This window comes from Ranitomeya variabilis, chromosome 2 (genome assembly GCF_051348905.1).
Source record: "Ranitomeya variabilis isolate aRanVar5 chromosome 2, aRanVar5.hap1, whole genome shotgun sequence".
Taxonomy (NCBI): domain Eukaryota; kingdom Metazoa; phylum Chordata; class Amphibia; order Anura; family Dendrobatidae; genus Ranitomeya; species Ranitomeya variabilis.
This window is the reverse complement of record NC_135233.1, coordinates 1,109,582,874-1,109,722,732: the sequence shown is the minus strand read 5'-3', so window position 1 is coordinate 1,109,722,732 and position 139,859 is coordinate 1,109,582,874. Positions and strand designations below refer to the sequence as shown.

General features: G+C 50.8%; 2 protein-coding genes and 2 long non-coding RNA genes across 11 annotated transcripts in view; 3 read left to right on the top strand and 1 right to left on the bottom strand.

Moving 5' to 3' along the window:
• The window catches only part of LOC143810253 (uncharacterized), a 17,274-nt gene extending 10,865 nt beyond the window's left edge, over nt 1-6,409 (top strand). The window contains exons 2-4 of the long non-coding RNA XR_013222718.1: nt 4,963-4,986; nt 5,064-5,143; nt 6,272-6,409. This is a non-coding gene — a long non-coding RNA (uncharacterized LOC143810253). The remainder of the gene's footprint in view (nt 1-4,962; nt 4,987-5,063; nt 5,144-6,271) is intronic.
• A 23,631-nt stretch (nt 6,410-30,040) lies between these two features.
• LOC143808844 (uncharacterized) lies at nt 30,041-36,715 on the top strand. Its single transcript, XR_013222014.1, has 4 exons — nt 30,041-30,976; nt 35,610-35,633; nt 35,711-35,790; nt 36,477-36,715. It is a non-coding gene; the product is annotated as an uncharacterized LOC143808844 (long non-coding RNA).
• A 161-nt stretch (nt 36,716-36,876) lies between these two features.
• Nucleotides 36,877-71,185, bottom strand: CAD (carbamoyl-phosphate synthetase 2, aspartate transcarbamylase, and dihydroorotase). 4 transcript variants are annotated; one of them, XM_077291943.1, is made up of 45 exons: nt 71,045-71,185; nt 67,386-67,525; nt 58,502-58,631; nt 58,254-58,396; nt 58,036-58,177; nt 56,849-57,020; nt 56,577-56,762; nt 56,369-56,481; nt 56,123-56,271; nt 55,896-56,027; nt 55,511-55,744; nt 54,994-55,215; nt 54,729-54,917; nt 54,473-54,597; nt 54,270-54,403; nt 54,070-54,182; nt 53,748-53,995; nt 53,425-53,671; nt 53,077-53,175; nt 51,362-51,586; nt 51,093-51,275; nt 50,548-50,766; nt 50,301-50,468; nt 49,523-49,705; nt 48,202-48,306; nt 47,830-48,069; nt 47,674-47,755; nt 47,003-47,169; nt 46,746-46,910; nt 46,489-46,620; nt 45,778-45,979; nt 45,493-45,683; nt 44,253-44,393; nt 44,058-44,153; nt 43,231-43,375; nt 42,996-43,046; nt 42,416-42,463; nt 40,667-40,815; nt 40,471-40,545; nt 39,882-40,094; nt 39,676-39,801; nt 37,757-37,912; nt 37,569-37,670; nt 37,391-37,485; nt 36,878-37,301 (listed from the first exon to the last, which is right to left on the bottom strand). In XM_077291943.1, the coding sequence occupies exons 1-45, from the start codon at nt 71,133-71,135 to the stop codon at nt 37,199-37,201; spliced, it is 6,771 nt and encodes a 2,256-aa protein (XP_077148058.1). In that variant the 5' UTR covers nt 71,136-71,185; the 3' UTR covers nt 36,878-37,198. The 4 variants fall into 4 exon arrangements, with proteins under 4 accessions (XP_077148060.1, XP_077148058.1, XP_077148059.1 ...); XM_077291944.1 differs by having other exon boundaries at nt 42,416-42,460; XM_077291945.1 differs by lacking the exon at nt 42,996-43,046 and having other exon boundaries at nt 36,877-37,301.
• Nucleotides 71,186-71,212: 27 nt separating this feature from the next.
• Nucleotides 71,213-112,079, top strand: LOC143808842 (sterile alpha motif domain-containing protein 12-like). 5 transcript variants are annotated; one of them, XM_077291949.1, is made up of 4 exons: nt 71,213-71,320; nt 106,681-106,756; nt 110,126-110,276; nt 110,580-112,079. In XM_077291949.1, exons 2-4 carry the CDS (start codon nt 106,739-106,741, stop codon nt 110,735-110,737), a joined length of 327 nt encoding a protein of 108 aa, XP_077148064.1. In that variant the 5' UTR covers nt 71,213-71,320; nt 106,681-106,738; the 3' UTR covers nt 110,738-112,079. The 5 variants fall into 5 exon arrangements, with proteins under 5 accessions (XP_077148064.1, XP_077148062.1, XP_077148063.1 ...); XM_077291947.1 differs by lacking the exon at nt 71,213-71,320 and adding an exon at nt 71,343-71,410; XM_077291948.1 differs by lacking the exon at nt 71,213-71,320 and adding an exon at nt 82,677-83,032.
• The last annotated feature ends 27,780 nt before the right edge of the window (nt 112,080-139,859 follow it).

Below are 139,859 nucleotides of genomic sequence, written 5' to 3'. Positions count from 1 at the left end.
CCTGTCCTATATATATACACTGCACAGTACCACTCCTCCTGTCCTGTATATATATACACTGCACAGTACCACTCCTCCTGTCCTGTATATATACACTGCACAGTACCCTCCTCCTGTCCTGTATATATACACTGCACAGTACCACTCCTCCTGTCCTGTATATATATACACTGCACAGTACCGCTCCTCCTGTATATATACACTGCACAGTACCACTCCTCCTGTCCTATATATATACACTGCACAGTACCACTCCTCCTGTCCTGTATATATATACACTGCACAGTACCACTCCTCCTGTCCTGTATATATACACTGCACAGTACCCTCCTCCTGTCCTGTATATATACACTGCACAGTACCACTCCTCCTGTCCTGTATATATATACACTGCACAGTACCGCTCCTCCTGTATATATACACTGCACAGTACCACTCCTCCTGTCCTATATATATACACTGCACAGTACCACTCCTCCTGTCCTGTATATATATACACTGCACAGTACCACTCCTCCTGTCCTGTATATATACACTGCACAGTACCCTCCTCCTGTCCTGTATATATACACTGCACAGTACCACTCCTCCTGTCCTGTATATATATACACTGCACAGTACCACTCCTCCTGTCCTGTATATATACACTGCACAGTACCACTCCTCCTGTCCTGTATATATACACTGCACAGTACCACTCCTCCTGTCCTGTATATATATACACTGCACAGTACCACTCTTCCTGTCCTGTATATATACACTGCACAGTACCACTCCTCCTGTCCTGTATATATACACTGCACAGTACCACTCCTCCTGTCCTGTATATATACACTGCACAGTACCACTCCTCCTGCATATATACACTGCACAGTACCACTCCTCCTGTTTATATACACTGCACAGTACCACTCCTCCTGTCCTGTATATATACACTGCACAGTACCACTCCTCCTGTATATACACTGCACAGTACCCTCCTCCTGTATATATACACTGCACAGTACCACTCCTCCTGTCCTGTATATATACACTGCACAGTACCACTCCTCCTGTATATATACAGTGCACAGTACCCTCCTCCTGTCCTGTATATATACACTGCACAGTACCCTCCTCCTGTCCTGTATATATACACTGCACAGTACCGCTCCTCCTGCCAATCCTGTTCCTGTCCTGTTCTCGGATAGGCGACATTGGTCTTTGGGAGGGTTAATATTGGTTTATTATTTTCAGGAATACTATGGGAAAATAAAATATATATATATTGGAAAACACATTTAAATGGATTATACCAAGTAATCCCCTTTCCCGAGAACTTTGTAGTTGCTGGGGTCCGACCGCTGGGACCCCCATGATCTCGAGAACCGGCGCTCTAAAGAAGCGATCAATCGTGGGCACTGTGGCGACATTCACACATAGCTCTTCAAATAACGCCTTTAAGAGGAGCGTTGAAGGGCACAACACAGTATAGGAAAATTCACTGATCGGGTGTGGGGGGAGTGTTAAGGTACCGTCACACTCAGCGACGCTGCAGCGATATAGACAACGAGCCGATCACTGCAGCGTCGCTGTTTAGGTCGCTGTAGAGACGTCAAACACAGCAGCTCCAGAACGATGCAGGAGCGATCCAGTGACGTAACGGCGACTCATTTATCGTTCTCACAGGTCGTTAGCTCCATGTAAAACATTGCTGACATCGTTGCTTTTGCTGTCAAACATGACGATACACGCCGACCTGACGACCAAATAAAGTTCTGGACTTCTAGCTCCGACCAGCGATATCACAGCGGGATCCAGATCGCTGCTGCGTGTCAAACACGACGAGATCGCTATCCAGGACGCTGCAACGTCACGGATCGTTGTCGTTCTCGTTGTAAAGTTGCTGAGTGTGAAGGTACCTTTATAGTCTGTGGGCTGGTGGGGTTTGTGTGGCATTGCTCCTTTTTTGTCCCAGTCCGGCCCTGGACAGCTCTGCAGGGAGGCTGCCATACTTTGTACTGGTTTTACTCCCTGCATATTGTGGGGCAGCTGAAGGGTTCAGGTAGCAGTGTCATCGCCCTGTGTTGTTCTGTAGCCCACATCCCCACACTGACTATATACAGTGGGCAACTAAGGGGTAGACAGCAGTTCCTTATGAATAGTAGGGTCAGTGGGTAAATGTGTCTACCTGTTTTACAATGGTATGGCCCAAATGTGAGCTCAGGTAAAACATTGCCAGAAGCTAAGAGGGACCAAACTTTCTTCTCTCTAGCCTCTGACATGTCCATACACAGGCACTAATGCCCTCACACTTCTGCCAGTATGTACTTATCACACCTGTCTGCCTTACTTCCTTGAGGAGGGACGGGAACCAAAGTTGACGTGTTCTAATATTGAAATCCCATTTCCCAGCTCTGGAAATTCACCACTTACGGTTGGAGGATTGGCAGTGATTGCATGGTTTAGAGGAGCACACTTCCATTTATAAGGGGTTGTCCCCGTCAGGCTGGGTTTACAGGAGGGATACCCTCCGCGAGGCTGGAGGTTGTGGTGCGTATACAGAATGTAAACTTCACTCTTGTGAACCCAGCCTACAACTAATTATGTAATGGTGCATGTATTACTAATGCAGATGACGTTTGCGTGTGTCGCCATTTCTAATTCATCTATATATTTTACTATATTATACTGCTCTGTAGTAAGCACCGTTCTGCGCCCATATGTCTGTAGTAAGCTCCGTTCTGCGCCCATATGTCTGTAGTAAGCTCCGTTCTGCGCCCATATGTCTGTAGTAAGCTCCGTTCTGCTCCTATATCTCTATAGGAAGCTCGGTTCTGCTCCAATATCTCTGTAGTAAGCTCGGTTCTGCTCCAATATGTCTGTAGTAAGCTCCATTCTGCTCCCATATGTCTGTAGTAAGCTCGGTTCTGCGCCCATATGTCTGTAGTAAGCTCCGTTCTGCACCCATATGTCTGTAGTAAGCTCCGTTCTGCTCCCATATCTCTGCAGTAAGCTCTGTTCTGCTCCTATATCTCTATAGGAAGCTCGGTTCTGCTCCAATATCTCTGTAGTAAGCTCGGTTCTGCTCCCATATCTCTGTAGTAAGCTCGGTTCTGCTCCCATATCTCTGTAGTAAGCTCGGTTCTGCTCCCATATCTATGCAGCAAGCTCAGTTCTGTTCCCATATCTCTGTACCAGCCTGTTTTTAAAGCCTGTTATGTCTGCTGCTTTAATGCAATGGCCAGAGGTAAGCAGGGAAAAGGAGGGCCACCGCAACTCGAGGGCCACTGCCTTGTGATTGCCCCCCAGGCTGAAAAGTGCCAGCCAGCCCCTGCTATGGGTAATGGGATAATCTCATTAATATATTCTACGATGAATGTCCCGCACACATTAGGGAAACTAAAATATATGCTACAATGGGAGGATGATCTGGGGCTTGTCCTGCCCCTGGAGACATGGCACAAATGTAGTGATACTCTGTCTAAAGGCAGCCACCAGACATCCTTGACTGAAACATCACTTAAAGTGTTACATAGGGCATACTACGTTCCAACAAAGCTACATGCTATATACCCACATATCTCTGAAAATTGCTTTAGGGGTTGTGATATCCCTGGTGATATGCTTCACATTTGGTGGAAATGTCCGATTGTCAAGATTTTGTGGCAAGAGGTCAAACTAATTATTGACCAGTTTTTTGGCAAACCAATACCTATGGACCCTACAGTATTTTTATTGGGCAAGAAACATCATGGGTTTTCAAAGAATTTTCAGAGATTGGTGAATACCTTTTGTATGGCAGCAAAAATTCACATAGCTGCTAAATGGAGAACTCAGTCACTGTCCATTTCAATGGTGAAGGATAGAATGAATGAGATCCTACTATGTGAACGAATCCAGGCAACCAGGGGCGATGACTGGAATGCTTTTTTCCAGATTTGGAACCCATGGCTCGACCTTGACCACGGCGCTCCACTGAATCAGGCCCTTATACGGTCTCCCTGAATTTTTAGTTTATAATGGTCTTTATTAATCTAAATTGTTCTAGTGGAGGGGGGATTGTCCAGGATCTCTATATGTGTTCAAATGTCTAAAAATACTCATATAACTCTGTTTTGTGCATTGAAATGAACCTGTGCGCACCTAACTATCGTCTCTTAATATTATATGTCACACTAGACTGCCCCCATATTTAAGTAGACTATTTTGACGTTATTTTCCCTGTTGTTCTTATCCCTAGTCTGTTTTGTCTTGTCTTCTTCGTTTGGTTTGTGAGATTGACCCTCCTTGCGGGTATCTACTACCTTTATACTTCTATTATGGTATTCTTCAATCATCTATGTGCTTCTTTGCATGGAGGGTTGTTCATGTTATATTTGGTTATGAAAAATTTCAAATAAACATATTGAAACCAAAAATTAGAATACTTTATAACACCAGAGTGAAAAATGATTTTAAAATCTGAAATGTTCCCTACTGAAATGTATGTTCAGTAAATGCACTCAGTACTTGATCAGGGCTCCATAATCATCAACATTAACAGAAATAAACACGTGTAATAGATCACTCTCTGTGTAATGACTCTATAGAATATATGAGGGGTACGTGGTTACACGGCTGTGCAGGTACAGGGATGCCGGGCGGTACACAGGTTTGGGCCACCGCAGCATCTGCTTTACCAGATACAAGAGACGCGGCATCGCATGAACAGTACATGGATTCGCCCTCTGAGGTCACGGCCGGCACACGCCATGTCCGGGGCTGGTACCACACTGGGTGCAGAGGTGGCGGCTCCAGTATACTGGCCAGTTCTTAGACTTGATCCTACAGTTTCCAGTGGAGCAGTCGCCATTTCTCTGCAGTTTCCTCTTGCTTTGTCCTTCCTTTTTCTGAATTTCTCCTCTTTTACTGCTTTTTCCTCCATGTCCAATATTGTGGCTGCCGCTCACCACTGACGCCCTCACTGGGACCAACGCACAGCGGCGCAGACTAACTCCACCACAGGTACGTTTACACGTCACAGCTAGCCTCCGCGAATGCAGAGCCGCAACAGGGCAACTAATTACACATGTTCCTTGCAGGGGTCCCCGGCTGGGGTGTGGCGCTCCTGGTGATGATATCACTGATCCTCTCATATCTGCTGCTCTGCATGATCTGCTTGGTAAGAGCCATCCCCCCAGAGACCACAGCTCCTCCCCTCACGGCCAGTAGTGGACCCCCTCGTGGCTCCTCCCCTCGCGGCCAGTAGTGGACCCCCTTGTGGCTCCTCCCCTCATGGCCAGTACTGGACCCCAGAGCGGCTCCTCCCCTCGCCGCCAGTAGTGGACCCCCTCGTGGCTCCTCCCCTCGCAGCCAGTAGTGGACCCCAGAGCGGCTCCCCCTCGCGGCCATTAGTAGACCCCCTCGTGGCTCCTCCCCTCGCGGCCAGTAGTGGACCCCAGAGCGGCTCCTCCCCTCGTGTCCAGTAGTGACTCCAGAGTGGCTCCTCCCCTCGCCGCCAGTAGTGGAACCCAGAGTGGCTCCTCCCCTCGCCACCAGTAGTGAACCCAGAGCGGCTCCTCCCCTCACCGCCAGTAGTGGAACCCAGAGTGGCTCCTCCCCTCGCCGCCAGTAGTGGAACCCAGAGTGGCTCCTCCCCTCGCCACCAGTAGTGAACCCAGAGCGGCTCCTCCCCTCACCGCCAGTAGTGGAACCCAGAGTGGCTCCTCCCCTCGCAGCCAGTAGTGAACACAGAGTGGCTCCTCCCCTCGTGGCCAGTAGTGAACCCAGAGTGGCTCCTCCCCTCGCCATCAGTAGTGGACCCCAGAGCAGCTCCTCCCCTCGCGGCCAGTAGTGAACACAGAGTGGCTCCTCCCCTCGTGGCCAGTAGTGAACCCAGAGTGGCTCCTCCCCTCGCCACCAGTAGTGGACCCCAGAGCGGCTCCTCCCCTCGCGGCCAGTAGTGGACCCCAGAGCGGCTCCTCCCCTCGCAGCCAGTAGTGGACCCCAGAGCGGCTCCTCCCCTCGCGGCCAGTAGTGGACCCCAGAGCGGCTCCTCCCCTCGCTGCCAATAGTGAACCCCAGAGCGGCTCCTTCGCATGATCCCAGTAACGGCCCCCAGGGGAGCTCCTTTCTCTCCATGTGGCAAAAACATCTGTCCTCTGTGATCATTTCCCCATTAGTGTAGAGGTTGTGCAGTAATGTGGGGGCCGGCAGTTGCACAGGGTCCCGGTGTGTCCACTTCCTGCTGGTTTGGTCAGGGGTAAGGCACCACCTATACATAGTCATAAGATTCTGTTTTCTATTACAGCCCCTGATGACGAGGCAATATAGGGGCCAATGATCCAGTGTGGAGACCACTGATCCGCCATGGGGACCACCATCACGGAGTCGCTCGTTACATTGTATCACTGCTGTATATTGTTACTTGTGAATAAAGCTGAGTTTTGACCGAATCTGTCCTGACTCTGCGTCCTGTTAACAGTGGAGAATGGGGGTCCGGCCGTGCCTAGGGACACACTGGGGGGAGTAGTTATCTGGGATCTCTGTCAACACTTAAAGTCGTACCACCACTGCATTGTGGGAGACGTAGTTCCCACAACTAGATGTATAGGTTTGGATGTGACTGCACGGCTGAATGTTAACCCACGAGCTGCCACACTGTGGCCACACCCACGAGGAGTCAGAATTGTGCACAATTATCTTTATTTAGAAAAAGGAGGAATGTAAGCAGAAAAAAAAAAAACACAAGGTGCTGCTCATCGGTCCGACCGCCCTGCTGTCCTCATCTGCACACGAAACCGGCACCAGAGGAACCGGTCCTGCCGACAGGGGCGATTTACACTGTGTTCCAAATTATTATGCAAATAATATTTCCTCCTATTTTCTGTAAATTACCCCTCTGAATTGCAGTCATTGTTATTTTCCACTCATCTACTATTCTAGTATAATTGCAATGTTTTGGAACAAACTGCCTATGAAAACAGGATCTTTAAAAAAAAAAAATAATAAACACTCAAAATGCATGTTCCAAATTATTATGCACAGCAGAGTTTTCAACCTTTTTTTTTATTTTGAACAAAAAAATGGTGAATTGTGAAGTTATAAGCATTATCCGCTTATTACAAAATGAGATCAAACCGTTTTCAAGTGAAAACTTTATTCTCGGTGATGTTACATTTGCACATAGGACCCCTTGTTGGAAAGAAGCTTCTGAACTCTCTCGTCCATTGAATTTGTCAGTTTTTGGATGGTTTCTGCTTGTTGTTTTGCATGTGGACAGAATCCCCTCCCAGAGCTGTTGCTTAGATGTGAGCTGCCTCCCGCCATCATAGACACTCCTTTTGATGATGCTCCAGAGGTTCTCAATGGGGTTGAGGTCAGGGGAAGATGGTGGCCACACCATAAGTTTGTCCTCTTTTATGCCCATAGCAGCCAGAGATGCAGATGTGTTTTTTGCAGCATGAGACGGTGTATTATCATGCATGAAAATGATCTTGCTGCGGAAAGCACGGTTCTTCCTCTTGAACCATGGCAGGAAGTGTTGTTTTAGAAACTCCACATAGATTATGGAGTTCATCTTTACCCCTTCAGGGATCATAAAGGGGCCGACAATCTCTCTCCCCATGATTCCAGCCCAAAACATTACTCCACCTCCTCCTTGTTGGCGCCTTAGCTGTGTTTTCATGGGGTGTCCATCAACCAGCCATCCTCCACTCCATCCATCTGGACCATCGAGCGTTGCACGGCACTCATCGGTGAACAAAACAGTTTGGAAGTCAGTCTTCATGTATCGTTTGGCCCACTGGAGCCGTTTCTGCTTGTGTGCAGTGGATAGAGGTGGTCGACAGGATGGCTTATGCACAGCTGCAAACCTCTGAAGGACCCTGCATCTTGTTGTTCTGGGGACGTTGGAGGCACCAGCAGCTTCAAAAACTTGTCTGCTGCTATGACAAGGCATTTTTGCAGCTGCTCTTTTAACCTTACGCAATTGCCTGTTGGAAAGAGTCCTCAATTTTTCCTTATCAGCACGCACACGTGTGTGCTGGGAATCAGCTACATACTTCTTGATTGTGTGATGATCACGATGAAGGGTCTTGGCAATGTTGATTGTAGTCATGCCTTGACCTAAATACTCCACAATTTGTTGCTTCTCAGCAGCCGACACATCCTTTTTCTTTCCCATTTTGGCCAAAAATGTAGGCTGCTTAATAATGTGGAACAGCCTTCTTAAGTAGTCTTGCCTTTATTTGGACACACCGGCCAAACTAATGTGCACAGGTATCTGCAATTGCTTTCAGTGATATAAAGAGCCCTGACACACATCACCATCAATGAGTGTAAATGACAAACACAAAAATTCTAACCTTATCACTCCTAAACTCTTTGTGCAGAATATTTTGGAACACAGTGTATTGCCTGCTTAAAAATTCCCCGGATGGGCGTGGCCTCAGCAGAAGCCAAGTAGGAGGAGCCTCACTGGGTACCAGAAGAAGGGTATAACCGGTTAGCATCCGCAGAACAGTCTGGAACCAGCCCAGGGAGCAGGACACGTGGGGGAGGGGCAGCGCAGAGTCACATGGTGCTCCGCTGGTGGATCAGTACTTTCCCAGGACGGTGGCCAGCAGCGCCATGCGCACGTACATCCCATTCTCTGCCTGGCGGAAGTACGCAGCCCGGGGGTCTGAGTCTACTTCAAGGCTGAAGGGGAAAAAGAAGAGAAGGTGAAAACCTGGAAGAGCGTGACATCGGAGCGCCGACACAAGGGGGCGCTAACACTGTGCCCTCACCTGCTTGGTTCCCTTGGAGGCCACAAAGTGGATGATGTTGGAGGGCATGCGCAGGCTGCGCGGCGTCACATATCTCAGGTTCACACGGTATTGAGTCAGGAGGCAGGCGAGAGAGTGGACCGTGCGCCCGTGCTTCAGGTCACCCACCATGGTGATCTAGGGACGAGCAGAGGTCACACGGGCAGAAGAATATCAGGTACATGTGACAACTTGCTGAGTAGCGGGCAACAACCCTCAACTCCCCGCCAGTACGTGCCCCATCCTCTGCACTGCCCTGTAGGTGCCCCATCCCCCTGTAGTTGTCCCATCCCCCTCAACCCCACTGTAGGTTCCCCATCCTCCGCACACCCCTTTAGGTCTCCCATCCCCCGCACCACTGTAGAGGTGCCTGTCACGATAATATAAATATGCCAGGAGTTTTGAGGAGGAAAACCAGAGTATGGAGGAGGGGGGGACAGAGAAGTTTCTGGAGGACAGAGGGGGAACAAAGGAGCCTGGAGGAAGACATAGGAGCCTGTAAGGGGACAGGAGCCTGGAAGAGGAGGAAGGAGACAGTGGAGCCTGGAGGAGGACAGAGAAGCTGTGAGGACGAGGAGGGCAGTGGAGATGGGAGGAAGACAGATGAGTCTGTATGGGAACAGAGAAGCCTCGAGGAGGACAGCGGAACCTGGAGGACGAGGACGGCAGAGGTACCTGGAGGGCAGAGCAGCCTGGAGAGGATGACATAGGAACCTTGAGAAAGGCAGCTAAACCTGGAGGAGGACAGAGGAGCCTGGATAAGGGGGACAGGGTTCTGGGGGAGGACAGAGGTGTCTTAGAGGAACAGAAGAGTCTGGTGGATTTGTCTTTGAAACAGCTACATATAAATAGGTCGAGGGGGACGTCCTGCTGGCAGAGTCTCTTTAAAAGGAATCTGTCACCTACTTTTCCATATATAAGCTGCGACCACCGGCATCAGGGGCTTATCTCCAGCATTCCGTAATGCATTCTGTAATGCTGTAGACAGAGGTGTATCTAGGGTTTCTGGCACCCGGGGCAAGAATTCAGTTTGGTGCCCCCCCCCCCCCCCCCCCCCCAGAACGTATGCGATTTGCACACTCAGTCTCAATGTTCAGTGAAAAACTGAGAGAAGCAGAAGAGAAGCTCGTTGTCACAGGACCATAAATATGAAAGTCACATATGAGTGACATGTCCATGTGACGAATGGAACCTGCAGAGCTGAATCCTGACATCGCAGCTTCTGAATTCTCACAACTAATGCACTGCACACATTTAGGACTCTCCCTTGCCGGTGGACAGTCATGTCAGCACAAGTATGTGATTTGTATACTTCTGACCACATTCCGACTAGACGTGCCCGGCCTCGCTCAGTTCATTATCATTAACGGAGGCCACACATGTCTAGTCAGCACGTGACCGCATGTATGTAAATCGCCGGCACGAGAGAATCCTGACAGCGTGCAGTGCGCACTGTGAGAAGTCAGAAGTCTGCAGTCACAAAGAATGACTGCAGACTCATTACGTACCTGGACATCCCCTTTAATGCTCCTAACATAAATAAAAACATGAGAGTTAGTCAGTATCACAAATAACATTTACATCCAGGTACCTGATAGATGACGTCGTCTCTGGAGCCGTTCTCCTTCTTTTCTTCATCTTGTCCAGACCCCATGATGAGTTTTCTCATCCACAGCCGTCTCTGCAGACTTCCATCTTCTCCGCTCTTTTGCAGAAAATCTCCACATGACGCCCTTAAAGATACAAGTGTCATTATAATGCTCCTGTATAAAACATTGCCCCTCACTATATTGTCTGCACAAAATATGACCCCCACACTGTCTGTCTTATGGTACATGCTCTTCACACTGACCTCTCCTTTCCATACCGGCCCCCTCTTCACACTGTCCTCTCACACTGTGTCCGCCCTATTGGGCCCAGTATTTATACTGTACTCTCATCACCCTCCCCTCCTTGGTATACTGTCCCCTCCTGGATCTGCCCTTACACTGTCCCTCCATGCTACGAACCCACTACTCAGTTTCTATTCTGTGCCCACTCACTTTTCTCCCCTATATTGACTTCTCACACTATTCCCCTCCCTCCTGTTCACCATACTGTCTCCTCATATATTTACCCCCTCAGTTTCTATACTGCCTGCTCACCTGACTCCCCTGTTATGAACTGGTGGTTTAGGAGCAACTTGGGACGTGCTCTGGAGGAGGTGGTACCTTTACTGACCGCAGACCCTGAACACAACAACTAGAAGTAGCCGTGGGATGTTCCTGTCACTCCCTAGACACCTCGTCACAGCCGGAGGACTAATTACCCCTAAAGATAGAAACAGGAAAGCTATCTTGCCTCAGAGAAAATCCCCAAAGGATAGGCAGCCCCCCACAAATATTGACTGTGAGTGGAGAGGGAAATGACATACACAGAATGAAACCAGGATGTAGCAAAGGAGGCCACTTCTAGCTAGATAGATAGAACAGGACAGAATACTGTGCGGTCAGTATTAAAATACTAGAAAAATCCACCACAGAGTTTACAAAAATCTCCACCACCTGACTAAAGGTGTGGAGGATAAATCTGCTTCTCCAGAGTTTCCAGCTTAACTGAATAAATCCATACTGACAAGCTGGACTAGAAAAAACATAGAATGTACTGAACTATTAAGTCCAGAACAAGTGGACTGCAAAGAACCAAGCCAGGACTTATCTTTGATGATCTGGTCAGAATAGCAGAGAAATCCAAGAAGAGATGTGAATCCAACCAGGAACATTGACAACTGGCACTAACTGAAGGACAGAGCCAGGCTAAATAGCCGAGCCCGAATAGACAATCAGTGGAAGCAGCTGCAGACTGCTAAATCCAAGGAGCAGCCATACCACTTATAACCACCGGAGGGAGCCCAAGAACAGAACTCACAATAGTGCCACTTACAGCCACCGGAGGGAGCCCAAGAGCGGAATTCACAACACTCCCCATACTGTGTCTGCACACATCCCGTCACCCTCACTCCCCGTACTCTATCCACATACATTTTTCACATCGCTACTCATACTGTGTCCACATACATTCCCCCGTTCGCTCCTCATACTGTCTGCACTCATCCCCCATACTGTTTCCTCAGATATGCCCCCCATTCTCCTGTACTGTTTCCTCATATATGCCCATTATTTTCCTCTACCCCACCCCATCATTGCTCTCTTCACCATCTCCATCTTTGCCTTCTCCACCGCCACCCCATAATTTCACATTCCACCACCTCCATCATTTCCTCCTTTGCCTTTTCCACCATATCCATCATTTTCTCTTCCCCCACCATCCCCATCATTGCCCTTTCCACCACCATCATCATTGTCCTTTCCGCCGCCATCACCATACTTGCCCATTCCACCACCTCCATCATTTTCTCCCCCTCCAATATCATCAGTGTGCTTTCCACCACCACCATCCTTGTCCATTCTACCACCTCCATCATTTCTTCCCCCCTTCATTATTGCCCTTTCCACCACCTCCATGGTTTCCTCCTCCCCACCATCATTGCATTCTCCCCCACCACCATCATTGCCCATTCCAATTTCTACCTCCATCATTGCCTCCCCCCACCCCATCATTGCCCATTCCACCTCCATCATTGCCCATTCCACCACATCCATCATTTCCTCCTCCCCCTCCGTCCCAATTATTGCCCTCTCCCCGTCAGCCCCATCATTGCCCTTGCCTCTCCTCCCCGTACACACATAAAACCATTTACGTCTCTGCACATTCACCCGCAGCGCTATGCATGCACAAACACACACACACATACTGTGTACAGTATAATGGCCACACCTAGTTACTCCTACACACGCAGCTGAGCTCCATACACCCCGCACACACAGCTCCGCTCCGTGCACCTTGTACGCACGCGGCTCCGCTCTGTGCACCTCATACGCACGAGGCTAAGCTCGTGCACCTCGTACGCACACGGCTCCGCCCTGTACACCTTGCACACCCAGTTCCGCTCCGTACACCTCGTACACACACCCAGCTCCGCTCCATACACCTCATAGACACACATGACTCCGCTCCATACACCTTGCACACACGGCTCCGCTCCGTACACCTCGTACACACACGGCAATACACAATACACCAATGTGTATCTCTCTACAGGAACACACATCATAAAGTGTCTTGACCTTTTGTCAGTACCTGAGTTACACCCACACCTCCCACTTGATGACCTCACGTAGACCAGGTTGTGGGATGTTCTCAGCCCCTCAGCAATTTATGAAATTCTCAACTTATGCTATAACCTCTCTCCGGATGATTGCAGAAGTTTGAGATCGCTGTCATATTTTATATCGGGAATTTACCGTTACAAAAGACCAAACATGATACGGCTGTTGTCAGCGATCTGCCCACTATTGATTTGTGACTTATAGGCAGGGGATACATTTATGATTTGTCCTGAAGCTGAAAATGTATGTTACATCACTATCAGATCTATACAAGCCCCAATATTCACAATTTTCTTTCGGAGACACAAAATCTGGGGGGAGCAATACCTTCCAGTTCTCAATCTATATGTAAGCATATGTGCTTTTGTTATCCAGCCCCCTAAAACCCCTAAAAAGACCTTTCCTGCCTTAATTACCTGTTCACTCTATATACATTTGTCTACGCACAATAGACATCCCTGTTGGCACTGCCAGGGTCTTTTTCTTCAAAAGGGAGATGCCTGTATGTTAATGAAGATTGTCACTATCCAGCTATTCCTAATTCCCTGCTTCTTTATGCCCATTGTACCGGCCTAATTCTAGGAGTCTCAGACTGTCAGCTATTTGTGCTACTGCAGTTCCATATGAGAGGAGGAGGAGGGAGGGGTGAATGCCCCCCTCACTAGGGACCTCAGAGATTTTAATATTTTGTATGACACTATACATATGTAACACCCCAGGGAACCGGTTGTTACAGTGATGTTGCCTTCCTTTTGGGAGGATAATATCATGCTTGAAGGCAAGGAGGATTCCCTCTAACAGGTAAAGCACGTACATGCAACACATTCTGAATCCAGGCCAGAAGGGGGAGCTCTGAACCCGGATTCAGGGGAGCTTCCCCAGCTTTAAGTATTCTGGTCTGGAGGAGGAGTTAGATCAGTCTGTAGAGACAGTGGAAGAGTGAGGAGTGAGAGCAGAGACAGTGGGGCCGTGCAGCCAGGACTGTGCTGCAGCTCCAGGAAAGGAAGATAACCTGAAGGGTTGGAATGTAGTGAGCATCTGAGCAAAGGAACACAGGCGAAGGAAAGAGCTTAGAGGGGAACTGTGACTGGCACCCTCTGAGCCGAAGCGCAGGAACCGGGAGCCCGAGGCTGTGTTATACTCCAGGTTGCACAGCAGAACCGGAGGGCATAGGACTTTATGTAATTTGCCCGCACCACACATGAAGGTGAAGCAGTACCTGAAGAGCCCGGGCCGTGGTAGAGACCCCATAAAAAGGCTCACACTGCCCACCATACGGATAACTGTCCCAGGACAGGAGAGAGAGGACTTTGCCAGCAAGCCACAAGTAGCAAGGACCTCGCATAAGAGCTCCAGCAGGAAGGCTTACTGACCTGGGAGAGGGATCACCTTTGCCTCCAGGCCGGCCGGACCATATCACCACCTGTTCCTGGTACCCTGGACTGTGGCCTGCTTACAACAAGTAAACCAGGTAAAGACGTTACAACCTTGTGTTCTCCATTTATTTGCCGGCATTCACCACCCTTGCCATACATTCAGCTGTGGGAAGCGTCACCATCTTTGCTGCAGTAACATCACCACAGAGGACCCCTTTAAGCAGCGTTGGTCCCCTCTGACCGAGAACCACAGGTGGCGTCACAAACACAAACTTTGTTACAACTCCCCTTAAAAGGCCTTTCCCCTTTTGCATGAGCGCCCAGGACCATGGACCGGGTTGCTACCACCGTTACCGCCCCTTTAATTGCGACCGGATCCCTCTCTGCCCTGGTGGGCGACTCACATACATATATGAATAATCTACACATCGTCTACACTATATATAAAAGGAAGAGTGCAGAGAGCTCACCTGTCTCTTCTCTTCTATGTGTACAGACTCCAATGTAGACTGATATTGCCCCCCAAAGCTGCAGCTGTGTAACGTCTGGCGGTGCAGGGTTGTCAAAATCGGCCTTATACTTCTCCTTCCTGCTGGATCTACGTCCAGCTATAACTCTGAAAAAAGCATAAAAAACTGCTTCCTTTCAGCCCAGCACAGTGGGTTATTGTAAAAGAAGAATAAAATGGTGCCGTCGGTCAGGATGACGACATCGAATGCCTGGAGATGGAGACCCAAACGGGGAGTCTGTGGGAAATATTGTATATGGCAGTATGTCCATAAGAGCTTGGGGGTATAGTGTAATGAAGAGCCGCTAGACTCCCAGGCTCATCTCGTCATATCTACGTTGGAGCCTCTATAGATATGATGCCTTTATTGGGAGCCTAGATTAGGTACGATGCCTTTATTGGGAGCCTCCGTTAGGTACGATGCCTTTATTGGGAGCCTCCATTAGGTATGATGCCTTTATTGGGCGCCTCGATTAGGTACGATGCCTTTATTGGGAGCCTCCGTTAGGTACGATGCCTTTATTGGGAGCCTCCATTAAATACGATGCCTTTATTGGGAGCCTCTTTACGTACAATGCCTTTATTGGGAGCCTCCATTAGGTACGATGCCTTTATTGGGAGCCTCCTTAGGTACGATGCCTTTATTGGGAGCCTCCATTAGGTATGATGCCTTTATTGGGAGCCTCTGTTAGGTATGATGCCTTTATTGGGAGCCTCCGATAGGTACGATGCCTTTATTGGGAGCCTCCGATAGGTACGATGCCTTTATTGGGAACCTCCATTAGGTACAATGCCTTTATTGGGAACCTCCATTAGGTACGATGCCTTTATTGGGAGCCTCCATTAGGTATGATGCCTTTATTGGGAGCCTCCGATAGGTACGATGCCTTTATTGGAAGCCTCTGTTAGGTATGATGCCTTTATTGGGAGCCTCCATTAGGTATGATGCCTTTATTGGGAGCCTCCGATATGTACGATGCCTTTATTAGAAGCCTCCGTTAGGTACGATGCCTTTATTGGGAGCCTCCATTAGGTATGATGCCTTTATTGGGAGCCTCCATTAGGTACGATGCCTTTATTGGAAGCCTCTGTTAGGTATGATGCCTTTATTGGGAGCCTCCGATAGGTACGATGCCTTTATTGGGAACCTCCATTAGGTATGATGCCTTTATTGGGAGCCTCCGATAGGTACGATGCCTTTATTGGAAGCCTGTTAAGTACGATGCCTTTATTGGGAGCCTCCGATAGGTATGATGCCTTTATTAGGAGCCTCCATTAGGTACGATGCCTTTATTGGAAGCCTCCGATAGGTACGATGCCTTTATTGGGAACCTCCATTAGGTAAGATGCCTTTATTGGGAGCCTCCTTAGGTAGGATGCCTTTATTGGGAGCCTCTGTTAGGTATGATGCCTTTATTGGGAGCCTCCTTAGGTACGATGCCTTTATTGGAAGCCTCCGATAGGTATGATGCCTTTATTGGGAACCTCCATTGGGTACAATGCCTTTATTGGGAGCCTCCATTAGGTACGATGCCTTTATTGGAAGCCTCCTTAGGTACAATGCTTTTATTGGGAGCCTCCTTAGATACAATGCTTTAATTGGGAGTCTCCTTACGTACGATGCCTTTATTGGAAGCCTCCGATAGGTATGATGCCTTTATTGGGAACCTCCATTAGGTACAATGCCTTTATTGGGAGCCTCTGTTAGGTTTGATGCCTTTATTGGGAGCCTCTGATAGGTACGATGCCTTCATTGGGAGCCTCCATTAGGTACAATGCCTTTATTGGGAGCCTCCATTAGGTACAATGCCTTTATTGGGAGCCTCTGTTAGGTTTGATGCCTTTATTGGGAGCCTCCGATAGGTACGATGCCTTCATTGGGAGCCTCCATTAGGTACAATGCCTTTATTGGGAGCATCCATTAGGTACGATGCCTTTATTGGAAGCCTCCGATAGGTACGATGCCTTTATTGGGAGCCTCCGATAGGTGCGATGCCTTTATTGGGAGCCTCCGATAGGTACGATGCCTTTATTGGGAACCTCCATTAGGTAAGATGCCTTTATTGGGAGCCTCCTTAGGTACGATGCCTTTATTGGAAGCCTCTGATAGGTATGATGCCTTTATTGGGAACCTCCATTAGGTACAATGCCTTTATTGGGAGCCTCCATTAGGTACGATGCCTTTATTGGGAGCCTCCTTAGGTACAATGCTTTTATTGGGAGCCTCCTTAGATACAATGCTTTAATTGGGAGTCTCCTTAGGTACGATGCCTTTATTGGAAGCCTCCGATAGGTATGATGCCTTTATTGGGAACCTCCATTAGGTACAATGCCTTTATTAGAAGCCTCCATTAGGTACGATGCCTTAATTAGAAGCCTCCATTAGGTACGATGCCTTTATTAGAAGCCTCCATTAGGTATGATGCCTTTATTGGGAGCCTCCACTAGGTACAATGCCTTTATTGGGAGCTTCCATTAGGTACAATGTAGCGCCCCCACCGCCGCAGGGCCGAGGGGTACCCGGTACCGGGCCTCTAGAGTCTCTGCTCTGGGGTTGTCACGGTGGCCAGGCCCGGTCCGTGACCCTGCTGGCGGGGAAGCGACGTACAGTGAATGATAGATAAGGATGGTGGTGGTAGTGCGGTGCAGTAAAGGTCGTAGTAAATAACGAGGACACCAGGTTGCAGTCTCTTTACCTCTTTACTGAAGGTTTAAGAATCCTCAGTCCAGAGCGCTGTCAACAGGGCTGTCAGAGACCGGCCGGTCCAAAGGCACATCAGGAGTTCTCTTTACAGGTGGGAATCAGTGTCTACCTTCTAGCGCTGTGTGTTGTAGTCCTTCCCTGCTGAGCACCCGGGATAGTCCTCACAACTGTTGTGTCTGTTTCTTAAGTTCGTTCTCTCCGTCCCCCCAGATGATATGGTAGGATGCACCCGTATGACGGGGTAGGCCTGGAGTTCTTCCGGGACCCTAGAGTCGCCCCTCTCCCACAGCTGCCTCCGTTGTCTGCTTAGGTGTTAAGTGAGACAGCCAACCTATAATTGGCTGTCCGGCCGTGGTTTGCAGTAGTACTTAGAGTCTCTTACTTGCTCGGCGTTCCGGCCACCGACTGTTTGCGCCTCAGAAGGATGTTGCCTCGGTCTAACAGCACGACTCCTTCTGGTCCTAATGCCCCTTTTCTGTATTCCCGTTGTTCACTGGTTAGTTCTGCTCTTAGGAGTCTGCCAGGATCCCATCCCTGACAGTTCCTCTCACTAGCTCTTCCCAGTTACTTCTCTCTCTCTCTTCCTGTCCAACCCCCAGTTTTACCAGAGTGTGAGGAGTGGCCTACTAGATAGAACCACCCTCCCTGGTGGCCGGAGTGTGAAGTGTCAGTGTTACCTGGTCAGAGAAACTCCTTTAGTGCAATCAGACGTAACATCACTCCCCTTAGTGGCAGAGCGACATACTGCAACGACCAGGACTCTGGGGCGCTGCACTTCCCCCTGGTTAAATCCAGTACTCCCGGACTGGGAAAACAAGAACAACAATACATGTTAACAGAAAACACACAAAATTTTGAAATAGCATAAACAATTAAACATAACAGTGCTTCCCTTTATGGGAGGTGAGGACTCTTGAACGTTGCGAAAGTTAGGTCATGCACAGTTTATGACTCTCAGTTCAGTGGTTGAAACAGCGGGGACCCCAGGTAAACAAAGGGGTCCCCCTTTTGAAAGTTTTTGAGCAATTCACCGTCCATTACTCTATTGTCCATTTTAAAACCTGTAACAAAAGATATGCACACAAACATTTTCAACTAAATAGCAGCCCTTATTAATACCTCCAAGTTTTGTAGCGGAGGGGAGTTTGATTCTGAGTGCTGCGCGTGGACCTTCGCAGCGCAGGGGTTGCTATTGACCTAACAGGGCCCGCTATACTTGCTACTGCTGGTGTAGTGCACTGTCTTCTGGCTACACTTCTAGTGAGTCTGGGTAGCACTGGCAGGCTAGAGCTCTCAGGGCTGCTGCTAGCAACAGTGGGTACGGCAGGCTCACCGATAGCAGAGGGAGGATCTGCCAGTTCAGCGGTCGGCACAGCATCTTCAGGTAGGGCTTGTTGAGGTTGCGGGACCGGATGGTCTGGTACTACCATTGTTTCTGGTGGGTCCGGCTGTGGGAACGTTAGAACAGGTACCACAATGGCGTGATTTATCTGAGTCCAGGACTGGGGAATGTCTCCAAGGACGGTGTGGATCATCTTCTCCTTTTCCACCGGTGGGGAGATTTCCGGGGCCGCGTCCCTCTCTCTCAACTTATCGGGGCAGACCTTAAGGTGATCCCTGGATATCGCTGTCGAGGTCTCCCCTCTGTCCTTGCTGATGAGACAGACCTTCGTGTTGTCGAAATCGGATGGTAGGATGGTATACGGTTCCGCTTCCCATTGGTCATCGAGCTTGTGTAGCCTCCTCTTTCGCTTGAGTACTTGCTCACCAGGTGACAGGGGAATCGCAGGAGCATGCTGGTTGTAGTCCCTTTCTTGTTTCTGCCTAGCCTGGGCAAGACTTCTTTCCACGCACTCCTGTACTTGGCGGTACCTTCGCTGCCTTTCTGCATCCCAATCCGCATCCGACAAGGTATCTTCGGGGACTAGGACCCCCATGTCCAGATCAACAGGTAACTGGCTAGACCTTCCTCGCATCAGGTACGCTGGAGTGCAGTTGGTGGAATTTACTGGGATGTGGTTGTACATATCCACCAAGTCAGGCAACTTGGTCGGCCACATGTTCCGTTCTTCCACGGGTAAGGTCTTCAATAAGTCGATCACCACTTGGTTCATCTTTTCGCACATCCCATTGGTTTGAGGATGGTATGGGGTGGTTCTGATCTTCTTACACCCGTACAGTTGGCAGAACTCTTGGAACACTTCTGCTTCGAATGCTGGTCCCTGATCGGTCAGTACCTTCTCCGGGTAGCCATGGGGCCGACAAAAGTACTGCTGGAAGGCTTTGGCGGCAGTCCTAGCCGTTAGATCCTTAACAGGTACGACCACCAAAAATCTGGAGTAGTGATCTACGATGGTAAGGGCGTAGATATAGCCTGACCAGCTAGGTGTCAGTTTCACATGATCCAGTGCGACCAGTTCGAGCGGCCATTTGGTGATGATAGGCCGCAGGGGAGCCCGTTGGCTACCACGGTCCTTCCTGCGTAGACTACATGGACCACACTCCCGACACCACTTCTCAATGGCTCTCTTCATGCCAATCCAATAGAACCTCCCTCGGAGTAGCCTCTCTAGCTTCCTCCATCCGAAGTGTCCGGCTCCATCGTGGTAGGCTCCCAGAACCATGGGCGCATCTCGCCTTGGCACCACTATCTGCCACACCAATTCATGAGTACGTGGGTCGATGCTCCTCCGGCACAGCTTGCCATCATGGATAAACAATTTGCTTCTCCCCTTCCACAGCTGTTGGGTCTCCTGTGGATCATCTGGGCCAGGGTGCAACCCTGCCTGCGTCAAGAGCTCTTTCACCCGACGGACCGCGGGGTCACCATCCTGGGTTTCCGCCCATCCGTGATGGGGCAGGGGATTCAGCGTGGCATCCGGTTGGTTCTTGTGCCTGTTCTTCACATGATGAGAGTTCTGAGTGGCTTTGGGGCGATGGAATGCAGGCAGCTCCACCTCTTCAAGTGCCTCCGGGTCTTCTCCCGTTTCTGGCAAATTGGGCATTCGGGACAAGGCATCGGCATTAGCATTCTTGTGTCCTGCCCGGTACTTGATGGTGAAATCATAGTTGGACAGCCGGGCCATCCACCGCTGTTCCAAGGTCCCGAGTTTGGCAGTGTCCAGATGCGTTAGCGGATTGTTGTCCATGAAGACGGTGAATTTCGCGGAGGCCAGGTAGTGTTTAAACCTCTCTGTCACTGCCCAGACTGTTATGACCCCAGTGGACAGGGTCTCAGAGGAACGTGTAAGTCTGTGAGATTCAAAAATCCTGCTCATAGGGCTGTGGTAACTGGGTTGACCAAATAGCTACTCCTAACGCCAACACTAGAAGTAGCCGGGGATCATGCCTACGGTGATCGCTAGATGACTCGCGCCAGCCGGATAATCTAACTACCCCTAGGAGAAGAAAACAAAGACCTCTCTTGCCTCCAGAGAAAGGGACCCCAAAGCAAGATACAAGCCCCCCACAAATAATAACGGTGAGGTAAGAGGAAATGACAAACACAGAAATGAACCAGGTTCAGCAAAGAGAGGCCAGCTTACTAATAGCAGAATATAGCAAGATAACTTATCTGGTCAACAAAAACCCTATAAAAATCCACGCTGGAGATTCAAGAACCCCCGAACCGTCTAACGGTCCGGGGGGAGAACACCAGCCCCCTAGAGCTTCCAGCAAAGGTCAGGATACAGATTGGAACAAGCTGGACAAAAATACCAAACAAAACAAAAGCAAAAAGCAAGGAAGCAGACTTAGCTTGAAATACAGGAACCAGGATCATAGGACAAGAGCACAACAGATTAGCTCTGATTTCAACGATGCCAGGCATTGAACTGAAGGTCCAGGGAGCTTATATAGCAACGCCCCAGAACTAACGGCCCAGGTGAGGATATAGGAAAAGACAGAAGCTCCAGAGTCAAATCACTAATGACCACTAGAGAGAGCAAAAAGCAAAATCACAACAGTACCCCCCCCCTTAGTGAGGGGTCACCGAACCCTCACCACGACCACCAGGGCGATCAGGACGAGCGGCGTGAAAGGCACGAACTAAATCGGCCGCATGAACATCAGAGGCGACCACCCAGGAATTATCTTCCTGACCATAGCCCTTCCACTTGACCAGGTACTGAAGCCTCCGCCTGGAGAGACGAGAATCCAAGATCTTCTCCACCACGTACTCCAACTCGCCCTCAACCAACACCGGAGCAGGAGGCTCAGCAGAAGGAACCACAGGCACAACGTACCGCCGCAACAAGGACCTATGAAACACGTTGTGGATAGCAAACGACACAGGAAGATCCAGGCGAAAGGATACAGGATTAAGGATTTCCAATATCTTGTAAGGACCAATAAAACGAGGTTTAAATTTGGGAGAGGAAACCTTCATAGGAACAAAGCGGGAAGAAAGCCACACCAAATCCCCAACACGTAGTCGCCAAGTTGTAGCGCCCCCACCGCCGCAGGGCCGAGGGGTACCCGGTACCGGGCCTCTAGAGTCTCTGCTCTGGGGTTGTCACGGTGGCCAGGCCCGGTCCGTGACCCTGCTGGCGGGGAAGCGACGTACAGTGAATGATAGATAAGGATGGTGGTGGTGGTGCGGTGCAGTAAAGGTCGTAGTAAATAACGAGGACACCAGGTTGCAGTCTCTTTACCTCTTTACTGAAGGTTTAAGAATCCTCAGTCCAGAGCGCTGTCAACAGGGCTGTCAGAGACCGGCCGGTCCAAAGGCACATCAGGAGTTCTCTTTACAGGTGGGAATCAGTGTCTACCTTCTAGCGCTGTGTGTTGTAGTCCTTCCCTGCTGAGCACCCGGGATAGTCCTCACAACTGTTGTGTCTGTTTCTTAAGTTCGTTCTCTCCGTCCCCCCAGATGATATGGTAGGACGCACCCGTATGACGGGGTAAGCCTGGAGTTCTTCCGGGACCCTAGAGTCGCCCCTCTCCCACAGCTGCCTCCGTTGTCTGCTTAGGTGATTTGTGTGAGACAGCCAACCTATAATTGGCTGCCCTGCCGTGGTTTGCAGTAGTACTTAGAGTCTCTTACTTGCTCGGCGTTCCGGCCACCGACTGTTTGCGCCTCAGAAGGATGTTGCCTCGGTCTAACAGCACGACTCCTTCTGGTCCTAATGCCTCTTTTCTGTATTCCCGTTGTTCACTGGTTAGTTCTGCTCTTAGAGGAGTCTGCCAGGATCCCATCCCTGACAGGTCCTCTCACTAGCTCTTCCCAGTTACTTCTCTCTCTCTCTCTTCCTGTCCAACCCCCAGTTTTACCAGAGTGTGAGGAGTGGCCTACTAGATAGAACCACCCCCCCTGGTGGCCGGAGTGTGAAGTGTAGTGTGAGTGTTACCTGGTCAGAGAAACTCCTTTAGTGCAATGAGACGTAACATCACTCCCCTTAGTGGCAGAGCGACATTACTGCAACGACCAGGACTCTGGGGCGCTGCAACAATGCCTTTATTGGGAGCCTCCATTAGGTACAATGCCTTTATTGGGAGCCTCTTTAGGTACAATGCCTTTATTGGGAGCCTCCGATAGGTACGATGCCTTTATTGGGAGCCTCCAATAGGTACGATGCCTTTATTGGGAGCCTCCAATAGGTACGATGCCTTTATTGGGAGCCTCCAATAGGTACGATGTCTTTATTAGGAACCTCCTTATAATAATAATTTTTATTTATATAGCGCCAACATATTCCGCAGCGCTTTACATTATAGAGGGGACTTGTACAGACAATAGACATTACAGCATAACAGAAATCACAGTTCAAAACAGATACCAAGAGGAGTGAGGGCCCTGCTGCTCGCAAGCTACAAACTATGAGGAAAAGGTTGGATGGTAACAATTGCTTTCGTTGTTCGGACCAGCCATAGTGTAAGGCTCGGGTGTTCATGTAAAGCTGCATGAACCAGTTATCTGCCTAAGTATGTAGCAGTACAGACACAGAGGGCTATTAACTGCATAAAGTGTATGAGAACATGATGAGAGGAACCTGATTATGGTTGAAGTTTTTGAATGGGCCACACAGGGATAGTTAGGTTAATGCGTTGAGGCGGTAGGCCAATCTGAACAAATGTGTTTTTAGGGCACCCTTAAAACTGTAGGGATTAATCGTATTAACCTGGGTAGTGCATTCCAAACAATCTTGGAGACGGGAGTGGGAGGTTCTGATTATTGAGGATGCTAACCTGAGGTCATTAGCGGTGGGCACGGGTAGGGTGATAGACTGAGACCAGAGAGGAGATGTAGGGTGGTGCTGAGCCATGGAGTGCTTTGTGGATGAGGGTAGTAGTTTTGTACTGGATTCTGGAGTGGATGGGTAGCCAGTGTAATGACTGGCACAAGGTAGAGGCATCGGTGTAACGGTTGGTGAGGTATATGATCCTGGTAGCAGCATTCAGGACAGATTGGAGCGGGGAGAGTTTGGTAAGAGGGAGGCCGATTAGTAGAGAGTTACAATAGTCCAGACGAGAATGAATAAGAGAAACAGTAAGAGTTTTTGCAGAGTCGAATGTAAGAAAAGGGCGAATTCTAGAAATGTTTTTGAGGTGCAGATAACAAGAGCGAGCCAGTGATCGGATGTGGGGGGTGAAGGAAAGCTCGGAATCAAGGATGACCCCAAGGCAGCGGGCATGTTGCTTTGGAGTAATGGTGGAACCGCACACGGAGATGGCAATGTCAGGCAAAGGTAGGTTAGTAGAGGGAGAGAAAACACAAGGAGTTCAGTTTTTGACAGGTTCAGTTTCAGATAGAGGGAGGACATGATGTTAGAGACAGCGGTAAGACAATCACTGGTGTTTTCTCCATTAGGTACAAAGCCTTTATTAGAAGCCTCCATTTGGTACAATTCCTTTAGTGGGAGCCGCCTTAGGTACAAGGTTTTTATTGGGATCCTCCGTTAGGTACGATGCCTTTATTAGAAGCCTCCGTTAGTTACAATGCTTTTATTGGGAGCCTCCTTAGATACAATGCTTTTATTGGGAGTCTCCTTAGGTACGATGCCCTTATTGGTAGCCTTCAAGATCCTGGCCAACCCACAATATCCCGGCCGACCCGCAAGTTCCCAGCTACCTCGCAAGATCCCGGCCATCCCACAAGATCCTGACCTCCCCGCAAGATCCCTGCTGCCCCGCAAGATCCTGGCTGACCCACAAGATTCTGGCTGCCCTGCAAGATCCCAGCCACCCCACAATATCTCAGCTGCTCTCAGACCTAAGAAAATAATATCTTTCTCCTTTTCGTGAGCTCATCAGCCGTGTCCAATCGGATGAGGGTCTATGAAGCCCTCTCAGCGCCTCCTCTGACCCCACATTCGCCGTCCTCCTGCCTTTATTGATGGGGCTGATGTGTCCAATGTCCTCCACCGTCTGCTGTTCCCTCCTGTGCAGGTGCGAGAGATGAACAGACTGGATGACACAGGAGACGTCAGCCATGTCTACCACAACAGGAGAGATGGTGAATCCGACCCATAGTGTTGGCCATACATGACCCCTATGTCCGGGGAGCCCGCTCAGCCCCTCTTTCTCTTTACTAGTGCTCTCTGTTATCGGCGTCTAATTTCCTGCCATATTGGCCATTTATATACTTTATATTACAGAGTATATAGCTTTACAACGGTCTGTAACTTTTAACATAAACATACGTAAAATATAAACTTTATTAAGATACACAGATCAACGGATCAGATATATCGTTGTATGCTTTGGTGTACACACATATCATATATGTCATCTGCAAAGAAACTTGTCAATCCACATCAGCCTTTCATTTTTATCATGTGCCAGGCAAGAAACTTTCCAAAAACTAGTATGTGTATATTCACACCAACAGATCCGCTATACCTTTGTGCTGTGGTAAACATACAAAATAAATGGCATGCGCTAAGACACTTATTGATCACATCAGTTTTCAGTCTCTGTCCAGCTTGCAGGATAGGCAAGACATACAAGTATGTAAAGCAATGAAGGTTCTCAAACTTGTATGTATACACTCACTGGCCACTTTATTAGGTACACCTGTCCAACTTCTTGTTAACACTTAATTTCTAATTAGCCAATCACATGGCGGCAACTCAGTGCATTTAGGCATGTAGACATGGTCAAGACAATCTCCTGCAGTTCAAACCGAGCATCAGTATGGGGAAGAAAGGTGATTTGAGTGCCTTTGAACGTGGCATGGTTGTTGGTGCCAGAAGGGCTGGTCTGAGTATTTCAGAAACTGCTGATCTACTGGGATTTTCACGCACAACCACCTCTAGGGTTTACAGAGAATGGTCCGAAAAAGAAAAAAAATCCAGTGAGCGGCAGTTCTGTGGGCGGAAATGCCTTGTTGATGCCAGAGGTCAGAGGAGAATGGGCAGACTGGTTCGAGCTGATAGAAAGGCAACAGTGACTCATATCGCCACCCGTTACAACCAAGGTAGGCCTAAGAGCATCTCTGAACGCACAGTGCGTCGAACTTTGAGGCAGATGGGCTACAGCGGCAGAAGACCACACCGGGTACCACTCCTTTCAGCTAAGAACAGGAAACTGAGGCTACAATTTGTACAAGCTCATCGAAATTGGACAGTAGAAGATTGGAAAAACGTTGCTTGGTCTGATGAGTCTCGATTTCTGCTGCGACATTCGGATGGTAGGGTCAGAATTTGGCGTAAACAACATGAAAGCATGGATCCATCCTGCCTTGTATGGAGCATCTTTGGGATGTGCAGCCGACAAATCTGCGGCAACTGTGTGATGCCATCATGTCAATATGGACCAAAATCTCTGAGGAATGCTTCCAGCACCTTGTTGAATCTATGCCACGAAGAATTGAGGCAGTTCTGAAGGCAAAAGGGGGTCCAACCCGTTACTAGCATGGTGTACCTAATAAAGTGGCCGGTGAGTGTATATTCAAAGCAACAGATCAGATATATCATATAGGTAAATGACATGTGCCAAGATACTCATCAGTCCATATACTGCATCCTCTAGTCCTGTCTGCTGCTCCTCAGCTGACGCTCCTGGCTGGTGCTCTTTGGCTGATGCTCCTGAATGGTGGTCCTCGGCTTATAACCCTGGCTGCTGCTTCTTGGCTGATGCTACTCAACTGATGCTCCTGGCTGCTGCTCCTCGACTGATGCTCCTGGATGCTGCTCCTCGACTGATGACCCTGGCTGGTGCTCCTTGGCTCCTGCTCCTCCACTGATGCTTCTGGCTGCTGCTCCTCAGCTGATGCTCCTGGCTGCTGCTCCTTGACTGATGTTACTCAACTGATGTTCCTTGCTGCTGCTCCTTGGCTGATGCTCCTGGCTGATGCTCCTCGACTGCCAGGATTCTCCCTTTCAGAGGCGATAACTGCACACAGTGAGCTGAGCTCATAGTCAGAGGCCCGCTGTGTCCTGGCTTATGCTGGAGCTGATGACTTCTCTGGAACAGGAAACTTTGAAGGAGAGGTGCTCAGCCAGGATTGAATGAGTGACCTCCCTTCCCCCTCTCCTCCACAGACTGCAGAAGAATGGTCACATTACTCACTCCCTGCACTATGATTGAAGGCCTGCCATTCCTTCTCTCCTGCTACTTTAGATACATGTGCAGTAAAAATGCAGGGGAAATAAAAGAATCCTTGCCCGGAAGTAGGGCCCTCTTCCTTGGGAGATGGGGCCCCAGGCAAATGCCTTGTTTGTCTGCCCCTAACTCCAGCCTTGGTTGTGTTTATTAGAGATTTTCTTGCTCGTCAATTTAAAGTGCACAAATATCGCATGGAAAGTGTTCAGCCTCAGAAATCAATGTTTCCATTCAGTGACAGTAAGCAGAGAAAGACATGCAGGCGCGATCTCATGTATACATAAGGCGTACAGTAGCATTTCTGTCCTTCATCTTGTGGGGGCACTCGTGTCATTGTTCCTCTCTGCAGGGGCATCTCTAATACACAACCCTGCAGACAGGCTGGAGACTGGGCTTTTGGCTCATTCTTCAATCTTGGAGCTAAACACAAATTTTTAAGGAAGGGTGTGAACTCTTATGCACATTCAGGGGGCTGATCCCAGGAGAGGAAAAACAATAAGCCACATGTTTAGTGAGGCAGTTGATAGAGTGACGCCGTGAGACGAGGATCTGTTGGGGAGGTCCTGGTGCCCCTGTGTAATAATTATAGGGTATAACTCAGGAGACTCTTTGCGTGGAACAAGACAACTACAGGACACAGTTTTATAAGTGGTAAAGTCTATATTATTACACGGTGATTCAAACAGGTGCAGAGAGAAACTCAAGTCCACAACACTTGGTGCAAATATCAAATGCAGCTTAACAGTCTGTAGGAAACTTCAGAGGAAAATGCAATCACGCAGAAAGTCTATGAAGCACAGTTATTCTTGAGGATACTTGACATGAATAAATCCTTGTCTTAGTCCAAACACAGATAGATAAGCTTATAAGGCAGTTCAAATCATAGCTTAGCTCAACCAGGGAGGTCTGGGTAATAGTCTCAGGTTATTGCAGCAGCTTACATGTCCAGTAAATGCAGATGGAAGTAAACACGAGCAGCAGATGAAGGAGGATTACTGGAACTGGTGTATGCGGCAGGAACTCAGAGCAGAGTAGCAGGATAACCTCACAGGTCCACAGGAGCAGGTGTATAGCCAGGGAGTGATCAGAGGTCAGGAGCTGGATGCAAGGCAGAATACTCTAGCACAGACTGAAGGCTGGGGTGGAGTTTTATAGCCGGAAGACACAGTGCACATGAGACCAAAGACGCCATCTTGGAAAAGGGCAGTAATGCACAAAAAGTAAAAAATGTTCAGAGTCCTGACACCCTGTTTGGATGGCCTATGGAGATTGGAGATGTGTTGACGGCTGGAGCTGGATACATGTGCTACGGTCATGATACCAGTCGTCTGGTTGTGAGGAACTATCTTAAGGACTCTTGCTGCAAGCTGGAGACATGTGCTACGGTCATGGTATGGAGCATGGACTGTCACTACAGACTATTCTGGCAGGAGATACAGAAGCTGTGGGCCATCCAAAACCGGGGAGACAGTGGGTATCGCCTGGTTCGGGGGCTATGGGACTATTGGCCCTGGAGAAGGGATCTTGTGTACTGAGGACAATGCATTGTGACCATCTACCCGGAATTAGTGTAAGACCATGGATGTAGGGAATAAAAAATAGTTTAATTGTTAGCCTGCCTAGGTGATTATTACATCCCACAACCGCAGATCTTCACCAATACACTTTTATATATAATATTTTGTATATTTTTGGCTACAACAGATTTTTCTTGTTCCGCTCACTTGTACGTAATTTCAAGCGTGTTTTGAGCAAAATCCATATTTGATGGTTAAAAATTGAATTTTTTTTTTAATTGGGGCATAAGAAACATAAAAATCAGTCAGTGGATCAATGGATTTGAAACCATTTTCATAAATGCAAATTTTGCATACCTGTGTGAGGAGCCGGCCACAGACTAAAGACTATTGGACCCATGGACATAGAGCGTAGTCCACGGCTCTAAGGGATGCAGACTTTTCTAGGACGGAGCATAGGTTATGTCGATCTTGTGGTGTTTTATTAGAGATTTGTTTGCTCATCAGATTAAGATGCACAAATCTCTCCTGGAAAGTGTTCAGCCTCAGGAATCCATGTTTCCATTCAGTGACGGTAATCAGAGGAAGACGTGCGGGCTCGATCTTATGTATATGTAAGGCCACACAGGAGATTGGTAATCGGTAAAGCAATCATTCCATTCCTCTCATCAGTGTCTCAGGGTCCTCAGTTAAGTCAGTGTTCCCAGTCACCTGTCCCATTGTGTGGATGGGGATAGTGGACTCAGTGGAGCCGTCACCATGGGGGTCTCACAAGCAGACACAGGTGATGGGGCTCTGCCTGAGGTAACTACCTCCACCAATGCAGTTAGCTTGGGGGGTTCGCAAGGGCCAGGCTCAATTCTCGGTGGGAGCTTGGGGTGTTTAGGAAACCGACGAGGAAATGGGGGTGTTTCTGGCTAAAGCTGGATACACATGCTACGGTCGTAGTATCCCATCATCTGGAAGAGCCTGGACTTTGCCTACAGACTATACTGGCTGGAGATACAAACTCTGTTGGCCAACCAGTTGGGAGACAGTCGTTATCACCTGGTACAGGGGCAGTGGAACTACTGGCCCCACGATGGGATCTTGTGGACTGGGGTAATCTATTTTGGCCATCTACCCGGAGTTGCTGTAAGACCATGGATGTAAGGTATAACAAATAGTTGCATTGTTAACCAGTCCAGGTGATTATTACAACCCACAACATCAGATCCTCACACTGTGTGTTAAAAGTAAAATGTTATGTTAATCTACTTGTGTTATAGCCAACATGAAAACCTCCAAGCAGGATCTGGTTGAAGGAGCTCCTTTATATGGGGGAAGGGGTGGGATATGGGGTGAAGTTCTGCCCCATTGCGGTTACCAACATGTCCTGGAGGACAGAAGAAGCCAAATACAGTGTGACCCCTGGTTACATCACCCAGACCTCTGCGGTGACCCTCACTGGGGTTGTCAGCTGATTAGCATCCCGGGCTATAAAGTCATCATTACTTTTAGGGTCTCTAATAGACCCTAGAAAAGCATACAGTGCTACACAGGGATAAGTACACAGTTACTAGTTGGGAAGCAGTGCTGCGGATTACAGTCACTAGTGGGGACCAGATTAGGAGAATGGTAATATTTAGGGTCAGTATTTGATTGGATCCCAGTTCCTGGAGTCTACAGGGGCAGAATGACTCTTGTGGAGGCAGCATTGACCTGTGTCACTGCTACAAGTAAGGAACCATCGACATGTGAGAAAATCTTAGTCTGGAGGAGGTCACTTATATAATCAATCCTTATCTGCAGATGATACCGTGTTCAGTCATTGCTGCAGAGGATAAGAGCCATGTTGTGCACGATAGAGACCAGTGCCAGGCAGCTGCTGCCAAGGCCCAGGGTATCACAGGAGGCCTGGCTGGTGTGGAGGTCCATAATGAGGTCCGAGCTGTGCTGACAGCATGGTGCAGCCCAGAGGATGGAGACTGAGGAAGCGGCAGGCTCGTGTCCCCTGACTCACTCATGATTACGGTTTATTTTGGTGGTGATGTCACCCTCTTCTCTTTCATGTTCCTCTATGACCCAGTCCTGCAGTGACTTGAGTGGCCCCGTGTCACCGGGAAGACTGCTCCATAAATGTCACCTCCTCCTACGTTATGAGGTGATGAATCGATGACTGCGATAAGCGCGTCCTGTCACTGACCAGCGCAGCGGTATATAAGCCAGGAGGAGACACCAGAGGACACCGCTCATCCAGCCAGCAGCATCCGAGCCCTGACCTGCACCACAACATGGAAAGCCGGAGCCCCAAGTGTAGCCGCGGAGTGTGCCTGCTCCTGGCCTGTCTCATCGCCAGCCTGCAGGGGGCAGGTGAGGATACCGGGGTCAGACGGGCAGCGCCAGGCTCTGCGCCACATCACCCTCTATGGGTAGCTCTATGGGGACTGGTATCATTCCTAACCATGGAGATTTCCTCTCAACCATAGGCAGACAATGATTATATCAGTAACCTGGTGATGGTGCAAGCTACAGGAGTACAGGGTGTAGGAGTACAGGTGTGAGAGGGTGCGAGCTGTCGGTACACGGATGAGGGGCTGCGTGGGTACAAGGGTGAAGGGGTGCAGCTGTTGGTACAGGGCTGTGTGGGTACAGGGTTGCGGGGGTGCTAGGTATCAGTACAGGGCTGTAGGGGTGCAGGGATGAGGGGTGCGAGGTGTCGGTACAGGGCTGTGTATGTACAGGGGTGGTGGGGTGCTAGGTATCAGTACAGGGCTGTGGGGGTACAGGGGTGCGAGGTGTCGGTACAGGGGTGCGGGGTGCTAGGTATCAGTACAGGGCTGTGGGGGTACAGGGCTGTGTAGCTACAGGGGTGCTATCAGTACAGGGCTGTGGGGGTACAGGGGTGAGAGGGTGCGAGCTGTCGGTACATGGATGAGGGGCTGCGTGGGTACAAGGGTGAAGGGGTGCAGCTGTTGGTACAGGGCTGTGTGGGTACAGGGTTGAGGGTGTGCTAGGTATCAGTACAGGGCTGTGGGGGTACAGGGGTGAGGGGTGCGAGGTGTCGGTACAGGGCTGTGTAGGTACAGGGGTGGTGGGGTGCTAGGTCTCAGTACAGGGCTGTGGGGGTACAGGGGTGAGGGGGTGCGAGGTGTCGGTACAGGGCTGTGTGGGTATAGGGGTGCGAGGTATCAGTACAGGGCTGTGTGGGTATAGGGGTGCGAGGTATCAGTACAGGGCTGTGGGGGTACAGAGGTGAGGGTGTGCGAGCTGTCAGTACAGGGCCGAGTAGGTACAGGTTGTGAAGGGGTGCTGTCTGTACACAGGAGTGAGGGTGTGCGAGCTGTCAGTACAGGGCTGTGGAGGTACAAGGAGGCAAGCTATTGGTACAGAGGTGAGTAGGTACAGGGGTGAGAGTGTGCTGTCAGTACAGGGATGTGGGGGTGCGAGCTGTCAGTACAGGGATGTGGGGGTACAGGGATGCAAACTGTTGGTACAAACCTGAGTAGGTACAGGGGTGAGGGGATGATATAATTTTGCGAGAAGCACCTGTATATCATTAAAAAGTTAATTTATTTCAGTTCTTCAATACAAAAAGTGAATCTCATATATTATATAGAGTCATTACACACAGTGATATATTTCACGTGTTTATTTCTGTTAATGTTGATGATTATGCTTACAGCCAATGAAAACCCAAAAGTCATTATCTCAGTAAATTAGAATAATTAGCAAAAAACACCTGCAAAGGCTCCTAAGAGTTTATAAAGGTCCTTAGTCTATTTCAGTAGCTCCACAATCATGGGGAAGACTGCTGACCTGATATGTCCAGAAGGCGTCACTGACACACTCCACAAGGAGGGGAAGCCACAAAAGGTCATTGCTAAAGAAGCCGGCTGTTCACACAGTGCTGTATCCAAGCATATTAATGGAAAGTGGAGTGGAAGGAAAAAGTGTGGTAGAAAAAGGTGCACAAGCAACCGGGATAACCGCAGTCTTAAAAGGATTATTAAGAAAAGGCCATTCAGAAATGTGGGGGAGATTCAGAAGGAGTGGACTGCTGCTGGAGCCATTGCTTCACCACACACAGACGTGTCCAGGACATGGGCTACAAGTGTCACATTCCTTGTGTCAGCCACTCATGGCCAATAGACAACGCCAGAAGCGTCTTACCTGGGCCAAGGAGAAGAAGAACTGGACTGTTGTCAGTGGTCCAAGATGTTGTCTACAGATGAAGGTACATTTTGCATTTCATTTGGAAATCAAGTCTGGAGGAAGAGTGGAGAGGCCACAATCCAAGCTGCTGGAGGTCTAGTGTGAAGTCTCCACAATCAGTGATGGTTTGGGGAGCCATGTCATCTGCTGGTGTAGGTCCACTGTGTTTTATCAAGACCAAAGTCAGCGCAGCCGTCTACCAGGACATGTTAGAGCTCTTTATTCTTCCCTCTGCCGACAAGCTTTATGGAGATGGAAATGTCATTCTCCAGCAGGACTTGGCCAATGTCCACACTGCCAAAAGTACCAATACCTGGTGTAAAAACAACAGTATCACTGGGCTTGATTGGCAGAAAACTCACCTGACCTTATCCCCATAGAGAATCTATAGAGTATTGTCAAGAGAAAGAGGAGACACCAGACCCAACAATGCAGACGAGCTGAAGGCTGCTATCAAAGCAACCTGGGCTTCCATAACCCCTCAGCAGTGCCACAGGCTGATCGCCCCCATGCCATGCCGCATTGGTGCAGTAATTGATACAAAAGGAGCCCGACCAAGTGTTGAGTGCATTTACTGAACAGACATTTTCGGTAGGCCAACATTTCAGATTTTACAGTCATTTTTAAACCTGGTGTTATAAAGTATTCTAATTTACTGAGATAATGACTTTTGGGTTTTCATTGGCTGTAAGCCATAATCATCAACATTAACAGAAATAGACACTTGTAATAGATCACTCTGTCTGTAATGACTATAGAATATATAGTTATATGAAAAAGTTTGGGCACCCCTATTAATCTTAATGTTTTATAAAAACTATGTTTTTTTTGGAACAGCTATTTCAGTTTCATATATCTAATAACTGTTGGACTCAGTAATATTTCTGGATTGAAATAAGGTTTATTGTACTAACAGAAAATATGCAATCTGCATTTAAACAAAATTTGACAGGTGCATAAGTATGGGCACCCTTATCATTTTCTTGTTTTAAATTCTCCTACCTACTTTTTACTGACTTACTAAAGCACTTTTTTTGGTTTTGTAACCTCATTGAGCTTTGAACTTCATAGCCAGGTGTATGCAATCATGAGAAAAGCTACTTAAAGTGGCCACTTGCAAGTTGTTCTCCTGTTTGAATCTGCCCTTAAGAGTGGCATCATGGGCTCCTCAAAACAACTGCCAAATGATCTGAAAACAAAGATTATTCAACATAGTTGTTCAGGGGAAGGATACAAAAAGCTGTCTCAGAGATTTAACTTGTCAATTTCCACTGTGAGGAACATAGTAAGGAAATGGAAGAACACAGGTACAGTTCTTGTTAAGGCCAGAAGTGGCAGGCCAAGAAAAACATCAGAAAGGCAGAGAAGAAGAATGGTGAGATCAGTCAAGGACAATCCTCAGACCATCTCCAGAGAGCTGCAGCATCAACTTGGTGCAGATGGTGTCACTGTGCATCGGTCAACTATACAACGCACTTTGCACAAGGAGAAGCTGTATGGGAGAGTGATGCGAAAGAAGCCGTTTCTGCAAGCACGCCACAAACAGAGTCGGCTGAGGTATGCAAAAACACATTTGGAGAAGCCAATTTCTTTTTGGAAGAAGGTCCTGTGGACTGATGAAACCAAGATTGAGTTGTTTGGTCATACAAAAAGGCGTTATGCATGGTGGCAAAAAAACACAGCATTCCAAGAAAAACACTTGCTACCCACAGTAACATTTGGTGGAGATTCCATCATGCTTTGGGGCTGTGTGGCCAATGCCGGCACCGGGAATCTTGTTAAAGTTGAGGGACGCATGGATTCCTCTCAGTATCAGCAGATTCTTGACAATAATGTTCATGAATCAGTGACAAAGTTGAAGTTACGCAGGGGATGGATCTTTCAGCAAGACAATGATCCAAAACACCGCTCCAAATCTACTCAGGCATTCATGCAGAGGAACAATTACACTGTTCTGGAATGGCCATCCCAGTCCCCAGACCTGAATATCATTGAACATCTGTGGGATCATTTGAAGAGGGCTGTCCATGCTCGGCGACCATCAAACTTAACTGAACTGGAATTGTTTTGTAAAGAGGAATGGTCAAAAATACCTTCATCAAGGATCCAGGAACTCATTAAAAGCTACAGGAAGCGACTAGAGGCTGTTATTTCTGCAAAAGGAGGATCTACTAAATATTAATGTCACTTTTCTGGTGAGGTGCCCATACTTATGCACCTGTCAAATTTTGTTTGAATGCAGATTGCACATTTTCTGTTAGTACAATAAACCTCATTTCAAGGCAGAAACATTACTGTGTCCAACAGTTATTAGATATATGAAACTGAAATAGCTGTTGCAAAAAAACAATTTTTATAAAACATTAAGCTTAAGATGAATAGGGGTGCCCAAACTTTTTCATATAACTGTATGAGGGGTACGTGGTTACACGGCTGTGCAGGTACAGGGATGCCGGGCGGTACACAGGTTTGGGCCACCGCAGCATCTGCTTTACCAGATACAAGAGACGCGGCATCACATGGACAGTACATGGATTCGCCCACCGAGGTCACGGCCGGCACACGCCATGTCTGGGGCTGGTACCACACTTGGTGCAGAGGTGGCGGCTCCAGTATACTGGCCAGTTCTTAGATTTGGTCCCAGTTTCCAGTGGAGTAGTCGCCATTTCTCTGCAGTTTCCTCTTGCTGGTTCCTTCCTTTTTCTGAATTTCGATTTTACTGCCTTTTCCTCCATGTCCAATATTGTGGCTGCCGCTCACCACTGACGCCCTCACTGGGACCAACGCACAGCGGCGCAGACTAACTCCACCACAGGTACGTCTACACACCACAGCTAGCCTCCGCGAATGCAGAGCCGCAACAGGGCAACTAATCCCACATGTTCCTCACAGGGGTCCCCGGCTGGGGTGTGGCGCTCCTCGTGATGACATCACTGATCCTCTCATATCTGCTGCTCTGCATGATCTGCTTGGTAAGAGCCATCCCCCAGAGACCATAGCTCCTCCCCTCGCGGCCAGTAGTGGACCCCCTCATGGCTCCTCCCCTCGCGGCCAGTAGTGGACCCGAGCGGCTCCTCCCCTCGCCGCCAGTAGTGGACCGCCTCGCGGCTCCTCCCCTCGCGGCCAGTAGTGGACCCCAGAGCGGCTTCTCCCCTCGCGGCCAGTAATGGACCCCAGAGCGGCTCCTCACCTCGCGGCCAGTAGTGGACCCGAGTGGCTCCTCCCCTCGCGGCCAGTAGTGGACCCCCAGAGCGGCTCCTCCCCTCACCGCCAGTAGTGGACCCCCAGAGCGGCTCCTCCCCTCGCCGCCAGTAGTGGATCCCAGAGCGGCTCCTCCCCTCACCGCCAGTAGTGGACCCCCAGAGCGGCTCCTCCCTTCACCGCCAGTAGTGGACCCCCAGAGCGGCTCCTTCGCGCGAGCCCAGTAGCAGCCCCCCCAGGAGAGCTCCTTTCTCTCCATGTGGCAGAAACATCTCTGTGATCATTTCCCCATTAGAGGTTGTGCAGTAATGTAGGGGCCGGCAGTTGCGCAGGGTCCCTTGTGTGTCCACTCCCTGCTGGTGTGGTCGGGGGTACGGCGTGGTCGGGGGTACGGCGCGGTCGGGGGTACGGCACCATCTAGACACACACAGTTATTGGATTCTGTTTTCTATTACAGCCCCTGATGAAGAAGCAACACGGGGGCCACTGATCCAGTGTGGAGACCACTGATCCGCCATGGGGACCACCATCACAGAGTCGCTCGTTACATTGTATCACTGCTGTATATTGTTACTTGTGAATAAAGCTGAGTTTTGACCGAATCTGTCCTGACTCTGCGTCCTGTTAACAGTGGAGAATGGGGGTCCGGCCGTGCCTAGGGACACACTGGGGGGAGTAGTTATCTGGGATCTCTGTCAACACTTAAAGCCGTACCACCACTGCATTGTGGGAGACGTAGTTCCCACAACAAGATGTATAGCTCTGGATGTGACTGCGCAGGCAAATGTTAAGCCACGAGCTGCCACACCCATGAGCAGCCGCACTGTGGCCGCACCCACGAGGAGTCAGAATTGTGCACAATTATCTTTATTTAGAAAAAGGAGGAATGTAAGCAAAACACACAAGGTGCTGCTCATCGGTCCGACCGCCCTGCTGTCCTCATCTGCACACGAAACCGGCGCCAGAGGAACCGGTCCTGCCGACAGGGGCGATTTATTGCCTGCTTAAAAAGTCCCCGGATGGGCGTGGCCTCAGCAGAAGCCAAGTAGGAGGAGCCACACTGGGTACCAGAAGAAGGGTATAACCGGTTAGCATCAGCAGAACAGTCTGGAACCAGCCCAGGGAGCAGGACACGTGGGGGAGGGGCAGCGCAGAGTCACATGGTGCTCCGCTGGTGGATCAGTACTTTCCCAGGACGGTGGCCAGCAGCGCCATGCGCACGTACATCCCGTTCTCTGCCTGGCGGAAGTACGCAGCCCGGGGGTCTGAGTCTACTTCAAGGCTGAAGGGGAAAAAGAAGAGAAGGTGAAAACCTGGAAGAGCGTGACATCGGAGCGCCGACACAAGGGGGCGCTAACACTGTGCCCTCACCTGATCTCGTTGACACGCGGCATTGGGTGCATCACCACCATCTTCTTCTTGGCGCGGGTCATAATGTGCGGAGTGAGAATGAACTGCCCAAAACACTATAGATAAAGAGTCGGGGTCAGCAGGAGCACAAGCCCCTCCCCCAAACTCCTGCCAACATATCAGCCCCGCCCCCACTCACAGTGTCGTACTCCTCCTGGCTCCCAAACCGCTCCTTCTGGATCCGGGTCATGTAGAGCACGTCCGTGTCTGGGAGCGCCTCCTCAATGCTGTCAAACTCCTCCTACAAGAGGGCGAAGTGTCAAACGAGACCCGCCTGCAGCCACACCTCCAGCCAAACCCCACCTCCAACCCAAACCCCGCCCTCACCTGCTTGGTTCCCTTGGAGGCCACAAAGTGGATGATGTTGGAGGGCATGCGCAGGCTGCGCGGCGTCACATATCTCAGGTTCACACGGTATTGAGTCAGGAGGCAGGCGAGAGAGTGGACCGTGCGCCCGTGCTTCAGGTCACCCACCATGGTGATCTAGGGCCGAGCAGAGGTCACACGGGCAGAAGAATATCAGGTACATGTGACAACTTGCTGAGGAGGGAGCAACAACCCTCAACTCCCCACCAGTACGTGCCCCATCCCCCTATAGGTTCCTTATCCCCCGCACACCCCTGTAGGTACCCCATCCCCTGCGCCCCTGTATAGGTGCTTGTCACAATAATATAAATATGCCATATTCTGAGTATACTTCTAGAAGGTTCCATGGTTTTACAGACACACTGTGGACTTTTTGACCCCCCCCTTCCAGCTCCTTCTCACTACACACTCTGTGCAACGTGATACCAGTGTGCTAGCAGCCCCCCACGGAGTAGTTTATGGCCCTAAGCTGGCTGAAGGCAGTTTTGGAAACATGTGCTCTGTTGTTCATTTAAATGCTTAATAGTGGGGCATAATGTGACCCCACTTAGTGATACAGATATAAAAGTTACATATTCCGAATGTCCACCGATCGATCTATAACCCAGTGAAATCTCTAGAATCCAGGCCCACCAAAATCCAAGAAACGGATTTCTCCTTAAGCAGGTCATGTATCCATTTCATGTTTATACTGAAATGAGCCCCTATGTCATGCTGAGCATAATGATAATTTTGTCTTTCTTCTACGAGGTTCACCCTAAGAGATATGGGTAATAGAGTATTTCATAATTGTTCAGAAAGGGGAGCTCCCCAACCACCCAGTGAGGTCGGCACAGTGGGAGGCCTTAAAGGGAACCTGTCACCTGAATTTGGCGGGACCAGTTTTGGGTCATATGGGCGGGGTTTTCGGGTGTTTGATTCACCCTTTCCTTACCCGCTGGCTGCATGCTGGCCGCAATATTGTTTTGAAGTTCATTCTCTGTCCCCTGGAGTACACGCCAGCGCAAGGCAATATTGCCTTGCGCTGGCATGTACTCCGGAGGACAGAGAATGAACTTCAATCCAATATTGCGGCCAGCATGCAGCCAGCGGGTAAGGAAAGGGTGAATCAAACACCCGAAAACCCCGCCCATATGACCCAAAACTGGTCCCGCCAAATTCAGGTGACAGGTTCCCTTTAAGTTTGAGCACAGGTATAAGACACGGAGGCGGGACTAGAGCTCTCTTTCTTTCTTGGCCTGGGAAGTCACCTAGCAGATACTGTGCCGGATGCATTGGGACATATGCTCCTCCTCCATGCTGCATGGCTTACCATGGAATGACATAAGACAAACTAAGTTTATTTTCATCTTTAATCCTTTTTATTTTGTAATCGTTCTGTACATACTATAATTGTCTCATCTTGTAATATCGTTTTTTTATACCTTTTGTAAGCACTGCCCATTTCTTTTTGGAGTACAAGTTATAATATTTACTAGCTTCGTTTCCTTTGCTCTAAAACGTACCTCCAACGTCCTCTGAACTAAATTAAGCTACTGATTGGGTTGGCTCCTGACCCGCTATTAATCATAGGAGTAGGAGCTGGTGGCAGCAGAGCATACTGAGCTTGTTGGATATTGCTGGCAGTGACGGACGGCGTTTGATATTATAATTCCTGCCTAAGTGGGAGTAGTTATATCACCCTCGCTGCAGTGTGCCCAATACCGGAACCGGAACTGGGAAGTGGGATATAAATAAATCCCTGAAGAACTGGGGCAACCAAACACCCCCGGTTTATGACAGTGCACCCTCCCTCTCAATCCCACACTAGGTGCCCCATCCCCCACAACCCCCTGTAGGTGTCGCATGCTCCACCCCCCCTGTAGGGGCCCCCTACTTACAGTCATCCCGTTGACGGTGCCCAGCTCCTCTCGAATGGTGAAGATGTCCAACAGCGCCTGTGTCGGGTGCTCTCCCACCCCGTCTCCGGCGTTGATGACCGGCTTTCGGCAATGCTTAGCTGCGAGCTGAGAAAGACAGCGAAGAAAGTGTTAATATGAGGAAGAAGGGGTTATGGTGGTCCAGTGATGGCGGCGGTGACACAAACCTCCACTGCTCCAGGCTCCGGATGTCTCACCACCAGCACATCCGAGTAACAGCTCATGGTCTGCACCGAGTCCGTGAGAGACTCCCCTTTCTGAGAGGACGACGTGGTCTCTGAAAACGTGATCACCGAGCCGCCCAGACGATGCATGGCTGCCGCAAAGGAGCTGCTAGTCCGCGTGCTTGCCTCAAAAAACATGGAGGCCATCACCTTTCCCTGAACACAAGAGCGAAGCGATGAGGAACACCACAGAGGTTAAGGCTCGAGCACCACCAGAAAGTGGCAGAGGGAGGGAGGTCCGCGAGCCCCAGAGGGAGCGGGAGAGACCCGCGAGCCCCAGAGGGAGGACCGCGAGCCCCAGAGGGAGGGAGGCCCATGAGCCAAGGGGGGGGGAGGCCCGCGAGCCCCAGAGGGAGGGGGAGAAAGCCCGCGAGCCCCAGAGGGAGGGCCCCCTGAGAGCCCCAGAGGGAGGGCCCCCTGAGAGCCCATAGAAGGTGGGAGGGAGGGGCCCCGACTGCCACAGAGGAACAAAAGCCAAAACCAAATAAAGAGGGAAGATGGAAGAAACAAGAGACACTGGAGACTCCCAGACCTTCAGGATGTCGAGGCTGCGCTCCTTCTGCACCAGCATCCGCAGCGTGTGCGCCACATTAAAGAGGTGAGACATCTGGAAGAGAGCAGACAGTAAGGTCATCTCGTGGTTACATCATCCAAAGCTGCGTTCCCTGCTGCCCCCGCTACAGCACAGACATTACTGACATCAGCAGCTCCGGGGGCGAGTGTCTCACCTGGTCCTTGCTGAACTGCCGAACAGACAGGATGTGCTGCCCTATGAGGGGGTGCAGAAGCGGGGAGGTCAGCACGGACAAGTTCTGGGGGGACGTGAGGCGCGGGATCGGGGGCGGGTGGCTGTAACCGTCCTGGATGAAGGAAAGATCTGCAAACACAGAACCTGTCATCAGCAAAAGGAAAGGATGACTGCTCCCCGAAATGGTGACCCCACAACCCTCCCTCACAGGGGGATCCCATACCCAGGGGTGCAAATGGAGCCGCCACAGGCAGGAAGATGGACGGAGGGAGGGAGAGATGCCACCACAGACAGAAAGATGGACGGAGGGAAAGATGCCACCACAGGCAGAAAGATGGACGGAGAGAGAGAGAGCAGCCGCCACAGGCAGGAAGATGAGGGAAAGGAGCCGCCACAGGCAGGAAGATGGACGGAGGGAGAGAGAGCAGCTGCCACAGGCAGGAAGATGGACGGACGAGAGGGAGGGAGAGGAGCCGCAGCAGGCAGGAAGACGAGGGAAAGGAGCCGCAGCAGGCAGGAAGACGAGGGAAAGGAGCCGCAGCAGGCAGGAAGACGAGGGAAAGGAGCCGCCACAGGCAGGAAGACAGACTGAGGGAGGGAGAGGAGCTGCCACAGGCAGGAAGACATAGGGAGGGAGAGGAACCGCCACAGGCAGAAAGATGGACAGAGAGAGAGGAGCCGCCACAGGCAGGAAGACATAGGGAGGGAGAGGAGCCGCCACAGGCAGAAAGATGGACAGAGAGAGAGAGGAGCCTCCACAGGCAGGAAGACATAGGGAGGGAGAGGAGCCGCCACAGGCAGGAAGATGGACGGAGAGAGAGAGGAGCCGCCACAGGCAGGAAGACATAGGGAGGGAGAGGAGCCGCCACAGGCAGAAAGATGGACAGAGAGAGAGAGGAGCCGCCACAGGCAGGAAGACATAGGGAGGGAGAGGAGCCGCCACAGGCAGGAAGATGGACGGACGGGAGGGAGAGGAGCCGCCACAGGCAGGAAGACATAGGGAGGGAGAGGAGCCGCCACAGGCAGGAAGATGGACGGAGAGAGAGAGAGGAGCCGCCACAGGCAGAAAGATGGACGGACGGGAGGGAGGGAGAGGAGCCACAGCAGGCAGGAAGACATAGGGAGGGAGAGGAGCCGCTACAGGCAGGAAGATGGACGGACGGGAGGGAGGGTGAGGAGCCGCAGCAGGCAGAAAGATGTACGGAGAGGAGCCGCCACAGGCAGGAAGATGGACGGACGGGAGGGAGAGGAGCCGCAGCAGGCAGGAAGACGAGGGAGAGGAGCCGCAGCAGGCAGGAAGACGAGGGAGAGGAGCCGCAGCAGGCAGGAAGACGAGGGAGAGGAGCCGCAGCAGGAAGGAAGACGAGGGAAAGGCGCCGCAGCAGGCAGGAAGACGAGGAAAAGGAGCTGCAGCAGGCAGGAAGACGAGGGAAAGGAGCTGTGGCAGGCAGGAAGACGAGGGAAAGGAGCTGTGGCAGGCAGGAAGACGAGGGAAAGGAGCCGCGGCAGGCAGGAAGGCGAGGGAAAGGAGCCGCGGCAGGCAGGAAGACGAGGGAAAGGAGCCGCGGCAGGCAGGAAGACGAGGGAAAGGAGCTGCAGCAGGCAGGAAGACGAGGGAAAGGAGCCGCAGCAGGCAGGAAGACGAGGGAAAGGAGCCGCAGAAGGCAGGAAGGGGAGGGAGAAGTCACAGGCAGGAGGGTCGCTGGCAGGGTTAGAGATGCTTTATCACCTGCTTCTGGAGACTTCTTGGGCGCTCGCTCCTTCTGCTCCTCAGCTGCTAAGAGAGAGAGTTTGTACATGGGTCAGTGATGGCAGCGCCACATGCCAGGCTCCGCACTGACAACAACAGCGTGTAAGGACTGGACCCCGATTACTGAACTGAGGGTCCCAGGCTGCAGCATATACACCGCACCTCTCACGACCCCGAGGAACCACGGTCATTGGGGTATAAGAGCCAACTGCAGCTCTGGAGGTGACTGGAGGATAAGACACAAAGTAACAGCAGAATAGTGAGTGCAGCTCTGGAGGTGACTGGAGCGCGATGATAATAAATAAATAATTTTTATTTATATAGCGCCAACATATTCCGCAGCACTTTACTACATGTCGATCACCGAGGGTCAATCATGGATGTTATTGTGTAAATTACAGCGGGTGCAGCGGGAGAGAGGGCGGGCTCTACATAAGCTCCTCCCACAGCGGCAGTCATGACCTGGGATTCCTCTATCCCCCCCGATTGGTGATAATCAGAAGTCACATGATTAAGTAATTTAGCCCCGCCCCCAAGAGATTTGAACCCGCCCAGTTACCGGTCCTGGCGCTGCTCCCTCGACCCCGAGACGCGGACGTCCTCCTGAGCCCTGGATATTGCAATAAAGGGTTAACCGGGATGTCAGACCCATAGTCACAGGACTACAGAGCGCAGCGCTCACAGGGTTAACGCTTCAGCACTGTGCGGGTCATGTGACCCAGACTTCATGTTTAGGATCTCTGCTTGCAGTCAGTGACTGAAGCGTCGGTCATGGAGACGTGGCGGCTACTCACCTGGTAACCCGGGATCAGAGGCGCGATGGATCCTGGGCGGCAGATGAAAGCGGGCGTCTCCAGCGGGACCTGCTCTGCGGGGGCTGGGAGCGCGGCTGCGGACGGTCTCACTCTGCACGGTGACATGGCGGTGACGCTCCGGAGTCTAACAAAGAGGAAGATTAATGACGAGGATCAACGGCGGAAGCAGGAGGAGCGCGCATGGAAGGCGGAGGCGGCAGGAGCGCGCGCGGATGGTGGAGGTGGCAGGAGATCATGGATGGCGGAGGCAGGAGGAGCACGTGCGGACGGCGGAGGCGGCAGGAGCGCGTGCGGAAGGCGGAGGCCGCAGGAGAGCATGGATGGCGGAGGCAGGAGTAGCGCGCGCGGACGGCGGAGGCAGGAGAGCATGGATGGCGGAGGCAGGAGGAGCGCGCGCGGACGGCGGAGGCAGGAGAGCACGGATGGCGGAGGCAGGAGGAGCGCGCGCGGACGACGGCGGCAGCAGGAGAGCATGGATGGTGGAGGCAGGAGGAGCGCGCGTGGACGGCGGAGGCAGGAGAGCATGGATGGCAGAGGCAGGTGGAGCGAGCGCGGACGGCGGAGGCGGCAGGAGAGCATGGATGGCGGAGGCAGGAGGAGCGCGCGTGGATGGCGGAGGCAGGAGAGCATGGATGACGGAGGCAGGTGGAGCGTGCGCGGACAGCGGAGCAGTTTCTGCTCCTATCCAGCGACATCACAAGACCAATCAGTGCCGTTACATAACCGCGCATTGTGTGACCTCCTCCTGCTCTGATTTTCGTGTCACTGAGCTGATTGGCCGAGGGCACTTGGGGGAGGGGCCTCACCTTCACCAGCTCCTTGGCGGGGGTCGGCTGTGTGGCGGCGATCAGTGGTGGAGCCCATTTCCTGACATCTTGACCATAACCGGCCGGCACTAGGACCTAGAAAACAGGCAATGAACCGAGGGCAGGGGGCCCGACGGAGGAGATGATGGGGGGTGTGGGGGCCCCGATAGTGGAGACGATGGTGGGGCCTCGTACCTGCCCATCTATGTAGGCGACTTCCCCTCGCAGCACCACCCTCCGCACCGCGCCCTTCAGCTTCATCCCTTCAAATGGAGTCCACTTAGATTTGGTGAACTGCAGGGACTGCGGCACCAGCCACTCCTGCTCCAGATCCACCTGTGGGAGGTAGGAGACAGTCAGCGAGGAGGAGTGGAGGAAAAGAGGGTAGAGCCAGCCAGCGAGGAGGAGGAGTGGAGGAGAGAGGGCAGAGCCAGCCTGCGAGGAGGAGTGGAGGAGTGAGGGCAGAGCAAGCCGGCGAGGAGGAGGAGTGAGGGAAGAGAGGGCAGAGCCAGCCTGCGAGGAGGAGGAGTGAGGGAAGAGAGGGCAGAGCCAGCCTGCGAGGAGGAGGAGTGAGGGAAGAGAGGGCAGAGCCAGCCTGCGAGGAGCAGGAGAAGAGAGGGCAGAGCCAGCCTGCGAGGAGGAGGAGTGGAGGAGAGAGGACAGAGCCAGCCTGCGAGGAGGAGGAGAGAGGGAAGAGAGGGTAGAGCCAACCTGCGAAGAGGAGTGGGGGAAGAGAGGGCAGAGCCAGCCAGCGAGGAGGAGGAGTGAGGGCAGAGCTAGCCTGCGAGGAGGAGGAGCGGAGGAGAGAGGGCAGAGCCAGCCTGCGAGGAGGAGGAGTGCAGGAGAGAGGGCAGAGCCAGCCTGCGAGGAGGAGGAGTGGAGGAGAGAGGGCAGAGCCAGCCTGCGAGGAGGAGGAGTGGAGGAGAGAGGGCAGAGCCAGCCTGCGAGGAGGAGGAGTGGGGGAAGAGAGGGCAGAGCCAACCTGCGAAGAGGAGTGGGGGAAGAGAGGGCAGAGCCAGCCAGCGAGGAGGAGTGGGGGAAGAGAGGGCAGAGCCAGCCAGCGAGGAGGAGGAGTGAGGGCAGAGCTAGCCTGCGAGGAGGAGAGAGGGCAGAGCCAGCCTGCGAGGAGGAGGAGCGGAGGAGAGAGGGCAGAGCCAGCCTGCGAGGAGGAGGAGTGGAGGAGAGAGGGCAGAGCTAGCCTGCGAGGAGGAGGAGTGGGGGAAGAGAGTTCAGAGCCAGCCAGCGAGGAGGAGTAGTGAGGGCAGAGCTAGCCTGCGAGGAGGAGGAGCGGAGGAGAGAGGGCAGAGCTAGCCTGCGAGGAGGAGGAGCGAGGGAAGAGAGGGCAGAGCCAGACAGGGAGGATTTAAGAAGGGTGATGACTGACATTCATTATTAACAGTTTGTGAAGAGGAGGAGACAGTCAGCAAGCACTCGCCTCTATGTACGTGTTCTCCTGGACCGGGAGGGAGAAAATCTTTCGGGGGTTCTCGTACAGACGTTTGATGATGTCCTCGATGGTCAGCCGCCCCTCGCTGACCGCAGTCAGCAGAAGGGGCAGCATTGTCTCCAGCCCGGGGTATCCTGGAGGGGGATTGGGACCGTCCTTCTCCTCCACAGAATGAGGGGCTGAGAGGACAGATTACCGCAGATAAATGCTGGGCCCCACAACCCCCCGGAGGGGCCGTATGTACCTCGCAGTGAGAGAAGCGTCCGTCCTCACCATGATCAGTGGCGAAGCAGTCTATAACATCCAGGTTGTCCCACAGAGCCTGCAGGTCGTCTCTGGTGCCCAGCATGGGGCGCACCTGGCCCCGCTTATCCCCCAGCCGCTCCAGGTCGTCCTGGCACAGGAAGAGGTGATGGGGGGCCACCTCGCAGGTCACCAGGATCCCCTTCTGCTTAGCCGCTTTAATGATGAGAATCTGTTAAAAAAAAAAATCAGCCAATGAAGGAGGAAGCAGTGAAGAAAGCAAACACTGGCAAAGGGTGGGTGAATGCTGGACCCCGATGTCCCAGGCAGGCTCCCTTCCTGATGCCCCAGGCTCCCCTCTGCCCCACACCCGATGTCCCAGGCTCCCTTCTGCTTCACCCCCTAATGACACAGACTCCCCTCTGCCCACTAGACTCTCCACCATTCTGCCCGCCTCTTCATGTCCCAGACTCCCCTTTGCCCATTAACCTCTCCTTCGTCCCACCCGATAGACCCTCACGTCCCAGACACCACCTCCGTCCCACCAGAGCCCCACATCGCAGACGTCCCTTCCCCAATGTCCCAGACCTGTCAGAGGCTTATCTCCTGTGAGAGGAATCTCAGAGCCAGATCTCTCTACCCTCGGGGAATGGCCAGGACCACAGAACACTTGGAAGGGTCAGCCATATTAGTCTTACGTGTGTGGCCGTCCCAAGACTCCTCCATGTGCCCGGTACCCACCTCCTCCTTTTTGGCCACGTGGCAGATATGCACCGATCTCTTGTACAGCTGTGCGACCATCAAGATGGCGGCGACGGTCTGGTTTTCAGCGTGGGCCACGATGGGCAGGTGAGCGGGCCACTTCTCAAAGTGCTGGAAACAGAAGGGAGAATTATTAATGGAGGCGACTCCCCCCGAGCAAGCCAGGAGCCCGAGAGGCCGCCAGGAGCCCGAGAGGATGCCAGGAACCAGAGAGGCCCCCAGGAGCCCACGCTCACCTCCATCCACAGTGACACGTTGTCCATCTTCAGTTGGGAGTAGGTGTCGTTCAGATACATCTTCAGTCCGGCCGCTGAGCTGGCAATGGAGGCGAGGGAATCTGTGTTCTCCGAGCAAGCGCCGAGAAAAAGGGCAAAGTCACAGCGGGCACCGGCTTCTGCCAACTGAAGAGAAAGAATGAAGGGTTAATGTGACCCAGCTGCAGCGCCTGGGGACTGCGGTGGCCGCTGACCAGGACCGCGGTGGCCGCTCTCACCTTCTGTGCCAGTGACAAGCTGGCAGTGTCAGTGATTGCAGGGTTGGTGTTCGGCATAGCACACACCATGGTGACACCGCCCGCCAGTGCTGCCGCTGTCCCGGAGGAGAAGTCTTCCTTATGTGTGGCCCCGGGCTCCCGAAGGTGAACGTGGACATCGATCAGACCTGAGAACAAACACAAAAATAAGACAGTGCCCCCCCAAGAGTGAAGGCGCTCAGCGGAAGTCTCATCTCCACACGAGAACAACCAGGCCCAGCAGACGTCATCTACAAAACTAACAAAGGAGAAAGACAGGAGCTGAAGCTCAGAGGTAAGTAACCCCCCCCCGCATGCAGACTGAGGGGGGATTCTGCCTTGAGCGGACATGTCTCTCTCGATCGGCCCTGTCTGGTCTCCCCGCGATTAGTAACACACGGCACTGACTGCGCTGATGATCGGCAGCCGCTCTTCTCTGGGGATTACATTTTCACTCTTTGGATCGTGTCGGCTCCCTAATTATTTTTTTCAAGTGAAACCAACATGCCTGGCGTGGCCAGAGATGTCCCCCCCCCAACAATATTCCGCAGCCCTTAATGCCTCCTCTTCCTCCAGCCCTATCTGCCCCTTCACCCCCGGGCCTCTCCGAGGCACTAGACCCCACCCGATCGCTCCTGGTTTCGGCTCCTCACCGGGCAGGCGGATGAGTTTCTGGGAGGTCATGCAGTCCACGTGGGTCTTCACCGGAGGGGCCGCTCTGATCTGTCGGAGAGCCTGCAGGAGACGCAGATATGGGAGGCTGCCCTGACCCTTGTTCTGAGCCCACCCTGTGTGCCCCCGACACTCACCTCCACAAACAGCTTGGTGCACTTGATGTCGATGATAAGGGGCACAGAGTAATCCACGGCCAGGCGGCGGGTGCGGTACCCCCGCGTCACGAAGGAGGAGAGGCGGCGGCCCCCCGAATTCCTCATGGACAGGTTGATGACCAGGTCAAAGTGGTTCTCGGATAGATGGTCCATGATGCTCCGCTGCTTCAGGGACCCATCGCCGTCCGGATCCTCAAAGGGCCAATCCATGGCCTTCACCTGTAGAGAAGTGGGCGTTATACGTAGCCGCGTGTCACTGGGGCGGAGCCGCGAGTTACTGGGGCGGAGCCGCGAGTCACTGGGGCGGAGCCGCGAGTCACTGGGGCGGAGCCGCGAGTCACATAACATTACCTTGATGCCGTGTTCCGTGTAGAAGTCGGCAGTGCCCACACTCGCGACCAGACTGTACCCCAGGCTCTCCAACGTCCGCACCGCGGGGAGCAGCTCACTCTTATTCTGCAAGACAGAGCAGTCACTCCGGTCACATCCAGAGCTGCAAGCACAGGGTCGCTCTCTACAATGTTATGAAATTCGCCCGCCAAATTCTGACACATGGCAAAAGATTCGACGTCAGATGCAACGTGTGAGTTTCCCATAATGCCCTGCAGTAATGGTGTCAAACGATACAGTGCAGCCAATCAGGAGCGACTATCAGAGCCTGTATAAAAGCTGAGGCAGGAAATGTAGAAGCCACTTTAGAGCGAATCTGGATAGTGAGAGGACGTCACAGCTCACTAATGGAGATAGGAAAAGAAAGCTAAAAAAAAAACAAAAAAACACGACACTGCACAAATCCTCCAGAATTATATGTTGCAGAACTGCAGCAGTGAAAAAGATGAGAGTAGTAGTCTGCAAATAAGAGACTCCAGTGAGAGGGACGGAGGGAGGTGTCAGCCTCAGAGTGACGGATGTCCTGCCACATCTGAACTACAATTACACATTTTTAGCCTTCTTTTTATCCACTAGAAAGCAGCGGCAGCAGCGGCCGTCCGGGCGGAAGAAGCCCAAACCCAAGTCACACTTGGCCTTCTTTCATGGGTATTGGTGGAGGCCGCTATGGAGTCGTCTCAGTCATGGGAGGATCCTGTTACTTTTGGCAGCGACACTGTCAGTTTCAGTCCGTGATCCGCCTCATCGAAACATGACTAACAGATAATTTTAGAACCATTTTTTAAGAATTTACTAAATCTGTGAGTGCACAGTGTTATTAAATGGGTATTGATTACGATCGGTTACCATCCGTATCTATGGTCACTGACAACCACAGCATTAGTGATGTCAAAGAGCCTTGGAGGGGGCCGGATGCAGACGTATAGGCCTCAGCGTTACTCCAGTGCTTTGGGGGCAATTGAGGCATTGCTGTGCTGCGATTTGCGGATAAATCTAATTTTTTAGAAAAATTAGACAAAGATCCAAAGTCTCAAGAGCCACTGTTCTCATTCCATAAAAGCCGACATCTCCCAGCAGGGTCACACGATGTGTAGCCCCAATGGTCAGAGGGTCCATACGTGGTCATACGACGTGCACCCTCAATGATCAGCAGATCCATACAACGTATACCCCCTGATGGTCAGAGGGTCCATACAAAGTGTACCCCGATGGTCAGAGGGTCCCATACATGGTCATACAACGTGTGCCCACCAATGGGCAGCGGGTCTATACGTGTACATACCTTGTAGCTGCCGATGGTCAGCAGGATGTTGTTGTGGGGGATCTTGAAGCCGGTGCTCAGCATGGCCTTCAGATATGCCTCATAGCGGTTCTCCCCGAAGCAGGCGACCTCCCCTGTGCTCGTCATCTCCACCCCGAGGACCACGTCCGCTCCGGCCAGGCGGGAGAATGAGAACTGCGGCACCTGAGGGATGCAGGGCAGCGACAGGGGTGGAGATTAGAGGGCAGCGACGGGGGGTGGAGATCACAGAGGGCAGCGACGGGGGGTGGAGATCACAGAGGGCAGCGACGGGGGGTGGAGATCACAGAGGGCAGCGACGGGGGGTGGAGATCACAGAGGGCAGCGACGGGGGGTGGAGATCACAGAGGGCAGCGAAGGGGGGTGGAGATCACAGAGGGCAGCGACGGGGGGTGGAGATCACAGAGGGCAGCGACGGGGGGTGGAGATCACAGAGGGCAGCGAAGGGGGGTGGAGATCACAGAGGGCAGCGAAGGGGGGTGGAGATCACAGAGGGCAGCGGAGGGGGGTGGAGATCACAGAGGGCAGCGGAGGGGGGTGGAGATCACAGAGGGCAGCGACGGGGGGTGGAGATCACAGAGGGCAGCGAAGGGGGGTGGAGATCACAGAGGGCAGCGACGGGGGGTGGAGATCACAGAGGGCAGCGGAGGGGGGTGGAGATCACAGAGGGCAGCGACGGGGGGTGGAGATCACAGACGGCAGCGACGGGGGGTGGAGATCACAGAGGGCAGCGACGGGGGCCACGGACGCCATCACTAACCTTCACTCCCACAATGCCTGTGCCGGCCATGAGTCCCACAGGTTCCACCTCTTCTCCCATGATGACTTGTGTTGCCAAGGCGACCAGATCCACCCCCAACGTCTTGGATACGAAGGGGAAGGAGCGGGAGACTCGGACGTTGCACTCGATAACCTTCAGCTGATCGTCCTGGGGAACATCGAAGGGTTAATAATGATCCCTACATTTCCCACAATGCACTGCATGGGCACAGGCACCATCTTGTTACCTTGGCGATGAGCTGCAGGTTAAAGGGTCCGGTCACCTGGAGCTCCAGCCCCACCGCGTGCACAATGGCCTTGATCCGCTCCAAGGTTTTGGGGGTGATGTCCTGAGGAGGGGTGACCAGCGTGGCGTCTCCAGAGTGCACCCCCGCATTCTCCACGTGCTCCGAAATGGCCACAGCTACCACCACGCCGTCACAGGCCACGGCGTCCACATCGATCTCCTGGTCACAAAGGAGCAAGGTCGTGATCATCCTACCTGTGACACACATGATGTCTGCCAGCCCCCCGCTGACTGCCGGATCACCCCACTTATCTCTGCCAATCACTCCCACTGACTGCTGGATCCCCTCTGGAGACCGATTCACTCATTTCTAGTGCCCCCCCCCCTACCACTGGCTATCCTCCTCCGCTGATCCTCCCCCGCTGATCCCCCCACCCCACTTATTTCTGGATCCCACCCTCTGCCGATTCGCCCATTTAGCTCTGGCTATCCCCTCCGCTGATTCCCCCTCCTCCCCACTGATCCCACAGACTCCACCACGTGAACCTTGGCTTCCTGGATGTACTTGGAGATGACCACCGGATGCTCCTTGGACACGGCCACCGCACTGGACAGAAACTTCTCCAGGTCCTCATCTGAGTAGGCCACGTTCATGGCGGCGCCGCTGAGGACGTATGATGGCCGCACCACGCAGGGGTATCCGACCGTGTTACAGAACTGCAGCGCAGACTGGAGATGGGAAGACGGAGGGTCAGAGAATGGGTCACCCCGGCCCTCCACCCTCGAGTCATCCGGCCCTTCCCCCGTCCGCTCACCGGGGTGTCCGACAGCTCCCTCCACTGCGGCTGACTGATCCCGATGGTGTCCAGCAGGCGGGAGAACTTGAAGCGGTTCTCAGCAGAGTCTATGGCCTCGGGGGAAGTACCAAGGACGCGGCACTGCTGACGGTGCAGGGCCATGGCGATGTTATTGGGGAGTTGCCCCCCCATAGACAGGATGATCCCCTCGGGGTTCTCCAGCTCGTAGATGTCCATCACCACCTGCAGCATACGAAACACGGATCGTCACCAGAAACTCTGCGGTGCGGCGGCTGCGCCAAACACAGGAGAATGCTGCGTTCAGCCCCGATCCCCCGCCACCACCCTACATACAGGAGAATACTGCGACCAGCCCCGATCCCCCACCACCGCCCTAAACACAGGAGAATGCTGCTGCGACCAGCCCCGATCCCCCGCCACCACCCTAAATACAGGAGAATACTGCGACCAGCCCCGATCCCCCACCACCGCCCTAAACACAGGAGAATGCTGCGACCAGCCCCGATCCCCCGCCACCGCCCTAAATACAGGAGAATACTGCGACCAGCTCCGATCCCCCACCACCGCCCTAAACACAGGAGAATGCTGCGACCAGCCCCGATCCCCCACCACCGCCCTAAATACAGGAGAATGCTGCGACCAGCCCCGATCCCCCGCCACCGCCATAAATACAGGAGAATACTGCGACCAGCCCCGATCCCCCGCCACCGCCCTAAACACAGGAGAATACTGCAACCAGCCCCGATCCCCCACCACCGCCCTAAACACAGGAGAATACTGCGACCAGCCCCGATCCCCCGCCACCGCCCCAAACACAGGAGAATACTGCGACCAGCCCCGATCCCCCGCCACCGCCCCAAACACAGGAGAATACTGCGACCAGCCCCGATCCCCCGCCACCGCCCCAAACACAGGAGAATGCTGCGACCAGCCCCGATCCCCCGCCACCGCCCCAAACACAGGAGAATGCTGCGACCAGCCCGATCCCCCGCCCCAAACACTGGAGAATGCTGCGACCAGCCCCGATCCCCCGCCCCAAACACTGGAGAATACTGCGACCAGCCCCGATCCCCCGCCACCGCCCCAAACACAGGAGAATGCTGCGACCAGCCCCGATCCCCCGCCACCGCCCCAAACACAGGAGAATGCTGCGACCAGCCCGATCCCCCGCCCCAAACACTGGAGAATGCTGCGAACAGCCCCGATCCCCCGCCACTGCCCCAAACACAGGAGAATGCTACCACCAGCCCCGATCCCCCGCCCCAAACACTGGAGAATGCTACCACCAGCCCCGATCCCCCTCCACCGCAGCCCCCTCAGGCACAGATAATGCTGCGACCATCCCCGATCCCCCTCCACCGCCTCAGGCACAGAGAACACTGCGACCAGCCCGATCCCCCTCCACCGCGGCCCCCTCAGGCACAGATAATGCTGCGACCATCCCCGATCCCCCATCCACCGCCTCAGGCACAGAGAACACTGCGACCAGCCCGATCCCCCTCCACCGCGGCCCCCTCAGGCACAGATAATGCTGCGAACAGCCCCGATCCCCCGCCACCGCCCCAAACACAGGAGAATGCTACCACCAGCCCCGATCCCCCGCCCCAAACACTGGAGAATGCTACCACCAGCCCCGATCCCCCTCCACCGCAGCCCCCTCAGGCACAGAGAACACTGCGACCAGCCCCGATCCCTTTGCAACCATCACTAACCTCAAAAGAAATCTCATCGAAGTAGAGGCGGTCGCACATGTCGTAGTCGGTGCTCACAGTCTCCGGGTTATAATTCACCATGATCGTCTTGAACCCCATCTGCGAGAAGAGAGAAATCACCGTGACCCCGAGGGCCAGCGCCCCGACCAGCAGGGAGGGAAGACCCCCAACCTGATAACACATGACTGCTGCTCGGGGGATGACTGGGGGATCAGAGACCATGTAACGGCAGAATAGTGAGTGCAGCTCTGGAGGTGACTGGAGGATAGATTGCAGCACGCATGTTTGCAGTGCCTGTGGGGCCAGATTCTCCGGTGCTGCTGTTTCTCTCTGGTATCAGCTCCTCACCTTACGCAGTTCCTGGATGCAGCCCACCGCGCACCAGTCGAACTCCACGCTGCTGCCGATGCGGTACACCCCGGACCCTATGACCATGACGTGCGGCTCCTGGAAGTCCAGGTCGTGCTGGGCCCCGTTGTAGGTCAGGTACAGGTAGTTGGTCTGTGCTGGCCACTCGGCGGCCACAGTGTCGATCTGCTTCACCTGCGGCAGAATCTGCCATTCCTTCCGCAGCTTCCGGACAGCCAGCTCCGTGCTGCAGGAGAAGGAGCGTTACATGGGGCCCTCAGGACAAATGAGCGAGGGGCCCCCGACAGACAAGGGGGCGTCACCTCTGCACGGCCTGGGCGATCTGCTTATCGGAGAAGCCCAGCTGCTTGGCGCGGAGCAGGGCGCTGCGGGGAACGGCGCTCTCCTCCTGGCACGCCTCCAGGGTGGCCACGTGGTCGGTGATGTTCTTCATCTTGTGCAGGAACCAGCGGTCGATCTTGGTCAGCTCATACAGACGCTCGATGCTGTACCCAGCGCGCAGGGCGGCCGCCAGCACGAAGATCCGCTTATCGGTGGGCGTGGCCAGTTCCTGGCAGAGGGAGGAGCTTAGTTTTCCCGCCTCACACGACCCCTGACCTCACATCATCAGGGCCCCCATCTTACCTCATCGGACGCAGACTTCACCGTGTGATCAAACCCCACGCAGTTCTCGTCCACCATGCGCAGCGCCTTCTGGAAAGCCTCCTCGAAGCTGCGGCCCACCGACATCACCTCGCCTGAGATCAAAGATCAGTGTCATCACAAGGGCCAACAGCAGGCATTGGGCGACAAACCCTGGGGGCCACACACATGGCCGCACTCACCCACGCTCTTCATGGAGCTGCCGATCTTGGTGCTGACCCGCAGGAACTTGCTGAGGTCCCAGCGTGGGACCTTCACCACGCAGTAGTCCAGGCTGGGCTCGTAGTTGGCGGTGGTGGAATTGGTGACCGAGTTCCTGGGGAGAGAAGGGGCAACTTATAGAGATCCACATCCCCGGGGGGCAGCGGCCGCACTCCTGCCATACCTGAGGACCGGCAGCGGGATGCCCAGCGCCAGCTTGGCTGCCACATACGCCAGGGGGTAACCGGTGGCCTTACTCGCCAGAGCGGAGCTGCGGGACAGACGGGCGTTCACCTCGATGATGTAATACTGAGGAGAGAGAAGCGATACGTGGGGGTCCGTCCGACCTGCACCCTCGAAAACACAGCGGAGACATGAGGGGGTCCGACCTGCGCCCCAGATCACCCACGAGACATGGGGGGCCCGGATCTCACACCCACCTGCTCAGACTGGGGGTTCAGGGCGTACTGGATGTTGCACTCCCCCACAATCCCCAGGTGCTGGATGACCTTTATGGCCGTTTTGCGCAGCAGGTTGTACTCCCGGTCGTTCAGCGTTTGGCTCGGCGCCACCACGATGGATTCTCCGGTGTGAATGCCCAGCGGGTCCACGTTCTCCATGTTACACACCTGCAGGGGCAGAATTCAAGATGTAAAACATGCGGGGGCCATAACACTGCTCCGAGGGCCCCGCGGCGACACCCACCGTCACACAGTTGTTGAACGCGTCCCGCACCACCTCGTACTCGATCTCCTTCCAGCCCTTCAGGGACTTGTCCACCAGCACCTGCGTCGTGTGAGCGAACGCCTGGCACACCAGCGCCGTCAGCTCCTCCCTGGAGTTCGCAAATCCAGATCCCAACCCGCCCAGGGCGTAGGCCGAGCGCACCAAGACCGGGTACCCGAGGCGCTCAGCGGCCGCCTGAGCCTGTGAGGAGGAGGAGAGGTCAGAGGAAACCTCACACAACACCTGCTGGTTCAGAGTCTGCAGGGCGAGTCCTGCCATGGTGCATTGTGGGGCTTGTAGTACAGAGCGGTGGTCTCAGTGTGTCTGCTGGTTCAGTGTCTGCAGGGCATATAACGGCTGTGGTGCACCGTGGAGGGTTGGAGTACAGGGCGGCGGTCTTACACAGCGTGACCTCTGCTGGTTCAGTGTCTGCAGGGTGTGTCCTAGTACATGGTGTCATCTGGTGCAGGGTGTCAGGACAGTGGTGGCCACTTACTTGTTCTAGTGAGAAGGCGGCTTCGCTTGGAGCGACGTGCTCTCCGATCTCCTCCATCTTCTCCACAAACACCTTCCTGTCCTCGGTCATCTCGATGGAGCTGACGGGCGTCCCGAGCACCCGCACATTGTACTTCTCCAGCACGCCGCGCTTGGTCAGCTCCACCCCACAGTTCAGCGCTGTCTGACCACCGAACGTCAATAGGACGCCGTCCGGCCGCTCGTTCTTAATCACCTGCAGATTGGAAGGATAGAAGGCCGTGATCATGGAGGAGAGAAGAGCCCACCACCACCAGCCGCCGCCCGGCCCCACCACTAGCTCCAGCCCAGCCCCAACACCAGCTGCCGCCCGGCCCCACCACCAGCAGTCTCTCAGCCCCACCTACCTGAGTCACGTACTCCGCTGTGATGGGCAGGAAATACACCTTGTCAGCCAGTCCCTTGGAGGTCTGCACCGTGGCAATGTTGGGGTTAATGAGCACGGTCTGGATGTTCTCCTCCTTCAATGCTTTAATGGCCTGAATGCAGGGGATTGTGGGAAATGACTGGCTCTGCAGCAAAAGGCGCCATTACCCCAATAACAATAACCGTCCCGGGTGGTCCCATACTTTACCTGAGAACCCGAGTAGTCGAACTCCCCAGCCTGCCCGATGGACAGTCCCCCCGAGCCCAGGATCAGAACCTTCCTGGGACGAGCGCCTTGCAGGTCAGCCACAGCCGGTGCGTCTCTGTAGGCCAGGGCTTCACCAAGACGTTCCTTCACTGAGAAGACAACATGGAGGGATCTCATCACGTCACAAACCTCAGCCGTGCCCACAGCCCAGAGACCACGGCCCACAGACCTGGGACCACCGCCTACCTGTGCTCAGCCCAGTCCTCCTAGCCTTTATGTCACGTACGGTCTCCAGGAAGACATCAAACAGACAGACAAGGTCCATGGGTCCGGCGCGGTGCTCAGGGTGGAACTGCACGCTGGAGGGAGAGGGCGAAACGGGGGTCAGGCCAAGCACAAGCCTGAGACCACCGCCGTACAACGAGGCCACCGCCATATGACAATGCCCACCTACCTGAAGAACGGCCTGGAGTCATGGACTAAGCCCTCGTTGGAGTGGTCATTGGCATTGGTGAAGAGCGGGCCCCAGCCGTCTGGGAGGGTGCCGGGGTCCACCGCGTAGCCGTGGTTCTGGGAGGTGATGAAGCAGCGCTGGGACCCTTCGTGGATACACGGCTGGTTGTGACCACGGTTCCCGTACCTGCAGAGACGGCAGAAAAGACTGAGCGTACGAGACCCCTGAAGATGGAGACCACCATGATGCTGACCTGCACACCGGGCACTTACTTCATCTTGTAGGTCTTGGCTCCGATCACCAGGGACAGGATCTGGTGCCCCAGGCAGATGCCGAACACCGGTCTCGGGTTCTCCTGCTCCAGGAAGCGCCGGATGTGGAGCACAGACTGATGGCAGAAGACGGGGTCTCCGGGACCATTACTGAGGAACAGCCCGTCAAACTCTGCAGGGATGAGAAACATGACTGAGTGTTATGGCGCCCCCCACAGACCTGCTGAGAGGGGGCCGCACAGAGTAATACGCAGACTGTCAGTGTCCCTGCTGGATCAGTGTCTGCACCCCCACAGACCTGCAGATGTCAGAAATGAGAATGGCCATCATGTCTGCAGCCCCTGCTGGATCAGGGTCTGCACAGAACACGCTCTGCTGTAGTGCATTGTGGGTGATGTTGTGCACCCCGGTCTATCGTTCACAGCACATCCGAGACTCGAATGCCGGAGCGCTGTGCAGTGTCTGCCCCCCATAGAACTTCTTCCCAGAACGTGGCCCCCGGACCACACGGCAGCACTGGGAGAAAGGTGACAATGACGTCAGGAGGGGACGCCTCCTCCACAGCCAGACAGGATGCAATACAGGGCAGGAGGAATGTGGGCAGCTGCCAGGAGGGTGAGAACTGGCACAGATCCCGGCCCTCGTAACACATCGACCTTGGCACAGTCGTGATTTCTTCCCTGCGTGGTCACCTGGAGGAGCCAGCTAGTGTGAGCCCACATGTACATGCACTATGTGACGCCAGCCGGTGTGAGCCCACATGTACGTGCACTATGTGACGCCAGCCGGTGTGAGAACACATGTACGTGCCCTATGTGACGCCAGCAGGTGTGAGCCCACATGTACGTGCACTATGTGACGCCAACCGATGTGAGCCCACATGTACATGCACTACGTGACGCCAGCTGGTGTGAGCCCACATGTACATGCACTACGTGACGCCAGCTGGTGTGAGTCCCTGTGCACTATATGATACCAGCCAGTGTGAGCCCAAATGTACGTGCACTATGACGCCAGCCGGTGTGAGCCTCCGTACACCCGCCCCATGTGATACCAGCCGGTGTAAACCCACCTGTACGTGCACTATGTGACGCCAGCCGGTGTGTACGTCTGCACTTCCAGGTGTGATCGCTATGATTTACAGACACACACTTCTCCAGGACGGGCATCCATTGCCCCCTTGTTACCTTGGCCATCGATGGGCGAGTCCCAGGGCAGCACGGTCACCTCAGCGCCTCTTTGGCACAAGCAGCGGATCTGGTTGTACTTCAGGCCACAGTCCAGAGCAGCGATCTTCACGTCACCTCCGCGGTTAAACACACGAGGCTCCTGCAGGCACACGGCAGTGAGGGCACAGCGCACACAGCCCGGCACCAGGGTCCCACACCCTCCTCCATGCACGCACCTTCAGTGACACCTCCTGCACCAAGTTCCTCTTCCCGGGGTCGTCATACGGCACCTGCTTCTCGTCGCTGCCCGGTGGGATCAGTTTGCCCAGCATGGTGCCCGTCTCCCGGATTTTCTTGGTGAGGGCCCGGGTGTCAACACCTGCAGAAAGCAAGATGGTGGAAATAAATATGGCCTTCCGGGGGTGCGGTGCATGTATAGGGATAACATATATACACTGACACCCCCTCCCCCGCAGCCTCGCACCTTGCAGCCCCGGGACCCCCTGCTCCTTCAGCCATTGGTCCAGCGATTTGCTGCAGCTCCAGTGACTCGGCTTCTGGGAACATTCCCCCACGATGAGGCCGGCGGCGTGGATCTGACCCGACTCGAACCACTGCGAGGAGACGAAGTATCACACAGAGAAAACATGGCCGCCGGCGACTGCTGCATCCCTCCCCCAGCCACACCAGGGCATCGGCAAGAGGGGGGGGGGGGGGGGGGGAGGGAGGAGTCTCCACAGGGACGGAGAGAAGAATTACAGATTACGACACCACGGTGAGCTGCTCCCCCCGCCCGAACACCATGGCGAGCCGCTGTCCCCATCACGACACCACGGCGAGCCACTGTCCCCACCACGGGACTATGGCGAGCTGCTTCCCCAGCCCCAACACCATGGCGAGCTGCTCCCCCCGCCTCAACACCATGGCGAGCTGCTGTCCCCACCACGACACAATGGCGAGATGCTCCCACCGCCCCAACACCATGGCGAGCTGCTCCCACCGCCACGACACCATGGAGAGCTGCTCCCACCACCCCTACACCATGGCAAGCTGCTCCCCCTACTCCGACACCATGGCGAGCTGCTTCCCCTGCCCTTACACCATGGAGAGCTGCTCCCCCTACTCCGACACCATGGCGAGCTGCTCCCCCCGCCCCTACTCCATGGCGAGCTGCTCCCCCCGCCCCTACTCCATGGCGAGCTGCTCCCCCCGCCCCTACTCCATGGCGAGCTGCTCCCCCCGCCCCTACTCCATGGCGAGCTGCTCCCCCCGCCCCTACTCCATGGCGAGCTGCTCCCCCCGCCCCTACTCCATGGCGAGCTGCTCCCCCCGCCCCTACACCATGGCGAGCTGCTCCCCCCGCCCCTACACCATGGAGAGCTGCTCCCCCCGCCCCTACTCCATGGAGAGCTGCTCCCCCTACTCCGACACCATGGCGAGCTGCTCCCCCTGCCCTTACACCATGGAGAGCTGCTCCCCCCACCCCTACTCCATGGAGAGCTGCTCCCCCTACTCCGACACCATGGCGAGCTGCTCCCACCGCCCCTACACCATGGCGAGCTGCTCCCCCCGCCCCTACTCCATGGCGAGCTGCTCCCCCCGCCCCTACACCATGGCGAGCTGCTCCCCCCGCCCCTACTCCATGGCGAGCTGCTCCCCCCACCCCTACACCATGGCGAGCTGCTCCCCCTGCCCCTACTCCATGGAGAGCTGCTCCCCCTACTCCGACACCATGGCGAGCTGCTCCCACCGCCCCTACACCATGGCGAGCTGCTCCCCCCGCCCCTACTCCATGGCGAGCTGCTCCCCCCGCCCCTACTCCATGGCGAGCTGCTCCCCCCGCCCCTACTCCATGGCGAGCTGCTCCCCCCGCCCCTACACCATGGCGAGCTGCTCCCCCCGCCCCTACACCATGGCGAGCTGCTCCCCCCGCCCCTACTCCATGGCGAGCTGCTCCCCCCACCCCTACACCATGGAGTGCTGCTCCCACAGCCCTGACACCATGGCGAGATTATTATTATTTTTATTATTATTGTTTATTTATATAGCACCACTAAGGCCATGTTCACACAGTGCGTTTTTTACCGCGGAACCGCGGCGGTTTTGCCGCTGCGGTTCCGCAGCTGTTTTCCATGCAGGGTACAGTACACTGTACCCTATGGAAAACAGGACACACTGTGCACATGGTCCGGAAATTTAAAAAAAAAGCCGTGCTGAATAGCTCCCGGAAAAAAGAAGGAGCATGTCAATTCTTCTTCCTGAACCGCAGCGGTTCTGCACCCATAGACCTCCATTGTGAGGTCAAAATCGCAGTAAAACACGCAGATCAAAAATATATCTGCGTGTTTTACTGCGGTTTGATGTGCAGAACCGCAGCTGCAGGAAGTGCGGGGAAGCCGGCGGAAGTGCGGGGCCGGAAGTGCGTGGGCGGCGTGTGTGGTCCCGACTGTGTCACGAAGAGACTGTCATCATGGAGGCATACCGTCGCATGGGGATCGATGTCGGGCGTCTGATTGATTTGGTAAGTCTGTGTGTCCGTCCCCATGCGACGATATGCCTCTATTGTGCTAAGTCGCCGTATCGGACTACTACTCCCATCCGGTATTTAGGATGGGAGAGTTGTCCCTGTGTCCGGCGACTTAGCACAATACTAAAGTTCACACCAAACACAAACACACAATACACATACATGACACACAGTACAGTACATACAACACATAACATAGAGTATATACTCACCAACAGCACACTTGTAGGCGAAGCCCTCGATCCTCCAGGAAAAAAATCACAAAATAAAAAATCAAATCCATACTCCCTGTCCGCAGAATCCATAAAACGAGTGTCCCACGCCGATCGGCTGCTCTCCGGCGATACACTGCCAGGAGCGAAGCTCCTAGCAGTGTATCGCGTACTGTCCCGGAGCTCAATGGCTCCGGCGTCTCGGTTAACGGCAGTACAGCTGCGTTGAACTTTCCCACGCAGCACTGCCGTTAAGCGAGAGAGCCGGGGTCAATGACCGCCGGTTAACTCGCTCGCGCATGCGCAGTGACACACCGACAGGAACTATGGCTCCTGTCAGTGTGTTGCTGCAGCCGTGGAGAGCAGACATATCTCTGGATGTGTCTGTTCTCCATGGAAGATCTTCGTGGGACCCTCGATGGATTTCTGCGGACAGGGCCAGGGAGTATGAATTTGTTTTTTTATTTTGCGTCTTTTTCAGGTCGAGGGTCTTCAGGACGGATTGAGCGTACAATAAAATATGGTCAAAAAGTGGGTGTCTTTATTTCATTAAAATATTTTTTTTCTAGTGTTTGTGTTTTTTTTTTTTAACCCTTTCATTGGATTAATAATGGATAGGCGTCTTATTGACGCCTCTCCATTATTAACCGGGCTTAATGCCACCTTACAATAGCAAGGTGGCATTAACCCCTCATTACCCCATATCCCACCGCTACACGGGAGTGGGAAGAGAGTGGCCAAGTGCCAGAATAGGCGCATCTTCCAGATGTGCCTTTTCTGGGGTGGCTGGGGGCAGATGTTTGTAGCCAGGGGGGGCCAATAACCATGGACCCTCTTCTGGCTATTAATATCTGCCCTCAGTCACTGGCTTTACCATTCTGGCGGAGAAAATTGCGCGGGAGCCCACGCCAATTTTTTCCGCCATTTAACCCTTTAATAGGATTAATAATGGATAGGCGTCTTATTAACGCCTCTCCATTATTAACCGGGATTAATGCCACCTTACAATAGGAAAAATACGTGCAAATGAAAGACGTGGCACTTAAATACGGGATACGTGTCACTTATACGTGATACGTGGCACTTAAATACGTGATACGTGTCACTTATACGTGATACGTGGCACATGGCACTTATACGTGGCACTTAAATACGTGGCACTTAAATACGTGGCACGTGGCACTTAAATACGTGGCACGTGGCACTTATACGTGGCACTTAAATACGTGGCACGTGGCACTTATACGTGGCACTTAAATACGTGGCACATGGCACTTATACGTGGCACTTAAATACGTGGCACTTAAATACGTGGCACGTGGCACTTAAATACGTGGCACGTGGCACTTATACGTGGCACTTAAATACGTGGCACGTGGCACTTAAATACGTGGCACTTATACGTGGCACTTAAATACGTGGCACTTAAATACGTGGCACGTGGCACTTAAATACGTGGCACGTGGCACTTAAATACGTGGCACTTATACGTGGCACTTATACGTGGTACTTAAATACGTGGCACGTGGCACTTATACGTGGCACTTAAATACGTGGCACGTGGCACTTATACGTGGCACTTAAATACGTGGCACGTGGCACTTATACGTGGCACTTAAATACGTGGCACTTAAATACGTGGCACTTAAATACGTGGCACTTAAATACGTGGCACGTGGCACTTATACGTGGCACTTAAATACGTGGCACTTAAATACGTGGCACTTATACGTGGCACTTAAATACGTGGCACTTAAATACGTGGCACTTAAATACGTGGCACGTGGCACTTAAATACGTGGCACTTATACGTGGCACTTATACGTGGTACTTAAATACGTGGCACGTGGCACTTAAATACGTGGCACTTATACGTGGTACTTAAATACGTGGCACTTAAATACGTGATACGTGGCACTTATACGTGGCACTGAAATGTTCATTTATTAGTGGTTACTTTGACATATTACAAGCATTTGTGTAACATTACTTGGTCGTGCTATAGATTATGAGATGACACTATTGTATTTATTTTTAAACCAACAGGACGGAAGGAAACATGTCGGTAGCTGATTTGGAGGACAGCGACACAGATGAAGCAGGCAGTTCCTCGGGAGTGGGAGGGACCATCTCTCCATCCACTCCCACAGCTTCTGCTGAATCAGCATCCACTTCAGCAGCTGCTGCGTCAACATCTACTTCAGCAGCTGCTGAAGCATCTGATTCCGCAGAAGCTGTGAGAGTGGAGAAGAGAGCTGTCTATCCGGTGGCAGCAGAGAAGAAAAAAAAAAAAACCAAGAAGAACCAAGATGACCAAACGGTCCAAATTGCGTCGGACACATTAGATTTATTAAAAAAAACAAGTACCGATGACCATTGTGACTCCTTTGCCCAAACAGTAGCCAGAAAAACACGCTCCCTGCCACCGGATAGACAATCTCTTTTCATGTCTATGGTGCAGATGTCCCTCACTGCTCTGGAGGACCCTGCTCCGATTTCTCCCTATAATGAAGTACTGATGGGGGTATTGGGACTTTTCAGGCCCCGACACCGAACACCTGAAACAACTACAAGACCCCAGTATTTGGCCCACAGCCAAGGAGATAGAGGCAGTTTGCAGCATCTGGGGGGAGCACCGAATCTAAATGAGGGAACAAATTACCTCTATTCTCAAGAATATACATTTCTTAATTGAACGTGGGCAAAAGTTTTCAGTTGCACAAAGTTGTGCTTTTGTTTGTAGCTCAAATTGACTGTTGTATTTGAAAGGGGCTGTTAAATTATTTTTTTTTTCAAATTGAAAAATGTTTTGTACAAATTAACAATAATTTTTGTTTTCTAAAATAAATGTTATTTCACACAAAAAATTCTCTTCTTTTTAGACAATGGGAACAAGGCCACTGTCCTGTGTTTATGGGCTATCGATTAGTGGTTTATGGTTTGATGTGTTAACAATTGTATACCTCATTCTGCTGTTAATTTCTGAAAAAAACAACCATATTTTTGACATAAAAACACAAACCAAATTAAACCAAAATAGATTTTTTATTTATATTACAACCAATTTTTTTAAAATTTTTCGGGTAACATGAAAAAAATATTTTTTTTTAATACATGTTGTGTTGATTGATGTCGTTTATCATTTTGCGGGATGTTTTCAAAACTGCAGCGATGTCGGCAACTTTTTTGTGGAGGGTCAGTGTAAATGCATCCTTCTCTGCTGGTCAGGCTGCTCAACACCAGCACAGGAGTATTGCCAGTGCACGGCACCTTCTGGACTCATGAAGTAGTCAGTGAAGGATTCTCTCACACGCACACCCGAGTTGGACGGCCTGCCCAGACCCCCGTTGACCACTGGATTAAATACTGCCTGCTGGTACTCCACATCTACGTCAGTGTTGTACTCACGAGCATAGTTGTGGAGTACACAGCAAGCCTTTATCACAGCATCAACGGTGTCTGTGTCCAACTGAATGGCAGTGTGAAAGATCCTCCACTGACTAGTCATGATCCCAAAGGTGCATTCCACATATCTGCGTGCACGACTCAGCCGATAATTAAAAATCCTCCGTCGGGCATCCAGTCCCCTTCGTGGGTATGGGCGCAGCAGGGTTGTCGTTAAGGGAAACGCCTCATCCGATACCATCACAAAGGGCACTGGATGTGTGGAACCCGGCAAAGGTCTTGGGGCTGGGAGCGTGCCGCCATCTCGAAGAATTTGCATCCCAATCTGTGACGTTCGCAACACCCGAGAATCCCCAGTACTACCATAGGCACCAACATCAATGGCAACAAATTTGTAATGGGCATCAGCCACCGCCATCAGGACCACTGAAAAATACTTCTTATAATTAAAGAAGCGTGATCCTGATCGTGGTGGCTGCTGAACCCTAACATGTTTACCATCGACTGCACCTATGCAGTTTGGGAAATTGGCCACAGACTGAAAGCCTGCTGCAACCTGCAGCCAAGTCTCCTCGGTTGGGGAAGGCATCACTATAGGCTGCAACTTCTGCCAGATCACGGTACATGTGCACCTCACAATGTTAGAGATGGTAGATTTACCAACCCTAAATTGGAGGTGCAGGGATGTATAGCTCTCTCCTGTGGCCAAAAATCTGCAAAGAAACAAAAAAGAAAATTAGAAATGTCACACAAAAAGGTAATTACAACATGTCACAAGTTAAAGCCGCTATAATATGCGTCCAGCACCATTCAATAATGATGGCATTAACACCCAGCACAACACAAAGGGTGTAAAAAATTTAAATAGAAAGCCTGATGGGACTTGTGCACACACGCATGCGAGATATGACCGAGTGTTGCATGGTAATCCCCGGACCTACTGCATGCACTCCGTTGTGGAGCGTGCGGCTCCATGTATTGGTATGTGGGTGCACACTCCGCTCCAGAGTGCAGGCGGCAGGGCCGGGGATTACCATGCAACACTCGGCCGTATCTCACGTGTGTGTGTGTATGTGTGCACCCTGTCCAACAGGAGGACTGGGTGGGTTTAATCACACATACTGGACACAGAGACGTGTAAAATAGAGACCTAACGACATTCCCCCCGAAAAATTGTTACTTACCGCAAGGTGATGAGCAGCCTTTCCTCAGCAGAGATGGACTTCCTCATCACCGTGTCTTGCCGTTTTAAATGGGGTGCCAGGATGGTAAGCAGTCTGTCGAAGGCCGTAATTGGTAGCCGACAAAAAGAGATAAATTTTTCAGGATATCTGAAAAATTAAAAACAAACACAAAAAAGGGTTACTTCACAAGTATTGCTAGCAAAAAAATGTAAATTAGTCATTCAATATATTTCTACTTACCTCCTCAAATCATTGTACAGCACATAAAAGTGCCCCTTCTCCGTTCGGTCTGCTACAAGCGGGTGCACCCACAATCGTTTCTGCGCACGTCTTCTCTGCCGCCGCAGCCTCTAAAATAAAAAAATAAAAATATATTTTGTAAACACAACAATGAAAAATATATCAAACATGCCTGGAAAACAATGTGGATTATGTAAGGGTACGTGTCCACATTCAGGAAGGCCCACCCCCTTCTGGGACGCAATGATGCCAGATGTGTTCATTGTACAAATCCGGCATCATCGCACCCCACGCATAGGGCCCTGTTTTATTCCTTGCGGAGCCGCAGCTTCTCAGCAAGGAACACGGACATGCTGTGATCATAAAAGACGCGCAGCATGTCCAGAGTCGCAGGGCTGACGCATGACACACAGTGGACACGTGATTTCATGAAATCCCCTCCACTATGCTGTTACATCTGGACGCTGCATGTTTGGCGCTGCGGCCCCACGCAGCGCCAAACACACAGCGTTTCCAGAACGTGGACATGTACCCATAACCCAATATATAAAACAAACAGACATCTGCTTACCTGACGTTTATGACGATTCAAGATTAGAAGAATCAACCCCAGGATCGCAATCCGGTGTGGTGTGCGGAGCTGGATCCGCGGGCTGTCATCTGGCCTACTCTCAGCACTCTGCAGAGCGCTGTCATTACAAACACGTCCACTCATTTTGGTGTGTTAAGTTCCAAAATGGAGGATGGAAGAAGAAAAGGGTTGGACAAGGAAATGACATCATTTTTTTTTTTTCCCCCCCCCACTGCAGTAAACTTTATTTCTGTCAAACACAGACAATCTGCAGACAAAACTGCATCAAAAAACGCACTAAAAAACGCACCAAAAAACGCACCAAAAACGCACCTGCGTTTTCTGCAGAGACCTGCAGTTTCAGTCAGGAAAAAAAAAGGATGGAAATCCTGAACGTGTGAACATAGCCTAATTCCATGGTGCTGTACATGAGAAGGGGTTACATCAAAATACAAATATCACTTACAGTAAACAAAACTAACAATGACAGACTGGTACAGCGGGAAGAGGACCCTGCCCTTGTGGGCTTACATTCTACAGGATTATGGGGAAGGAGACAGTAGGTCGAGGGTTGCTGTAGCTCCAGTGGTGGTGAGGTGGCCGTGTGGTCTTTACAGGCTGTAAGCTTCTTTGAAGAGATGGGTTTTCAGGTTTCTTTTGAAGGATCCAAAAGTAGTGGATAACCGGATGTGTTGGGGCACTGAATTCCAGAGGATGGGGGATATTCGGGAGAAGTCTTGGAGGTGGTTGGGTGAGGAGCGAATAAGCGTGGAGGAGAGGAGGAGGTCTTGGGAGGACCGGAGATTACGTGACGGAAGATATCGGGAGATTAGTGTGGAAATATACGGAGGAGAAAGATTATGGATGGCTTTGTAGGTCAGTGTTAGTAATGCCCCAACACCATGGGGTGGTGTGGGGTAGGGAAGTCTCCACAAGGACGTAGAAAAGAATTACTGATAATAGCACCACGGCGAGATGCTCCCCCCACCACCAGAGCGAGCAGCTGCCCCCTGACCGCCATGACACCAGCATGAGACCCCCCCGCAACGACACCAAGGCAAGCCGCTCCCCCACCACCTCAATAACACCACAAGCTGTTTCCCGGCGCCACCCCGATGACACAAGGAGGGTGGAGAGGGCCAGTCAGGCGATGTAACGTCAGCACCCCACCATAGGCTCCGGGCACTCCGCTCAACCACAGACGCCCTCATCTTGCCGTGACGTCTTACCTTACTAAGCCCAAACTCATCCAGTTCATCCTGAGGGACGCCGTAATTACCGACCAGCGGGTACGTGAGGACGAGGATCTGCGACTTATAAGAGGGATCCGTCAGGGCCTCAGGGTAGCCCACCATGCCCGTCTGGAAGACTGGAGGAACAGATACAGAGGTCAAAGCGGGCGACAGCAGCTCTCCCAATACCAGCCACACGTGCCAAAACGACTCCAGGACGATTTTTCCTCACATATCCCGGCCCCCCCTCTCCTCCTCCTCCTCACACATCCCGTTCCCCTCACCTCCTCCTCCTCCTCCTCACACATCCCGTCCCCCCTCCTCCTCCTCACACATCCCGTCCCCCCCTCCTCCTCCTCACACATCCCGTTCCCCCCTCTCCTCCTCCTCACACATCCCGTTCCCCCCTCTCCTCCTCCTCACACATCCCGTTCCCCCCTCTCCTCCTCCTCACACATCCCGTTCCCCCCTCTCCTCCTCCTCACACATCCCGTTCCCCCCTCTCCTCCTCCGCACACATCCCGTTCCCCCCTCTCCTCCTCCGCACACATCCCGTCCCCCTCTCCTCCTCCGCACACATCCCGTCCCCCTCCTCCTCCGCACACATCCCGTCCCCCTCTCCTCCTCCGCACACATCCCGTCCCCCTCCTCCTCCTCACACATCCCGTCCCCCTCTCCTCCTCCTCACACATCCCGTCCCCCTCTCCTCCTCCTCACACATCCCGTCCCCCTCTCCTCCTCCTCACACATCCCGTCCCCCTCTCCTCCTCCTCACACATCCCGTCCCCCTCTCCTCCTCCTCACACATCCCGTCCCCCTCTCCTCCTCCTCACACATCCCGTTCCCCCCTCTCCTCCTCCTCACACATCCCGTTCCCCCCTCTCCTCCTCCTCACACATCCCGTTCCCCCCTCTCCTCCTCCGCACACATCCCGTCCCCCTCTCCTCCTCCGCACACATCCCGTCCCCCTCTCCTCCTCCTCACACATCCCGTCCCCCTCTCCTCCTCCTCACACATCCCGTCCCCCTCTCCTCCTCCTCACACATCCCGTCCCCCTCTCCTCCTCCTCACACATCCCGTCCCCCCCTCTCCTCCTCCTCACACATCCCGTCCCCCCTCTCCTCCTCCTCACACATCCCGTCCCCCCTCTCCTCCTCCTCATACATCCCGTCCCCCCTCTCCTCCTCACACATCCCGTCCCCCCCTCCTCCTCCTCACACATCCCGTCCCCCTCTCCTCCTCCTCACACATCCCGTCCCCCTCTCCTCCTCCTCACACATCCCGTCCCCCTCTCCTCCTCCTCACACATCCCGTCCCCCTCTCCTCCTCCTCACACATCCCGTCCCCCCCTCTCCTCCTCACACATCCCGTCCCCCTCTCCTCCTCCTCACACATCCCGTCCCCCTCTCCTCCTCACACATCCCGTCCCCCTCTCCTCCTCCTCACACATCCCGTCCCCCTCTCCTCCTCCTCACACATCCCGTCCCCCTCTCCTCCTCCTCCTCACACATCCCGTCCCCCTCTCCTCCTCCTCCTCACACATCCCGTCCCCCCCTCTCCTCCTCACACATCCCGTCCCCCTCTCCTCCTCCTCACACATCCCGTCCCCCTCTCCTCCTCCTCCTCACACATCCCGTCCCCCTCTCCTCCTCCTCACACATCCAGTCCCCCTCTCCTCCTCCTCCTCACACATCCCGTCCCCCTCTCCTCCTCCTCACACATCCCGTCCCCCTCTCCTCCTCCTCACACATCCCGTCCCCCTCTCCTCCTCCTCATACATCCCGTCCCCCCTCTCCTCCTCACACATCCCGTCCCCCTCTCCTCCTCCTCACACATCCCGTCCCCCTCTCCTCCTCCTCACACATCCCGTCCCCCTCTCCTCCTCCTCACACATCCCGTCCCCCTCTCCTCCTCCTCCTCACACATCCCGTCCCCCTCTCCTCCTCCTCACACATCCCGTCCCCCTCTCCTCCTCACACATCCAGTCCCCCTCTCCTCCTCCTCCTCACACATCCCGTCCCCCTCTCCTCCTCCTCACACATCCCGTCCCCCTCTCCTCCTCCTCACACATCCCGTCCCCCTCTCCTCCTCCTCATACATCCCGTCCCCCCTCTCCTCCTCACACATCCCGTCCCCCTCTCCTCCTCCTCACACATCCCGTCCCCCTCTCCTCCTCCTCACACATCCCGTCCCCCTCTCCTCCTCCTCACACATCCCGTCCCCCTCTCCTCCTCCTCATACATCCCGTCCCCCCCTCTCCTCCTCACACATCCCGTCCCCCTCTCCTCCTCCTCCTCACACATCCCGTCCCCCTCTCCTCCTCACACATCCCGTCCCCCTCTCCTCCTCCTCCTCCTCACACATCCCGTCCCCCTCTCCTCCTCCTCCTCACACATCCCGTCCCCCTCTCCTCCTCCTCCTCACACATCCCGTCCCCCCCTCCTCCTCCTCACACATCCCGTCCCCCTCTCCTCCTCCTCCTCACACATCCCATCCCCCTCTCCTCCTCCTCACACATCCCGTCCCCCTCTCCTCCTCACACATCCAGTCCCCCTCTCCTCCTCCTCACACATCCCGTCCCCCCTCTCCTCCTCACACATCCCGTCCCCCCTCTCCTCCTCCTCCTCACACATCCCGTCCCCCCCTCTCCTCCTCACACATCCCGTCCCCCCCTCTCCTCCTCCTCACACATCCCGTCCCCCTCTCCTCCTCCTCCTCACACATCCCGTCCCCCTCTCCTCCTCCTCACACATCCCGTCCCCCTCTCCTCCTCCTCACACATCCCGTCCCCCTCTCCTCCTCCTCACACATCCCGTCCCCCTCTCCTCCTCCTCACACATCCCGTCCCCCTCTCCTCCTCACACATCCAGTCCCCCTCTCCTCCTCCTCCTCCTCACACATCCCGTCCCCCTCTCCTCCTCCTCACACATCCCGTCCCCCTCTCCTCCTCCTCACACATCCCGTCCCCCTCTCCTCCTCCTCATACATCCCGTCCCCCCTCTCCTCCTCACACATCCCGTCCCCCTCTCCTCCTCCTCACACATCCCGTCCCCCCCTCTCCTCCTCACACATCCCGTCCCCCTCTCCTCCTCCTCCTCACACATCCCGTCCCCCTCTCCTCCTCCTCCTCACACATCCCGTCCCCCTCTCCTCCTCACACATCCCGTCCCCCTCTCCTCCTCCTCACACATCCCGTCCCCCTCTCCTCCTCCTCACACATCCCGTCCCCCTCTCCTCCTCCTCACACATCCAGTCCCCCCCCTCCCCTCCTCACACATCCCGTCCCCCCCTCCCCTCCTCACACATCCCGTCCCCCTCTCCTCCTCCTCCTCACACATCCCGTCCCCCTCTCCTCCTCCTCCTCACACATCCCGTCCCCCTCTCCTCCTCCTCCTCACACATCCCGTCCCCCTCTCCTCCTCCTCCTCACACATCCCGTCCCCCTCCTCACACATCCCGTCCCCCTCTCCTCCTCCTCACACATCCCGTCCCCCTCTCCTCCTCCTCACACATCCAGTCCCCCCTCCTCCTCCTCACACATCCAGTCCCCCCCTCCCCTCCTCACACATCCCGTCCCCCTCTCCTCCTCACACATCCCGTCCCCCTCTCCTCCTCCTCACACATCCCGTCCCCCTCTCCTCCATCACGTCACTCACCCACTTCCCCGGACACCGGCACCTCAGCCCCGAACATGTGCCCGGTGAGGCGGGTGCCATCCTCCAGGAGCAGCTCTGCCTGCAGCGCCATGTGAGAGAGCGGCTAGTCGGCCAGGCCGGATACCGGGACACGTGGTCTCGGAGTGGGCGGAGCCAGGATGAAGGACGGGACTAAAGCCAGTGTTCCAAGGGAGGTGCCTGGGTCAGGGGGCGGAGACTAGCGGCTCATTAACGTCAAGAAGGGAGGAGTCACATCTCAGCCCGCAGCAATAGAAGGTAAGACCACGCCCCAGGGCGGGGCACATGCACGCCTATAAATAGAATGTGCCGGCGGAAAGCAGAGGAAGATACCAGTCTGCTTCTCAGGTACGCCGGCAGCTGCAGGATGCCCCGCCCCAATCTAGCGGCATTCAGCTTGTAGCGACTCTGAGCATCGCAGCCAATCAGAGCGCTGCTTTCACGTGTCCCGGCAGGTAGCAGGTTGTGAGCCGCGCTCTGATTGGCTGTAGAATCCTGTCAGCGAATACTGAGTGTTGTCAGATCAGGAGTCTCCTGGGGGCTCAGCGGAGGTGTCTCCTGTGGTGACGAGGCGGATTGGCGGAGGCGTCTCCTGTGGTGACGAGGCCGATTGGCGGAGGCGTCTCCTGTGGTGACGGGGGGCACGGCGGTGGCGTCTCCTGTGGTGACGAGGGGGCTCGGTGTAGGTGTCTCCTGTGGTGACGAAGGGGCACGACGGAGGCGTCTCCTGTGGTGACGAGGCCGATTGGCGGAGGCGTCTCCTGTGGTGACGAGGGGGCTCGGCGGAGGCGTCTCCTGTGGTGACGAGGGGGCTCGGCGTAGGCGTCTCCTGTGGTGACGAGGGGGCTCGGCGTAGGCGTCTCCTGGGGTGACGAGGGGGCTCGGCGTAGGCGTCTCCTGGGGTGACGAGGGGGCTCGGCGTAGGCGTCTCCTGTGGTGACGAGGGGGCTCGGCGGAGGCGTCTCCTGTGGTGACGAGAGGGCTCGGCGTAGGCGTCTCCTGGGGTGACGAGGGGGCTCGGCGTAGGCGTCTCCTGTGGTGACGAGGGGGCTCGGCGGAGGCGTCTCCTGTGGTGACGAGAGGGCTCGGCGGAGGCGTCTCCTGGGGTGACGAGGGGGCTCGGCGGAGGTGTCTCCTGGGGTGACGAGGGGGCTCGGCGGAGGCGTCTCCTGGGGTGACGAGGGGGCTCGGCGGAGGCGTCTCCTGGGGTGACGAGGGGGCACGGCGGAGGCGTCTCCTGTGGTGACGAGGCAGATTGGCGGAGGCGTCTCCTGTGGTGACGAGGGGGCTCGGCGGAGGCGTCTCATGTGGTGACGAGGGGGCTCGGCGGATGCGTCTCATGGGGTGACGAGGGGGCTCGGCGGATGCGTCTCATGGGGTGATGAGGGGGCTCGGCGGAGGCGTCTCCTGGGGTGACGAGGGGGCTCGGCGGAGGCGGCTCCTGGGGTGACGAGAGGGCTCGGCTGAGGCGTCTCCTGTGGTGACGAGGGGGCTCGGCGGAGGTGTGGCGCCCCAGAGTCCTGGTCGTCACAGTAGCATTGCTTTCCTCCCAGGGAGAGTGATGTTACGTTTGGAAGCGATGAAGGAATATCTTTTATCAGGTAATCACCATGCATACAACATGTTCACACTGCAGGCCAGAAGGAGGAGCTCTAAGCCTAGTTTATGGTGAACCTCCATATAAAATACATTCTGATGGTCCAACTAAACGCACACCAGATGGAATAGCATTCCACTGCAATGTACTGTGGTAGCCATGCTGGTTCAGCATGCCTTCAATTTTGAGTAAATCCCCAACGTTTCACACTTTTTTGTTATGTATATAATTCCACATGTGTTAATTCATAGTTTTGATGCCTTCAGTGTGAATGTACAATTTTAATAGTCATGAAAATGCAGAAAAATCTTTAAATGAGAAGGTGTGTCCAAACTTTTGGTCTGTACTGTATGTTTTTCAAAATGTTTGCATTATTTAACCTGTAACCTGTTCTTCTTTTCCCAGTCTGGGAGTACTGGATTTAACGGGGGGCAGTATGGCACCCCAGGCTCCTGGTTGTCACAGTAGCATTGTCTTCCTCATGAGGAGAGTGATGTTACGTTTGGAAGCAATAAAGGATATCTTTTATCAGGCAACCACCATGCATACACCATACATACAGCTAAGCCTAGTTTAGGGTGAACTCCCCTATAAATACATTCTGATCTGGAGGAAAAGGAGTTCAGTTCATAAAGGGAGAGACAGAGGAGAGAGTAGACTGACATAGTGTCAGAAGGTCTGAAGGGGCCGTGTAGTCTGAAGTACTACAGCTCCTGGAAAGAAACAGAGAAAGCCGAACATTGTTCAGTGAGCGTGAACGAGAGCGAAGCACAGGAAAGTAACATCAGGGGAGACCAGCTAAGAGCAGGCTGCCTCCCTCTGAGGCGCAGATAACCGGTAGCCGGACCACCGAGGTTATAAGGGACACTACGACTTACATCAGAAACCGGCAGGACAGCTGAACTGCAAGTTACCTGTCCGCCACACACACCTGAGACACAGTAACACATAGAGCCCGGGGCGTGCTAGAATCCTTGTAAAAAGGCTCGAGTTACCTGTCATACAGGTATTGTCCTATCCTATATGGGGGACAGAGAAAAGAACTGTGAGGACCTTATCTGAAGCCATAGGCAGTAAGAGACTACATCACCACCGCGCTAGAGGAAGGCTTTTAACTCCACCTGGTAAAGGGGACTCTGGATTCGCTTCCAAGCCGGCCAGAACCCTGCCTGCCCTGTGATCTGGTACTCTGGACTGTGGCTGCCTGAAGTCTTCAGTAAACCAGGTAAAGAGATTGCAAACCTGTGTCCTCGTTCTTTACTGCGCCATTCACCATCTTCCATCTACACACCGGGAGCCCTGGGGATACACTTCATCTGTGGGAAGTTATACCATCTAGTTGCCATAACATCACCCCAGAGGACCCCATAAAACAGCGTCGGTCCCCACTGACCGAATACCACAAGTGGCGTCACAAACAAACTTTATTCATTAAATCCCTTTAAAGACTTTCCCCCTTTTACATGGGCGCCCAGGGCCACGGACCGTGTCGCCACCATGACATCCCCCTGTGAACACCGGACCCGGTACCGGGTACCCCACGGCCTTGGCGGGCAACTCAATACCACTGCTTCTTCCACTGTTTTGCGTAGAAGCCAATCCCCACTTCATGGTGCATGTGAAGATGCCTCGTGCACTGCACCTGTTGTTGCCCACAGTCAACCAGCACCATCTTCAAGCCCGTCGACATCCTTGTCCCAATGCAGCCTTCAGTTGTCTATACCCCAGTCATTGGAACGCAAGCGGAAATACGCAGCCAACGCCCCACAGGCCACAGTACTAAATTCTCACATTTCTCGTCTGCTTGCGCTCAAAATATTGCCTTTTAGGCTTGTTGAGACGAAAGCTTTCCGCAACCTCATGGCGGCAGCTGTCCCAAGGTACTCGGTCCAGAGTCGCAAGTATTTCTCCTGGTGTGCCGTACCAGCATTACACCAGCATGTGTGCCACAACATTACCCGTGCCCTCAACAATGCTGTTACTGGGAAAGTCCACCTAACCATCTCACTGACAGCACACTGGGTTAACATATTGGAAGCCGGGACCCAGTCGGACCTTGGGATGGAACACATCCTCCCGACACCGAGGATTGCGGGCCTTATGTCAATCAGGGTTGCCCCCACAGTCTACAGCTCCTGCACCTCCTCCTCCTCAGCCTCCATCTCTGAAATGAGCACATCAGTCAGAAGCTGGAAGCACTGCCTCAGCCAAGCAGCAACAGGCTGTGCTGAAGCTAGTCTGCTTTGGTGACAAACCGCACAATGCTGAAGAGTTGTGGACAGCGCTGAAAGAGCAGTCAGATTTTTGGCTGACACCGCTGAACCTACAGCCAGGCATGGTTGTGTGTGACAATGGCCAGAACCTGGTGACGGCTCTGAGGCAAGGTGAGCTCACACACGTGTACCTTGCCTGGCTCATGTGCTTAACCTCGTCATTCAACGTTTTCTCAAAAGCTACCCGAATCTGCTAGTGAAAGTACGCCACCTGTCTGACCATTTTAGAAAGTCAGCTACAGGTTCAGCCGCGCTTGCCGTGTTTCAGCAGCGTTTGTGGCTTCCGGCTCACCGACTGGTGTGTTATGTCACCAAGCGTTGGAACTCTACACTGCATATGTAGGAAAGGATTTATGAGCAGAAGAGGGCAGGTGTTGACTACCAGCATCAACAAGGCCGTCGTTATTCAGTTCAGACTCCACACATAAGATCTCAGGAGTGGACATGGATGTCAGACATATGTACCATCCTCCAAAACTTTGAGGAATACATCAAGATGGTGAGCGGCGATGACTCCATAATTAGCGTCACCATCCCGCTTCTCTGCATTCTGAAAACCTCTGCTCACAATGAAAGAGGATGCATTTCAGGCAGAGCACGAGGACATGGAGCAAGGAACCATACAGGGTGATTATACTCAGCCCAGCCTCATGTTGTCCCAACATGGATTGGTAGACAATGAGGAGGAGGGAGAACAGGAGCTACTTTCAAGCGCTATAGACCGTACTACAAGCACAACTGTCATACCATCTGTTCAGCATGGATGGCCTGAGGACAGGGAGGAGGAGGAGGAGAACAGCATGGTCAGTCGTCCTGTTGGTGAGGACATGGAAGTCGTGCCTGTTAGTAGTCTGGCACGCATGGCTGCTTTATGTTGCACTACGTTTCCTGTGACCCTTAAAATTTTCAGTGACACTCATTACTGGTTGGTGACACTACTAGACCCACACTACAAGGAGAACTTTCAGTCTCTTCTTCCAGAGGCAGAGAGGTGTACTAAAATGTTGCAGTACCAGAGGGCCCTTGTAGCAGAATTACTTAGAAAATTCCCATGTGAGAACGCTGGCAGCAGACGTCAGAGTTTGTTGTACAACCAAGGAGTCCAAGCGAGAGAGACAGAAGTGCAACCCAGCTCAGGCAGGGGAACAATGGCAAAGTTCTGGGACAGTTTTCTCAGACCCTCCCATCGTGACGGCACAGAGGCAAGGGGTGCTGTCACAAGAAGTGCAATGTTTGGGAAGATGGTGAGGGAGTACCTTGCAGATCGTACAAACGTCCTCCGTGATTCCTCTGTGCCTTTTAATTATTGGGTATCCAAGCTGGACACGTGGCATGAACTGGCTCTCTACGCCTTGGAGGTCCTGGCCTGCCCTGCTGCTAGCATTCTGTCAGAGAGGGTTTTTAGTGCCGCTGGTGGAATTATAACAGATTAGATTGTGGCCCGATTCTAACGCATCGGGTATTCTAGAATATGCATGTCCCCGTAGTATATGGACAATGATGATTCCAGAATTCGCGGCAGACTGTGCCCGTCGCTGATTGGTCGAGGCAACCTTTAAGACATCATCGTCGCCATGGCAACCATTATGACATCTACGTCGATACTGTGCCCGTCGCTGATTGGTCGAGGCCTGGCGGTCTCGACCAGTCAGAGACGCAGGATTTCTACGTCGATACTGTGCCCGTCGCTGATTGGTCGAGGCCCAGGCGGCCTTGACCAATCAGAGACGTGGGATTTCCAGGACAGACAGAAAAACCCTTAGACAAATATTTATATAGATATCTATATATATAATTGTCTAAGGGTTTTTCTGTCTGTCCTGGAAATCCCGCGTCTCTGATTGGTCGAGGCCGCCTGGCGGCCTCCACCAGTCAGCGACGGGCACAGTATCGACGTAGATGTCATAATAGTTGCCATGGCGACGATGATGTCATAAAGGTTGCCTCGACCAATCATGAATGTCTGTGAGATTCCACTTCCTGGGCTTGTCTGGCGTCAGTTTGTTGTGGTGTCTCCTGTTCCCAATGTTTTCGTTTTCTTGCTGCTGCTGCTGCTTTTCTGTCATCCTCATTGGCGTATTTTCATTTACGACCCATTCTACATACAGAGAGACGCAGGCACACACCCTACACAATGGCGGCACTTGACAGCAGTGGAGGACAATGATGATTCCAGAATTCGCGGCAGACTGTGCCCGTCGCTGATTGGTCGAGGCAACCTTTAAGACATCATCGTCGCCATGGCAACCATTATGACATCTACGTCGATACTGTGCCCGTCGCTGATTGGTCGAGGCAACCTTTAAGACATCATCGTCGCCATGGCAACCATTATGACATCTACGTCGATACTGTGCCCGTCGCTGATTGGTCGAGGCCCAGGCGGCCTCGACCAATCAGAGACGTGGGATTTCCAGGACAGACAGACGGAAAAACCCTTAGACAATTATATATATAGATAAGCGCATCCGCCTGTCAACTGAAAATGCTGACCGGCTGACTCTTATCAAAATGAACAAGGGCTGGATTGGGAAAGACTTCTGTACACCACCAAGTAAAAACAGCGAAACATAACCTCAAATACATTGTCTTTTTTGTGGAGGTGTATTCTCCTGCACCTCTTCACAACCGCACATGGGTATATGCTTCCAGATTTGGCCTGTTTGTTGTTATCCTCCTCCTTATCCTCATCCTCATCATCCAGAACCAGTAGATTACCAGGGTTAACGTGTTCCGTGCTGCTACAGCCACTCTAGTTTTTTGCAAGGGTGTTTATGCGGCGCCCCAGGGTCCTGGTCGTCGCAGTGGTATTGCTTTTCTCTCGGGGAGAGTGATGCAACGTTTGGAGGCAAAGAAGGATAACTGCATCCAGGTGTCACAAACATGCAACACATTTCACACTCCAGGCCACCAGGGGGAGCTTCTGCTCCTATTTATTAGGTCACTCCCCACATATATATAACTGGTAGTCTGTAGGGAATGTTAGATGGTTCCAGACTTGAGTCTGAGGTGGATAGAGGGTCCAAAGGAGCTGTGCATGCCCTCAGAGCTGCAGCTCCCAGAAAGAGATATTCAGAAGGCAAAATTGTATTGCAGTGAGCGTGTAAGGAGAGGAAGCAAAAGGAGAGGATACCAGAAGGGGACCAGCCCTACACAGGCTGCCTCCTTCTGAGGCGCAGGATCCCGGTAGCCAGAACACCGAGGGAGTAAGGACCTTTATGCTTTGCTCCAGAGACCAGCAGGACAGCTAATTTCACGTTACCTGTCCGCCCTACACCCAGGAGGCATGGTGGCACCCCTTAGAGGCTGGGGCATGATAGAGTCCCTATAAACTGCCTCAAGCCACCAGTCATATGGGTTTGTTTGATCCTATCTGGGGGACAGAGAAAGACAGAACATCTACAACAGTTGTGAGGAGTGGACCTTATGAGAAGCTTAGCAGTAAGGGACTACAACACCTCGGCGCTAGAGGAAGGCTTTTATTTCCACCTGGACAAGGGGACTCTGGACTTGCCTCCAAACTGGCCGGACTCTGCCTGCCCTGTGGTCTGGTGCCCTGGTCTGTGGATGCTGAAGTCTTCAGTAAAGGTAAAGAGACTGCAATCTTGTGTCTTCGTTCTTCTCTGCGCCTCTTACCATCCACCATCTACACACCGGGAAGCCCTGGGGACATACTTCACCTGTGAGAAGGTATACCATCTAGCTGCCATAACATCACCCCAGCGGACCCCTTAAAGCAGCGTCGGTCACCTTGACCGAATACCAAAGGTGGCGTCACGAACATAAACTTGATCCCTTTAAAGACCTTTCCCTTTTACACGGATGTCCCAGGGCCACGGACCGGGTCAGCCACCTTGACATCCCCCTGTGAACCGCAGGACCTGGTACCGAGTACCCCAAGGCCCCATGAGGCGCTCCATTTATGATGCCCATAAACAATTTTTTTTTAAATGCACCCCCCATGGTGAAGTGTTTGTCAGCCCATGCAGTTAGTGTATGGATATTACGAGTCTAGGAGACCCACTCTTTTGTAATGGGACAGTTTTTTTATGAGGCCCTCCTCCATGTTTCTTCTAAGGGGGGATTGAGGTGTGTGCAAATTTGGGTCAAGGCGACCCTTGCATTGAATGCATAAGGAAACAGTATGGCAGGACCAACTGAAGAATGTGAAGTGGGTTTTCCTGTGGCCATCCAGTACCTGGGTTCCAAGGCTTATTGGGGTGCATATGACTTGATAGCAGGGCAGGCCTTGAATTCAATGCAACATTTTTTCTGGAGGCCTTCCTGTACCTCTGGTGAAAGCGGTATTGTGATGCGTTCTAATTCTTGGCAGCCCAGCCACTCACAGCATAGGCAATAACAGCATAGGAGACCCACTGTTTAATAATGGCCCTTTAAGAATATTAATGCTGCCTGATGCCCCTCTAAAAATAGGCTTTATGACTTTAAGAGTCCCTCCTTCATAAATGAAACAGGATGGGTCTGCTTATGTGTCACATGCAGCGCCCCAGAGTCCTGGTCGTTGCAGTACTGTGGCTCCGCCACTAAGGGGAACTATGGTACGTCTGATGGCACTGAAGGAGTTCATCTGACCAGGTATCACAGACACCAATACATTTCACAGCCGGGCCTCCAGGGGGAGCTAAGGGTTCTATTCATTAGGCCACTCCTCACATACTGGTAAAACTGGGGGTCAGGCAGGAAGTTAGGGAGAAAGCTGACTGGGTTGGAACCAGGCAACACCTTGTGGCAGAGGGTGTTGTGGGGGAAGATTCGGTAGGGCCCCTGTCAGGGGTGGGATCCTGACAGAGGCCTGGCAACTTGAGAGAACGTCACGGGACCGTGCCTGCTCAGCATAGCGGCGGTGCCCAAGGAAGGATTAGAAGCGAGATAGATTGTGCTGAGTGAGAAACGAGATCAAAGCAACAAGGAGAATACCAGTAGGAGTCGTGCTGTGAGACCGAGGCAACATTCTACTGAGGCGCACAACCGGTGGCCGGAACGCCGAGGAAGTATTTATAAATCTAGCTTCAAGCAATACTTCAAACCAACGGCAGGACAGTCAGTCATAGGCGGGCTGTCTCACCTAAATCACCTACGAAGACATAGGGGGCAACTTGTGGAGAGGGGCGACTCTAGGGTCCCGGAAGAGCTCCGAGCCTACCCGTCATACGGGTGCCGTCCTAACCGTAACATCAGGGAGGGACGGAAGATTAGCAGAACATCATCTAATCGAGTTGTGAGGGAACTTAAGAAACAGACACAACAGTTGTGGGGACTTTCCGTAAGCACAGCAGGGAAGTACCGCAACACATAGCGCTAGCAGGAAGGCACCGATTTCCACCTGTAAAGAGAACTCTGGAGGTGCCATTGGACCGGCCGGACTTGCGCAGCCTGGTTAACCGTATTCCGGATTGAGGACCCAGAGATCTTCAGTAAAGAGGTAAAGAGACTGCAACCTGGTGTCCTCGTTATTTACTGCGACCGGCATATCACAACTACACCATCATTCTTCACACTTTCACCGGACGTCCCCCTGACAGGCAGGGCCACGGACCGGGCCTAGCCACCGTGACAACCCCCCCCAGAACAGAGACTCGGAGGCCCGGTACCGGGTACCCCTCGGCCCTGCGGCAGTGGGGGGGCGCTCCATCACACACCACATGGCCAGCTAGGGGTGTTAAATGTTACAGTGACATTTCCCAGTGAATGCATTTGTAGTGGTTGAAAGCAATGTTAAAGTTGAAAGACGCTTCAAAAACGCTGCGTGTGAACTAAGCCCAAGTGGTGGAGGAACATTTTAGTCTGGAGTTAATTGTTTTGCCTTATATACAAGTCATTAGCCTGGAAAGGATGTTCCTTAACATATTTCCCAGCAAAATTCGTTTTGGTTTCCTTTTAGTGTGTTTTTTGGTGCGCCTGTAAAAATGGCATGAAACTCTGACAACATTGTTTACAGCTGTGACCTAGGAGTCAGGAATGCTTCCAGGGGCGATCCCCATGAGGTCCCTGTGTCATTTGAGCAGTGTTCCCATCATTTTCTGATGTTTTTTAGACCTTAAAAGGACCCCCGGGGCTTTTCTACATGCATATTTCCCATAAGGGATGGGGGCAGTTTCCTACTCCACACTGATGAGGGGCAAATACCCCGAAACAGCTGTCTGTGGTTGGATACCATGTTTTGGCATAGGTGGTTTTCCTTTATTGGATGCTTCCCTTCCCGTGGTTGTTCCTTCCCGGTGAAAGACCTGGCTATTCATTGCTTGCGTTGAGAAACACATGATGGTGTCTCCGCGGCTTTTCTACATGCATTTGCATATTTCCCATAAGGGATGGGGGCAGTGTTCTGGATCACTGCGTTGAGAAACACGTGATGGTGTCTCCGCGGTGTTGGATGTTTTGATCTCCATGAGGTCATTCATCCTTACGTTTATAGCCTTTTCACTAGGCACTGCTCCTAATAGCCAGTTTCCTACTCCACACTGATGAGGGGCAAATACCCCGAAACAGCTGTCTGTGGATGGATACCATGTTTTGGCATAGGTGGTTTTCCTTTATTGGATGCTGCCCTTCCCGTGGTTGTTCCTTCCCGGTGAAAGACCTGGCTATTCATTGCTTGCATTGAGAAACACGTGATGGTGTCTCCGCGGCTTTTCTACATGCATTTGCATATTTCCCATAAGGGATGGGGGCAGTGTTCTGGATCACTGCGTTGAGAAACACGTGATGGTGTCTCCGCGGTGTTGGATGTTTTGATCTCCATGAGGTCATTCATCCTTACGTTTATAGCCTTTTCACTAGGCACTGCTCCTAAGAGCCAGTTTCCTACTCCACACTGATGAGGGGCAAATACCCCGCAACAGCTGTCTGTGGATGGATACCATGTTTTGGCATAGGTGGTTTTCCTTTATTGGATGCTGCCCTTCCCGTGGTTGTTCCTTCCCGGTGAAAGACCTGGCTATTCATTGCTTGCGTTGAGAAACACATGATGGTGTCTCCGCGGCTTTTCTACATGCATTTGCATATTTCCCATAAGGGATGGGGGCAGTGTTCTGGATCACTGCGTTGAGAAACACGTGATGGTGTCTCCGCGGTGTTGGATGTTTTGATCTCCATGAGGTCATTCATCCTTACGTTTATAGCCTTTTCACTAGGCACTGCTCCTAATAGCCAGTTTCCTACTCCACACTGATGAGGGGCAAATACCCCGAAACAGCTGTCTGTGGATGGATACCATGTTTTGGCATAGGTGGTTTTCCTTTATTGGATGCTGCCCTTCCCGTGGTTGTTCCTTCCCGGTGAAAGACCTGGCTATTCATTGCTTGCATTGAGAAACACGTGATGGTGTCTCCGTGGCTTTTCTACATACTTCTGATGGTGGCTGGTCTCCAGGGTGATGTACTTGCTCTGTGCATCTCTTTCCAGATGTCATCCCCTGTTGAGGGTCAGCATGCTGCTATACACAGAGGGTCTTCCAGTTCTGCAGACTTTAATTAAAGGTCTATAGAATCCGACACTTCAGTCTCATGGCTTTCTATATGAAGGAGTCACTCTTGCCCACGTTTTCTTCTGCTGCACTGGGTGATACGAGATGCCACCAGTGTGGAGTATTCTGCCCTCAGGCTCTGTAATTGTATGAGGACCATCCTATCCCAGCTGTTACCTGCACATGGGAGAGAGGCGTGCCACCGGGCGAGCATGGACAGGTAAGGGGGAAGATCAGGAGAGAGGCGGAGTACACACAGGATTAGGGAAGCAGAAAGGTGCGGCAGCAAAGGAAAGACGAGGCGGCTCCGAGTGCCAGGGACCAGTCTGTAGGGAGCACAGGGTCAGGACACGGGAACAGGAGCGTCTGGCCAGGTGAAGATGTTCTAGGCTCCATATTGGAATATTATTTCTGAGACAAGGAGAAGCTCCACGTAAACCTCGCACCATATATGAGGAGGACATATAGCCAGAGACATAAGACAAGAAGAATATTTGGCCTCAGGCTTCACAGTTGGAGACCTCTCATTCCAGTCCTGGAGGAAATGTGGTCAGAGATGAGTCTCTGCTTCTAGAGCGGTGAAGAAGACACCGAGGACACTGTACAGTAATAAGGTAATTACCTAAGGTGCCTGCTGCGTGTTACACTGTAACGCGTGGGCCGCTGACCTGTGATGTCATACGTGTGACATATGCACACCTGGAGACTCTGGGGTATGTACCTAAGGCCTCTCAGACACTCGAGAATCGTGTACGTGTCCTTTTTATAGCTAGAACACAAACTGCATCCATTATAATTTATCCATTGTACTCCCTTATATAGCGCCATCATATTCAACCGTGCTGTACAGACATCAGCTCTGTCCCCATCGGGGCCCACAATCTACATTTCCTATCAATATGTATGCGGAAGGTGGGAGGAAACCATTGCAAACACAGGGAAAACATACTAGCTCCTTGAAGATGTTATTCTTTAATGGGACACAAAACTACAGTGCTAGCCACTGTGCTGCCGTATTTACAGTACAGTGCTAACCACTGAGCCACCGTGCTGCCCTATTTACAGTACAGTGCTAACCACTGAGCGACTCTGCTGCCCTATTTACAGTACAATGCTAACCACTGAGCCACTCAGCTGGCCTATTTACAGTACATTGCTAAGCACTGAGCCACATTTCTGCCATATATACATCACAATGCTAACCACTGAGCCACCATGCTGCCCTATATGAAGCACAGTGCTAACCACTGAACCACCGTGCTGCCCTATTTACAGTACTAACTACTGAGCTACAGTTCTACCCTATACACAGCACAACACTAACCACTGAGCCACCGTTCTGCCCTATTAACAGCAGTGTTAACCATTGAGCCACTCTGCTGCCCTATTTACAGTACAGTGCTAACCACTGAGCTACAGTTCTGTGCTATATACAGCACAATGCTAACCACTGAGCCACCATGCTGCCCTATATAAAGTACAGCGCTAACCACTGAGCCACTGTGCTGCCCTATTTGCAGTACAGTGCTAACCACTGAGTCACAGTTCTGCCCTAATTACAGTACAGTGCTAACCACTGAGCCACAGATCTGTCCTATTTACAGTACAATGCTAATCACTGAGTCACCATGCTGCCCTATATAAAGTACAATGCTAACCATTGAGCCACTGTACTGCCCTACATACAGTACAGCAGGGGTGTCAAACTGCATTCCTCGAGGGCCTCAAACCATGCGTGTTTTCAAGATTTCCTTCTCATTGCACAAGGTGCTGGAATCATTCTGTGCAGGTGATTAAATGATCACCTGTGCAATACAAGGAAATCCTGAAAACATGACCTGTTTGCAGCCCTTGAGGAATGCAGTTTGACACCCCTGCAGTACAGTCTAACCACTGAGCCACTGTGCTGCTCTATTTACAGTACAATGCTAATCACTGAGCCAACATGCTGCCCTATATACAGTACAGTGCTAACCACTGAGCCACCAATGCTCTTCATGTGTACATGTTTTCTTAATGGACTGCGTCCACAAAAAAAATCATGGAGGCATCTGTCTTTGATCCGAGACATGGATGAAAGGATCTGTCCAAGTCTTGAATGTCACTGATCGCTCACACGGCCGTCCAGGCACAATCCGTGTCCGTTTTGACTTTGTAATGAGCAGGAGAGTCACAACTTATTTTTTTCATACAAGAAAATCACTGATGGTAAAAAAAAAACACTGACCAAATACTGGAGAAAATCTTATCCAAAACATTGATGAAAATAGGACTTCTTTATGTACGAGGTGTGAATGAGGCCTTAGTTTGTAGGTTGGCACGCCCGTAATACCCCAGGGTGGGTATCACTAACACTCGGTGTAAGATTATTTATAATGTGTAAGTATTGTATTCTGCCCTGTATTATCGTCATTATCTATTATCACTAAGCCGGGTTCCCAAGACAATAGCTGGGCGGGTGGATATAGGTGCACTAAAAGTTACAGCAAGTAAAGTCCAACAGTTCAGAACAACACAATGACAGTGTTATGAGTCTGTTGCTGGGTATATCGGGACCAGGGGCACCTTCCCTGTGCCTAACGTTAGGGGCACCCTAGCTCGCTCCGTTAAGCAGATTACGTCCGATGGTGAAGAGGCCAGGGCCTTTTGAATCTGCCCTCAATCTGTACCCTTCCGCCACCCAGGGAAGAGGGGATTAGTAGTGTACTGTAATACACCAACCAGACTAACAAGGTAAGACGAACAGGGGTAGCAGAAAATACCAAGCTTACGAATATACTCACACATATAACAGAGGAATGCATCGGGGAGTGGCGGATGTGGTTAAACCAAAGAAACGGGATTATCACACACTAAAACCTAGCAACAGTCACAGATAAATCCACCAATCATCTACTCCAATAACAACCACCAACAACTTACAGCCATGCAGCATAAGCTAGTGGAGCGCCCCCATGGGGCCATGGGGTACTCTGTACCGGGTCCTGTGGTTCACAGGGGGATGTCAAGGTGGCTGACCCGGTCCGTGGCCCTGGGACATCCGTGTAAAAGGGAAAGGTCTTAAAGGAGAATGTCCGTGACGCCACCTGTGGTATTCGGTCAAGGTGACCGACGCTGCTTTAAGGGGTCTGCTGGGGTGATGTTATGGCTGCTAGATGGTATACCTTCCCACAGGTGAAGTATGTCGCCAGGGCTTCCCGGTGTGTAGATGGCGGATGATGAATGGCGCAGTGAAGAATGAGGACACAAGGTTGCAGTCTCTTTACCTTTACTGAAGACTTCAGCATCCACAGTCCAGGGCACCAGATCACAGGGCAGGCAGAGTCCGGCCGGTTTGGAGGCAAGTCCAGAGTCCCCTTGTCCAGGTGGAAATAAAAGCCTTCCTCTAGCACTGTAGTGTTGTAGTCCCTTACTGCTAAGCTTCTCATAAGGTCCTCACAACTGTTGTAGATGTTCTGTCTTTCTCTGTCCCCCAGATAGGATAGGACAAACCCATATGACTGGTGGCTTGAGGTGGTTTATAGGGACTCTATCATGCCCCAGCCTCTAAGGGATGCCACCGTGCCTCCTGGGTGTAGGGGCGGACAGGTAACATGAAATTAGCTGTCCTGCCGGTCTCTGGAGCAAGGCATAAAGGATCGTTACTTCCTCTGTGGTCCGGCTACCGGGATCCTGCGCCTCAGAAGGAGGCAGCCTGTGCAGGGCTGGTCCCCTTCTGGTATCCTCTCCTTTTGCTTCCTCTCCTTTACACGCTCGCTGCAATATAATTCTGCCTTCAATGTCTCTTTCTGGGAGCTGCAGCTCTGAGGGCATGCACAGCTCCTTTGGACCCTTTTATGCCCCGAAATACAGGGACTTACTAGTAGGCTCATTACAACGATTATTTAGCATGAATTCAGCTAGCGTTAAGTAGAAAATTCTGTTTCGCAGACACAAAACACCTAAGATAAGTTTCAAAATTCTGGTTAACCCGTTCAGTTTGTCCATTAGGCTGCATGTGAAATGCTGAAGAGAATGACAGGTGGATCCCCAAACGAGTGCAAAATGCCCTCCAAAATTTGGAAATAAATGGCACCCCCCCGGTCACACACAATATCGGTAGAGATCCCATGTAACTTTACTATCTCACGGAGATGAGATAGTGGGTAGCACAATAAAATGTGACATCTGTCACGGATCACAAGGAGGATATCTTTATCATCCCCACCGCTCACACTAATATGTCATGAACCGGGGTTATTTGGTTGCCCCAGTTCTTTCTGAAGGGGATTTATCAATATCCCACTTCCGGTTTGTAACTTGCAGCTCTCTGGCGTCCCCTTTAAGCTCAGGTCAGACACGGTACTGTCCTAGGATAATTAGTCACCAGAAAGGCTGCCTTACTTTGTACTGGCTGATGGGCACACTGCAGCGAGGGCGATATAACTACTCCCACTCAGGCAGGAACAATAATTATCAACGCCATCCGTTGCTACCAGGTTTCCCAAAAGCACAGGACAAATACGCTGCCACCAGCTCCGATTTCTTAATTAATAACGGGTCCGGAGCCAACCCAGATTAGAAGCGTAATTCACTTCAGAGGACGTGACAGTACCTTATAGAGCAAGGAGAAACGCAGCTAGTATTTTATATATTTTACTCCAAAAGATAGGCAGTATCACAAACATATTATAAAATGAGACAAGTATTGTATGTACAGTGCAATTACAAATAAAAAGGGATTAACAGAAGAAAATCGACTTACGGTTCATTTATATCATTCATTGGTACACCGTGTAGTGGCTGGGGAGGGGACCTTCCCCACTTTTCTTCAGGTCAGATTGATCAGCCTGTCCTAGCTGAATCCCCCGGCAAAAGACACACTCATAACTCGGCAGGGTTAAGATATGCCCTCTGGTCGTGACATCACTGAGTGGACTGAGTTATGGAATGCACTCCTCTTTCTTGAGCATATGAAAAACCATCATTCCGCATATCTCGACGTATAAACCTTGTAGAAAGACGACACAATGATCATGATGCTCACCACTTCATGCGGGTTCCTTTAAGTGTAAACACAGAGTAGATATATGACCTGCTTACGGAGAAATCCGTTTCTTGCATTTCATTTGGTTTAGACCCTAGCGATTTCAGTGAGTTATAGATCTCTCGGTGGACATCCGGAATATGTAACTTGGACACCTATGTCACTGATACACAAAAAAGCACATGGTTTCAGACAAAAGACTGGCTTTCCCAGCTAAAAGCCATAAAACTCCTCAGTGAACCTTGCTGGCACGCTGGTCTCACATTACAGCTATATAGCAGGGGGAGGGAGTTGCCTGCAGGCTAAGAGAGAAGAGCTCTCTAGGCAGAGTGAAGGGGGGTCGGAAAAGCCCACAGCGTGGGTCTGTGCTCAGCTCTTGGATGTAGCAGAGCTCAGTGTGCGTGATAATAGACAATCAAATACCTCATGTTGCTCACAACATCTTTCTGAATCTGTCCACCACCACCACCAAAATTACAGTATTACCTTACGACACAAGTAGATCCATGATAAAATGGACCGATAAATGAGTCCTAGGTCTACTGGGAATCACCAATGGTTGGAGAGACCCAGACGGATGAGTATGAAAGGTTTTGGAACGCGCACAGACACTGCAGGCGGTCACATACTCCTGGACATCCTGATGTACTCCTGAATACCTGAGTACCAAAAACGCCAAGTAAGAAGATCTGTGGTGGCTTTATTACCGGGATGTCCGGCCAAGACTGAATCATGATGTTCACTAAGAACTCTCAGACAGAGATTCCCAAGGTACAGTTTGCCTATCGGACAGGCAGCAGGGGTGTCCCCCTGAGCCTCAACAACCTCTTTTTTCAAGATCGGAGCATATAGACACAATACCCACCCTTTTTGTAGTATAGGAACAGGTTCACAATTATCTCCACCCCAGGAAAACAACGAGATAAAGCATCCGCCTTAATGTTCTTGTTCTCCGGCCTATATGTAACAAAAAAAAACTGGTGAAGAACAATGCCCATTTCGCCCTTCTAGGCATTAGACGTGTCACAATCTCTAGATATACAAGATTCTTATGATCCATGATGATTACCAAAACCGGATGAACTGCCCCCTCCAGAACATGATGCCCCTCTTCAAACACCCACTTGATTGCCAAGAGTTCCCTGTTACAGATGTCATAATGTCGCTCCGTAGATGACATTTTTTTAGAAAAATATGCACATGGACGCCATTTCTGCAGGATGAGCTGACGCTTCTATCTAGTCACACTTGTGTTTTCTGTGGGACGAGCTGACGTTTCTATCTAGTCACACTTGTGTTTTCTGTGGGACGAGCTGACGTTTCTATCTAGACACACTTGTGTTTTCTGCAGGATGAGCTGACGTTTCTATCTAGTCACACTTGTGTTTTCTGTGGGACGAGCTGACGTTTCTATCTAGTCACACTTGTGTTTTCTGTGGGACGAGCTGACGTTTCTATCTAGTCACACTTGTGTTTTCTGCAGGATGAGCTGTCGTTTCTATCTAGTCACACTTGTGTTTTCTGCAGGATGAGCTGTCGTTTCTATCTAGTCACACTTGTGTTTTCTGCAGGATGAGCTGTCGTTTCTATCTAGTCACACTTGTGTTTTCTGCAGGATGAGCTGTCGTTTCTATCTAGTCACACTTGTGTTTTCTGCAGGATGAGCTGACGTTTCTATCTAGTCACACTTGTGTTTTCTGGGGGACGAGCTGACGTTTCTATCTAGTCACACTTGTGTTTTCTGGGGGACGAGCTGACGTTTCTATCTAGTCACACTTGTGTTTTCTGTGGGACGAGCTGACGTTTCTATCTAGTCACACTTGTGTTTTCTGTGGGACGAGCTGTCGTTTCTATCTAGTCACACTTGTGTTTTCTGCAGGATGAGCTGACGCTTCTATCTAGACACACTTGTGTTTTCTGGGGGACGAGCTGACGTTTCTATCTAGTCACACTTGTGTTTTCTGTGGGACGAGCTGACGCTTCTATCTAGTCACACTTGTGGTTTCAGTGGGACGAGCTGACGTTTCTATCTAGTCACACTTGTGTTTTCTGTGGGACGAGCTGACGTTTCTATCTAGTCACACTTGTGTTTTCTGCAGGATGAGCTGACGCTTCTATCTAGTCACACTTGTGTTTTCTGCAGGATGAGCTGACGTTTCTATCTAGTCACACTTGTGTTTTCTGGGGGACGAGCTGACGTTTCTATCTAGTCACACTTGTGTTTTCTGTGGGATGAGCTGTCGTTTCTATCTAGTCACACTTGTGTTTTCTGCAGGATGAGCTGACGCTTCTATCTAGACACACTTGTGTTTTCTGGGGGACGAGCTGACGTTTCTATCTAGTCACACTTGTGTTTTCTGTGGGACGAGCTGACGCTTCTATCTAGTCACACTTGTGGTTTCAGTGGGACGAGCTGACGTTTCTATGTAGTCACACTTGTGTTTTCTGTGGGACGAGCTGACGCTTCTATCTAGTCACACTTGTGGTTTCAGTGGGACGAGCTGACGTTTCTATCTAGTCACACTTGTGTTTTCTGTGGGACGAGCTGTCGTTTCTATCTAGTCACACTTGTGTTTTCTGTGGGACGAGCTGACGTTTCTATCTAGTCACACTTGTGTTTTCTGGGGGACGAGCTGACGTTTCTATCTAGTCACACTTGTGGTTTCAGTGGGACGAGCTGACGTTTCTATCTAGTCACACTTGTGTTTTCTGTGGGACGAGCTGACGCTTCTATCTAGTCACACTTGTGGTTTCAGTGGGACGAGCTGACGTTTCTATCTAGTCACACTTGTGTTTTCTGTGGGACGAGCTGTCGTTTCTATCTAGTCACACTTGTGTTTTCTGTGGGACGAGCTGAAGTTTCTATCTAGTCACACTTGTGTTTTCTGTGGGACGAGCTGACGCTTCTATCTAGTCACACTTGTGTTTTCTGCAGGATGAGCTGACGTTTCTATCTAGTCACACTTGTGTTTTCTGTGGGACGAGCTGTCGTTTCTATCTAGTCACACTTGTGTTTTCTGTGGGACGAGCTGACGTTTCTATCTAGTCACACTTGTGTTTTCTGTGGGACGAGCTGACGCTTCTATCTAGTCACACTTGTGTTTTCTGCAGGATGAGCTGACGTTTCTATCTAGTCACACTTGTGTTTTCTGCAGGATGAGCTGACGCTTCTATCTAGTCACACTTGTGTTTTCAGTGGGACGAGCTGATATTTCTATCTAGTCACACTTGTGTTTTCTGCAGGATGAGCTGACACTTCTATCTAGTCACACTTGTGTTTTCTGCAGGATGAGCTGACGTTTCTATCTAGTCACACTTGTGTTTTCTGCAGGATGAACTGACGCTTCTATCTAGTCACACTTGTGTTTTCAGTGGGACGAGCTGATATTTCTATCTAGTCACACTTGTGTTTTCTGCAGGATGAGCTGACACTTCTATCTAGTCACACTTGTGTTTTCAGTGGGACGAGCTGACGCTTCTATCTAGTCACACTTGTGTTTTCTGCAGGATGAGCTGACGTTTCTATCTAGTCACACTTGTGTTTTCAGTGGGACGAGCTGATATTTCTATCTAGTCACACTTGTGTTTTCTGCAGGATGAGCTGACGCTTCTATCTAGTCACACTTGTGTTTTCTGCGGGACGAGCTGTCGTTTCTATCTAGTCACACTTCTGTTTTCTGTGGGACGAGCTGACGCTTCTATCTAGACACACTTGTGTTTTCTGCAGGATGAGCTGACGTTTCTATCTAGTCACACTTGTGTTTTCTGCAGGATGAGCTGACGCTTCTTTCTAGTCACGCTTGTGTTTTCTGCAGGATGAGCTGACGTTTCTATCTAGTCACACTTCTGTTTTCTGTGGGACGAGCTGACGCTTCTATCTAGTCACACTTGTGTTTTCTGCAGGATGAGCTGACGTTTCTATCTAGTCACACTTGTGTTTTCTGCAGGACGAGCTGACGCTTCTATCTAGTCACACTTGTGTTTTCTGCAGGATGAGCTGACGCTTCTATCTAGTGACACTTGTGTTTTCTGCAGGATGAGCTGACGCTTCTATCTAGACACACTTGTGGTTTCTGTGGGACGAGCTGACGTTTCTATCTAGTCACACTTGTGTTTTCTGTGGGATGAGCTGACGTTTCTATCTAGACACACTTGTGTTTTCTGCGGGATGAGCTGACGTTTCTATCTAGTCACACTTGTGTTTTCTGCAGGACGAGCTGACGCTTCTATCTAGTCACACTTGTGTTTTCTGCAGGATGAGCTGACGCTTCTATCTAGTAACACTTGTGTTTTCTGCAGGACGAGCTGACGCTTCTATCTAGTCACACTTGTGTTTTCTGCCGGAGGAGCTGACGTTTCTATCTAGTCACACTTGTGTTTTCTGCGGGAGGAGCTGATGTTTCTATCTAGTCACACTTGTGTTTTCTGTGGGACGAGCTGATATTTCTATCTAGTCACACTTGTGTTTTCTGCAGGATGAGCTGACGCTTCTATCTAGTGACACTTGTGTTTTCTGCAGGATGAGCTGACGCTTCTATCTAGACACACTTGTGGTTTCTGTGGGACGAGCTGACGTTTCTATCTAGTCACACTTGTGTTTTCTGTGGGACGAGCTGACGTTTCTATCTAGTCACACTTGTGTTTTCTGCAGGATGAGCTGACGCTTCTATCTAGTCACACTTGTGTTTTCTGCAGGATGAGCTGACGCTTCTATCTAGTGACACTTGTGTTTTCTGCAGGATGAGCTGACGCTTCTATCTAGACACACTTGTGGTTTCTGTGGGACGAGCTGACGTTTCTATCTAGTCACACTTGTGTTTTCTGCAGGATGAGCTGACGCTTCTTTCTAGTCACGCTTGTGTTTTCTGCAGGATGAGCTGACGTTTCTATCTAGTCACACTTCTGTTTTCTGTGGGACGAGCTGACGCTTCTATCTAGTCACACTTGTGTTTTCTGCAGGATGAGCTGACGTTTCTATCTAGTCACACTTGTGTTTTCTGCAGGACGAGCTGACGCTTCTATCTAGTCACACTTGTGTTTTCTGCAGGATGAGCTGACGCTTCTATCTAGTGACACTTGTGTTTTCTGCAGGATGAGCTGACGCTTCTATCTAGACACACTTGTGGTTTCTGTGGGACGAGCTGACGTTTCTATCTAGTCACACTTGTGTTTTCTGTGGGATGAGCTGACGTTTCTATCTAGACACACTTGTGTTTTCTGCGGGATGAGCTGACGTTTCTATCTAGTCACACTTGTGTTTTCTGCAGGACGAGCTGACGCTTCTATCTAGTCACACTTGTGTTTTCTGCAGGATGAGCTGACGCTTCTATCTAGTAACACTTGTGTTTTCTGCAGGACGAGCTGACGCTTCTATCTAGTCACACTTGTGTTTTCTGCCGGAGGAGCTGACGTTTCTATCTAGTCACACTTGTGTTTTCTGCGGGAGGAGCTGATGTTTCTATCTAGTCACACTTGTGTTTTCTGTGGGACGAGCTGATATTTCTATCTAGTCACACTTGTGTTTTCTGCAGGATGAGCTGACGCTTCTATCTAGTGACACTTGTGTTTTCTGCAGGATGAGCTGACGCTTCTATCTAGACACACTTGTGGTTTCTGTGGGACGAGCTGACGTTTCTATCTAGTCACACTTGTGTTTTCTGTGGGACGAGCTGACGTTTCTATCTAGTCACACTTGTGTTTTCTGCAGGATGAGCTGACGCTTCTATCTAGTCACACTTGTGTTTTCTGCAGGATGAGCTGACGCTTCTATCTAGTGACACTTGTGTTTTCTGCAGGATGAGCTGACGCTTCTATCTAGACACACTTGTGGTTTCTGTGGGACGAGCTGACGTTTCTATCTAGTCACACTTGTGTTTTCTGTGGGACGAGCTGACGTTTCTATCTAGTCACACTTGTGTTTTCTGCCGGATGAGCTGACGTTTCTATCTAGACACACTTGTGTTTTCTGTGGGACGAGCTGACGCTTCTATCTAGTGACACTTGTGTTTTCTGCCGGATGAGCTGACGTTTCTATCTAGTCACACTTGTGTTTTCTGTGGGACGAGCTGACGCTTCTATCTAGACACACTTGTGTTTTCTGCAGGATGAGCTGACGTTTCTATCTAGTCACACTTGTGTTTTCTGCAGGATGAGCTGACGCTTCTGTAGGGGACAGGGACCTGGTGAGCTGTGCAGACGGGTGGAACCATTGTTGCCGGGAGTCGGGGTTCCGGGGGACGGATTTGAGGGGCGCATGGGAAGCCAGGCTCATGTGACAGGAGGCAGAGTGACGCAGGGAGAGGAAAGGATAAAAAGCAAAACGCGCGAAAGCAGGGGCAGAGAAGCGCGGGAAATCTCTGAGGAGAGGAAACTGCAGCGCAGTTGTTGTGTGTGTGCAGGCCGCAGTGAGACTCGCTGGAAGCAGGGGGAAAACGTGCAACAGACACTGCGGGCAATTACCAGAGCCCCCAAAAAGAGGCGCATTCGTCGTCAGCGACCCCCCAGGCAGAGGGGTAGTGCTGATCAGCTCAGGGACAGTATTACCGCGCTCCCCGGGAGCATCTTGCCACCGAGTGCTCCGGGTCCTCCTGGGTTTTTCTTAGCTGTGACTGATACTGATGATTCTGCTAATTCTCCTCAAAAAGACTCCTCTCTGGACGTGGAAACTGTTACCCCGGATCAACGTCCGCCTGCGGGAGGTAACGCAGCACCGCAAAAGACATTCTGGACTCGAATCTACACCTGGGCTCGACGTCGGAGGACACCGCCTTCCCTCACCACTAGGACTACGTCGCTGACGGAGCCTCACCACCGGGACTACATCGCTGAAACAGCACTGATAAGTGAACGTTGTTGACTTTACCTTAGTAGGGGAGGTACTAGTAAGGCGCTGCCGCGTTCTTCGGGTATAGTTCAGGCCTCCTATATAGTAGATAGGATTTACTGTGATATTGTAGACTTGTACTTAAGTTCCCTGCGTGGAAAACTGTTGTTATCTTTTTGGTTGGAAGTTAAAAGAAAAGTTAAAAACGCTGTTTGCTTTCTGGCTCCCATTTGTCCCTGCATCCTTCTTTATCTGCGGTCTCTACATTTGGCGTAGTCGGCAGGATGCAGGATCCAAAGAGGGAGCCAGAATATACGGAGGATGGGGCTGGGCCGAGAGCGTCTCTCTCATTGGGGGCCATGTTGAATAACCTGCCCAAGTTTAATGGGAGCAACATGTTGTGGAGTTGGACTGAAAGGATGCGGGGGCTGCTGAGGATGCATCCTATGACCCCGGCCCTGGAAGCAGAGGTGGCCATTATGGCCTTAGATGGAGAGGCCCGAGATTCAGTGATGTTGAGACCCCCCACAGAGCGGAATACTTTTACCGGGGTGTTAAATGTGTTAGAGGGGACGCACGGGGATCCCACCGTCGTGGGAGAGCTGCGGGCCCGGTTGTTTGGACGGCGACAAAAAGAAGGCGAGACTGTCACTCAGTACATGAATGCTCTGCAAGAGCTAAACATTGCAATCGTGCGGAAAGATGGTATGGGGATGGGACATGTTGACGTGACCCTGCGCGACCAACTGGTGACGGGACTGCGAGATGAGTTGACCAAACAGGCTCTACGTGAACGAGTGCAGGTCGACCCGCGCCTGACTTTCTCCGACATAGGCAATGAGGCCCGCACCCGGGAGCAAGAGAGGGGGGTGACGGTCCTGACAGGAGAGACTCGGGTTATCCAGACCGCTGCACCAGGAGGGGGTGAGCCGTCGTGGGTTCAGGAGATGCGGCAGGAGCTCAAACAAATCAGAGACGAACTGGCTGAAGTTAAAAAGAATGCGCGAAGCCCAAGGGAGCTACCCCGGGGGCAAGGGTCTGGGAGTCCAGCTCGTGGCGCTCGTCCAGGATATTATCCGGTCCCCGGTGCTTGCTATGGTTGCGGGGAGGCAGGACATTTCGCACGGGAGTGCCCCCGGAGAGGGAGGGCCTCGTCCCGTCAGGCGTTAAACTAGAGGGCTCCGAGCTAAGGGGACGACGCTCGGAGCCAGAGTCCCCGCGGATGGGTGGTGAAAGTCCCGGAAATTTGGTTGCCAGCTGCCCCCTGGTTTGGGAGAGTTTGAAGGGCGGGCTGTCCGTTGTCTGGTGGACACCGGGTCCCAAGTCACGACTATGCCCGAGGCTTATTTTAGAAAACACTTCCCTTTGACAGTCAGACCCCAATGGGGTCCCGTAATTCGGTTACAGGCCGCCAATCAGCTGCCCATCCCAGTGGAAGGGGTCACCTGGATGCAAATATCTTTATGTGGGAAGGACCTGGGCCGCCGGGGGGTTGTGTTAACACAGGGAGATCCCGGCCCACAACATACTGTGACCTTGGGGATGAACGTATTGAAAGATTTTGGCAGTTTTCTGTTAGGGGAGACTACGCAAGAGACACTCAATCAGTGGGGGACCAGTACACCTCAGGGCTCCGTGTTCAGACAGTTAGTGAGGGAAGTCCGGGTACAAGAGACCTGTCAGGAGGGAGACATACTAGGGAGAGTAATTACTTCCCCGACAGCAAAGGTGACGTTCCCCCCAGGACAGACTGTTATATCCCTGCCCATATGAGCTCGCATCCCTCTAGAAGGAGTACAAGTACAGATTGAGCCCACCTTTACATCCCCTTTGCCCACAGGACTGCTGGTGGCCCGATCCCTGGCTACTGTTAAAAATGGGGCCGTACCAGTGCGATGTGTGAATGTGGACGAACACGATGTCGTGCTACGGGTCCGAAGTGAGATGGCCAAAGTGTTACGACCTTTAGAAGTGATGCCCCCTCCAGATACTTTGCAGTTAACGGTGGATTCCCCTGATCCCTGGATGGTCAGTGTCCGGTCTACGCAGGATCCTGAGCCAATAGCGTTTCGAAAGGGTCAAACTATTCTGGAGCACATGCGGACGGAATTGTCGGGCCTGGATCCATCACAGATCTCACAAGTGCAGCGACTCATTGGACATTATGCTAAAGTGTTCGCACAACACGAAGATGATTTTGGCTGTACCACGGCCATCGAACATGGAATTCCGACCGGAGATACAGTGCCCATCAGGGAGCGGTACAGACAGATTCCCCCGCAGATGTACCAGGAAGTAAAGACGTTGTTAGGCCAGATGCTACAAAAGGGAGTGATCCGCGAGAGTCAGAGCCCGTGGGCTGCCCCGATCGTGCTGGTGCGGAAAAAGGACGGCACGCTCCGGTTCTGTGTGGACTATCGTAAGCTAAATGCATGCACCGTCCGAGACTCTTATCCACTTCCCCGTATCGAGGAGTCTCTCTCCGTGCTGGGTCGGGCCAAATATTTTTCCACCTTAGACCTAGCCAGCGGATACTGGCAGGTCCCGATGACAGAAGCAGATCGTCCTAAGACAGCGTTTATCCTTCCCATGGGACTATTCGAGTTCAATCGAATGCCGTTTGGGCTGGCCAACGCTCCAGGCACCTTCCAACGATTAATGGAGCGGTGTCTGGGGGATTTGAACTTCGAGGCCACTCTCATTTATCTGGATGACATCATCATCTATGCTCCAACATTCGAGGAACATCTGTGCCGACTGGAGCAGGTACTAGACCGGTTGCTGAAATACGGGCTTAAGGTGAAGCCCCAGAAGTGTCACTTGTTCCGGGAACAGATCGAGTACCTGGGGCATGTGGTGTCCGCCGAAGGAGTCCGGCCATCGCAGGAGAAGATTGCCGCAATCCAGGAGTGGCCCACACCGGAGACCGCCAAGGATGTACGGGCGTTCTTGGGCCTCGCTGGGTACTACCGGCGCTTCGTGAAGAACTTTGCTCGCCGGTCTCACAATCTACAAGTCCTGCTGAAAGGAAGCTCCCCCAAGGAACGGGGAAAGAAGATACAATGGCAGGAGCCACAAGAAGCAGCGTTCCGGGACTTGAAGACAGCTCTCATGGAGCCGCCGGTGTTGGCTTATGCGGACTTTTCGCAACCGTTCATCCTACACACCGACGGCAGCTCTCAGGGATTGGGGGCTGTGTTGTCTCAGGTTCAGGATGGGCGGGAGAGAGTGATCGCCTATGCGAGTCGGTCTCTTCATGACTCTGAGTTGAACCCGGACAATTACAGTTCTTTCAAGGTGGAGCTGCTGGCCGTGGTGTGGGCTATGACGGAGCGGTTCGCTGAGTACCTGGCCGGTTCCGAGGTGCTGATACGCACGGATAACAACCCATTGGCACATCTGGAAAATGCGAAATTGGGTGCCCTGGAACAGCGCTGGGTAGCCCGGATGGCCAAGTACAGATACCGTATCCTCTACAAGCGAGGAGCGGAGAATGTTCATGCTGACGCGTTATCTCGTCTGCGGAAGAACCCCCCAAGAACTAACCGAGATGAGGAGCTGGAGGGAGAAGAAATCCCCTACGCCATCGGGGGCGCTGCTCGGACGGCTGTGAGCCGGGAACAGACCGGGAACGGAACGGCTACAGGACTGTTGGTTCAGAGTCGGGACGAATGGATACGGCTGCAACAGGAAGACCAGGAACTAGCTCCATTGCGACAGTGGATAACGAATGGCCTATTGCCCGTGAGAACCCCTGGACAAACTCTCCCGTCCGACCTGAACCTTCTTCTGCGGCAGTGGGAGCGCCTAACTCTTCAGGACGGGCTCTTATGCCACTTAACCATGGCTCAGGCAGATTCCGAGCCGACCTGGCAGATGGTCTTACCAGGGCCCGTGGTGGCCGCAGTTGCTAAAGAAGCTCATGAGTCCGGGGCACACTTCGGAGTGAAGAGGACGTTTAAGTGGCTGCAAACTCGGTTCTATCATCCTCGGCTGCTTGCGGAAGTACAAACTGCCTGTAGACAATGTCGACAATGTGAGCTAACCAAGTCACCGGAGGAAAGGGCGCCTGTGCAGAGCATCACGACGTCTGCCCCTTTTGAAGTATTAATGATAGACTACATTACCATTGGAGCAGCGCATCAAGGCTACGAACACTGCCTCGTTATGGTAGATCATTTTTCAAAATTCGCGGTAGTCACCCCTACCCGTGATCAGACAGCTGAGTCGGCGGCGAGCGCTATCTGTAAGAACTTTATTCAAGTTTACGGCTGTCCGAGGCGAATACATTCGGATCAAGGCGCCTGTTTCTTGGGCAAAGTCATGGAAGAGCTGCATCGCCTCTACGGCATTGATAAGTCACGCACCACACCGTATCACCCCCAGGGAAATGGGGCTTGTGAGCGGTTTAACCGGACTTTGCTTCAAATGCTGCGTGCGCTAGAACAAGATCAGAAGGCCCGCTGGCCGGAGTATGTGTCTGACCTAGTGTGGGTCTACAACAATAGAGTTCATCAAGTCACAGGACGCACCCCGTATGAAGTGGTCTTTGGGCGCCCAGGAAAAGGCATGACAGATCTGGAACTGTCTTCGGAGGAAGAAGGCCCCCGAACAGGGATGGCTTCGTGGGTGCGTGATCATCGGCATCGGCTGCAGACCTTACACCGACTGGTACACACTCGAATTCGGGAAGTGGAGCATCGGAGCACCCCTACAGCAAAACCCCCAGAGTTCCGGCCAGGTGATCGAGTACTCGTTCGAGAGCAAAGACCGCAAAACAAGTTAGACCATCGTTGGGAAAAAACACCCTATCGGGTGCTTCGCCGTATAGACCCGCATGGACCTGTATATGAAGTGCAGTCTGAGGCCCCCGGAAGTACAGGTACTCGCATTCTTCATCGCAACATGCTCCGGTTGTGTCGCTCTGTTGACTCGGACACCCCGGAATCCGCAATCAGGGAAGAGCCACCTACGACTGAGTCCCCCAACAACCATTGGTGGGATGAAGAAGATGATGAAGAAGAAGAACGGCGTCAAAATACTCCCCCTATCTCGACTACTACACTACCCCTGACCAGTCACCCTTCCGCTGACGACATTCCCCCTACACAAGGACCCGAGCCACGACGTTCTGAACGTTCTACTGCCGGTAGACCCCCAACTCGCTACAGTCCTGACTTACACACTAGACAGACCCAAGTGTGGAACAACCCGTCAGGTGGGCGACCTGTCAGTGCGAAGGCCTCGCCCGGGGACTGGCGAGCATACAGGGTGGGGGAATGTAGGGGACAGGGACCTGGTGAGCTGTGCAGATGGGTGGAACCATTGTTGCCGGGAGTCGGGGTTCCGGGGGACGGATTTGAGGGGCGCATGGGAAGCCAGGCTCATGTGACAGGAGGCAGAGTGACGCAGGGAGAGGAAAGGATAAAAAGCAAAACGCGCGAAAGCAGGGGCAGAGAAGCGCGGGAAATCTCTGAGGAGAGGAAACTGCAGCGCAGTTGTTGTGTGTGTGCAGGCCGCAGTGAGACTCGCTGGAAGCAGGGGGAAAACGTGCAACAGACACTGCGGGCAATTACCAGAGCCCCCAAAAAGAGGCGCATTCGTCGTCAGCGACCCCCCAGGCAGAGGGGTAGTGCTGATCAGCTCAGGGACAGTATTACCGCGCTCCCCGGGAGCATCTTGCCACCGAGTGCTCCGGGTCCTCCTGGGTTTTTCTTAGCTGTGACTGATACTGATGATTCTGCTAATTCTCCTCAAAAAGACTCCTCTCTGGACGTGGAAACTGTTACCCCGGATCAACGTCCGCCTGCGGGAGGTAACGCAGCACCGCAAAAGACATTCTGGACTCGAATCTACACCTGGGCTCGACGTCGGAGGACACCGCCTTCCCTCACCACTAGGACTACGTCGCTGACGGAGCCTCACCACCGGGACTACATCGCTGAAACAGCACTGATAAGTGAACGTTGTTGACTTTACCTTAGTAGGGGAGGTACTAGTAAGGCGCTGCCGCGTTCTTCGGGTATAGTTCAGGCCTCCTATATAGTAGATAGGATTTACTGTGATATTGTAGACTTGTACTTAAGTTCCCTGCGTGGAAAACTGTTATCTTTTTGGTTGGAAGTTAAAAGAAAAGTTAAAAACACTGTTTGCTTTCTGGCTCCCATTTGTCCCTGCATCCTTCTTTATCTGCGGTCTCTACACTTCTATCTAGACACACTTGTGGTTTCTGTGGGACGAGCTGACGTTTCTATCTAGTGACACTTGTGTTTTCTGCAGGATGAGCTGACGCTTCTATCTAGACACACTTGTGGTTTCTGTGGGACGAGCTGAAGTTTCTATCTAGTCACACTTGTGTTTTCTGTGGGTCGAGCTGACGTTTCTATCTAGTCACACTTGTGGTTTCAGTGGGACGAGCTGATATTTCTATCTAGTCACACTTGTGTTTTCTGCCGGATGAGCTGACGTTTCTATCTAGTCACACTTGTGTTTTCTGCCGGATGAGCTGACGCTTCTATCTAGCCACACTTGTGTTTTCTGCGGGATCCGATCAGTGGGGCGTTCACACGGGGCAGAGATGGGGAACATGTATAGGAGATCTTGTGCCAATCATGGCCGTGTAATTATCTGTATCTTCATCTGTGAACCTGGCACTGGTCGCTGCTGCTGCTGCTGCTACAACGGTTCCTCCCACGAGGGAAACATTTTTGTGAAAATACCGGAAGGCTTGTGGAAAAGCTGAGGATGGATCAGCGAGGAGGAGAGAAGAGCGGCCACCATCTCCAGATGGTCTGTGTATCCTGAGTGCCACAGGGACTCTGAAGACACGAGCCAAGGAACTGTCTGTACCCTGCTCTGTACTCTGACCCTGAGGAATCAATCATTCACCAACCAGGACCCTGTGAGAGCCACAGACACTGTAACAGGTGAGAGCAAGTGCAAGGGTGCAGGCTGTGTACCAGCCCAGGGAGTGAGTGAGTGAGAGTGCAGGGGGCACACGGGGGAGTGCGTGAGGGTGCAAGGGGCTATGGTGGAGCGGGTGAGAGTGCAGGGGGCATACGGGGGAGTCTGAGGGTGCAGGGGGCATACTGGGATGTTGTGGGGTGCAGGCGGTGTACCTGGGAGTGCATGAGGGTGCAGGGGGCATACAGAGGAGTGCGTGAGGGTGCAGGCGGTGTACCTGGGAGTGTGTGAAGGTGCATCTCCCAGTTTCCCCCTCGGGCTGGATTTTCTTCTTTGAAGCCTGCACACTCAGGATTTCCCTCCTGCCTCATTAGATACTTTTCCACCTTTACATGGATTTAGAGGCCAGTCAGCCCTTATTAATAAATGCCGCTAACCTGGTGCCCCCCAGAACTTCTGTCCAGTGCTACCCCCCATTGGAGGCCCCTCATATACAGCTCTGGCAAAAATTAAGAGACCACTGCAGAATGTTCAGTTTGTCTGATTTTTCGCTTTGTATTTTTGAGTAAAATGTAAATTGTTCTTTTATTCTATAAACTACTGACCACATGTCTCCGAAGTTCCAAGCAATACATTTTGTATTTATTTTCTGAAAATAAGAAATGGTCAAAATAACAAAAAAAGCCGTGCTTGCAGACCTCAAATAATGCAAAGAAAACAAGGTCATAATCATTTAGAAACAATAATACTAATGTTTTACCTCAGGAAGAGTTCAGAAATCAATATTTTGTGGAATAACCATGATTGTTAATCCCAGGTTTCATGCGTCTTGGCAGCTTTCCACCAGTCTCTCACACTGCTCCTGGGTGACCTTATGCTGCTTCTGGTACAATAATGTCAGCAGTTCTTCTTTGTTTTATGGCTTGTGACTAGGGTTGAGCGACTTTTATTTTTATAGGATCGGGTCGGGTTTCACGAAACCCGACTTTCTCAAAAGTCGGGTCGAGTGAAATCGGCCGATCCTATAAAAAAGTCGGGGTCGGCCGAAACACGAAACCCAATGCAGTGCAATGGGATACTATGGTTCCCAGGGTCTGAAGGAGAGGAAACTCTCCTTCAGGCCCTGGGATCCATATTTAAGTGTAAAATAAAGAATTAAAATAAAAAATATTGATATATTCACCTCTCCGACGCAGCCTGGACATCGCCGCTGGTAACCAGCATCTTCCGTTCCTAAGAATGGCGCTTGAAAGACCTTTCGATGACGTCACGGCTTGTGATTGGTTGCGGCCGCCCACGTGACCGCTCAGCGACCAATCACAAAGCCGTGACGTAATTTTCAGGTCCTAAATTCCTCATTCTAGGAATTTAGGACATGAGAATTACGTCACGGCTTTTGATTGGTCGCTGAGCGGTCACGTGGGCCGCCGCGACCAATCACAAGCCGTGACGTCATCGAAAGGTCCTTCACGTGAAGGGACCGCAGGTAAAGAAGGATGCAGGGACAAAAAGGAGCCAGAAAGCAAGTAACGTTTTTAACTTTCCTTTAACTTCCAACCCAACAAAGATGACAACCGTTTTCCACGCAGGGAACTAAAATACAAGTTCACAATTTCACAGTAAATCCTATCTACTATTTGGGCGCCTTGAACTATACCCGCGGAACGCGACAGCGCCTCACTAGCGACCCCCTAACAAGTCAAAGTCAACAAAGTTCACTTATCAGCGCCGTTTCAGCGATGCAGTCCTGATGGTGAAGCTCCGTCGGCGACGTAGTCCTGATGGTGAAGCTCCGTCAGCGACGTAGTCCTGATGGCGGGGGAAGGAGGTGTCCTCCGTCGACGGGCCCAGGTGCAAATGCGAGTCCAGAATGTCTGTTGCGGTGCTGCGTCACCCCCTGCAGGCGGACGTTGGTCCGGGGTAACAGTTTCCAAGTCCAAAGAGGAGTCTTTTCGAGGAGAATTAGCGGAGTAATCCGTATCAGTGACAGCTGAGACAAACCCAGGAGGGACCGGAGCAGTTTCCGGCAAGATACTCCCGGGGAGCGCGGTAATACTGTCCCGGAGATGATCAGCGCTACCCCTCTGCTTTGGGGGTCGCTGACGACGGTTGCGCCGCTTTCTGGGGGCTCTGGTAATTGTCCGCAGCGTCGGCTGCACGTTCTCCCCGTTTCCAGCAAGTCTCACTGCGGCCTGCACACACACGACAACTGCGCTGCAGTTCCCCCTCCTCAGAGTTTTCCCGCGCTTTTTCCTTAATCCACCCCTCTCCCTGCGTCACTCTGTCTCCTGTCACCTCCGCCTGGCTTCTCTTCCGCCCTTTAAATCCGTCCCCCGGAACCCCGACTCCCGGCAACAATGGTTCCACCCGTCTGTACGGCTCGCCAGATCCCCGTCCCCTACACACGCGCTCATTCTTAAGAAGGAAGGCTGCCGGAAAGAAGCCGAGGGTGAGTATATTCCTATTAGGTACATACTCACCCTCGGACGCGCCCTGCTTCTTTCCGGCAGCCTTCCTTCTTAAGAATGAGCGCGTGAAGGACCTTTCGATGACGTCACGGCTTGTGATTGGTCGCGGCGGCCCACGTGACCGCTCAGCGACCAATCAAAAGCCGTGACGTAATTCTCATGTCCTAAATTCCTAGAATGAGGAATTTAGGACCTGAAAATTACGTCACGGCTTTGTGATTGGTCGCTGAGCGGTCACGTGGGCGGCCACGACCAATCACAAGCCGTGACGTCATCGAAAGGTCTTTCAAGCGCCATTCTTAGGAACGGAAGATGCCGGTTACCAGCGGCGATGTCCAGGCTGCGTCGGAGAGGTGAGTATATCAATATTTTTTATTTTAATTCTTTATTTTACACTTAAATGTGGATTCCGATACCGATTTCCGATATCGGAACTCGGTATCGGAATTCCGATACCAGATTCAGAAGATCGCCGACCTCATGGCCGACCCCACACAGGGGTCGGGTCGGGTTTCATGAAACCCGACTTTGCCAAAAGTCGGTGACTTCTGAAAATGGCCGACCCGTTTCGCTCAACCCTACTTGTGACTATCCATCATCCTCATTACCTCCCAGAGGTTTTCAATGGGGTTCAGGTCTGGAGATTGGGCGGCCATGACAGGGATTTGATGTGGTGCTCTCTTAATTTTTGCCAGATCTGTACGTGAGCAGGTTGCGGGATGCAGTGACACATAGAATGCAGAGCAAGGGTTAACAAATATAACCGTTTTAATTGAACAGAGGGTTAACTCCTTGCTGGGAGATGATGGGTTAAACAGGGGAATAAACAATCTAATTGCTAAAGAATATGCAGAGTTATTGAGCAAGGTGATGACAGTTCTGTTGTACATGCAGTGCCCCAGGGTCCTGGTCATTGCAGTAATATCATTCTCCTCTAGGGGGAGTGATGTTACATTTGAAGGCAATAAAGGAGATCTCTTTACCAGGTATCACAAACCATACAACACACTTCACACTCCAGTCCACCAGGGGGAGCTATGCTCCTATTTATTAGGGCACTCTTCGCAATTAGGTAAAACTGGTGGTCTGGATAGGAAGTTAGTCAGAAGCTGGCTGAGCTTCACGCAGTCAGTACCTGTCAGGCAGACAGAGAGGAAGGAGGAACATCGATCCATTGCCGACAGGGTGGTCCCTGACAGGGGTTGGATCCTGTCAGAGGCCTAGACAGAAAGCCACGGAGCTGCGCCTGCCCGACGTGCGGCAGCATCCTAAGAAAGAGACACGAACAGCGAATTGTATTGTAGAGGGTGAGAAACGAAGTCATAGCAAAAGGAGAGGGAACCAGAAGGAGTTCTGCCCTGCAAAGGCTGCCTCCTTCTGAGGCGCAGGATCCGGTAGCCGGGACACCGAGGAAGCAACAGTCTCTATGCCTTGATCCAGAGACCGGCAGGACAGCTAATTCCACGTTACCTGCCCGACCTATACCCAGGAGGCACGGTGGCAACTTGTGGGGGCCGGGGCGTGCTAGAGTCCCTGTAAAAAGCCTCAGGCCATCAGTCATACGGGTTTGTCCTATCCTTACCATCAGGGGGACAGAGAAAGAGACATAACATCTACAACAGTTGTAAGTACCTTATGAGAGGCTCAGCAGTAAGGTACTACAACACCCTGGCGCTAGAGGAAGGCTACTGATTTCCACTTGGATAAGGGGACTCTGGATTTTCCTTCAGACCGGCTGGACTCTGCCTGCCCCGTGATCTGGTGCTCTGGACTGTGGATGCTGAAGCCTTCAGTAAAAGGTAAAGAGACTGCAACCTTGTGTCTTCATTCTTCACTGCGCCTCTCACCATCTACACACTGGGAAGCCCTGGGGATACACTTCACCTGTGGGAAGGTATACCATCTAGCTGCCATAACATCGCCCCAGCGGACCCCTAAGCAGCGTCGGTCACCCTGACCGAATACCACAGGTGGCGTCACGAACATTATCCCTTTAAAGACCTTTCCCCATTTACAACGGACCTCCCGAGGGCCACAGACCGGGTCAGCCACCATGACATCCCCCTGAGAACCGAAGGACCCGGTACCGAGTACCCCACTGCCCTACGGGGGCGATCCATACACCTGTAGAATGCTGCTTGAAAGTCAGAATCGCCGACAACAGCTGGCGCGGTGCTTGTCCATGGAGGTCCTGGGAATAATGGTGGTCCGTCTTCTGCCGGCAGCGGATGTTCTCCGGTACCTTGCGCTGAGCCCAGTGTGGCTGGAAGGATGGAAGCCACCGCTCGGTCTGAGCCCAATGTGATCCGGCAAAAGTATACTGGGGAAGCAGAGCGCTGCCAGCACTTCCACTCTCGGTCTCTCTCAAGCGGCTCCGAGTGGTACTCACAGGCCCAGAGCGCTCAGCTTCCTGCTTAGTCACAATCAGCGGGCGCACCCCCAGTCTTCTCTCACAAGTACTGGCAGCAGCGGGGAAGCTCTAGCGCGGGCCTGTGTAGTCCTGGAACTCAAGGGCAGGAGCGCTCACCCCTGTCCTCTGCGCGCAGTCTCTTCCCGCCAAGTCCGCTCGCTTTTGCGCATGCTCCGCTCTTCCTGAGCTAACTACACTCCCTGCTGCTGAGTGCAAAGGTCGGTTTGGTTACTTAAGCTTTCCCCGGACAACAGGGGAGACAGCCCTGACAGTTCCAGACCCGGCGCAAGAAAGGTGCCCCCTGCCCGGTCCTTCTGCTTACATATATCTGCCCCCGGTAATGTACAGGGCAGCAGAATATGTCAGGTACGCCCCTGAGATTACACCTGGGACAGGTCTGAGGAGGTAAGGATCACAATGGAGAGGTTTCATGCCTCTTGTCTCGTGCCCTCTGCTGTGTCCTCCATGTCCTGTGCTGGTGACACTGGAGATGTGACAGTCACTATATGGCTCTTACCATCAGATAAGACATGGGCTGCACTACATGTACCTTTTAGTGTGACAGTCACTATATGGCTCTTACCATCAGATAAGACATGGGCTGCACTACATGTACCTTTTATTATTTACAGGTGCAGACGGGAGGTCGGATTGGCTCTGAGGGTCACACGTCACACCTGGACTCTAAATATGGCGGCATCCTCACAGGTAACACTGTGTTCTTCATCAAGTAACTGTCACGATTCTTCTGCTCATACTGTCTGGGACTCAATGATGGACAGCTCTGTCATCCTGTCCTGTGCTGGGGCGTGCTGAGCTTTGATTGACAGCTCTGTTGACCTATCTAACTGAGAGGTGCAGAGATTTCCACAGGTGCTCCCTGTTCTTGGTAATTGCCCTGCTATTTAGGTGAGCTGTCTGGCCCAGATCACCGCCAGTCAAAAGCTTGTTCTACGCTTGTGCTCTCTGGTGTGTTTGCCTGTACCCCGTGCTGTAAGTTCAGATCTTCTGCTGCTGACCTTTGGACCGTGTTCAGACTACCCGTTTGTTATTGCCCCATTGCATCTGATATTCTGCTGCTTACTTTTGGACCGTGTTCAGACTACCCGTTTGTTATTGCCCCATTGCATCTGATATTCTGCTGCTGACCTTTGGACCGTGTTCAGACTACCCGTTTGTTATTGCCCCATTGCATCTGATATTCTGCTGCTGACCTTTGCACCATGTTTTGTCTACCCATTTGTTATTGCCCCTTTGCTTATCCGCTATTTCTCTGGTATTCTGACCCTGGCATGTAACCTGACTTATGACATTGTAATTTCCCTTGGTTTACTTCGTGATCTTTTGGTATTGACCCCGGAATGTCTGACTGCGCGGATTCACGGCCTACAATGGCGGGTTGTGACAATAACCTCCCTCTCTGTGAGAATCCCAGAATAATACCAAGGATAAGCATCCATCTGTCATACCCAGGATAAGCGTGAGAGTCCCAGTGTTATAGCCAGGATAAGTGTGAGAATCCTGGTGTAATATCCAGGATGAGCGAGAGAGTCCAGGTGTAATATCAAAGATGAGTGTGTGAGTCCCGATGTTATACTCAGGATGAGCATGTGAGTCCCGGTGTTACACTCAGGATGAGTGTGAGAGTCCAGGTGTAATATCCAAGATGAGCGTGTGAGTCCTGGTGTTATATCCAGGATGAGCATGAGAGTCCAGTTGTAATATCCAAGATGAGCATGTGAGTCCCGGTGTTATACACAGGATGAGTGTGTGAGTCCCGGTGTTATACCCAGACTGAGTGTGTGAGTCCCGGTGTTATACCTAGGATGAGCGTGAGAGTCCAGGTGTAATATCCAAAATGAGCATGTGAGTCCCGGTGTTATACACAGGATGAGTGTGTGAGTCCCGGTGTTATACCCAGGATGAGCGTGAGAGTCCAGGTGTAATATCCAAAATGAGCATGTGAGTCCTGGTGTTATACACAGGATGAGTGTGAGAGTCCAGGTGTAATATCCAAGATGAGCGTGTAAGTCCTGGTGTTATACTAAGGATGCAGGTGTAAGTCCGGGTGTTTGACCCAGGATGAGCATGTGAGTCCCGGTGTTATACCCAGGATGAGCGTGTGAGTCCAGGTGTAATATCCAAGATGAGCGTGTGAGTCCTGGTGTTATATCCAGGATGAGCATGAGAGTCCAGTTGTAATATCCAAGATGAGCATGTGAGTCCCGGTATTATACCCAGAATGAGTGTGTGAGTCCCGGTGTTATACCTAGGATGAGCGTGAGAGTCCAGGTGTAATATCCAAAATGAGCATGTGAGTCCCGGTGTTATACACAGGATGAGTGTGTGAGTCCCGGTGTTATACCCAGGATGAGCGTGAGAGTCCAGGTGTAATATCCAAAATGAGCATGTGAGTCCTGGTGTTATACACAGGATGAGTGTGAGAGTCCAGGTGTAATATCCAAGATGAGCGTGTAAGTCCTGGTGTTATACTAAGGATGCAGGTGTAAGTCCGGGTGTTTGACCCAGGATGAGTGTGTGAGTCCCGGTGTTATACTCAGGATGAGCGTGAGTCCCGGTATTATACTCAGGATGAGCGTGAGTCTCAGTGTTATACCCAGGATGAGTGTGTGAGTCCTGGTATTATACCCAGGATGAGCGTGTGAGTCCTGGTGTTATACCCGGGATGAGCGCGTGAGACCCGGTGTTATACCAGGGATGAGTGTGTGAGTCCCAGTGTTATACCAGGATGAGCGTGTGAGTCCAGGTCTTATACCCAGGATAAGCGTGAGAATCAAGGTGTGATATCTAGGACGAGCATGAGAGTCCAGGCGTAATATCCAGGAGGACTGTGAATGTCCAGTCATAATATTCAGGATAAGTGTGAAAGTCCAGGCATTATATCCAAGTTGAGTGTGAGAGTCCAGGTGTAATATCAAGGAGGAACATGAGTGTCCAGGTGTAATATCCAGGATGAGAATGAGAGTCAAGGGATAATATTCAGGATGAGCATGATAGTCAAGGCGCAATTTCAAGGATAAGCGTGAGAGTTCAGGCGTTATATCTGTAATATCCGGGATGAGCTTGAAAGTCCAGGCATTATATCCAGGATGAGAGTGAGAATTCAGGCGTAATATATGGGATGAGCTTGAGTCCAGGCGTTATATCCAGGTTGAGCATGAGAGTCAAGGCGTAATATTTATGATGAACATGAGAGTCCAGGCGTAATATCTGGGATGAGCAAGAGAGTCCAGGTGTAATATTCAGGATGAGCGAGAGAGTCCAGGTGTAATATCCAGGATGACCATGAGTGTCCAGGCGTAATATCCAGGAGGACTGTGAGTGTCCCGGTGTAATATCCAGGATGAGCATGAGTGTCCAGGCGTAATATCCAGGAGGACTGTGAGTGTCCCGGTGTAATATCCAGGATGAGCATGAGTGTCCAGGCGTAATATCCAGGAGGACTGTGAGTGTCCATAGTGTTATATTCTTAGGATGTCTGTGATGTTGTAGGTTTTTGAGCTGAGATGAATGTGAGGGTGCCGGGATTAGACTTAGACTACGGTCACACTATCAGTATTTGGTCAGTATTTTAAATCAGTATTTGAAAGCCAAAACCAGGAGTGGGTGATAATATAGAAGTGATGAACGTCCTTCTATTATACTTTTCATCTGATTGTTCCACTCCTGATTTTGGCTTACAAATACTGATGTAAAATAGTGACCAAATACTGAGCGTGTGAACGTGGTCATAAGGTTTATGTGATGGTGCTGTTCTCAGGATGAGTGTAAGGATTTGGTTTCCTTCCTTCTGGAGGAGAGCTCTTTTTATGTCTTTCCCACAGTGCATTGCTCTACTACGTTCTCCTCCGGTATTACTCCTGGTATGGAGCAGAGTGATTGTAGTGTGATGAGCAGTCGGTCAGTGCCGTACTGGAGGATCATCGGCTCACGTTAGCGTCCTGTATATTCTGCCTGTCGTCAGCTGCCTGTGCCACTCCAGATCAGGTGCAGGTGGACGATCCATCCCCGATAAGGCCGGTGCTGAGTTCACAGAAGTCTTCTCTTATTTTCCAGGGTTTGATGTCACAGGAATCAGAGGATGAGGAGATATGGGAGAAGCCAGTCAGTGACTGGTCAGTACAAGATGTCTGCTCATGGCTGCAGTATGGACCCCTACAGAACACGGCCGGCCTGGTCCAGGCAGCATATTCCCATCACATCTCAGGTACAAGAAATTATTCCAGGAGCCTTCAACATCACCCACCCTAGAATGGATGGATGACATGGGAAGACATGATGGGTGATGTGAGCGGAGATGATTAGTGATGGAGTATGGATGATATGAGCAGACATGATTAGTGAAGTTGGATGATGTGAGCGGACATAATTAGTGATGATGATTTGAGATGACATAAGTGACGGTGAATGATGTGAGCAGACTTTATTTATGGTGGATGACATGAGAACCCATGTTGAGTGATGGAGGATGGATGACGTGGGAGTAATCATTTATGGCTTTTCGTGGCAGGACGGGCTCTGCTGAGGCTGACGGACAACCTGTTGCAGAGGATGGGAATTCAACAGAATTTGCATCAATCAATTCTTGTAGAAATCTTAGAGCTGAAGCTCCAGCAGGAAATCCAGCAGCTGCTGCTGATCACGGATGGTGAGCCTGAGAAGGAGTGAAACTACTCAGCAGGCCAAGCAGAAATACAAGAACCATTCAAGAACTACTGCCAGTCTGGTGTACAACCTAAGAGGACCATGCTGTGCCAGAGGGTGGACTGTTCTCTAGGGTATAACTTAGGAGCACCATGCTGTGCCAGGAGGTGGACTGTTCTCTGGTATATAACCTAGAAGGACTATGCCATGCCATGGTCTGTTCTCTGTTGTATCACCTAGGAGGACCATGCTGTGCTATGCCATGGTCTGTTCTCTGTTGTATCACCTAGGAGGACCATGCTGTGCCATGCCATGGACTGTTCTCTGTTGTATCACCTGGGAGGACCATTCTGTGCCATGCCATGGACTGTTCTCTGTTGTAGTTGTATCACCTAGGAGGACCATGCTGTGCCATGCCATGGACTGTTCTCTGTTGTAGTTGTATCACCTAGGAGGACCATGCTGTGCCAGGAGGTGGACTGTTCTCTGGTAAATAATATAGGAGGACCATACTGTGCCAGGAGGTGTACTGTTCTCTGGTGTATAACATAGGAGGACTATGCTGTGCCAGGAGGTTGACTGTTCTCTGGTGTATAACCTAAGAGGACCATGCTGTGTCATATCATGGACTGTTGTCTGATGAATAACCTAGGAGGACAATGTTGTGCGATATCATGGACTGTTCTTTGTTTTATCACCTAGGAGGACCATGCTGTGTCATGACATTGACTGTCCTCTGGTGTATAACCTTGGAGGACCATTCTGTGCCATGTGGTGGACTGTTCTCTGGTGTATAGACTAGGAGGACCATGCTGTGCCATGCCATGGACTGTTCTCTCTTATATAACCTAGGAGGACCATGCTGGGCCATGCCATGGACTGTTGTCTGGTATATAACCTAGGAGGACCATGCTGTGCCATGCCATGGACTGTTCTCTGGTATATAACCTAGGAGGACCATGCTGTGCCAGGGTGTGAACAGTATAGAAGTAAATTATAGCACATGGATCTTAGGATTTAGTCCATTTTTCAGTGAAGTAGGTTCCCTCACTTCTTGTGAAGTAGCCCGGCACCACAGATGTGTTGGAAACATTATGGATGACTACTGCTCCTCTTCTCCACCGATGCCTATACCAAGAACAGATCCCCTTCCCTCTATTATAATATCCACCTCCAATCACACTCGCTCTATGTGGGCGTCATACACCCAATGTTTTTGTTTTTTTGTATACACCCTTCGTAATCTGATTCTTTCCTTCTACCTTCTCATTAGTAGATGTATATTTCTAATAACAGTTCTTTTAAATTCATGGAACTTTTAATTGATCTTAGTAAAAAATCTCTTGAAAATTTATGTAAAGAGAAAGACGATTCATTGGCTCGGTGTAATAACAAACCTCCGCTGCCGACTCAGCGTATTGTAATCAACACAAATGGATAAACAGTTTGAAAATTGGGAAAAAGAAATACATGAAGGCCAAGCCAAAAAACGTTCCCTACACACGGAAGATTTTCAATAAAAACGTGTATTCCGATGGCATAGAACCAAAACTAATCCTTTCCATGGCCGATCATCATCGTGTATCATCATCATCATCATACATATTATTCTCTCACTATCATCACAATGTTCCATAAATCCGTTATATCTACAGTTGTGGCCAAAAGTATTGACACCCCTGCAATTCTGTCAGATAATACTCAGTTTCTTCCTGAAAATGATTCCAATCACAAATTCTTTGGTATTATCTTCATTTAATTTGTCTTAAATGAAAAAACACAAAAGAGAATGAAGCAAAACATTGATAATTTCACACAAAACTCCAAAAATGGGCCAGACAAAAGTACTGGCACCCTCAGCCTAATACTTGGTTGCACAACCTTTAGCCAAAATAACTGCGACCAACCGCTTCTGGTAACCATCAATGAGTTTCTTACAATGCTCTGCTGGAATTTTAGACCATTCTTCTTTGGCAAACTGCTCCAAGTCCCTGATATTTGAAGGGTGCCTTCTCCAAACTGCCATTTTTAGATCCACAGGTGTTCTATGGGATTCAGGTCTGGACTCATTGCTGGCCACCTTAGAAGTCTCCAGTGCTTTCTCTCAAACCATTTTCTAGTGCTTTTTGAAGTGTGTTTTGGGTCATTGTCCTGCTGGAAGACCCATGACCTCTGAGGGAGACCCAGCTTTCTCACACTGGGCCCTACATTATGCTGCAAAATTTGTTGGTAGTCTTCAGACTTCATAATGCCATGCACACAGTCAAGCAGTCCAGTGCCAGAGGCAGCAAAGCAACCCCAAAACATCAGGGAACCTCCGCCAAGTTTGACTGTAGGGACCGTGTTCTTTTCTTTGAATGCCTCTTTTTTTCTCCTGTAAACTCTATGTTGATGCCTTTGCCCAAAAAGCTCTACTTTTGTCTCATCTGACCAGAGAACATTCTTCCAAAATGTTTTAGGCTTTTTCAGGTAAGTTTTGACAAACTCCAGCCTGGCTTTTTTATGTCTCGGGGTAAGAAGTGGGGTCTTCCTGGGTCTCCTACCGTACAGTCCCTTTTCATTCAGCCGCCGACGGATTGTACGGGTTGACACTGTTGTACCCTCGGACTGCAGGGCAGTTTGAACTTGTTTGGATGTTAGTCGAGGTTCTTTATCCCACATCCGCACAATCTTGCGCTGAAATCTCTTGTCAATTTTTCTTTTCCGTCCACATCTAGGGAGGTTAGCCACAGTGCCATGGGCTTTAAACTTTTTGATGACACTGCGCACGGTAGACACAGGAACATTCAGGTCTTTGGAGATGGACTTGTAGCCTTGAGATTGCTCATGCTTCCTCACAAGTTGGTTTCTCAAGTCCTCAGACAGTTCTTTGGTCTTCTTTCTTTTCTCCATGCTCAATGTGGTTCACACAAGGACACAGGACAGGTTGAGTCAACTTTAATCCATGTCAACTGGCTGCAAGTGTGATTTAGTTATTGCCAGCACCTGTTAGGTGCCACAGGTAAGTTACAGGTGCTGTTAATTACACTAATTAGAGAAGCATCACAGGATATTTCGAACAGTGCCAATACTTTTGTCCACCCCCTTTTTTATGTTTGGTGTGAAATTATATCCAATTTGGCTTTAGGACAATTCTTTTTGTGTTTTTTCATTTAAGACAAATTAAATGAAGATAATAATAACAAAGAATTTGTGTTTGCAATCATATTCAGGAAGAAACTGAGTATTATCTGACAGAATTGCAGGGGTGTCAATACTTTTGGCCACAACTGTATTATTTCTGTCACACTTCTTATTTATATTCACACACGGTAACTTCATTCGTTACATCTTTGGCACACGTCCTTTATTATTTTTTCATCATTTTTATTCATCATCATTTTATCATTTCCTTCATTCATCCCTTCTTACTGTCTCCATGGAACGCTAGAATCCCTCCACTGCACCTTATTTCCTCTTGCCCTCTCTCCATAGTGGTGTGCATGTGCTGTCTCTTTATATGCGCTCCCATCCGTCGCTGTGTCCCATTTCGGCGCTGATGTAGGTCATGTGATCAGCTCCGGCTCGCGTCACTCATCATGTGACCTGAAGTTTGCTCGCATGGCCTGCACCACCCTCCGGCGGACGGATGTGCCCACCTTCCACCGAGACATGCTACAAGCACTGCCAATCAGCAGGGGTTAAGTTGTGGGTCCGCACTACCAATTCGCCACCCCTTGACGAAGGCTTTCTGTGAAACGTACGTTGGCGCCATTCCAGCAGGAGGAGTAACATATCGTTAGGCCTTATTATCTCCCTACTGGTCTACTGCTATGTATGTGGTGCTCCGTCTTGTATGTATTTATTCTCTCGGATGCCTGTGATCTGATTATTCTCTGTACGCAGTTATTCCCCTCAGTAACTACTGAGGTCATACGATAGTGACTATTGCTCCTTCCTGCTGACTGTCGCCCTACAGGTGTTTCCTCCACTTGTAACCTTCTATTTTGTATTCTTCTACCTTCTATTGGGCCATGAACTATTTATCGTAGGTTTTCTTAGTTCTGCGATACTTATATTCACTTAGTTATGCCTTGACTTTAGGTGTAATTTTCCTCACCACTTTGGAATTAGATTTTGATAGATACACACCCTGATAATTACTCCCAGAATTTCATATACACCAGTGTTGGCTGAACATTTCATCCACCTCATTTCTACTGTGCGTTCCTCAGATATCGCAAGCGTGGACTACACAATCATGGAGCAATCCCATCTATCCAGACTAAAAAGGATTTTAGTCGTGGATCCATTAATTTGTCGTCAGATGGCCAGAGACACAGGTGCAGAAAAATCTGGTGAACTAGGGCATTTCTTGAAAACTATGTTCACAAAAAACTCCCCAAAGACCTGAGAATACAAGACTTCTCTCCTTCCTCATTGAAGATGAACGATTCATTAGTTGATGGATATTTCTAATAAGTTACTTTAAATTCATGGAACTTTTAATTGATTTTAATAAAAAAAAATCTCTTAAAAATCTAGGTAAAGAGAAAGACGATTCATTGGCTCGGGGTAATAAAATACCTATGCCTGTCGACTTAGCTAGTTGTAATCAACAGAAGTGGATAAACAGTTCGAAAATTGGGAAAAGAAATGCATGAAGGCCAAGCCATAAAACGTTCCCAAGACACGGACGATTTTCCACAAAAACGCATAAACTGGTGGCGTAGAACCAAAACTAATCCTTTCCATGGCCGCTCATCGTCTATTTCCCCCACATCATCTGTTGATTATCAGTCTGATACATCTCAACATTCCAAAGCAGCCGTCTTGGGAACACCACCGACCACAAGTGGGATTCTAAGTCATCCTCTAAGAAGCTCACAGAAGACCCCTCTCGGTCAGCACATGTCAGGAACATAAGGTATTTGATTGTCTATTAGCACGCACACTGAGCTCTGCTACATCCAAGAGTGGAGGAGGACAGACACCCACACCGCTGCAGATTCAACCCCCTTCTTCTTTCCTCTAGCTGCCAACTCTGCTGAGGAATTTTTATAGCTTCAAAGTGAAAGTACAAGTAGAAGCACATGAAAAAACCCAGGTTTCTTTGTCCTTGCAAATGTAAATATCTGAGCACCGATTAATGATAGAAGTGGGACAAATACATTTTTTACATGGGCTTCGGTAGAACTATCAGCCAGTGGGTTTTCTAGGTTCCAGACCCAGCACAATTGAGAAATGGATTACTATGAAACAGGGTCACAAAGCTATCCCATGTCTACACTTATAAGAATCCCCATGATGTGGGGCACATTCTGATCATAGTGTATTTCGTATACGAAACTCATACAGCAAGCTAGGCATAAAAATAGTTTTATAATTCTAAGTAAAGGGGAGGTTTCAGCCTCTAAGGTCACCACAGGGGGAGTGCCTGGGTTTCGGGCTGTGAGATAACTTAGTGAGACAGCAGCTGTCTTTTGTCCGGGGCCTAACTGCTATACAGATGTGATATGCATCTTGATGTGTCTCCTGAGCACACGGCCAGCCATGATGACGCAATGACATAACGACCTGTAAGTGTTCTTATCAATTTTAATCCCATTTTATTTGTAATTGTATTTTACATATGATTTGCCTTCTTCATAATACTTTTTTTTACGTTGTAAACACTGCCTACCTATTTTTGGAGTAAAATATAAAATTACTAGATTGTCTCTCTATGCTCTATAACGAACTGTTGCGTCCTCTCAGGTGAATTATGCTACTGATTTGGGTTGTCTCCGAACCCGTTAACAATTAAGAGAATCGGAGCTGGTGGCAGCATACTTTGTCCTGTGCAATTGGGCATCTATGCAGCGACCATCGGCGTTGATAATTATTGTTCCCGCCTGAGTGGGAGTAGTTATATCGCCCTCGCTACAGCGCGCCCAATAGCCAGTACATAGCGGACAGCCCTGCTGGCGATTACCCTAGGTGCAGTACCCTGACTGAACTGAGGGTAAGGAGGGGGGGGGCAGAGAGCTGCAAGATCCAAACCGGAAATGGGACATGGATAAATCCCCTTCAGAAGGAACCAGGGGCAACCAAACAACCGCGGTTCGCGACAAATTGGTGGGAGTGATAAAGGTACCCTCCCCGTGTACCGTGACAGATTGGTGGCAGCACTGTGGGATCCGTGACACCGGACATCTCTCCATTCACCACACTGCGGAGCTTACATCTCTCCATTCACCTCACAGCGGAGCTCACATCTCTCCATTCTCCACACAGAGGAGCTCACATCTCTCCATTCACCTCACAGAGGAGCTCACATCTCTCCATTCACCTCACAGAGGAGCTCACATCTCTCCATTCACCAAACAGCGGAGCTCACATCTCTCCATTCACCTCACAGAAGAGCTCACATCTCGCCATTCACCACACAGCGGAGCTCACATCTCTCCATTCACCTCACAGAGGAGCTCACATCTCTCCATTCACCAGAGGAGCTCACATCTCTCCATTCTCCAATCAGTGGAGCTCACATCTCTCCATTCACTTCATAGAGGAGCTCACATCTCTCCATTCACCACACAGAGGAGCTCACATCTCTCCAGCACACAGCGGAGCTCACATCTCTCCATTAACCTCACAGAGAAGCTCACATCCCTCCATTCACCTCACAGAGGAGCTCACATCTCTCCATTCACCTCACAGAGGAGCTTACATCTCTCAATCACCATACAGAGGAGCTCACATCCCTCCATTCACCTCACAGAGGAGCTCACATCTCTCCATTCACCACACAGAGGAGCTCACATCTCTCCATTCACCTCACAGCGGAGCTCATATCTCTCCATTCACCACACAGAGGAGCTCACATCTCTCCATTCACCACACAGAGGAGCTCACATCCCTCCATTCACCACACATAGGAGCGCACATCTCTCCATTCACCTCTCAGCAGAGCTCACATCTCTCCATTCGCCTCACAGCGGAGCTCACATCTCTCCATTCGCCACACAGCGGAGCTCACATCTCTCCATTCGCCACACAAAGGAGCTCACATCTCTCCATTCACCTCACAGCGGAGCTCATATCTCTCCATTCACCACACAGAGGAGCTCACATCTCTCCATTCACCTCACAGTGGAGCTCACATCCCTCCATTCACCACACAGAGAAGCTCACATCTCTCCATTCACCACACAGAGGAGCTCACATCTCTCCATTCAGCACACAGCGGAGCTCACATCCCTCCATTCACCACACAGCGGAGCTCACATCTCTCCATTCACCACACAGAGGAGCTCACATCTCTCCATTCACCACACAGAGGAGCTCACATCTCTCCATTCACCTCACAGAGGAGCTCAAATCTTTCCATTCACCTCACAGAGGAGCTCACATCTCTCCATTCGCCACACAGAGGAGCTCACATCTCTCCATTCACCACACAGTGGAGCTCACATCCCTCCATTCACCTCACAGAGGAGCTCACATCTCTCCATTCACCTCACAGCGGAGCTCACATCCCTCCAGTCACCTCTCAGAGGAGCTCACATCTCTCCATTCACGTCACAGAGGAGCTCACATCTCTCCATTCACCACACAGAGGAGCTCACATCTCTCCATTCACCACACAGCGGAGCTCACATCTCTCCATTCACCTCACAGCGGAGCTCACATCCCTCCATTCACCTCACAGAGGAGCTCACATCTCTCCATTCACCACACAGAGGAGCTCACATCTCTCCATTCACCACACAGAGGAGTGTTATGGACAGGTAATTTAGGAGCGACATGCGACTAGCTCTGGGCAGGTGGTAACTATACAGACAGCAGTTCCTGATCTTAACACAACACTAGCAGTAGCCGTGGAATGTTCCTGTCACTCCCTGGACATCTCGTCACAGCCGGAAAACTAGCTACCCCTAAAGGTAGAAAACGGAAAGCTATCTTGCCTCAGAGAAAATCCCCAAAGGATAGGACAGCCCCCCACAAATATTGGCTGTGAGAGGAGAAGGAAATGACATACGCAGTATGAAACAAGATTTTAGCAAAGGAGGCCAATTCTAGCTAGATAGACAGTAAAGAAAGAAACACTGTGCGGTCAGTAATAAAAACTAGAAAAAGTCCACTGCCGAGATATGCAAAAATCTCCACACCTGACTAAAGGTGTGGAGGTCAAAATCTGCAGCCCAGAGCTTCCAGCTTAACTAAATACATCCATACTGATAAGCTGGACAAATGAGCAAAATATAGAATGTGCTGAACAATAAGTCCACAACAAGTGGACTGCAAAAGGACAAGCAAGGACTTATCTTTGCTGAACGGGTCAGAGTGTCAGGGAAATCCAAGAGCCGTGCCTCCAGGCAGGAACAATTGGCAACTGGCATTGATTGAGGGATAAAGCCAGACTAATATAGCCGAGCAGAAAGAAGATCAGTGGACGCAGCTGCTGATGCTAAATCCAAGAAGCAGCTATACCACTCAAAACCACAGGAGGGAGCCCAAGAGCAGAATTCACAAAAGTGCTACTTACAACCACCGGAGGGAGCCCAAGAGCGGAATTCACAACAGTACCACCCCCTTGAGGAGGGGTCACCGAACCCTCACCAGAGCCCCCAGGCCGATCAGGACGAGCCAAGTGAAAAGCACGAACCAAATTGGCGGCATGGACATCGGAGGCAACCACCCAAGAATTATCCTCCTGGCCATAACCCTTCCACTTGACAAGATACTGAAGCCTCCGCCTTGAAAAACGAGAATCCAAAATTTTTTCAACTACATATTCCAACTCCCCCTCAACCAACACCGGGGCAGGAGGATCAACAGAGGGAACCACAGGTACCACATATCTCCGCAACAACGATCTATGGAAAACATTGTGGATGGCAAAAGAGGCTGGAAGGGCCAAACGAAAAGACACTGGATTGATAATCTCAGAAATCTTATAAGGACCAATAAACTGAGGCTTGAACTTAGGGGAAGAAACCTTCATAGGAACATGACGAGAAGATAACCAGACTAAATCCCCCACACGAAGCTGAGGACCAACACACCGACAGCGGTTAGCAAAACGCTGAGCCTTTTCCTGAGACAACGTCAAATTGTCTACCACATGAGTCCAAATCTGCTGTAACCTGTCCATCACGGAATCAACACCAGGACAATCAGAAGGCTCAACCTGCCCTGAAGAAAAACGAGGATGGAAACCAAAATTACAAAAAAAAGGTGAAACCAAAGTAGCCGAACTGGCCCGATTATTAAGGGCAAACTCGGCCAACAGCAAGAAAGCCACCCAATCATCCTGGTCAGCAGACACAAAGCATCTCAAATAGGTTTCCAAGGTTTGATTAGTTCGCTCAGTTTGTCCATTTGTCTGAGCATGGAACGCCGAAGAAAAAGACAAATTAATGCCCATCCTGGCACAAAAGGACCGCCAAAACCTGGAAACAAACTGGGAACCTCTGTCAGACACAATATTCTCCGGAATGCCATGCAAATGAACCACATGCTGAAAAAACAATGGAACCAAATCAGAGGAGGAAGGCAATTTAGGCAAAGGTACCAAATGGTCCATCTTAGAGAACCGGTCACAAACCACCCAGATAACAGACATCCTCTGAGACACAGGAAGATCCGAAATAAAATCCATGGAAATATGCGTCCAGGGCCTCTCAGGGACAGGCAAAGGCAAAAGCAACCCACTAGCGCGGGAACAGCAAGGCTTAGCCCGGGCACAGGTCCCACAAGCAGGACTGCACAAAAGAACGCACATCCCGCGACAAGGAAGGCCACCAAAAGGACCTAGCAACCAAATCCCTGGTACCAAAAATCCTAGGATGACCGGCCAACACAGAACAATGGACCTCAGAAATTACCTTACTTGTCCATCTATCAGGAACAAACAGCTTCCCCACAGGACAGCGGTCAGGTTTATCAGCCTGAAATTCCTGAAGCACCCGCCGTAAATCAGGGGAGATGGCAGAAAGAATCACCCCTTCCCTAAGAATGCCAACCGGCTCAAGAACTCCAGGAGAATCAGGCAAAAAACTCCTAGAGAGGGCATCTGCCTTAACATTCTTAGATCCCGGAAGATATGAGACCACAAAATCGAAACAGGAGAAAAACAGGGACCATCGAAGCTGTCTAGGATTCAGCCGCTTGGCCGACTCGAGGTAAATCAGATTCTTACGATCGGTCAAGACCACAACGCGATGCTTGGCTCCCTCAAGCCAATGTCGCCACTCCTCAAATGCCCACTTCATCGCCAACAACTCCCGATTGCCGACATCATAATTGCGTTCCGCAGGTGAAAACTTTCGGGAAAAGAAGGCACATGGTTTCATCAAGGAACCATCAGAGTTCCTCTGTGACAAAACGGCCCCTGCCCCAATCTCAGAAGCGTCAACCTCAACCTGAAAAGGAAGAGACACATCAGGCTGACGCAAGACCGGGGCAGAAGTAAATCGGCGCTTAAGCTCCTGAAAGGCCTCCAGAGCCTCAGAGGACCAATTTGCCACATCAGCGCCCTTCTTCGTCAAATCGGTCAGGGGCTTAACCACACTAGAGAAGTTGGCAATGAAACGGCGATAAAAATTAGCAAAGCCCAAAAATTTCTGAAGGCTCTTCACAGATGTGGGTTGAACCCAGTCATGAATGGCCTGGACCTTAACAGGATCCATTTCCATAGACGAAGGAGAAAAAATAAACCCCAAAAAAGAGACCCTCTGGACCCCAAATAGGCACTTAGACCCCTTCACAAATAGAGCATTATCACGAAGGATCTGGAATACCATCTTGGCCTGCTTCACCTGAGACTCCCAATCATTGGAAAAAATCAAAATATCATCCAAATACACAATCAAGAATTTATCAAGATAATTGCGAAAAATATCATGCATGAAGGACTGAAATACAGAAGGAGCATTAGAAAGCCCGAAAGGCATCACCAGGTATTCAAAGTGGCCTTCGGGCGTATTAAATGCAGTTTTCCATTCGTCACCCTGTTTAATACGAACAAGATTATACACCCCTCGAAGGTCAATCTTGGTAAACCAACTAGCCCCCTTAATCCGAGCAAACAAATCAGAGAGCAAAGGTAAAGGGTATTGGAATTTGACCGTGATCTTATTAAGAAGGCGATAATCAATACAAGGTCTCAAGGAGCCATCCTTCTTGGCAACAAAAAAGAATCCTGCTCCCAATGGTGATGAAAACGGCCGAATATGCCCCTTCTCTAAAGACTCTTTAACATAGCTCCGCATAGCGGCATGCTCTGGCACAGACAGATTGAAGAGTCGGCCCTTAGGGAACTTACAGCCAGGAACCAAGTCGATAGCACAATCACAGTCCCTATGAGGAGGAAGGGAACTGGACTTGGGCTCATCGAATACATCCTGGAAATCTGACAAAAATTCAGGAACATCAGAAGAGGGGGAAGAGGAAATTGACATTAAAGGAATGTCACTATGTACCCCTTGACAACCCCAACTAGTCACAGACATCGATTTCCAATCCAACACTGGATTGTGTACTTGTAACCATGGAAAACCCAGTACAACAACATCATGTAAATTATGCAACACCAGAAAACGACAATCTTCCTGATGTGCTGAAGCCATGCACATAGTCAGCTGAGTCCAATACTGAGGTTTATTCTTGGCCAACGGTGTAGCATCAATACCCCTCAAAGGAATAGGGCTCTGCAAAGGCTGCAAAGAAAAACCACAGCGCCTGGCGAAATCTAAGTCCATCAAGTTCAGGGCAGCGCCTGAATCCACAAATGCCATGACAGAGAAAGATGACAATGAGCAAATCAGGGTCACAGACAGGAGAAACTTAGGCTGTACAGTACTAATGGTAACAGATCTAGCGACCCTCTTAATACGCTTAGGGCAATCAGAAATAGTATGAGCAGAATCACCACAGTAAAAACACAGCCCATTCTGACGTCTGTATCCCCTCTGTTCCACTCTAGTCAGAATCCTATCACATTGCATAGGCTCAGGACTCTGTTCAGAGGACGCTGCCATATGGTGCACCACTTTGCGCTCACGCAGGCGCCGATCAATCTGAATGGCTAGGGACATAGATTCGCTCAAACCAACAGGCGTGGGAAACCCCACCATAACATATTTAAGGGCTTCTGAAAGACCCTTTCTGAAAATTGCCGCCAGAGCATCCTCATTCCATTTAGTGAGCACAGACCATTTTCTAAATTTCTGGCAGTACAATTCTGCCGCTTCCTGACCCTGACACAGGGCCAAAAGTGTTTTCTCAGCATGCTCTACAGAGTTAGGTTCGTCATACAAAAATCCGAGCGATTGAAAAAATGCATCTACATTAAGCAATGCCGGATCCCCTGACTCAAGGGAGAATGCCCAGTCCTGAGGGTCACCACGCAGCAGAGAAATAACTATTTTAACTTGCTGAGTGGGGTCACCAGAGGAACGGGGTTTCAGAGCAAAAAACAATTTGCAGTTATTTTTAAAGTTCAAAAACTTAGATCTATCCCCGTAAAACAAATCTGGAGTAGGAATTCTAGGCTCTAAGGCTGGAGTCTGAACAACATAATCTTGGATACTCTGAACTCTTGCAGCAAGCTGATCCACATGAGAAAACAACCCCTGAACATCCATGTCCGCGCCCAAATCCACCCAGAGATTAAGAGGAAGGAAAAAGACAAAACAGACTAAAGAAAAAAAAATGGCTCAGAACTCTTTTTCTTTTCCTTCTTTTGAGATGCATTCAACTCATCTTTGGCCAGTTGCACTGTTATGGACTGGTAATTTAGGAGCGACATGCGACTAGCTCTGGGCAGGTGGTAACTATACAGACAGCAGTTCCTGATCTTAACACAACACTAGCAGTAGCCGTGGAATGTTCCTGTCACTCCCTGGACATCTCGTCACAGCCGGAGAACTAGCTACCCCTAAAGGTAGAAAACAGAAAGCTATCTTGCCTCAGAGAAAATCCCCAAAGGATAGGACAGCCCCCACAAATGTTGGCTGTGAGAGGAGAAGGAAATGACATACGCAGTATGAAACAAGATTTTAGCAAAGGAGGCCAATTCTAGCTAGATAGACAGTAAAGAAAGAAACACTGTGTGGTCAGTAATAAAAACTAGAAAAAGTCCACCGCAGAGATATGCAAAAATCTCCACACCTGACTAAAGGTGTGGAGGGCAAAATCTGCAGCCCAGAGCTTCCAGCTTAACTAGATCCATACTGATAAGCTGGACAAATGAGCAAAACATAGAATGTGCTGAACAATAAGTCCACAACAAGTGGACTGCAAAAGGACAAGCAAGGACTTATCTTTGCTGAACGGGTCAGAGTGTCAGGGAAATCCAAGAGCCGTGCCTCCAGGCAGGAACAATTGGCAACTGGCATTGATTAAGGGATAAAGCCAGACTAATATAGCCGAGCAGAAAGAAGATCAGTGGACGCAGCTGCTGATGCTAAATCCAAGAAGCAGCTATACCACTCAAAACCACAGGAGGGAGCCCAAGAGCAGAATTCACAAAAGTGCTACTTACATCCACCTGAGGGAGCATAAGAGCGGAATTCACAACAGAGGAGCTCACATCTCTCCATTCACCTCACAGAGGAGCTCACATCTCTCCATTCATCTCACAGAGGAGCTCACATCTCTCCATTCACCACACAGAGGAGCTCACATCCCTCCATTTACCACACAGCGGAGCTCACATCTCTCCACCTCACAGAGGAGCTCACATCTCTCCATTCACCACAGAGGAGCTCACATCTCTCCATTTACCACACAGCGGAGCTCACATCTCTCCATTTACCACACAGCGGAGCTCACATCTCTCCATTCACCACAGCAGAGGTCACATCTCTCCATTCACCACACAGAGGAGCTCACATCTCTCCATTCACCACACAGAGGAGCTCACATCTCTCCATTCACCTCACAGAGGAGCTCACATCTCTCCATTCACCTCACAGAGGAGCTCACATCCCTCCATTCACCACAGAGGAGCTCACATCTCTCCATTCACCTCACAGAGGAGCTCACATCTCTCCATTCACCTCACAGAGGAGCTCACATCTCTCCATTCACCTCACAGAGGAGCTCACATCTCTCCATTCACCTCACAGAGGAGCTCACATCTCTCCATTCACCTCACAGAGGAGCTCACATCCCTCCATTCACCTCACAGAGGAGCTCACATCTCTCCATTCACCTCACAGAGGAGCTCACATCTCTCCATTCACCTCACAGAGGAGCTCACATCTCTCCATTCACCTCACAGAGGAGCTCACATCTCTCCATTCACCTCACAGAGGAGCTCACATCCCTCCATTCACCTCACAGCGGAGCTCACATCCCTCCATTCACCTCACACAGGAGCTCACATCTCTCTATTCACCACAGCAGAGGTCACATCTCTCCATTCACCACACAGAGGAGCTCACATCCCTCCATTCACCTCACACAGGAGCTCACATCTCTCCATTCACCACAGAGGAGCTCACATCTCTCCATTCACCACACAGCGGAGCTCACATCTCTCCATTCACCACAGCAGAGGTCACATCTCTCCATTCACCACACAGAGGAGCTCACATCTCTCCATTCACCACACAGAGGAGCTCACATCTCTCCATTCACCTGACAGAGGAGCTCACATCTCTCCATTCACCTCACAGAGGAGCTCACATCTCTCCATTCACCTCACAGAGGTGCTTACATCTCTCCATTCACCTCACAGAGGAGCTCACATCCCTCCATTCACCTCACAGAGGAGCTCTCATCTCTCCATTCACCACACAGAGGAGCTCACATCTCTCCATTGACCACACAGAGGAGCTCACATCTCTCCATTCACCTCACAGAGGAGCTCACATCTCTCCATTCACCACACAGCGGAGCTCACATCTCTCTATTGACCACACAGAGGAGCTCACATCTCTCCATTCACCACACAGAGGAGCTCACATCTCTCCATTCACCACACAGAGGAGCTCTCATCTCTCTCCATTGACCACACAGCGGAGCTCAGATCTCTCCATTCACCACAGAGCTCACATCTCTCCATTCACCACACAGAGGAGCTCACATCTCTCCGTTCACCACACAGAGGAGCTCACATCCCTCCATTCACCACACAGAGGAGCTCACATCTCTCCATTCACCACAGAGCTCACATCTCTCCATTCACCACACAGAGGAGCTCACATCTCTCCATTCACCACACAGAGGAGCTCACATCTCTCCATTCACCACACAGTGGAGCTCACATCTCTCCATTCACCACACAGTGGAGCTCACATCTCTCCATTCACCTCACAGAGGAGCTCACATCTCTCCATTGACCACACAGAGGAGCTCACATCTCTCCATTCACCACACAGAGGAGCTCACATCTCTCCATTCACCATGTTGAGGGAGGATCTAAATTGATCCTTCACGGTTAGCTCAGTGATTTCCAAATTAATCTACAGGGCGTTGCCGGCAACTGAAAATGACCAGATGGAGACATGTGTCTCTGTATGGGGGATTGAGCAGATCTCTGGCCCCCGTTTATTTTGTGTATGAGTTTTCATAGTCATAGAAATTATACTTCAACTAATCAGCATAAGAACACGCTCACAGTTCTTAACCTATAAGAATGCAGGAAAAACTTAACCCATGAGGATACAGGAAAAATGTAAACTACAGATATGGTCATGTCTTTTTGGCACAGTATGTGTTTTTCTAACAGATGCCTCAGCCTTGTATAGTGATACACCCCCGAATCTATTATCTGGCTCGAGTCAGAAGACTCAAGGTCTTTATACCAATTATGAACCATAGCCTAGTTGCATACCAGGCTTGTGAACAACAAGATAAAATTACTTCATGGCAGCTGTAACCTTTTACCTAGTTAAATAACAAAATTTATCTTTAAGCAACAAAAAAATGGAGTCAAAAACACAAAATGGAGAATCTAGCACAAAATGGAGAACCTTTCATAATTTGTTCCTTCACATTCCCCCCTAGATAAATTTTGTTAATTAATGTCCAGCATCAAAGGTACTATCCCAAGCTCTAAGCTCGAGGGGTACTGGTCTTCACATGACTGGTGCCATGTTACCAGCCATGGCTGTTGCGGCGTACCCATCCCCCCTGTATACTAGAATTTTCAAATAACAACTATTGGAAACAGTAGTGGGGATCTTTTGAAGATAGCCATGCGCTTGTCTTCAACATCTTCATCAGGTATCTTTGTGAAATCGGTGTAGAGAAGAGCAGGGGTGGCAACGCTTTTGGTATCATCATTAGTTGTCTTAGTGCAGAATTTCCTAATACATACAGAAATACACCAAAAAATAAGTTTTAGTAGTACATATATAACCCCTTAGTGACAGAGCCAATTTGGTACTTAATGACCGAGCCAATTTTTACAATTCTGACCACTGTCACTTTAAGAGGTTATAACTCTGGAACGCTTTATTGGATCCCGCTGATTCTGAGATTGTTTTTTCGTGACATGTTGTACTTCAAGTTAGTGGTAACATTCCTTCGATATTTTGCGATTATTTATGAAAAAAATGGACATATGGCGAATATTTTTAAAATTTTGCAATTTTCAAACTTTGTATTTTTATGCCCTTAAATCAGAGAGATATGTCACAAAAAATAGTTCATAAATAACATTTCCCACATGTCTACTTTACATCAGCACAATTTTGGAAAAAAATTTTTTTTTGTTAGGGAGTTATAAGGGTTAAAAGTTGAACAGCAATTTCTCATTTTTACAACACCATGTTTTTTTTAGGGACCACATCACCTTTGAAGTCATTTTGAGGGGTCTATATGATATAAAATAACCAAGTGTGAAACCATTATAAAAACTGCACCCCTCAAGCTGCTCAAAACCACATTCAAGAAGTTTATTAACCCTTTACGTACTTCACAGGAACTGAAACAATGTGGAAGAAAAAAATGAACATTTAACTTTTTTTTGCAAACATTTTACTTCAGAACCATTTTTTTAATTTTCACAAGTGTAAAAACAGAAATTTAACCACAAATTTTGTTGTGCAATTTTTCCTGAGTACGTCGATACCCCATATGTGGAGGTAAACCACTGTTTGGGCGCACCGCAGAGCTTGGAAGTGAAGGAGCACCGTTTGACTGTTTCAATGCAGAATTGGCTGGAATTGAGATCGGACGCCATGTCGCGTTTGGAGAGCCCCTGATGTGCCTAAACAGTGGAAACCCCCCACAAGTGATACCATTTTGGAAACTAGACCCCTTAAGGAACTTATCTAGATGTGTGGTGAGCACTTTGAACCCCCAAGTGCTTCACAGAAGTTTATAACGTAGAGCCGTGAAAATAAAAAATCGCATTTTTTCTACAAAAATGATCTTTTTGCCCCCAAATTTTTATTTTCACAAGGGTAACAGGAGAAATTAGACCACAAAAGTTGTTTTGCAATTTCTCCTGAGTACGTCGATACCCCATATGTGGGGTTAAACCACTGTTTGGGCGCACCGCAGAGCTTGGAAGAGAAGGAGTGTCGTTTTACTTTTTCAATGTAGAATTGGCTGGAATTGAGATCGACGCCATGTCACGTTTGGAGAGCCGCTGATGTGCCTAAACAGTGGAGACCCCCCACAAATGACACCATTTTGGAAACTAGACCCCTTAAGGAACTTATCTAGATGTGTGGTGAGCACTTTAAACCCCCAGGTGCTTCACAGAAGTTTATAACGTAGAGCCGTGAAAATAAAAAAATCGCATTTTTTCTACAAAAATGATCTTTTTGCCTCCAAATTTTTATTTTACCAAGGGTAACAGGAGAAAATGGACCCCAGAAGTTGTTGTACAATTTGTCTTGAGTACGCCGACACCCCATATGTGGGGGTAAACCACTGTTTGGGCGCATGGCTGAGCTCGGAAGCAAAGGAGCGCCATTTGACTTTTCAATGCAAAATTGACTGGAATTGAGATCGGACGCCATGTCGCGTTTGGAGAGCCCCTGATGTGCCTAAACAGTAGAAACCCCCCAAAAGTGACCCCATTTTGGAAACTAGACCCCCGATGGAATTTATCTAGATGTGTAGTGAGAACTTTGAATGCCCAAGTGCATCACAGAAGTTTATAATGCAGAGTCGTGAAAATAAAAAATATATTTTTTTAACAATAAAGATTTTTTAGCCCCCAAGTTTTTATTTTCACAAGGGTAACAAGAGAAATTGGACCCCAAAACTTGTTGTCCAATTTGTCCTGAGTATGCTGGTACCCCATACGTGGGGGTAAACCACGGTTTGGGCGCACGGCAGAGCTCGGAAGGGAAGGAGCGCCATTTTGGAATGCAGACTTTGATAGAATTGTCTGCGGGCGTTATGTTGCGTTTGCAGACCCCTAATGTACCTAAACAGTAGAAACCCCCAACAAGTGACCCCATTTTGGAAAATAGACCCCCCAAGGAACATATCTAGATATGTGGTGAGAACTTTGAATGCCCAAGTGCTTCACAGAAGTTTATAATGCAGAGTAGTGAAAATAAAAAATATTTTTTTTTCCCACAAAAAAGATTTTTTTAACCCCCAAATTTTTATTTTCACAAGGGTAACAAGAGAAATTGGACCCCAAAAGTTGTTGTCCAATTTGTCCTGAGTATGCTGGTACCCAATATGTGGGGGTAAACCACTGTTTGGGCGCACGGCAGAGCTCGGAAGGGAAGGAGCGCCATTTTGAAATGCAGGCTTTGATAGAATGGTCTGCGGGCGTTATGTTGCGTTTGCAGAGCCACTGATGTACCTAAACAGTAGAAACCCCCCACAAGTGACCCCATTTTGAAAGCTAGACCCCCAAGGAACTTATCTAGATATGTGGTGAGAACTTTGAATGCCCAAGTGCTTCACAGAAGTTTATAATGCAGAGTAGTGAAAATAGAAAATATTTTTTTTTCCACAAAAAAGATTTTTTAGCCCCCAAGTTTTTATTTTCACAAGGGTAACAAGAGAAATTGGATGCCAATATTTGTTGTCCAATTTGTCCTGAGTACGCTGATGCCCCATATGTGGGGGTAAACCACTGTTTTGGCACACGGCAGAGCTCGGAAGAGAAGGAGCGCCATTTTGGAATTCAGACTTTGATAGAATTGTCTGTGGGTGTTATGTTGTGTTTGCAGAGCCCCTGATGTACCTAAACAGTAGAAACCCCCCACAAGTGACCAAATTTTGGAAACTAGACCCCCTAAGGAACTTATCTAGATATGTGGTGAGAACTTTGAATGCTCAAGTGCTTCACAGAAGTTTATAATGCAGAGTAGCGAAAATAAAAAAATATTTTTTTTTCCCACAAAAAAGATTTTTAGCCCCCAAGTTTTTATTTTCACAAGGGTAACAGGAGAAATTGGACCCCAAAAGTTGTTGTCCAATTTATCCCGAGTACGCTGATGCCCCATATGTGGGGGTAAACCACTGTTTGGGCGCACGGCAGAGCTCAGAAGGGAGGGAGAACCATTTGACTTTTTTAGCGCAAAATTGGCTGTCGTGTTTGGAGACCCCCTGATGTACCTAAACAGTGGAAACCCCCAAATTATAACTCCAACCCTAACTCCAACACACCCCTAACCCTAATCTCAACCCGATCCATAATCCTAATCACAACCCTAACGATAATCACAACCCTAACCCCAAAACAGCCATAATCTCAACCCTAACCATAACCCTAATCAAAACCCTAAATCCAACACACCCCTAACCCTAATCCCAGCCCTAATCCCAACCCTATTCCCAACCCTAATCCCAAACATAACCCTATTCCCAACCCTAATCCCAAACGTAACCTAATCCCAACCCTAATCCAAACCCTAACCCTAATCCCAACTCTAACCCTAACTTTAGCCCCAACCCTAACTTTAGCCCCAACCCTAACCATAACTTTAGCCCCGTCGTCACAAAAAAAGTTCAATGTAACCTTTTTTTTGTACGCCGCGTCCGCCATTTCCGCGCATGCTTGGCCGTAACTCTGCCCCCTCCTCCCCAGGACATAGACTGGGCAGAGGATGCGTTGAAAAACTGCATCCGCTGCCCACGTTGTGCACAATTTTCACAACGTGCGTCGGTACGTCGGGCCGACGCATTGCGACCGCCCCGTACCGACGCAAGTGTGAAAGAAGCCTAAGGCTACTTTCACACTAGCGTCGTACTCGGGCCATCGCAGTGTGTCGGGCCGACGTACCGACGCTAGCGTTGTAAGAGCCGCACAACGGGTGCAGCGGATGCTGTTTTTTCAACGCATCCGCTGCCCCATTGTGAGGTGCGGGGAGGCGGGGGCGGAGTTCCGGCCACGCATGCGCGGTCGGAAATGGCGGACACGTCGCACAAAAAAGTTACATGTAGCTTTTTTTGTGCCGACGGTCCGCCAAAGCACGACGCATCCGTCGCACGACGGATGCGAGGTGTGGCAATCCGTCGCAATGTGTCGCTAATGCAAGCCAATGGAGAAAAAATGCATCCTGCAAGCACTTTTGCAGGATGCGTTTTTTCTCCAACGACGCATTGCGACGGAAGCCAAAAAACGCTAGTGTGAAAGTAGCCTAACCCTAACCCTAGCCCTAACCCTAAATTTAGGCCCAACCCTAACCCTAGCCCTAAATTTAGCCCCAACCCTAACCCTAGCCCTAACCCTAAATTTAGCCCCAACCCTAACCCTAGCCCTAACCCTAATTTTAGCCCCAACTCGTCTCTCCTGCCGGCCGGCAGATGGCAGCAGATGGCGGGCGCACTGTGCATGCGCCCGCCATTAGGAAAAAGCCGGCCGGCAGGAGATAGAAGAGGACCCAGGGACACCGGGTGAGTATGATAGGGTCCCCGAATCCCCCTATTTCTCTGTCCTCTGATGTGCGATCACATCAGAGGACAGAGAATTAGCGATCGCTTTTTTTTTTTTTGCGGTCGCCGGTAATCTGTTAATTACCGGCGATCGCAAAACAGGGGTCGGTGCAAACCCTAACCCTAACTTTAGCCCCAACCCTAACCCTAACTTTAGCCCCAACCCTAACCATAACTTTAGCCCCGTCGTCACAAAAAAAGTTCAATGTAACCTTTTTTTTGTACGTCGCGTCCGCCATTTCCGCGTATGCTTGGCCGTAACTCTGCCCCCTCCTCCCCAGGACATAGACTGGGCAGCGGATGCGTTGAAAAACTGCATCCGCTGCCCACGTTGTGCACAATTTTCACAACGTGCGTCGGTACGTCGGGCCGACGCATTGCGACCGCCCCGTACCGACGCAAGTGTGAAAGAAGCCTAAGGCTACTTTCACACTAGCGTCGTACTCGGCCCATCGCAGTGTGTCGGGCCGACAGACCGACGCTAGCGTTGTAAGAGCCGCACAACGGGTGCAGCGGATGCTGTTTTTTCAACGCATCCGCTGCCCCATTGTGAGGTGCGGGGAGGCGGGGACGGAGTTCCGGCCACGCATGCGCGGTCGGAAATGGCGGACACGTCGCACAAAAAAGTTACATGTAGCTTTTTTTGTGCCGACGGTCCGCCAAAGCACGACGCATCCGTCGCACGACGGATGCGACGTGTGGCAATCCATCTCAATGTGTCGCTAATGCAAGCCAATGGAGAAAAAACGCATCCTGCAAGCACTTTTGCAGGATGCGTTTTTTCTCCAACGACGCATTGCGACGGAAGCCAAAAAACGCTAGTGTGAAAGTAGCCTAACCCTAACCCTAGCACTAACCCTAAATTTAGGCCCAACCCTAACCCTAACCCTAAATTTAGCCCCAACCCTAACCCTAGCCCTAACCCTAAATTTAGCCCCAACCCTAACCCTAGCCCTAACCCTAATTTTAGCCCCAACTCGTCTCTCCTGCCGGCCGGCAGATGGCAGCAGATGGCGGGCGCACTGTGCATGCGCCTGCCATTAGGAAAAAGCCGGCCGGCAGGAGGAGATAGAAGAGGACCCAGGGACACCGGGTTAGTATGATAGGGTCCCCGAATCCCCCTATTTCTCTGTCCTCTGATGTGCGATCACATCAGAGGACAGAGAATTAGCGATCGCTTTTTTTTTTTTTTTTGCGGTCGCCGGTAAACTGTTAATTACCGGCGATCGCAAAACAGGGGTCGGTGCAAACCGACCCCGATCATGTTCTTTGGGGTCTCGGCTACCCCCGGCAGCCGAGACCCCAAAGATCTTCCGGGTGCCGGGCGGCGGGCACACTACGCGTGCGCCCGCCATTTTTTCCCGGAAAAAAGATGGTGGTGCCCATCGGGAGCCACGAGGAGCACCGGGAGAGATAGGTGAGTATTGGGGGGCTATCGGGGGCCATCGGGGACCCTATTTCTCTGTCCTTCGATGTGCGATCACATCGGATGACAGAGAAATTAAACGGCAAATCGCGGTTTGTTTTTTTTTGTTGCGACCGCCGGTAAACGGTTAATTACCGGCGATCGCAACTCGGGGGTCGGTAAAAACCCCCCGAATCATGTTCTCTGGGGTCTCGGCTACCCTCGGCAACCGAGACCCCAGAGAAAATCCGACTCTGGGGGGCGCTATTCACTTTTTCCACAGCGCCGTTAATTAATGGCGCTGTGGTTTAAGTACCCTTAGCGGCCGCCGTTAAAAGGCGTATCGGCGGTCGTTAAGGGGTTAACAAGAATAAAGACAACAATATATATCAAACTTTGAAAGATTCCAGCTATCCAGCCCCCAGGTCCCTCAAACCAATTGGCTAGATTAAAATAAAATGGAGAAGGTGTCTGCCCACCAACTGTCCTTATTACGGTCATTGTCTTTATCATATTAATCTCTGAGTCTTTGAATATCCTTTAACTTTAACTTCATAGTGCTATTGGGATCTATATAATGCCAGCAAGCGGGTCCAATAACCTGACACATACCTCCCTGTGCTGCTGTTAAGTAATAATGCGAAAAACCAAAACATTATGTCCCCTTATTTGCTACTAGTCTGTTTGACCAGCTTGCATCGCGATGCGTGGATCCACGTCGGCCTTCCTTCCAGCTTTACTGACATAAGAGTAATGAGGAGGACTTGGTAGGGACCGTCATACAAGGGTTCTAGCCGTGTTTTCTGACATGCCTTTTCTCGACTACGAAACCACCAGACTTTAAGTTGTGACAAGTGTCGGTTTCTGCTGAATCTGGAAGGGAAGAAGAAACTAAAACATAGATGTTAGCAAGATTTTTACTAAGCTGAATAACATATTGAACAGCACGGTCAGTTTCTTCCGATAACTACTGAGGCTGGAAATTTGCAACTGGGGGCCTAGCACCAAACAATATCTCATATGGGGACAGGCCATATTTTGCCTTAGGGGTAGTATGAATATGGTACAGTACAATGGGTAGGAGCTCTGGCCATGGAGCCGTAGTTTCCTGCATCATTTTGGTCAATTGTCCCTTCAGTGTGCCGTTCAGCCCCTCAACTCTCCCACTGGATTGTGGATAGTATGGAGGGCTACAGTGGATCCAAACATTGTCAGAACCTCCTGATACACATGAGACGACTTCTGGAACACTATATCTGCATTTAACTTCATCACCAGTTTCTTCGCTGTAGTCTTTGCAGTCATATTGGCAACGGTGAATGCTTCAGGGCAACTGGAGAACATGTCGACAACCACCAGACAATATTCATACCTTCCAGACTTAGGCAAGGTGATGTGGTCCACTTGGAGCCTTTGGAAAGGATAGTCGGGCTTAGCAAGGTGCTTTGGGGGTACACGTTGAAGTTGACCGGGATTGCAGGTCTGACAGATGTTACATGCACGGTTGAGTGCTGTCAGGACTGTAGAAATACCTGGAGCCCAGTAGAATTTTTGTACCAGGGCTAGGGCCTGTTTTTTTTTTTTTTTTTCCTCGATGTGAGGGCCCATGTGCCCACATGGCAATAGCAGGATACATCCGCTTAGGGAGACACAGAAATTGGTCCTTTTTCCAGAGACCATTGTCCATACATACTCCATCAGTCTTCCACTGCTTCACTTCTTCCTTTGGGGACATTCTCTGCATCGTCATTATGCGGTCTCGCGGGGTCCGACAGAAAACTTCAGTCTGTCATCGATCATCAGGTTCCTGTAGAGTCAGTGTTTCTTGTAACTGTTTACACTGAGAGCGTGTGGTCACCATAGCTGGTATGGTCAGGTCAATAGGTAGGAGAGCAGCAGCTTTTGCTTGCATATCCACAAAGGCGTTACCAACAGTGTGTGGACTGTTCCTAGGACCGTGCGCCTTAACTTTGATAATGGCCACCTTTGTAGGTAATTTGATTGAGTTCATGAGGGTTTTAACAGCTTCAGCATTCTTCACTGGAGTCCCGGCGGTGGTCATAAACCCTCGATTGGCCCATAGGGCTCCGAAATCATGAGCAATACCAAATGCATACTGTGAGTCCGTGTATATATTAGCCCGCCTGTCTTTGGCCAGAACACATGCAGTAGACAGAGCCTGAAGTTCTGCTTCTTGTGCTGACAGTGAGGGAGGGAGGGAGTGCAGCTCCGTGCACCACAGTGTCTTCCGTAGTAACAGCGTATCCGGTGTGGAATCTGCCAAATCATCAGCACATCTTAAACCGTCTTCCAGGGCATTATAGAGAGATTGCATTATACGGGATGCGTCCGGTATCCACTGACAACAATAAGTAAAGTACATAGTCCAAGAAAACGCTGGAGTTCAGTCTCATCTTTTGGAAAAGGAAGGGAGCTGACGGCTATTTTTCTTTCTTTTGAGAGGTGTCTGGCACCCTGAAGGAGACAGTGACCTAAAAATATCACTTGACCAAGGCAGAACCGAAGTCTCGAGGCCGAAACCCGACAGTTCAGATCTGCCAGATACTTGAGAAAACTAACAGTGGCAGCAATGGCTTCCTGCCCTGTTTGTGCACACACAAAAGATCAGCCACATTATATTCATCTGCATAGGGGTTATACAACGTAAGGACCATCTGACCATCATCTTGGAATTATATTCTGGAGCAGAACTGTGATAATTCACAGGCCAACAAAAAACAACTTTTTTTATGTTTCTTTGATGAAAATAGGCAAATATTACTAATTTTGGGTCGAGAAACTCAAATATACCCACAGAATTGTTTAATTAGCTCTCGTTTTTTAGATACACGCCATGGAAGTATGTGCTGTAGGTAGCGAGAAGAATTCATTACAAGAGTATAAATTGCACAGTACAGTACACATATTTAGTATCGCCGCGTCCGTAACGACCCAACCTATAAAACTGTCCCACTAGTTAACCCCTTCAGTAAACACCGTAAGAAAAAAAAAAAAAAAACGAGGCAAAAAACAACGCTTTATTACCATACCGCCGAACAAAAAGTGGAATAACACGCGATCAAAAAGATGGATATAAATAACCATGGTACCGCTGAAAACGTCATCTTGTCCCGCAAAAAACAAGCCGCCATACAGCATCATCAGCAAAAAAATAAAAAAGTTATAGTCCTCAGAATAAAGCGATGCCAAAATAATTATTTTTTCTATAAAATAGTTTTTATCGTATAAAAGCGCCAAAACATTAAAAAATGATATAAATGAGGTATCGCTGTAATCGTACTGACCCGACGAATAAAACTGCTTTATCAATTTTACCAAACGCAGAACGGTATAAAGAAATTCATGAATAGCTGGTTTTTGGTTATTCTGCCTCACAAAAAACGGAATAAAAAGTGATAAAAAATGGTCACGTGTCCGAAAATGTTACCAATAAAAACGTCAACTCGTCCCGCAAAAAACAAGACCTCACATGACTCTGTGGACCAAAATGTGGAAAAATTATAGGTCTCAAAATGCCACGTATATAAGTGCCACGTATTTAAGTGCCACGTATAAGTGCCACGTATTTAAGTGCCACGTATAAGCAAAGTAATGATGGTAAGCAGTCTTCACAAGTGGAGTAATTGGTCTTCTTTGGTTGGCAAATGTCACATAACCACACACGTAACAAAAATTGTTAACAATATTTGCACATTTACGAGGCATTTTCAAAGTGTAAATTCTCTCCACAAAATTACTGCAACAAGAGAAAGAGACTTCAATTAGTACAAACTATGCAGACACAATTTATAAAATGGCTGACATTGGTTCAACAGGTCTGTAATCAGGTTTACCAATACACATTTGTTGAAAATTCAAAATTTCCCTATTTTCCTGCATAATAATCTTAAATGACCTGTATCTCAGCAACAAGAGCTAATAATGATTTTTAAGTAACATATTCGTTTTTAGGATGCTAAAATTATTACAAACCAGCTATTTTCATTTCAGAAACATTTTCACTGTTGGCCAGTGAAATCTGCCCCCAGTAAATTTACAGGACATGTAGGAGAGATTAGAAACTGAGCAGTAACTTCAGGGAAAGGGTCCCACAGGGATAGGTTTTGTAAGGGTATATTTATTAGGTCTGACAGGGCTTGGGAGGGAGTGAGATTCCCATACATAGGGTTAAAAAGCGTATTGGAGTGTGAGACTGGACTTGTGTACGATGGGAGGAGGGCAGAAGCTGCAGTCTGTTACATGAACCACTGATAAGGAACGCTGTGTCCTTGCAGCTGTGGGGGGGTGGGGGCTAGAGAGCGAGTAAGAATCGCTGCTGATGCAGAATGGGCTTTTGTTACAATAAGAATCCCAGATCTTTAAATACTACCATAAGATGCCCATAGAACTTCTCGGCAGTCCATGATATATTGGTGCCTTGGCTTTAAGGGGCATAGGGCTTACAGTCGGGAGTAGAGACTTAATTTCCTGGGGAAAGACCATATCATCTAACAGGGAGCCCCCCTGTTTCAGATTATTATTTTTAATTATTTATCTTTCTCACACATTACCCTCAATCACTTTCTCAATTCCTTCCTGCACCACAAAACATCCAGTTTTTTGTCATAGTAATAGACAACTTTCCTTTTTCAACATAATTCACTTCCTCTGTTGATCTTCAATTTGTTATATATATCAACCACTCAACTTGAAGCAGGTAAATCTTTTACCAATCTTTCAATCACTTACAAGTTTCCTTCTAAAACTAGACACTAGATTTCATTTTCAAATTTCCAGATTATAATATTTCTTTGTACTTCAAACCAATATTGTTGCTTTAAACAAAACACAGATCTACCAGCGCATACTACACCAAGAAAATACAGAGAGACTCAAGAGCGCAGCCACATACTGCCCCCCTTCCTCTGGCACGCAGCACAGATAAGGAGAAGAAAGGAGAAATCACAAACGAGTCGCGCAGCGGTCCGCTCCCCTCCTCCCATCTGGTACACAGCACTGATAAGAGCTCAGTATCTTCTACACAGAAACGGATTGCAGCAGTTTTCAGACTTAATTTCTACAAAACCTTCATCACACAATTCACATACCAGAACACCCAAGAAAAACCAATGATTGAGAATATTTTTCCTTCATTCCTGACAGATCTATTTCCCCGTCTTTGGGCTAACAATATCAGATTCATCACACAACTTCAAAGACTTCTTTTCCTTCCACAGAAACGGATTCTCCTTTAGAGCTAAATATCCTTACATAGTCGTGCATAATACCGACGGCCTTACGGTTTTATTCCACTGGGTCTCTCTGTCCCCCGCTTGGACAACCCAAAAATGCGGTACTCAGTGAAAGGAGGAGGGCGTCTTAGACTTTCCCTCCGGACACCCCTGGACATATTTAAATCAATATATTCCTGAGTTACGCATCCTACCCAATCTTTGATCACCTCACCGCGCCTGATTCTAACAGTGATCAGGAATTCAGGATATTTTGACTGTAAAGAGAATTACATCACTGGTCAATCCGGGGTGTCCATCCCTTATGAGGTACGGTTCGAGCACTGGGCTCCCAACGGAACTACACCTCTATATGATTCCACCCAAAAATCATCCCACCTTCGGGGACAAACCTCAGATCCTCTTTGCAGCAACAAACACAGGAAAACCACACCAAACGGTCAGTCTGGACAGTATAACTGCCAACTTACCGTGGTTGTTGTGGGGGGATGATCAGTCCCAATTTTCCAGTGCCTGTGTCCGGTCCGAGGATCCTTTGTCTTGTTGTGCTCAGGGGGGCAAAGGCATTCCTGCTTGGGGCCCCACGTTCTCGGGCGCCAACTGTTGAGGGAGGATCTAACTTGATCCTTCACGGTTAACTCAGTGATTTCCAAATTAATCTACAGGGCGTTGCCGGCAACTGAAAATGACCAGACGGAGACATGTGTCTCTGTATGGGGGATCGAGCAGATCTCTGGCCCCCGTTTATTTTGTGTATGAGTTTTCATAGTCATAGAAATTATACTTCAACCAATCAGCATAAGAACACGCTCACAGTTCTTAACCTATAAGAATGCAGAAAAAACTTAACCCATGAGGATACAGGAAAAATGGAAACTACAGATATGGTCATATCTTTTTGGCATAGTATGTGTTTTTCTAACAGATGCCTCAGCCTTGTATAGTGATACACCCCCGAATCTATTATCTGGCTCAAGTCAGAAGACTCAAGGTCTTTATACCAATTATGAACCATAGCCTAGTTGCATACCAGGCTTGTGAACAACAAGATAAAATTACTTCATGGCAGCTGGAACCTTTTACCTAATTAAATAACAAAATTTATCTTTAAGCAACAAAAAAATGGAGTCAAAAACACAAAATGGAGAATCTAACACAAAATGGAGAACCTTTCATAATTTGTTCCTTCACAACCACACAGAGGAGCTCACATCTCTCCATTCACCTCACAGAGGAGCTCACATCTCTCCATTCACCACACAGAGGAGCTCACATCCCTCCATTTACCACACAGAGGAGCTCACATCTCTCCACTCACCACACAGAGGAGCTCACATCTCTCCATTCACCTCACAGAGGAGCTCACATCTCTCCATTCACCACACAGAGGAGCTCACATCTCTCCATTCACCACAGCGGAGCTCACATCTCTCCATTCACCACACAGAGGAGCTCACATCTCTCCATTCACCACACAGGAGCTCACATCTCTCCATTCACCTCACAGAAGAGCTCACATATATCCATTCACCACACAGAAGAGCTCACATCCCTCCATTCACCACAGCGGAGCTCACATCTCTCCATTCACCACATAGCGGAGCTCACATCTCTCCATTCACCACACAGAGGAGCTCACATCTCTCCATTCACCACA

What these genes read in the sequence shown, in the direction of transcription:
- CAD (XM_077291943.1), bottom strand. Translation starts at nt 71,135, where the DNA reads ATGGCGCTGCAGGCAGAGCTGCTCCTGGAGGATGGCACCCGCCTCACC. An exon ending in GGGGGTCCCGGGGCTGCAAG is followed by an intron (nt 58,397 to 58,501) that starts GTGCGAGGCTGC and finishes TGCTTTCTGCAG; the next exon opens with GTGTTGACACCCGGGCCCTC. An exon ending in AGTACATCCAGGAAGCCAAG is followed by an intron (nt 50,767 to 51,092) that starts GTTCACGTGGTG and finishes CTTTGTGACCAG; the next exon opens with GAGATCGATGTGGACGCCGT.
- LOC143808842 (XM_077291947.1), top strand. Translation starts at nt 71,367, where the DNA reads ATGTGCCGGCGGAAAGCAGAGGAAGATACCAGTCTGCTTCTCAG. An exon ending in GATACCAGTCTGCTTCTCAG is followed by an intron (nt 71,411 to 106,680) that starts GTACGCCGGCAG and finishes TATTATTTACAG; the next exon opens with GTGCAGACGGGAGGTCGGAT. An exon ending in ATATGGCGGCATCCTCACAG is followed by an intron (nt 106,757 to 110,125) that starts GTAACACTGTGT and finishes CTTATTTTCCAG; the next exon opens with GGTTTGATGTCACAGGAATC.